Consider the following 144,179-nt stretch of genomic DNA (forward strand, 5'->3'; position numbering starts at 1 on the left):
ACTGAGTTCGGGATTGGGTTGGCGTGTGCACAGAGCTGTGTCCAGGTTGGAGGCCTTGGGGAATCAGTATCTGGACCCCAGGAGCTCAGCGTGCTCTACATGAGAGACTTTGGCAATTGGCATCTTTCTCTGCCAGGCCACAGCTGCCCTCTAACTGTGGGAGGCCTCCTGTGCTTAATGGGCGGTGGACACAGCTTTCCCGGGGTTTGCCCCTTAAGAGGAGCTCCAGGGCAGGTCAGAGGCAAGGTGCAAGGCCTCATCTCTGGACGAGGGGCCGGCTGGTCACCTTTTGGCCCCATAGCCCAAGAGTAGAGGCTTCGGAGATGAAGATCTGAGAGGTTGTATCATCCTGTGCCATCCTCCGCAACCTCCTTCTGTCCTAGTGGGCCCAGCCTGGCTGTTGGGCCTAAACACTGGCCCTGTCCAAGTCGGGGCACGTGCACTGTATTCAGGGCTACAGGGCTTGTAGGTTGTCATCAAATGGGTCTCCTGTTCTGGCACTGGGGCATGCTTTGGAGAAGTGTCCGTGCACTGCAGACTGCTTCTCGTCCACAGGGATCTGTTCCGAAGGACCCACTGCTCTCAGGACTCAGCAGCTCTGAAGCTTCAGTGAAGCTGTGCCCATTTTCAGGGCACATTTAAAGTCTGAAAGCGCTTCTGGAAAACTTGGAGTGGGCTCTTGAGAAATGGGGTCCCTTTGGGCAGGCCTGAGCACCCTTTCAGCAGTTTCTCACTGTGCCCCAGTAACCAATGACCAGATTTTGGCTTCAAAGGATGATGGGGCATTGAGGGTAGAAGTGGGCTGAGGCAGCTGCCTTCAGTCTGTTTTTCTAAGCCCCAGCATCCCTTCTTCAGTAGAGACTTCAAATGCAAGGCTTCCTGACTGCCGAAATAAATTTTTCACCCTCAGATGTAATTATATCATCTCAAACGGCCTTTGAACCGTCTCGGTATGAGTAAAAGCTATCTGAACAGATCCTGTAAAGCGAAAACTGTCTCCAGTTCCCCGTAGCAGCCTGATTAAGTTCCCATGTACGCTTGTGTGGTCGATCCAGTGTTTCCACCGAAGAGGTGATACTTGCTGTTTACGTAGAATTCCACAAGCCCCTTTGACTAAAGGAGTGACCCTCCCCATTGCCTTCTCACCTGGAGCAATGCCTCCATGCCCAAGAGGAGGCGTATTTACTGTGCCAGGTAACAGAAAACCCATTTTTCTCTGGACGGAGGGTTTGGCTTCTGAAACTGGAAAATCCAGAGGTGGGGTGAGGCCTATTGTAACCCAGTGGCTCTGGTTGGTTGCCAGCAGGATCTAGTTGCTTTTTTTTTATTTTCCCTTCTGTCTCTGGGTTGTCACTCTCCTGTTGGAGTGGAGACCCCTTCAACTTGAATTTTACGCTCTGACTCAAACCAGGTTGGTAATTCCAGAGCCCTGGGGCTGACAGTTCACCCCACTTCTATAGAGGTAGCTGGGCCAGTGAAAACTCCACAGCTTTTATTTGGGGGTGGGGGTTGGACCACACCTGCCTGCAAGAAGGAGCTACTCCTGGCTCTATGCTCCTGGCAGGCTGGGCAGTAGAGGGGAAGGCCCATATGGGATGCCGGGGATTGAACCTGGGTCAGTCCCAGGTCAGCTGCATGCAAAACAAACACCCTATTGCTGTGCTTTGCTGTTGCTCTGGCCCCTCCTCAACTTTCTTTGCGATTGGAATTACCTCCCTGAGGGGCTTCTACTAGGAAAATCATGCCCACTGATAGCACGATGTTTGGGCTGGCCCTGGGCCTGATAGTAAGAATGGGGCTCTAGGGCCATTCAATAGTCCTGAAGTGTCCCAGGATATGGGCTCCCCAGATAGGCCAGGTACTCTGCCTGGAGTGGTGCTAGCCTATGGGAACAGAGCTGTAGCCATGCACAGATGTTCTGGAGCCAGCGCTACCCTGAAGTGCAGAAAGAGCTTAGAGCTGTGGCAGATGCAGCAATGCATTGTGGGAGCTGGAGGATGTGCCTCTGCCATGCCAGGGGACATCTTCACCTACTTGCACAGGGTCCCATTCAGCTCTGCCCACCATATCCTTGAGAAGCAGGCCCAGCCCCCCATCAACTGCTATAGGAGAGAGAGGAACTCCTTGCTTTTGAGCTCAACAAAGCCATTTTAGTGCCTCTGGGTTATTTTTTGGGGGGAGGCAGAGAGGTGCCCAGCAGTACTCAGTCCTGGCTTTGCTTGGGGGAAGCATATAGGACTCCAGGGTTCGAGCTAGACAGGGTCCAGCTATGTGCAAGGCAAGCACCTTGCCTGCTGTACTATCTCGCTGTCCCAGTTTATTGTAAAGTGGAAATAACAATTTTAAATGGTTTCTGGGATCTGTAATCCCTGCTCCTTGCTTGCCTTATAGGCTTTGGGCAGGCAACTGATCAGAGTTATTCAGTGAAGTGGGGTGAGAGGACAGAGGGTCTCAGGATTAAAGCAGATAAAGGGTTGGAAGTAAGTTCCCGTCACTATTCATCTATTGGGTGGAATTTTTGGAGTGGCCACTGTCAGCTGTCATGATGTGGTATTGCTCAGCCTTGTGGTGCTGGGAATTTCCGGTCTCCCCAGCTGTGATCGAGGCCTCCCAGGCCCTAGTGCTATCCTGTCCCACCAGGGCTCTCTTTTATGGTTTGCTTTGGGGCCACACCCAACGGTTCTCAGGCCTTACTCCTGGCTTTGCGCTCAGGGATCACTCATGGTGGTACTCAGGAGACCATATGCCATGCTGGTGAACCTGGTTAGCTGCATGCAAGTCAAGTGTATTCTCCAATCCTCCAGGTGCTCACTTTTTAAATTTTCTGTTTAGGATTTTTTTTTTAAATTTTGGGCCACACCCCGTGACACTCAGGGGTTACTCCTGGCTATGTGCTCAGAAATCACTCCTGGTTTGGGGGACCATATGGGATGCTGGGAGATCAAACTGCCGTCTGTCCTGGGTCAGCGACGTGCAAAGCAAATGCCCTACTGCTGCGCCATCACTCTGGCCCTGACTTTACATTTAAAAAACATTTTTTTTGGGTCATACTAAATTTGCTTTTTAAAAATAGACCCATTCTGAAAAACCACAGGAGGGGAAAAAGGGGAACTCAGAGGTCAAATAGCCTCCTCAGTGCCCTGGGCAAGGTCAGCCATGGGTGGAACCAAATTGGGTGCTCTCAATCAGCAAATAGGTTGACATCAGTGAGCAGGGAGGGAGGCAGGGGGAAGAGAGGAGATGATGTCCTTGTTCTTGGGCCTGCCATGCAGGAACATGTCCTGCCAGACGTGTCTGCACTTCTCTGCCTGTCTCTGGGGGACCTGGGGAGGAGGCCAGGACTGAAGGGGGCATTGGACAGCCACACTCAGGTTGCACTCAGGCTCCTCCTGGAGCCCCCAGCTTGCTCTTTAGGAAACATCAGCTCTCACTGGCTGGAGCCAAGCCTCTCTAACAAGCACAACAGCTGCCACCCAGGGTTGATTCTAATTAATTCAAAAGGGCAGGAGGCGAGCCTGGGGCCACAGATGGCAAACAGGCTCCAGTGCAGTCTTCCCCTCTTCACAGGCAGGGCAGCAACCCCCAACATCCACCCCACATGGTGCCTCTACAGCTGGGCAGGCCCCCTCTCAGAAGGGCCTGGGAGAACTGTGGGAGAGTGTCATCAGGCCCTGAGAGATAGCCTGGTGGTCTTGCTAGTCCCTGTGACCATTAATATGTGCATGTGTGTACATGGATACCTTTGTCCTTCAGAGGCACTAAGGTTCCCAGCTCCTTGGTGGGGAAAGTTTATTGCTCCTCCCTGGTTTCTGCTCCTTCCTGGCCCTTGTGCTCCATTAACCCCCTGAATGGAGCAATCTCTTGCTTGTCCTGCTGACAGACTCTTGCTTCATACTCACATTTCGAGGAGGAAATCTTTCCCACTGCAAGAGTTTTATGAGGATTTGAAACCATTTTAGGGACAAGGGGGTGAGGGGAATGAATAAGCTGCTGGAAAGTAGGATAGGAACATCAGCAGAGGGTCTGGACCATGTGGCTGGTGCTAGGGGAGGTGCCATAGTTTGCACCAGAGTTACCAGTAAGGGGACAACAGCAAGAGAAAAAGGAAGGTCCAACTGGAGTGGACAGAGGGACGTGAAGGGAGTGTATTACAGTGGCAGGTTTGGGTAGTAATTGCAGCAATATCAGGAACTCAAACGCTTGAATCCTGTCACCTAAAAGGTATTTAAAAAGAGGGGCATTTTGATAGAAAACAGGTCAGGGTGGCCCCAGCCTCTGACTGCATGGCCCCTTTTATCTTCCCCACTTCCCCAAGCAGGCACCCTGATTTTCAGAGCAGCTGTGCCCTCTCCAGAGGCCATCTTGTATGTGGATCCAGATGTAGCCAGGCTGGCGGGAGGCACCAAGCTTCATGTTAGGAGGACTCCTTCCTCTCCTTAGGAGGCAGTGGGACTTAAAAGTCTTTTTCCCTGAGACACATCACTGGCACCCCCCTCTGGGCTGTCAAATTTGAGAACTGTGCTTTCCCTTGTAATGGAGACCGAACCACCTCACAAATCAATGTTTACTCTTCAGACATCAGTTCTCATGGCCACCCCGCCTTTCATTTCACAGCCAGCCATCTACCTCAACACTCCAGTTTGAGCACATTGGAGACGGTCACTCTCCTGATTGATTCTGTCCTCATGATTGTGATGTGCTCCTTGGAAGTCCTCAATGTCATGGCTGATAAGGGAAATGCTGGGCGGTGGTGGTGTCGCAGGTGGAGATTTAGATTCTTATCCCATTGCGGCTGTCCTTTTCCCTCTATTAGCTTAGCCACCACTATCAACAGATACCGAACAAGTACATATCTATTTGCTTTTCTGGGCTGTCCTGAATGTAAATGGAAAGTTCAAAGACTGGCAGTGTATGTTTGACATTCCCTATGCTTTCTAGACTTTTCTCACCCTTTTCTTTCTTTTAGATAACTAAGGGAGCATTTCTCAAGTTCTCCACAACTCCATTAAATTTCAGGTTGGCTTGACACATGGCTCCCCTTATCTGAGCCTGCTAGGTCGGTGTTTCTGTCCATCAGATGGCCCCAGAGTTTAGCTGCTTAAAACAATGCCCATATGTCTGATTCCTTCTGAGGCTCAGGACTCTCACCAATGGACTTATGGGTGACTAGCCCAGGGTCTTCTGTGAGATGACGGTGCCATGGCCTTCTCTGACCAGTTCTCCTACCAGCCTCACCCACTGAGCCTCGACTGGAAGCTGTGGTTTCTACTAGTGTGGGTCTTGTGGCCTGATTTCCCCAGAATGAGCTCTGTGTGTGTGTGTGTGTGTGTGTGTGTGTGTGTTTGAGAGAGAAAGAGAGAGAGAGAGAGAGAGATATGCACACAGCAAGATTGCTTTAGCTGGAATGTATTTCAAACTATTTTAAAAGTGACATCACAGAGCCGGAGAAATAGCATGAGGTAAGATGTTTGCCTTGCATGCAGAAGGTCGGTGGTTTGAATTCCGGCATCCCATATGGTCCCCTGAGCCTGCCAGGAGTGATTTCTGAGCATAGAGCCAGGAGGAACCCTTGAGCACTGCCAGGTGTGACCCAAAAACAAACAAACAAACAAACAAAAAAAAAACAAAAAAAAGTGACATAACTGAAATGTGTCCCCACAAGATACGTGTGAGGGTAACTTAGTGTCCTGAGTATGAGGAGGCGAGAGTGGGATATGCATAGAAACACCCAATAATGGGATGAGCATTTACAGCTCAGTCCTTAGATGCCTCTGATAGGCCTGAACCCTCAGTGACTCTGGCTCTGCAGAGACATTTTTCCCTGTTCCTATGTCCATCAGGCCAGGAGAGGTAAGTAAGAACTGCAATAGAAGCCAGCTCTATGCCCTGACAGATGGGGCTGTGTCTGGGGTTTTCCTCTCGGACTGTCATGTGCTGATATTTTCTGATATGGGAAATTGGAACCCAGATCTTGGAATGAAGCCACAGCTCCCAGGGGAGTAGATCTGCTCTGACGGCAAATGTGAGGTTGTCTTACCCCACCCAGGTCCCTGGCTTGTCAGCGAAGTTTCACTCTGATTCAGTGGGGTGGCCTTTGGGGCCAGACCTGACTGTGCTGTGGCTTTATGATCAGGGAATCTTATGAGTCTGCTTGCAGGGTGAACTCCATAACCTCTAACTATTACTCATAACTATTACTATTACTCTGACTCAGAGTATTTTTTTTAATTTTGTTTTGTTTTGTTTTTTTGAGCCACACCCGGTGATGCTCATATTTCTGGCTATGTGCCCAGAAATCACTCTTGGCTTGGGGGACCATATGGGACTCCGGGGATCGAACCCAGGTTCGTCCTAGATCAGCCATGTGCAAGGCAAATGCTCTACTGCTGTGTTATCATTCTGGCCTCTCTCATTCAGTTTGGTTCTTCATAAAGCCCCCCTGTTGGTCACTTTCATTTTAATTTTATTTAACTTTTTTTGGGGGGGGGCCCACACTCAGCAGTTCTCAGGAGTTACACCTGGCTCTGTGCTCAGAAATTGCTCCTGGCAGGTTTGGGGGATCAGATGGGATGCCAGGAATTGAACCCTGCTCTATCCTGGGTAGGCCATGTGTAAAGCAAATGCCCTATCCACTGTGTTATTGCTCCAGCCCCTAAATTTTGCTTTTTTGGGAGAGCCATACTTGGCTATTATCAGTCAGGGATTGCTCTTGGTTTTGCATTCAGGAGTTACAACCTGTTGGTTTTCAAGGGGCCAGATGGGATGTCAGGAATCAAATCCCAGTCGGCTGTGTGCAAGGCAAACTCCTTGTCCACTATACTCTTTCTCCAGCCCCTAAATTAAATTTTAGTTTGAAAAGGATCATTGTTACTTTGTGCTTCCTGAGCTCTAGCTGTGCTCTCATGTGGGCCCTTTTTTTCTCTTCACGGCCATCGTTTTTCAGTGTGCAGTTGGTGTGTAGATTACCACTGCCTCAGGTCAGAATACCCAGACAAGTTGCTCCCCAATCCTGAGGCTGAGCCTGGGGTGACTGTGTCCAGGGGTACCAGTGACTGAGATGATGGGATTCTCAGCCTATTACTTGTCCCTGCTCTTGTGAGAGCAGGAAGTCAGGGTGTGGGAACACTGCATCAGATCTCCAGGAGCTGTTCTAGAGGCTCCTCTTGTGTTTACTCAGGCCTGGCCTCCTTTTTGCCTCCTGCAGCTGGCAAAGCTGTGTTCTAGGCTCAGACAACATCAGTGCAGCATCTGCCCAAGATAGTATGGCAGGTAAGTCACTTGCATTTGGCCCACGTAGCTTTGATCCTGCCACCCCATATGATCCACTGAGCACTAATAAGAGTGATCCCTGAACACAGAGATAGGAGCAAACCCTGAACTGCCGGTTATGACCCCCAAGACAACAAACCCCCAAAACAACAAAATTTGAAGGTCATCAGTGAAGCATGTGGATTTTAGACAGAAGAAAAATCTGAGGCAGGCCCTGGTTAGGAGGGATTGCAGAACAGGACAATAACTCCTGGTAGAAGGAGAGGGGTAGGGGGCATTTGAGTGAGGACATTGGTCCCTGAGGATCTGACTTTGATATGGCAGCCACAGCAAGTCTTAGAGCAGAGGACTAGCATGATCTGACCTGGGGAGGGTTTTAGGTGACAAATGGAGAGGTCAAGCTGGGCTGATCCGGGTTCAATATCCAGCACCACATATGTACGCCAAGAATGATACCTGAGAAGTCAGGAGTAACCTCTGAGCACCATTGTATGTGGCCTCCCCCCAGGGTTTTAGATGCAGCAGACCCTGGTGGGACGTGGAATTAAGAGATTCTCAAGCGGGGGCCGGAGAGATAGCATGGAGATAGGGCGTTTGCCTTGCATGCAGAAGGACGGTGGTTTGAATCCCGGCATCCCATATGAGCCAGGAGTAACCCCTGAACACTGCTGGGTGTGACCCAAAAACAAGCAAACAAAAAAAGAAATTCTCAAGCCTACATTGTTGACTTCCCCTGCCTGTGTTAGTGCCATCCTCAGCACCTCCTGCCAAGTGGCCAGAGTCCACCAGACTCTCCACACCAGCACCAGAGAGAGCCAGGCCTGAGAAGTGCTATCAGCCTTGCTCTCGTTTAGGAAATCCTTGTGATTCTTGTGACAAGTGTCTCCTGTGAACTGCAGACCTGTCCGCTGGGAAGCGCTGCCCTCTGGGCTGCATGCCTGGGCCCCCATGCAGACCTTGACAGTCTTGGCAGGATTACAAGTCCAAATTTATCCTAGTTCTCTCAGCCAACTTAATAAATCTAACAACCAGGACTTGTCCCCCCAGTGACTCCCTTCCATGGACACAAGATCACAAAACCACGTGCTGATTTCCACATCTTCCCTCTGTCCACACCAAGGTCACCCAACTCTAAGAAAGTGCATTATTATTCTGGCAGACTCCTCCTCAAGTCGCTTTTTATTGTCTGCGGAGGACCTCCCAATGCTGGAGCAGACAGATAGATGGGCCAGACTCCTGGTGACCCGGTAATGTTTCCTCCTGGGTGCCCGCAGGCTCTCAGCGAGAGATATTTAGGTGGTTTCCAGCTGCTTGCACAACAGCCTTGCTTGCGTGTTAGCCCAGGAGGAACTGCGTGAGTTCTGCAACAGTGAGCACATCACAGCTGCTTGTGAAAAGGGAAGACAAAAATGAAATCACGGGAAGGCGTCGGAGTGTCCCAATCTGAGTTACCTCAGGGTGCTGTGTCTTTATTTTATTTTATTTTATTTTTTGAGGGGGAGGGACACACCTGGCAGCGCTAGGGGTTATTCCTGGCTCTATGCTCAGAAATCGCTCCTGGCAGGCTCGGGGTGGGGGGGAGGGACCATATGGAATGGTGGGATTTGAACCACTGAGCTCCTGCATGCAAGGCAAATGCCTTACCTCCATGCTATTTCTCTGGTCCCTTAATTTTATTTTTTTTTAATTTTTATTATGGTCAAAGTGAATTACAAATCTTTCACAATAAAATGTGTCTTGATTTTAGTTAGATGCTCTCTGGGCTGGAATCCCCCACCCCTTGTGTTGTCACCCATCCTGGGAGATTGGCATAGGGCGAATCCCTTTTACCTAGGCCTGAACGTCTAGAACCTGCACCTTCCCGCTTCTTGCGGCGCCGGCATTGACCGCCAGGGGGCGCGCCTGGCTGGACCTCGGCTACCTCTACTCAGCAGCGCGGCGCCGCTGACGGCCGCCAGGGGGCGTCAGGGGCGCCCGGCCCGCCAAACAGTCGCAACAGCGCTGTCCAGATAGCACGGAAGTAGGGCGCTTGTCTTGCATGCGGAAGGACGGTGGTTCGAATCCCGGCATCCCATATGGACTCCCGAGCCTGCCAGGAGCGATTTCTGAGCACAGAGCTAGGAGTAACCCCACACACACACACCCCCAAAAAAGAAAAAAAGCTAGTTTTTCTATTTTTTTAAAAAATAACTGCCTTTGTTCTTCCTGAAACATGTATTATGATCAATCGAGTCAACTATGAGATGTATTTTCTTTAAATAAAAACAAAGTAAAAAAAAATAAATGATATCATTCAGTATTAAAAAAGCCACTTGGAGCTCCTGCCACACAGTGCTGGGATGGCCACGGGTCTCCTCTCCTTGGAGAGTTTCTCCTTGGGACTCTAACCGTTTGCTTGCAGGGTCGTTCTCTAGTCATGACCCTCTTGTAAGGATGGCATGGGTCATACAGTCTGTGCTAGAGGGCTAGACTTGAATGCTGGCCTGTGCTGCCCTTGGGCAGCTTTACTTGGGCACCTTGCAAGGAAGAAGAATGTTACCAGCAGGCCCAGCACTTGTGAGGGGAGAGTTGGGGGGGTCTGGGGGCCACTCCCACCAGTCACCAAAGTTGTGCCGGATGGAGGCCAGAGGAGCCAGACACACAGGGCACCAGGGTACCAAGAAAGGGAGCCCCAGGAAGATTCACAGAGGTGATAACCAGACTTGTGATCAGAGAGATCACAACTACCAACCTCAGCTCTGGAGGCCTTGGCTGTCACCACTGACCCAGATTTATAGTTTCTTTTATATTTTTGAGTCTGGGGCCAGAGCTATACCACAGCAATAAGGCGTTTGCCTTGCACGAAGCCGATGCAGGACGGACCTGTTTCGATTCCTGGTTTCCCATATGGTTCCCTGAGCCTGTCAGGAGTGATTGCTGAGTGCAAAGCCAGGAGTAACCCCCTGAGCCTGCAGGGTTTGGCCCCAAAACAAAACAAAATAAAAAGTTTTTGGGTTTGTGGCGACACTCTGCAGTGCTCAGGGCTTACCCCTGAGGGGTTTAGGGGACTGAGTGGTGCTGGGAATTCAACCCAGTCAAGTAGCTTGCAAGGAAAAGCCCTACCCACTGTACTTTCTGGCCTCCACCTCATTTTGATTATTTTTGGCAAACTTGAAGGTGCTTGGAAGCTACTCCCATCCAGTGCTCAGAAGTCATTCCAGGCATGCTTAGGGGACTTCGTGTACAGAGCACTCTCTCCCCCATTTCATGAGCTTCCAGCTCCCTTTCGCCCTCATGCAGGGTTGGGGTGAGCCCCCGTCTGCCTTGGGTCCTGGGTCCTTCTCTTCAGCTTCTTGGGCTACAAAACAGCCAGAAGAAAAGCGGTCTCTTACCTGGCTTGGAACCAACATGACCTCACGATGCAGAACATCCTGGAAAACAGGCGGGGCTGGTGAGGACAGAGTGGCTGAGGAGCCTAGAGACTTCTGGCTGGCTCATCTGGCTTGCTTGAAATTGGTTCAAAAGCCATGGAATTAGCAGGCAAAGCTGCCTCCTTCTCCTCCTCTTACCGGCTGAAGAGAGATCGGATCCGGCTGGCCGGGGCAGTGTCATCGATATAGCTGGTGTCATTGTTACCTTCCACTAACAGATCACTCGACACCTGTCCGCCCAGGACTGGCCCGGGCAGTGCCCTGCAGAGCAGAAGGCACTGACCCTCCTCCCATTGTCTTGGAACCCTTGGGGGAGGCCAAGACACAGGTGCTGCTGGGGTGTAGGGCCCCCCACAAAGGCCCTGGCTCCCTTCTGCTGCCTTTCGGGTCTGTTTTCCCTACTACTGGTCCCCTAACTAGCAGGAAGAAGATAAGCCGGCTGTTGCAGGCCAGCATGCCGCAGAGGGGAGAGGCCCTGGCAGTGGCCCCGGCGTGAGGAGCAGGGCTGAGTGTGGCCCCCTGGTTGTGCCGTGGGCAGCGCCATGCTGCACCAGATCTTGCAGGACATGTACATCGACCCCGAGCTCCTGGCCGAGCTCAGCGATGTGCAGAAGCACATTCTCTTCTACAAGATGCGGCAGGAGCAGCTGCGGCGTTGGAGGGAGCGGGAGATGTGGGAGGCCCTGGAGCAGACTGATGGCCTCAGGCCACCCAAGGTCAAGCGAGGTATGTGGGTGACTCTGAGGCATGAAGGGCTTGCTATCCATTAAAGGGGGTGCTCTAAGGTCAGAACTCCCTATTTTTTGAGCCATTGCCCCAGAGTTCCTATGTTAGATCAACTCTAGGCTGTGACATGTTATCTGGGGACGAAGATGGGATTAGGGTGTGGGGACTTTGTGTGATTGTGCTAGGCTCCTCATTTCCAGGAGACCCCAAGTATCTCTTGGGATACCACAGGGACAGCATGGTGACCGTGAGCTCTGGGCCAGCACCAGGGTGTGTGATGACCTGCATTGACTGTGCTTCATGCACAGACGGGTCCCATGGGGCCATGGACACCACGCCTGTCTGTATACTCGGGTAATGAGGCCTCTGGAAAGCGGGTATCAGGCATATGACCATGCCATGAGTAACCAGCCCATGTGGCAGTGGCATCTACAGAGCTTAACCTTGTCCAGTAGTTTGGATGTGACCCGATGCCAGTCAGGACCTCAGACTGATGCGTCTGTGTGTGCGAGTTGTGAGTCAAGCTGCAGGATCTGAGGCTGAAAGGGCCCTGAGAATTATTACAGGACTCAAGTCCCTGCCACAGTGGTACTTTATACGATGGTTGTATTCTATTTTTTTTGGGGGGGGGAGGCCATTAATATTTATAGTTTGGGCCATTTCTGGCAGTGTCAGGGCTTACTCCTAGTTCTGCACTCAGTGATCCTTTTTTGTTTGTTTGTTTGCTATTTTTTGCTATTATTATTAGTTTTTGGCCACACCTGGTGATGCTCAAGGGTTACTCCTGGCTCTGTGCTCAGAAATTGTTCCTGGCTCAGGGGACCTTATGGGATGCCGGGAATCGAACCTGAGTCTGTTCTGGGTTAGCCAAATGCAAGGCGAATGCCCTACCGCTACTACTCTGGCCCCCAGTGATCCCTTCTGATGGGATTCAGAGGGACTATATGGGGTGCCAGAGTTCTAACTCTGTGGTTAGTGTCGATGCTGCACCCCAATTTGCAAAACCCACTCACCTCGTCACTTAAATCTTGTTCACACTGCGAATTACCCTTTCTGTGGCCTCTGTTGTGTTGACCAGGGTGAAGTTCAGATTGAAGCCAGTGAGGAATTTCAATCCAAGTCCAGTTTCTGGCTTGGTCACATGGGCTGGCAAGTGATTGGCCCCTACGGGTCACTCTGGTCTGGCTGCTGGACATTCCCTTTGCCCACAGGGACATGTTTGCTCCACCTGTGTCTGTAGTTTTCCTCCTGGGACTGTGCCCTGTTTTTTTCTCTTTTTTTCCGACAGCCCCTGGCAGGTCTAGCTAGTCTTTTGGGGATGCTTCTGGCACTGGGAAGAACTCGCTCTGCAGTTGACTGCATGCAGGGTTCTGCCTGTTTTAGCTCTCGCCACATTGTTGTGATCACTCATCAGCTGCTTGCCCAGGTCTCCCAGGGGACTCAGAGGCCCCAAAGCATGAAACCTCACTGCTCTGCCTTCCCTTCCTGTCTGGCTCCCAGCTGGCCCAGTGCAAAGCCCCGAGCTGGGGAGGGAATGCAGAGCCACCTTTCCAGCCCAGCGGCCTGAGCTCTGGGACCCATATTATCTGTGTGGTGGTTCTTCCAGGAGCAAGACAGATGCCTGAAACTTTAACTGCGAAAATATTTTTATGGTAATTTGTCACACACTGACATCCACATTTTCACTGTATAAATTATACATCGAACTCTTGGGTTCTTGGTGCAGAAAACTCTTTCTCCAGGTAATTAATTTCCTGATTGATAAAGGATGGAAGTGAGGAGGCAGCAGAGGAGCTATGGATTCACTGTGGGTGCGTTCCTGCTCCAGGCTCTACTGTTTGCAGGAATCTTGCTCTATGGGGATCCCCAGGGGCTCCCTCTGCAGAGGAGTTCCTGAGTGCTCAGGGCCTGTTTTCTGATTTGGAGAAGCAGGGATTTCGAGGAAGGGTGAGCTCTACGTTTCCTGGGTGCCCACACTCCCCAAATGCTCCCAGAGCCTTGCGATCTGGTTCACATGAGTAAGCCACAGCTGACAGAAGTGACATACTCCAGCCAAAGTGCTCAGAAATGGATTATCCTGGGATTCTGAGCTGGTGATGGTTGGATTTTTGTCCACTCACTGTGTATCTCCCACTCACTCACTCACTCACTCACTCACTCACTCACTCACTCACTCACTCACTCACTCACCCATCCATGCATCTTTTCACTCAGTTACTCATTTTTATGTTTTGGGCCACACGTGGCAGCACTCAGGGGTTACTCCTGGCTCTGTTCTCAGAAATTCCTCCTGGCAGGCTCGGGGGACTATATGGGATGCTGGGGATCGAACTTGGGTCTGCCCCAGCTTGTCTGCACGCAAGGCAAACGCCCTACTGCTGTGCTATCACTGACCCCATTCAGTCATTCATTTATTTTCTCATTTAAGCTCTCTCTTATTCATTGACTTATACATTTGCTCCCCTACCCATGCCCACGCTTCACACATTCCTTCATCACTCATACATTCATTCATTCGCACAACCTCCCCACTCAATCACTCATTTACTTACCTTATCCACTCATTCATTCATTCATTCATCCTTAGCTGATGACGTTATTGAGTGTTGGCTTTGATGAACAGCCCAGAGTTGGCCCTCAAGTCTGTAGCTAGCTAGGTCAGGGAAAATAGCCAATCAGGGTGCCAAGAGCACGGCTGGGTGCCCAGCAGTACAGAGTGGCTCGGGAAGGGGTGTGTGGGATGGCTCCTTGGCTGGATTGTACCTTTGCCTCACCTTAAGAGTTTATAGTGTTCTCAGTTTTCAAGGAATATTTGCTGTGCCCATTTCAGCTGTGTGCCAGCTCCCCTGGGGTCCTTAAGCACTACTTAAGGTCCTGTCATCCTGTATTAAGGTTGCATCCCTTTTACATCCCCTCTTTCCTCAACTTACCCCTAGTTTGTCCAGGTCTGACATTGTTGTTTTTAGGGCTGTGGCACTGTATGGCTGCCGGGACCGACCATAGACTTGTCTGTCTGATCCACTGGACTTGAACAGGTGTGTGGAGACCCTGGTGATATACATCATTGCAGTTTACTTTAATTTTGGAGGGGGATGTACCTGGTGATGCTCAGGCTCTGAGCTCAGGATCCACTATTGACTGTGCTCAGGATCGAATCTGGGTCAATGGTTGGGCAAGGCACCAGGTTTTCCTGCCATGTTCTCTCCAGCCTATCATTTCTGCTCACAGACTTCCATGTATCTGAGCAATTCCGAGACATTCATTTGACTTCTCACAGAAGTAAACTGGGTGTAAAGTGGTCCCAGGTCCCGCCCCTGCATGTGGACATGTCTTCCTGTGCTCAGTTAAGTTTTTTTGAGAAATACATTTAAATTAAGCCACTGAGCTGCTCATCAGAAAGTTTCAGGCACACAATGCTCTGACATCAGTCCCAGCAGTGTGACCTTCCCCTCAGTTCAGTCTCTTCTCTGTGACCTTCCCAGGGTGTTCTCTCAGCTGCTGTCTTGTCTGCTGGTCGTTCCCATTTCAGACAATTATGCTGTCCACTGGGAGTCTTGTCATTATGATTTGCCCCTGGGAAGCTGCCTGACATCATGTCCCTGCTGTGTGAAGGCCATCTAGTCCTGTTAGGACCTGTGTGGTCTCATCCCTGTGAATCCCCTGGGCCAGGAACCCTTGTTGCCTTGGTAGCCTCTCTGCACCCACTCTTCTACTTCCACCCTTAGTCTTTTGGACATAGTTGGGTGTTGCCTGGGACATAGGGCCTAGGAAATTCAGACATAATCCCTCTTCTACTACCCAAAAGCTTTCTTTTCTTCTTCTTCTTTTTTTTTAAAGCTTTCTTACCCTACTTGTCAATTCTGCCCTGAGAGACAGTTCCTGACATGGGGGTCATGGCATAGGGGTCTCTGTGACCACTTGCTGTGCCACTTGAATATACTTTGTTCTGCATCTTTCTCTACCCTCTTTCCTGGGTTCTCTGTTTTTGCAGGTGATACCAGCCATACTATGGCTTGGCCTGCACACAGGTAGCTGTTCCCCTGTGTTTCTCAGCACCCAGGGAAGCTCTGTGTCAGGATCTCCCCTGCTTTCCTGCAGGGCCCCCTATTTCAGCCCACAGAAGACTGTCTTTCTTCCCCGCAGCTCCCCCAGCTCCAGTCTGCTCCTCAGCAGTAGCCCTGCCAGGGGCCTGAGGAAAAGTCCTTTATCCTATGTCAGTTCTGTGTTGTTAGCTGTATGTGGGCACTGCACTTGGCATTGCCTGCCCTCTTAAGGGCGCTAAATGCCACCCTTGTCTCTACCTTCTGGGTTTCCTAGGAGCCCTCAATTTAACTGGACTCTCAGCCTTGATACAGGTCCTTTCTGGACCTGCCCCCTCTGCCTGGGGTCGCCAGCTCATCTGAAAGCCCACAGCCCTGCTCTACATGGGCCCCTTATGCTCAGCTTCAGCCCTTTTTCCACAGGACAGCTTTGAAATCTCTTGATCTTGTGCAGTATATTGCCTCAGTGGCCTCCAAGAAAACATAGCCATGCTTTATAGAATCCCTCTCTTTAGGCCCAACATTTTTTTTTTAATTATATTGAGACCATTGTGAATTACAAGTCTTTCACAATTGTATTTCAGGCATATAGTAACAGTGAATTAGGGCCATTTCCACCACCAGTGTTGACCTCCCACCACCAAATTTCCCAGCATGCATCTCATACCTTCACCCTTAGCACTCTGGTCTACCAGTGTAACAGGTCCATTTTGTGTTCAGCTTTTTATAGTTTGGCTCTCTTAATTCTATTGTCTTTGACTATGGTTTGGGTATTTAGATATAAATTTTTTAATTTTACTTAATGCTCCTAAGACCACTTATTGGGGCAGAATTTTCAATAACCTTGTTCCTTTCCATTTCCACTCCTCAGATAAATGCTAAGTTTCTCACCAGGAACCCCCTTTTCCCAGATATCACTTTTGCTTCTCCATCACCGCCAGACTTTCTTCATGGCACTTGTCACCTTTGAAAAAACTTTTTAATATTTTTATGGTGACTGAGCACCCAAAACATAAAAATGTTTTGTCCTAGGTCTTTTGAAGTGTGCTATTTAGTGGTGTTTAGTACATTTAAGATGTGCAAACACCACCTGTATTTTGTTCCAGAACATTATTCCCCCCATTCCCAGAAGGAAAGCTTTGTTTGCTAAGCAGCTGCTCCCATGCCTGGATCTCTGTCTTCCTCTTTTTTTTCTGCTTGCTCCATCTTTTCCTTTCCTTCCACTCCTTCCTGCCCCTCTTCCCTTTCCCAGCTTGTTTCTGATCTGTGTCTTTCCTGTCCTAACTGAGTGGCAGATCTTGGTGCCGCCTTATTTCTGTCCAGGCCTCTGAAACCAGGCCTAGAGGCCTGACTGTGAGGGCCAAAAACTGGCATGGGTCAAGGGGTATTAAGTGATTAAGAGATTTTTTTTCCATGAAAAGATTGTGTGCTATGCTGTGTGCTACATGCTTAGACCTTGAAAATCTTTAGCAACAGTATAAATTTCATCATAATCTTGCATTTAAGGATATGTTGTTTATACTGAAATACAATGTCTTATAATTAGGGAATAGCAGACACTATTTCATACATAACTCATCTTGTTTCTTTTTGCATGTTTTTTTTTTCATTTTAAAATTTTTATTTACTTGGATTTAGAGTTAGTTGAGTTTGGCCAATAGTGCTTTCATTCTTCACATTTATGGTGTGTAATTTGCTTCTATATTTCTCATGATTATCCTACCAAATGAGGACAGTACATTGTAAAATCTATATTAAATACTATATATTATTTTATCTTAAAATGTAGTTAGAAGAGTACAGGAATAAAAGTATTGGTTTGGGGCCTGTGGATATAGCACAATGATAGAACACTTACATTGCAATGGAAGGCCCTAGTGTATAGGTCCTGGTACTGTCCACACACACAAAAAAGGTAAAAACCAATCAACCAACCAAACAGCCAATCAACTCTGTCTACTCAAGAATCCAGAGAGATTAGTACAAAGGGAAGGCCTTGAATATACCAATCCCCAGCTGGATCCCTGGCACCACCAAACACTGCTAAGAGTGAACACAGAGCCAGGAATAGTCTCTGAGCACCACTTATGTGATCTCCCCTTATGTCCCCCAATGAAAACCAACTTACTCAAGATGAGAAACAAGGATACACTTTATATTCATATTCATGATTTCCTTTTTTTTTTGCTTTTTGTTTTTGTTTTCTTTTGGGTCACACCTGGGGTTACTCCTGGCTCTATGCTCAGAAATCGCTCCTGGCAGGCTCAAGGGACCTTATGGGATGCTGGGATTCGAACCACCTTCCTTCTGCATGCAAGGCAAATGCCCTACCACTGTGCTATCTCTCCAGCCCCATGATTTTCTTGATATAATCAAGACTTTTAGATGAATAAGATGAGATTTTAATATTAACGTTGCTTATTTAGTCTTTCAAATATTTTTTAATCATAGGATTTCTTTTCTTTTATTCTTTTCTTCTTTTTGTTTTTTGGGCCACACCCAGAAGTGCTAGGGGTTACACCTGGCTCTGTGCTCAGAAATTGCTCCTGGCAGGCTCATGAGACCATATAAGATGCCAGGGATTGAACTCAGGTCCATTTTGGGTTGGCCACATGCAAAGCAAACACCCTACTGATGTGCTGTCACTCTGGTCACTTAATCATAGGGTTTCTATAATCAACTCACAATAAATATTTAGACATTAACCCCAATTCTGCACTGGTTTCATAGCTTCCTGCTGTTATTTTTCCCTCTGAGGGAAGTTAGTGCAATTTTTATAGCTCTTTCCCCACACCGAATAAGGAATGTGGCCAGTTCTGTGGCTTGCCACTCACTGAGAGTTTTTCTGTTGTCACACAGAACACATGAAACCTCAAGAGTTCAGTGTTATGTGTGCTGCCTCCTGCTCCATCCTGCTCTTCTTTTGTGATTGGTGGGACATCACTGGTTTCAGCCTGTTGGTTTTCTTTGACCTTCCCTTGAGTTTTCGTGTTAGTTCCAACAGTTTTCCAGTTGATTCACTTGACTAATTTAGGGGGTGGTTACTGCCTCAGAACATGGGGGAGTCAGGGAAGTGGGGTCCAAGATTTCTGGATAGCAGTTCTTTAGAACTATGCTCATGGCCCCTCTCTTGGGCACTTGGGAGCTTTCTAGGAGGGGTGACGGTGAGTTCTGAAGAAATGAATGGGATAGGCATTGATAGAATCTCCTTTCTGGGATCTCACCATTGTTGAAGATTCCCCTGCTATTCCTTTTGCTAAGAAAGAATTCCCTGTCAACAACAGGAACTGGGAAGAGGGTCAATCTCTTGCACTGAAGAGGAAAGAGAAGGAGCAAACTGGGTGCAAGGACAGAGGCAGGAACAGATCTGTTCTGGGGCAGGAAAGAATTCAGCCTCACTGACTATCAGAGGACTGAAGTGAGAACAGGCAGTGTGAGGCCAGCTGAGAGGTTTGGAAGGGGCACTGCACTTTCATGATAAAATAGTATTCATTTAAGGAGAAAATAACACTGGCCTTCCTACCTGCACAGGGGATCCTATAGCAGTGCTGTGCTGGGGGGTCTAGGAGAGGAGCTTTCCTCTACTGTGCTGATACAGTGGAAAGAGGGAGAACCCCATCCTTTCTCAGTGTCTCTGCATTTTCCTGAGAGATTCACCCATGTGGGTGCAGCAGATCAAGTCTGAGATCTGGACCCTCAGCTGCTTGATGGTCAGCAGCCATCAGGCGTTTCAGTGTTGGGTTCTTCTCACCTTGTTGTCCCAAGTCTCAGGACTGTGTCTCTGTGACAAAGGGAAGTGTTTTTCCTTCTGTTGCTAGGACCCAGCTGTGGATGCTTGGCTGAGCTGTCTTGTTTATTTACTTAATTTTTGTCTTGTTTAAGGGCTACATTTGGCGGCAGCACTCAGGAGTCACTTCTGGTGGGGCTTAGGGGACCATAAATGATGCCAGGAATTGAATCTTTATCTACCGTATTAAGAACTTTACTTGCTGTGCTATCTCTCTGGTCAATACTTAATATTTTTTTTTTCAGAGGAAGGAGTTGGAAAGAAATCTTAAAATTGCTTAATAGGGTGCTTGTTGCTTCAGAATTAGGATGTCAGTATTATTGCTATTTTAGATATAATTGGGTAAAACACAGAGTATAAATTAAGAGGCCTGTAGCTGGCTGCTCCTGACAGTAACCTGAGCCCCATGTCAGCTCCTCTGAGGCTCTGGGCTGAAGTCACAGCTTCTCAGAGTGCTATCCCATGGCGATCTTTCTCCAGTGGCTAACATTACTGCTTTCCAGGTTTTTCTCACGTAAAAAATGAGCAGGACCAGAGATGTGGTACAGTGGGTTAAGCACTGACCTTGTACAGGTCAGCCCAGTTCAGTTTCTGGCCCTGCATTATTTAAAACAAATGTTTAAAATGCTTAGTGTTTATTATGAATATTTATAAATGTAATCATAGTAAACAAACCTTTTTGAGATAATATATATTTTTATGCATTTTTTGGTCGAACCAACTATATGATGCACAGTTAGTTACAAAGTTGTTCATGGGTAATCAATTTTTTTAAAGAATATAAAGAGGTCCTGGGGTAAAATGTTTTGTAATTATGCTGTAAAGGCTCTATTATACGGAGTGAGTTGATTTTTCTACACTGTAGACTACTAGATATTGCCCTCAATATTTCACTCTCAGGAGAATGAGAAAAATTATTCAAATCATGGAATAGGACTTATTTCTCTCACAAGATCTTGATGAAGGAAAAATATTCTAGTCAAGGGCCGGAGCCATAATACAGCCGGTAAGTCACTTTCCTTACATGTAATATACCTGGTTGCTAAGACCTGTTAGGCATGACACCTGAGTACCTCTGAGTGTAGCTCAAAAGTTCCCCAAAAATACTATGGCAAATTTAAATAATAGGCACAACCAAGTTAGATTTAACATCTATGATTATTTAAACATTGAAATTCTGCCTTTTTTTCCTTTGAGCTGACAATGAATAAATAATGTTACTGTTCTTATTCTAGAATAATATACAAGTTAGAAATCAATAAGGAGGGGCCAGGAAGGTGGCGCTAGAGGTAAGGTGTCTGCCTTACAAGCGCTAGCCAAGGAACGGACCACAGTTTGATCCCCCGGCGTCCCATATGGTCCCCCCAAGCCAGGGGCGATTTCTGAGCACATTGCCAGGAGTAACCCCTGAGCGTCAAATGGGTGTGGCCCAAAAACAAAACAAAACAAAACAAAAAAAGAAATCAATAAGGAAAGTAAGCATTAACTTTTTTCAATGTGGGGCTGGAGAGACAGGATAGTGGCAGAGTGATTGTGGGCAGAGGCAGTGTTTGCCTGGCCCTCATCCAACCTGAATTTTATCTCTGCCTCCCTCTCAGACCCTCCAGGAATGATCCTAGAATTTAGAGACTGGATCAGCTTCTGAATATTGCTGGGTGTGGTTGCCATTCACTCTCAATGGAAGCAGAAAGTAATTGAGGTTTAATTTTTATTCTGATTGGGGTGGAGAAGTAGTACGTGCTTTCTTTGTGAAGAAGGGAAACAATAAGTTGTCAGTATTACTGTGTAAGAAATTAATGAAAGAAAGTAATTTCTGTGTGAGAAATGAACGTTCAAGTTCCTGGAATGGGTGATATGGAAGAAACAATTCAGAGAAATAAGTGCTTGTGTCTAGGCCAAATTAAGTTTGAGATGCTTCTAGACATCCAATAAAGATTGGGGCCAGAGGATGGTACAGCGGTAGGGCATTTGCCTTGCATTTGGCCGACCTGAGATAGACCCGGATTTGATTTTCAGAATCCCATATGGTTCCCTGAGTCTGCCAAGAGAGATTTCTGGTGAAGAGCCAGGAGTAATCCCTGAGCACCGCCGGGTGTGGCTCACAAAACAAACAAACAAACAAACAAACAAAAAAAACCAACAGAAACAAAAACAAACAGACATCCAATAAAGAGTTGATTTCATAAAAGTTAGAAAGGCTAGAACTAAGATAGAAAATGTTGATATCAAGAAGGGAGATATGGGATACATGCTGGGAACAGGGGTGGAGGGAGGACAGCACTGGTGGTGAGAATGCCCCTCATTCATTGTCACTGCATACCATAAATGATGCAGTGAAAGATTTGTAATGCACTTTGGTCACAATAAAAATTTATTTTAAAAAAAAAGAAAATGTTGATATCATCAGTTGTGAAAGTCCTTAAACCCACAAAACTGAAGAAGAGCAGCAGAGTGTGTTTGTTGTCAAGAGAAAAGAGGCGCAAGGATGGAGCGAAGACATCCCAACACTTAGGAGTAGTAGAGACAAAAAGTCTGGGAGGTGGGGACATTCAATGACAGAAATCCTTTAAACAGGGTGAAAAAGGATTCAAGAATGCAAAGAGATCAGCTGTGTCAAAGACTTTTGGTTGTTTATGGACGAATGGATGAAGATTGAGCATAGAGCACAAAATTTGGGAGCATGAACTCACTGGCAGGTTGGACTGGAGCTGGGCACATGAGTTTGTGGGAAGAAGCACTCAGAAACTTTAAAATATGCACATCTCAATGAAAGCAAAAGTTAGTTCTTTGAAAAAAAATAAACAAGATTGATAAACCACTAGCAAAACTCACAAAGAAAGGGAGAGAAACTTAAACCAGATTAGAAATGAAAAGGGGAGAAAAAAAAATCCCATTTAGTAAATTGAGGAGTCTAATAAGTGAGATTTCTGGATAGAATGGTTTTACTTAGGAAAAAATGCAAAAGGAAACAGAAAAGAGTAAGAAAGAACCAACAGAAAAGAAAGTGGTCTCCTGACTATAAATTTCTAGATGTGGAAATGATTTTTAGTCTCTCTTTCTTTCTCTCTCTCTCTCATGAAAAGCACCTGAATTCATAGTGAACATCAAATTAACTTCTAACTGGACATTAAATCCAAGGATTATTCAGGAAAGCACCGTGTCTAAAATATAAATTAAAAAAAATGTGTACATCTGCATCATTCTAACTGGGGAAAGAAAATATTTCTTCTCAGGACAAAAAAGGAATAAACTGTAAGAGATTAGTTTGTTAAATTAGAAGAAAGATTAAAGCTTAACTTCTATATACACACAAATTTAAGACTAGAGTTTTACAGTCATCAAAATTATGACTATAGTTAATAATGTCTAACAGTATCTATTTGAAAGTTCCCAAGGGAGTAAATCCTAGAAATCTCAGCATAGATAGTACAGGGATAGGGGCACTTGCTAAGCACAGAGCTAGAGAAGCCCCTAAACACCATTGTGTGGTCCCCAAGTCACCCTCACACATAATTCATAATTGTAGGATGACAGATGGTAACTAAACTTACTGTGGTTATCATCTCATATGTGTATAAATACAGACTCATTATGTTGCTACCTGGAACGAGACATGTCAATTATACCTCAATTTAAAGACAATTAAAAGTAAGCCACCAACAGAGAAGATAATTGACACATGTAATTGTCAAATGGTTATAACAATTAATAACAACAAAAATAACCACTAATATCTACAGAGGCCCTATCTTCTAATCATAGTTCGACATATTTTACCAGCCTTATTATTTCCAGAACATTCTTTTTCAGGTCACCACACCCAACTGTTCTCAGAGCTATCTCCTGGCTCGATTGTGGTGTTCAAAGAACCAATTGTGCTCTTGGGACCATCTGTGTCCTCAGAGGATCATATGTGTCCTCAGAGGATTATATGTGTGCTTGTTGGTGCTCAGAGGACCATATGTGGTATTAGAGATTGACCTTGGGTTGGGCACATGCCAGGCAAGCACCCTATCCATTGTACTACCTCTCTGACTTCCACAGTCTTACTAAAAATTTAAAAAAATTAGGGTCACACTAAATAGTGTTCAGAGGGCTACCACAGGTCACATGTGACTGGTGGGGGACTGAACGCAAGGACTCATCCTCAAGGCCATATGCTCCACCTTTGAACAATATTCCTAGTCCCTCCAAATGATTACTTTTAACAATCTGTCTGAACATTTGAACCACTAGATTTTGAAATAAATGCAATGAAATTTTCCAGCACAAGTACATATGCATTTTTTAAATTCTCCTTTATTAGCAGGGGGTTTTGTTTCATGCTTTGCTATGTTGTATCAGGTTTATGTTGTTTTATCTTCTTTGTGTATTGCATCTTTTATGCTCACATAATCTCTTTGTTTGGTTTCAGCACATTTGGCCTTGAATGTGCATTGTAATGGCTCTTTCATTTTGTTTTTCTTTCATGGTCAGGGCTTACTCCTGGCTCTGAGCTCAAGGATCATTCCTGACTGGGCTCAGACTCAGACTCAGGGATCATAGGGATATTGGGAATGAAACCTTATTTTCTTTTTGTTTTTTTGGGTCACACCTGGCAGTGCTCAGGGGTTACTTCTGGCTCTACACTCAGAAATCGCCCCTGGCAGGCATGGGGGACCATATGGGATGCTGGGATTTGAACCACTGTCCTTCTGCATGGAAGGCAAATGCCTTACCTCCATGCTATCTCGCTGGCCTGGAACCTTATTGACTAATTTTAAGCAAGCATTCTACCCACTTAATTTTGCTCTGGCCCAGTTTTTTAAGTCTCACCCCTTTTCAAATGGGCATTTTCTTGAAGTAACACAGAAAATAAAGTTTGGGCTTTGTTTTTGGACTACATCCAGTGCGCAGGGCTTACCCTTGATTCTACACTCAGAGATCTTTCCGGTGGTGTTTGGGGATCTCATGGGGGGGTTGAATTTGGATTTGCTGCACATAGGCAAATATGTTAACTTCTTTTTTTTTTTTTTTTGTTGTTGTTTTTCTTTTCTTTTTTTTTTTTTTTTAATTTTTTTTTTATTTAAACACCTTGATTACATACATGATTGTGTTTGGGTTTCAGTCATAAAAGGAACACCACCCATCACCAGTGCAACATTCCCATCACCCAAGTCCCAAATCACCCTCCTCCCCACCCAACCCCCGCCTGTACCCTAAACAGGCTCTACATTTCCCTCATACATTCTCAATATTAGGACAGTTCAAAATGTAGTTATTTCTCTAACTAAACTCATCACTCTTTGTGGTGAGCTTCCTGAGGTGAGCTGGAACTTCCAGCTCTTTTCTCTTTTGTGTCTGAAAATTATTATTACAAGGGTGTCTTTCATTTTTCTTAAAACCCATAGATGAGTGAGACCATTCTGCGTTTTTCTCTCTCTCTCTGACTTATTTCACTCAGCATAATAGATTCCATGTACATCCATGTATAGGAAAATTTCATGACTTCATCTCTCCTGACAGCTGCATAATATTCCATTGTGTATATGTACCACAGTTTCTTTAGCCATTCATCTGTTGAAGGGCATCTTGGTTGTTTCCAGAGTCTTGCTATGGTAAATAGAGCTGCAATGAATATAGGTGTAAGGAAGGGGTTTTTGTATTGTATTTTTGTGTTCCTAGGGTATATTCCTAGGAGTGGTATAGCTGGATCGTATGGGAGCTCGATTTCCAGTTTTTGGAGGAATCTCCATATCGCTTTCCATAAAGGTTGAACTAGACAGCATTCCCACCAGCAGTGGATAAGAGTTCCTTTCTCTCCACATCCCCGCCAACACTGTTTATTCTCATTCTTTGTGATGTGTGCCATTCTCTGGGGTGTGAGGTGGTATCTCATCGTTGTTTTGATTTGCATCTCCCTGATGATTAGTGATGTGGAACATTTTTTCATGTGTCTTTTGGCCATGCGTATTTCTTCTTTGTCAAAGTGTCTGTTCATTTCTTCTCCCCATTTTTTGATGGGGTTAGATGTTTTTTTCTTGTAAAGTTCTGTCAGTGCCTTGTATATTTTGGAGATTAGCCCCTTATCTGATGGGTATTGGGTGAATAGTTTCTCCCACTCAGTGGGTGGCTCTTGTATCCTGGGCACTATTTCCTTTGAGGTGCAGAAGCTTCTCAGCTTAATATATTCCCATCTGTTAATCTCTGCTTTCACTTGCTTGGAGAGTGCAGTTTCCTCCTTGAAGATGCCTGTAATGTCCTGTAGTGTTTTGCCTATGTGCTGTTCTATATATCTTATGGTTTTGGGGCTGATATCGAGGTCTTTAATCCATTTGGATTTTACCTTTGTACATGATGTTAGCTGGGGGTCTAAGTTTAATTTTTTGCAAGTGGCTATCCAATTGTGCCAACACCACTTGTTGAAGAGGCTTTCCCTGCTCCATTTAGGATTTCCTGCTCCTTTATCAAAAATTAGATGGTTTTACGTCTGGGGAACATTTTCTGAGTATTCAAGCCTATTCCACTGATCTGAGGACCTATCCTTATTCCAATACCATGCTGTTTTGATAACTGTTGCTTTGTAGTACAGTTTAAAGTTGGGAAAAGTAATTCCTCCCATATTCTTTTTCCCAATGATTGCTTTAGCTATTCGAGGGTGTTTATTGTTCCAAATGAATTTCAAAAGTGTCTGATCCACTTCTTTGAAGAATGTCATGGGTATCTTTAGAGGGATGGCATTAAATCTGTATAATGCCTTGGGGAGTATTGACATTTTGATGATGTTAATCCTGCCAATCCATGAGCAGGGTATGTGTTTCCATTTCCGTGTGTCCTCTCTTATTTCTTGGAGCAGATTTTTATAGTTTTCTTTGTATAGGTCCTTCACATATTTAGTCAAGTTGATTCCAAGATATTTGAGTTTGTGTGGTACTATTGTGAATGGGGTTGTTTTCTTAATGTCCATTTCTTCTTTATTACTGTTGGTGTATAGAAAGGCCATTGATTTTTGTGTGTTAATTTTGTAGCCTGCCACCTTGCTATATGAGTCTATTGTTTCTAGAAGCTTTTTGATAGAGTCTTTAGGGTTTTCTAAGTAGAGTATCATGTCATCTGCAAACAGTGAGAGCTTGACTTCTTCCTTTCCTATCTGGATTCCCTTGATATCCTTTTCTTGCCTAATCGCTATAGCAAGTACTTCCAGTGCTATGTTGAATAGGAGTGGTGAGAGAGGACAGCCTTGTCTTGTGCCAGAATTTAGAGGGAAGGCTTTCAGTTTTTCTCCATTGAGGATAATATTTGCCACTGGCTTGTGGTAGATGGCCTTCACTATATTGAGAAAGGTTCCCTCCATTCCCATCTTGCTGAGAGTTTTGATCAAGAATGGGTGTTGGACCTTATCAAATGCTTTCTCTGCATCTATTGATATGATCATGTGGTTTTTATTTTTCTTGTTATTGATGTTGTGTATTATGTTGATAGATTTACGGATGTTAAACCAGCCTTGCATTCCTGGGATGAAACCTACTTGATCGTAGTGGATGATCTTCTTAATGAGGCATTGAATCCTATTTGCCAGGATTTTGTTGAGGATCTTTGCATCTGCATTCATCAGTGATATTGGTCTGTAATTTTCTTTTTTGGTAGCGTCTCTGTCTGGTTTAGGTATCAAGGTGATGTTGGCTTCATAAAAGCTATTTGGAAGTGTTTCTGTTTGTTCAATTTCATGAAAGAGTCTTGCCAAGATTGGCAGTAGTTCCTCTTGGAAAGTTTGATAGAATTCATTAGTGAATCCATCTGGACCTGGGCTTTTGTTTTTCGGCAGACATTTGATTACTGTTTTAATTTCATCAATGGTGATGGGGGTGTTTAGATATGCTACATCCTCTTCCTTCAACCGTGGAAGATTATAAGAGTCCAAGAATTTATCCATTTCTTCCAGGTTCTCATTTTTAGTGGCGTAGAGTTTTTCAAAGTAGTTTCTGATTACCCTTTGAATCTCTGTCATATCAGTAGTGATCTCTCCTTTTTCATTCCTGATACGAGTTATCAAGTTTCTCTCTCTCTCTTTCTTTGTTAGGTTTGCCAGTGGTCTATCAATCTTGTTTATTTTTTCAAAGAACCAACTTCTGCTTTCGTTGATCTTTCGGATTGTTTTTTGAGTTTCCACTTCGTTGATTTCTGCTCTCAGCTTTGTTATTTCCTTCTGTCTTCCTATTCTTGGGTCCTTTTGTTGAGCATTTTCTAGTTCTATTAGCTGTGTCATTAAGCTACTCAGGTAAGCTCCTTCTTCCTTCCTGATGTGTGCTTGCAAAGCTATAAATTTTCCTCTCAGTACTGCTTTTGCTGTGTCCCATAAGTTCTGAGAGTTTGTGTCTTTATTGTCATTTGTTTCCAGGAACCTTTTTATTTCCTCCTTGATTTCATCTCGGACCCACTGGTTATTGAGCATGAGGCTGTTTAACTTCCAGGTGTTAAAGTGTTTCTTCTGAGTCCCTTTGGAGTTCACAAATAATTTCAGAGCCTTGTGGTCAGCGAAGGTAGTCTGCAAAATTTCTATCCTCTTGATCTTATGGAGGTATGTTTTATGTGCCAGCATGTAGTCTATCCTGGAGAATGTCCCATGTACATTGGAGAAGAATGTGTATCCAGGTTTCTGGGGATGGAGTGTCCTATATATATCCACTAGGCCTCTTTCTTCCATTTCTCTCCTCAGGTCTAGTATATTCTTGTTGGGTTTCAGTCTGGTTGACCTGTCCAGTGTTGACAAAGCCGTGTTTAGGTCCCCCACAATTATTGTGTTGTTGTTGATATTATTTTTCAGATTTGTCAGCAGTTGTATTAAATATTTTGCTGGCCCCTCATTCGGTGCATATATGTTTAGGAGAGTGAATTCTTCCTGCTCTACGTACCCCTTGATTAATATAAAATGTCCGTCTTTGTCCCTTACAACCTTCCTGAGTATAAAGTTTGCATTATCTGATATTAGTATGGCCACTCCAGCTTTTTTATGGGTGTTGTTTGCTTGGATAACTTTTCTCCAGCCTTTTATTTTGAGTCTATGTTTGTTCTGACTATTCAGGTGCGTTTCTTGTAGGCAGCAGAAGGTTGGATTGAGTTTTTTGATCCATTTAGCCACTCTGTGTCTCTTAACTGGTGCATTTAGTCCATTGACGTTGAGAGAAAGAATTGTCCTGGGATTTAACGCCATCTTTATTTCAAAATTTGGTGTGTCTTTTGGGTAGTCTTGTCTTAGATTAGGTCTTTCAGTTTTTCTCTTAAGACTGGTTTTGTGTCTGTGAAGTTTCTGAGCTGTTTTTTGTCTGTGAAACCATGTATTCTTCCATCAAACCGGAAAGTGAGTTTTGCTGGGTATAGTATTCTGGGTGAAGCATTCATTTCATTCAGTCTTGTCACAATATCCCACCACTGCTTTCTGGCATTGAGCGTTTCTGGTGACAGGTCTGCTGTAAATCTCAGGGAAGCTTGCTTGAACATGATTTCCCCTTTTGATCTTGCTGTTTTCAGAATTCTGTCTCTATCTGTGGGATTTGTCATTGTGACTAGGATGTGTCTTGGGGTGGTTTTTCTGGGGTCTCTTTTGGTTGGTACTCTTCGGGCCTGCAGGATTTGATCACATATATTCTTTAGCTCTGGAAGTTTCTCTTTAATGATGTTCTTGACCATTGATTCTTCCTGGAAATTTTCTTCCTGGGTCTCTGGGACTCCAATGATTCTTAAGTTGTTTCTGTTGATCTTATCATAGACTTCTATTTTCTTCTGTTCCCATTCTTTGACTAATTTTTCCATTGTCTGCTCATTTGCTTTAAGTTTTTTGTCCAATCTCTCCTGCTGTATGGAATTGTTATGTATCTCATCTTCCACAGCACCAAGTCTATTCTCAGCTTCTGATACCCTGTCCCAGAGCTTATCCATTTTGTCATTCACTTCGTTTACTGACTTTTTCAGGCCTGTTAGTTGACATGTTATTTCAGTTTGGAGTTTTGTCATTTCTGCCTTCATATTTTCTTGGTTCTTATTAGTGTTCTGTTCAACTCGATCCATGGTTTCTTGGAGTCTGTTGAGCACCTTCCATATTGCTAGTCTAAAGTCCTTATCTGAGAGGTTGATTAGTTGTTCAGTCATTATCTGGTCCTCAGAATTGTCATCTTCATTCTCTATGTCTGATGCTGGCCTGCGCTGTTTCCCCATTGTCACATTTGTATTGTGGGTTTTTCTACGTGTTGTAGTGGTATTCATTGTCTATATGATGTAGGCAGCACACTCCTCTGGCTCCTCCCTTTCTGGATGGGCTGACTTGCCTCTAAGGGAGGGGAGTCCTCCGTGGATGAAGCCTCACACTGGGTCAAATCTTAGGCCCGAGCATGTAACAGAGAAGACAGTCCAGAGAGAAATGTTTGCTTCTGTGATATAGCGCCGTTCTTAGCGTGATTTTTCCTTCTTGTTGCAATGGAGTTCTTTCCTTAGAAAGAGTGCACGGCCGTGTAGCGAAGCGGAGCGGCCGTGCTCCTCTGAGCCTCTTTTTGCCCCACTCGCAAGAGTTTCACGCAAGAGGACAGTAGACAGACATAGACAGGTCACACTCACAGTCTTTCACAGCTGAGCCCCACTGGGCCGGTGTACTTTCGCGGATTTTCCCCGCCTGGTGTCACACACAGGGAGCCAGCTTTTGCAAAGGATAGCCGGTTTTTATGCTCTGAAGTCCCTCCCTGAAAATGGCGTCTCATATGTTAACTTCTTTATTACTTCTCTTATGGGGCGGGGAAGGTGGCGCTAGAGGTAAGGTGTGTGCCTTACAAGCGCTAGCCAAGGAATGGACCGCGGTTCGACCCCCCCCCCCCCGGCGTCCCATATGGTCCCCCCAAGCCAGGGGCGATTTCTGAGCACATAGCCAGGAGTAACCCCTGAGCGTCAAATGGGTGTGGCCCCAAAACCAAAACCAAACAAAACAAAACAAACTTCTTTATTACTTCTCTGATCCCAAAAAAATATTTCTTGTGGCTTTGAGCTACACCCAACTGTTCTCAGAGTTTATTTCTGACTCTAAGCTCAGGGATCACTCATGGCAGGCATGGGATGCCATATGGGGTACAGGAGTTTGAACCCAGGTCAGCCCCATGCAAAGCAAGTGTCCTACCCACTGTACTATTAGTTTGGTCTTCTAAAATATTTTTAAACTTTACCTGACAGTCTCAAGTTTTAAATAGGAAGATCAAAAATTTCCCCCTATTTTTGTGCCTATAAAAATATGTGGGAGTTAGGACTTCAACTCTATTTCATGTTTGTTGCCTGCTTTAGGGATGCACTGGATGGTGAGGAGCAGAATACATGACTAATAAATACTTAATGAAAGAAATAGCTCCTATTGCTATTAAAAAATTCTTTCTGAAAGCTAATGAAAAACCAACCAACACTTTTTGTGTCTTGGAAGACTCCTCTGGAATTCTCTTAAATTCTTTCTGGCAGTCCCAACTGAGCTTATTCTCCAAAAGTTGGACCTTGAAAAAGATCAGAAGTTTCATTTCCAAGGGCATCTGAAAGGGGAAGAGGCATTTACACAGTTGGCAGGAGAGAAGAGAAGCACAAATTCTCAAGCATGTTTTTTTGCAAAGCAGGCTCAGGAACACCTCAAAGATACTTAATATGTGATCACAGGAGGAGTATCTTTAGGAGATTATTTGAAAATTTTATATTTTGGGCCACACATGGTGGTATGTAGGGCTTTGCACTCAGGTATCACTTCTGGTCATGCTTATGGAACAATATGGAATGCCTAGGATTGAATCTGGATCATCCGTGTGCAAAGCTCATACCCTGTCCACTGTACTGTTGCTCTAATGTCTCAAGAATTCTCAGAGTTTTCATTTGTCTGAATGCTCATCCACTCATTGAGGCCAGGAGCCTATTTACCTTATCAATGTGGCCACATTTATTTAAACAATTATAAAACCTTATTCCTTGGTGCTCCTTATTTTTCAAGATCAAGGATCCGAGTTTTCTGTATTTTGCTCAGTTTTCTGTATGGATCTCAGTGTCCAGCAAGATCATTTTAGGACCCACTTCTGTATATTCTGATGGAAATGCTTCCTCATGGCTGCAAAAGTCTGCCAGTCACTCCAACTATTACTTCTTGAAGGAGGTGAGATTACAGGTTAAAGATAGGTAAAGGTGTTTTTCCTAGGGAGTTCTCATCTTGGTTTGAAGTAGGAAAGCTCTTTTTTTGGGGGGGGCCTTTTGTCTACATCTCCTTTGTCAAAAATGGTGACATTGGGGCCCTACCAGATTAATCACTTGCCAATGAAAATAATATTGCATGATGGGCATAGGCCGATTTTATTTGTCCATTGAGGCTGGGTGGAAACTTGCTTTCTCTGAAATAAAACTATCACATCCTAAACAAATGGTGCCCCTGCCCCTGTTTCTATGCTCTTGGGGCCACCCTTCGTGGTGCTCAGGGTCTATTTCTGGGTTTGTGCTCAAAAGTGACCCCTGGTGGTGCACTGGAGGTCATATGTCGTACCAAGAATTTGAATGGTGTTGACCCATGTCCAAAACAAAAAAGTGCTTTAACCTCTGTACTATCTCTCTGGTCCCTGAAATGTGATTATTTTTTGGGTAAGGAAGAATTATGGGTTTGAATAGATGCCTGATGCAATAGTTATCTGTCTTTTGTATTCTTCTCTTTTCCTTCTTTTTTTTTTTTTTTGCAGGATTAATCTTATTGGAATTTATCACTTACTTTCCCCATTATTAATTTGGAAGTTTTAGAATTCTATTTATAACTGATTTCCTTCTTCTAGCAGCCATAATTAAACCTATCTCTCTGTTGCTATATTGCTTTTAACATACTAAAAATTGCAATATCCTTATATATTTATTAGTTATGGGATTAATGCCACCACCTGCAGTAGATAAAGCTGGAAATTTTAGTGGACTAATACAAGGGATGATTATTTCTTGATTACATCTCAGTTTGATGTGAATTAGGTTGTTCTTCCATGTGGCTTTCTTTCAAATATCTCCTGCATCAAATGCTTTCTTTTTAAATCTCTTTTTTATTTTACCATCTTGGAGCTATTTATTTCAACTTTGTGGATGAGAGGGAGACTATAAATGCAACTACATACTGCTTTGACCTGAAGGTGACCCAAGTCATTTCTCCTCACGGGTGAAGGTTGTTGTACATTGTATAATTGTAACTCAAAATCATGAACAATGTTATCTGTGGAAAAAATAAAGTATTCTGAGCAACCTTATAACATGGTGTTTAAATAAAAATTAAAAGTAAAACATTTCCCCTGATATTCTATGGACCTTCATTCAGCCATATGGCCCCTTGGGAAAACAGGGAAATAGAGAGCAGTAGTCAACTGGTGGTTGAGGAAGAGATGGGTTGCAGGACATGGAATGGTTATTGTCACCAACTGTCATCTGGTCACCTACGTAATTTCTTTGTCTTCTTCCTACAAATATAACTGCCACTTTCTTTTTAGGGGGTGGGGTGTCTTTGTGTGTGCACAGAACCTGTAGACACTCTGGGTGGTGCTCGGTTGGCCAGTTCAATGCTAGAAAGTGTTGCTCAGACCTAGAGGTGTAGGAGGCTTCTAGAGTTCTGGGAGGCATTTGTTTCCAAGGATAGAGCTCAAAACTTTTCACATGCAAGGTATACACACCTAATCACCAAGACCTTTAAGTTTCCTCAGCTGTTGTATCCAGCTTCATTTAGTTCATAGTCTTCAAGGGGTCTGCAAGATGGGGATAAAGCTATGAGGATGTGTCTTCTAAATACAAATATTTATATTTGTATAAATATCTAAATATCTTTAGATACAATAGCCCATGTTGGGGTGAAGGCAAAATATCTATTCTGGAAAGGGGAGATTGGAAGTTCCATTGGTTCACAGCTTTTTTGCATCCTGTAGACAGGCTCTGAGACATTACCTCAGTGGGCAAGAGGGAGTTTTGAATAGTCATTGACCATGCCCTTGAGGAGATGCTTCCTGTTCATCTTTTAATTGGTCTCAGCCAAAGTAAGTGCTGAAAATCATGCCCTGTGGACCAGTCTCCTCTTCCTGAGGTTGGACACCAAAGATGGGTTCGGTCCTGAGCAAGCAATGACTTTTTAAAATCTAGCTCCACGATTTTTGACACTTCCTGCTTGGTTCACTTCCATGTTCCAGAAATAACCTCTAAAATTCTTTTCTAGACACAACTCACAAATGAACTGAGCTTCTTAGCTTCTTTATGTCATGTACCCCTTTCTTTTTTGTTTTTGTTTTTGTTTTTGGGTCACACCTGGCGGTGCTCAGGGGTTACTCCTGGCTGTCTGCTCAGAAATAGCTCCTGGCAGGCACGGGGGACCATGTGGGACACCGGGATTCGAACCAACCACCTTTGGTCTTGGATCGGCTGCTTGCAAGGCAAATGCCACTGTGCTATCTCTCCAGGCCCATGTACCCCTTTCTTTCAATGGAAAGGTTGTAGGTAGGTGTTTGGTAGAAGGTTATGAGGATTGCACTCTTAATGTGTTTGTGGCAGCCTAGCTCCTCTGAGAAACAGAGACAAAAAGTAGAATTAATCCTATGTGGGTTTTGTGAAGGGATGCCTGGGAGGGGAGGATAGGACAGAGGAGAGCTGACAGAAGGGCAAGCAGCTGTGTGGGGGCTTCTGGGAAGTCTTTCTGTCCAGGGAAGACTCTTCAAGTTTCCCACCAGTGGATCCGTCTCAACTAGAAATGATCCTGCTGTACTTACAGGCTAGGGACTACAGCTAGAAGCATGACCTTGGTCTAACACAAGAGCTGGGGAGCTAGGCATTTGGTCCCTTACACATCCTGTCTCTTCCCCGTTAGAGATCTGATGACTAATTTTTATGGTTAACAAGAATATTGTGTCCCAAGTGGCTTTGACACTATTCACCTGGTCTCTTTCATAGGTTCTATCATGAAAATCCTTTAAAAGTTCCATCTCTAACAAAAACACAGAAATAAATGCAGATTCAATGGACTGTCATTGTGTACTTTGGAGCCTTTAATTTTTGCATTTATTAAGTTACTGGTCCCCAATTTTTAGACAAGAGATTACTATATTTCAACTGATATTTAATTACTGGTTTCAAAACTCATGCTTAGAATCTATTTTAATTATGTGTATGCAACTTCCAATGAACTGATTATTGTCAGTATGTATATTTTCATATAAGGTTAAGATTTTTTGGATATGCTTTAATAAAACATAAACTATAATGCTGTCATCAAAAAAAAAAGTTCCATCTCTAACCTGGGCTCTACTGGGAGGTGGTTTTTCCGATCGTATGAAGTCCCAAACTTTTTTTTTTGGTTTTTCGGGCCACATCCATTTGATGCTCAGGGGTTACTCCTGGCTAAGTGCTCAGAAATTGCCCCTGGCTTGGGGGACCATATGGGACGCTGGGGGATGGAACCGCAGACCTTCCTTGGCTAGCACTTGCAAGGCAGACACCTTACCTCTAGCACCACCTCACCGGCCCCTAAGTCCCAAACTTTTATTTTCTCCATTCCTTTTTGTTTTTTTCCTGCAAACACTCAGTTCTTGAACTCTATTTCTTTTTCTTTTTTCTTTCTTTTTTGGTCATTATAGCATCGCTACCAAAAACAGCTGCTCAGTGGCCCTACCAGTGCTCTCTATTCACCAACCGCTTTCCTTCAAGTTAAAGGCTCAGTAGACAGAGTTCTTTCAAATGACTGTATCTATTAACATTACCATGTGTCTCGCTCCCTAATATCACGAATCTCCAACCATTCCACTGGTTAAGCTGCATCAGGGCATGGTGGTTCTGCTTCTATTTTAGCAGTTCCTCACTATGAGGCTAGATTTCCATTTTGTTTCATCTTATTTCAATTACTGGTTTGGAGGCCATGCCTGGTGGTGCTTAGGAGTGATCTATGGCACTTCATGGGGGACCCTATGCTGTGCCTGGAATCAAATTGGGATCATCTGTATGCAAGAACCCCCTACCCCCATTAGCTTTTTGAACCAGATTCATACTTTAGTTGTGATAGTTTCAGTTGCAAGAAGCAAACTGAAAAATCTCAGAGGCATAGTACAACACAGGCCTGTTTCTTGGTCATGTTACAGCCTGATGTAGGTCAGGAAGACTTAGGCACCCAGGCCACTGTGACTTGAAGCTTCATCATCTTCAATTCCCTATTTCCAGTCAGTGCAAAGAATGAGAGGTGGCACAGGGGGGCAGAGAACCCCCCAAATCCTAGCTGTCTTGGCCTGGGTATGACACAGTTGTCTCCTTTCAGAGCAAGCTGAACTGTAATTTGGTGCTAACTCAGGAGACTTCCTTTAGTGATTCCAGTGGTGGCTACCAGATTAGGCAGGCTGACTGACTTCCCTCTAGGACAGAGGTGGTGAGGGAAGGAATCTGCACTGAAGATTTTCTGGAATGTTCCATAGATGAAAGTGTTCTGCATAATTGTTTGATGCTTGTTCATGGCCAGCCTAAGTCCTGAAAATTCATACCTCTTTCTTCTTCCATCCTATTTTTCTGCTGTGAGGCAGCAAGTGCCAAGCACATCCAGTGGCTCCTGGGGGCAGATGGTGAGGTCTGGGTCTGGATCATGGGAGAAGGCCCCGGCGACAAACCCTACGAAGAGATCTCAGAAGAGCTGATTGCAGAGAGGGCTCGACTGCAGGCACAGAAGGAAGCAGAAGAGCTCTGGTGAGAAGAACCCATATGTGGGGAACGTAGAGTATTAGGGTGGTGCAAGTTCAGGACTGTAGTTGGTGATCTGAATGACAGTTGGGTGATTCTTTTAAATTCTGCTAATATCTGGGGCCGGCGAGGTGGCGCTAGAGGTCAGGTGTCTGCCTTGCAAGCGCTAGCCAAGGATCAGAACCACGGTTCGATCCCCGGGTGTCCCATATGGTCCCCCCAAGCCAGGGGCAAATTCTGAGCGCTTAGCCAGGAATAACCCCTGGGCATCAAATGGGTGTGGCCCGAAAAAACAAAAAAAACAAAAACAAAACAAAATTCTGCTAATATCTGATCAAGGCACCTCCATCAGGTAGACCAGAGGTTTAATTCCTGGCTCTATCCTTTTGGAAGGAAATGATATGGGGCTCCAGTTTTCATCTTTGGGATAGGCATAATAAGACCCTTTCTATATGGATGGAGTTTGGAATCATTGTGCTAAGGCATGCAATGGTGTCAGTTGTTTTCTTCATCATATTGCCCCTGAAACAGGACAGTAGTTTGGATTTTCCTACCTGTGACCTGCTTATTCCTCTCCATGTTACCTTTCTCCCATGAGATTAGCAGCTGAGTTTCTGGTGAGATTTGGAGTCATTTTTTGCCATAAATCACCTGTAATACAATTTTGCTAACCTTGGAAAAATCCATAGGAAGTTCACTTCAACATCTCTTCATCTCCCGATGTTTAATAATAGTTTTTATTTTAGAATTGTAATAACCACCTACAACCTAAGATAACCCCAATTGCCATTCATGAACACTGCAAATGGCTTAATTCATATTAATTCACATAGTTCAGAAAGGACTTCCTAGAGATCTAGACATTATTCCAAATGACTATAGAGTTTTCCATTACACAAGAATCTCGTTTTACTGTTGCAGTTGATGGACATGTAGGTTGTTTATTATTTATAACTTTAAAAAAAATCCTCTGATAATATCTCCTGCCTACATTTTATACATTTGAGATAGAAATGGTCCTTTTCTCCTGATTTCCAGAACAGTGCTATTGATTTATACCCCCAAAACAGGAGAATGCTAGTTTCTCTCCACCTTTGATGACTTTGAGTTTTGTTGACATCAAATAGAAGACTGCTTACTGTCTTTACAAGGAATTGTATTGCTATGTAGTTCTTCATGAGTTTATACCTATGGTGTTGTCTTGGAAGGAGAAAGAAAGAGGCAGAGATCACCAAGAAGTTCCGGGATGCTCTGGCCAATGAGAAAGCCCGGATCCTGGCAGAGAAGTGGAAAGTAGAGATGGAGGACCGCAAGGCTGCCAAAACCTTGGAAGAACGAATCCATGAAGAATTCAAGGTAAGCCCATGCCTGGAACTTCTGTGTGCAGTCTCTTGTTCTAGCTCCCGAATCACAACCAGATATCTGGTTCAAAATAGTGATGATTGATCCTGAGTGCTTTATGAGAAGAGAAATTTGGCAGGTAAGAAAGAATTTCACGTAACATCTGACTATCTTACTGTACATAGGAAAAAGTTGAGGGCTAAACAGGGGAAGGGACTTGCTCAGGTCATATGTAGTAGTAGTTTGGGATAAAGCCATAATCAAAAGACAGGTATCCCAAACCAGGAGTGTAGAAATGAAGTCTGGGAAGCGTTGATTTGAATAGCTGGGATCCAGTTTCAGTGCTTTTTTTGGGGGTGGGATGTGTATGCATTGAGTTTTGAGTCACACCCAGCAGTACTCAGGGGTTACTCCTGACTCTATGCTCAGAAATCGCTTCTGGCAGGCTTGAGGGGACCATATGGGATGCCGGAGTTCGAACCACCGTCTTTCTGCATGTAAGGCAAATGCCCTTACCTCCATGCTATCTCTCTGGCCCCTGTTTCTGTGCCTTTGCTGTGGACCATGTGAAGCTTGTTGACCTCCCCTAAGCCTTAACTTTGGTATTTGAAACTAGGGTAATGACAATGACTTTTTTGAGGTTTTTGGAGGGTTCAGGGAGACAAAATTTCAGATATTTTGGCTCAGGATAGGAAATGGTTAGCAATCTTGCATATCTCCTTGTTCTTGGGAGAGTTTGGAAATGGCTAAAGAGCTTTACAAACCTTGGGTAAGATTAGGTTGTTTGAAAAGAAAAAAAGGTTTTTTTCTTGCTTGTTCCCCACTTTTAGATATTTTTTTATAATTATCTTTATTTAAACACCATGACTACAAATATGATTATAGTTGTATGATTACAGTCATGTAAAGAACACCCCCCTTCACCAGTGCAACATTCCCACCACCAATTTCCCAGATCTCCCTCTTCCCCACCCCCCGACACATGTACTTGAGACAGGCTTTTTCTTCCCTCATTCATTCACATTCTTATGATAGTTTTCAGTGTAGGATATTTTTTACTATAAGAAGACTTAAAACATTTTGTGAAAAAACTCAAAATGAACTAAAAAATAATTCTGACCAGTCTCTTATTTTGTGAATTTTATGTTCATGGTATTTACCTAGTGAATTAAAAAAAAAAACCTCTCCATTTTATTATATAATGGGGAGATTTTGCCCTTTAAAATAATTTATTTTGTAAATATTTTCTCATTTTTCTTTAATTTTGTTTATAATACTTTTGTATAGGCAGGCATTCAAAATTTTATTATCTTAGAGATAAATGAATCTAAACCTAATTTTATCTTAGAGTGAAATCTCTGAAGGATTAGGAATTCAGTGTCATTATCTTCTAAATACTTCGTGCTGGTATGGGGCACTGTGTCAGAGCTTCACTTCTGAATATCTATCCAATAACAGAATAAAAAATAAAATAAAATAAAAAAAATAAAATAAAATAAAAAATAAAAAATAAAAAAGAATAAAAAATAGAAAAGAAAAAGAAAAAAGAAAACAGAAGACTACTTTTTGATTCCTGTAATCAAGGCTGATGATATCTGACAACACGAACTATCCTCAGGAGAAATATATGCATATCCTCCTCTAATGATTAAGTTTCCTGCTACCCATTCTTTGTTCAGTTTTTACCCAAATTAAAGGCAAATTATTGTCTTTTGAACTGGTAGGTCTTCCTAGAAATGTTTTTCAGCATCGGTGCAGGGCTCTCCTTATGGTAAGAATGAGAAACTTTAGAGAAAATAAAGATAAGGATAGAAAATCAAGTCAGGGCATTCCCCATATTTTGTTTTTCATTAATTGGGGTTTTAGAGTCCTACATGCACATTCAATTATGGCTTGTCCTTGAGGATTATGAGGAATTCCTGTAATATGCTTAATTTGCCACTCATAAGCTTATGGAGACATTAATTGGGGGCCCAAGAGATAGGGATAAAAGTACACTCCTTGTGTGTGGTTGACCTTGGTTCCATCCCTGGTATCACAAGTTCCCCTGAGCATCATCAGATGTGGCCCTGGAGGCCTCTGAGTGCCTCTATGTGGCTCTCTGCACCAGAGAGCCTGAGCAGCCCTGAATTTTAGGGTGGGGGGGGTCTTATTTTGAATAGTCTAGCCAGATATCAGGAATTGGGGGTGATACTTCGACTTTGTATAAACTGCTTAGAAGATCTTCAAAATATGTGACTCTGCATTTTGTATATGTTTTGTATTTATATTTGGTTTGGGGGAATATTCACCAGGCATTATTCAAGGCTGACTTTTGGCTCTTCTCTTAGAATTTGCATTCACTCTTAGTAAACTCAGCATAGGAGTGCTCGGGTTGCGCTTTATCCATTGAACTATCTCTCTGGTTCCTAGTGTGTATGTATGTATGTGTGTGTGTGTGTATATATATATATATATATATATATATATATATATATACACACATATATATAGAGTAAAGTATCATTTTAATTCAAACATTTCTATGGATTTATTTATTATTCATTCACAACAGTATGGGATTTCAGGGATTTAACTTTACAGCCCTATATGTGGATAAATCGCACTACTTTCACACCAAAGTTCTTATGATATCCTAGCAGAGGGTTCTACTTTTATTATTATATTTTTGTGGGCTTTTTAAACTGGTGTTCAGGTGGTTCAGGGGCCCACCTGACATTATTTGGCCAACTAGACCTGATGGATCAATGTGAGGGCCAGAGTTTGTGGTGTTGCTTGGGCCTCTGGCACTGAGAACTGTCAGGGCCACACCCAGCACTATTGGAGTCAGAGTGACCTGTAGTGTTGGATCAGAGCTAGGCTGGACACATGCCATGTTCCATTTCTATGCTCCATTCTCTTAATTTCTTTCCAATGGTTAGCCAGTTGTCCCAACACTTTTTTGTTTATTTAATTTCTCTCACTGGACTAGATTCTAATAGCTTCCTTTTTAATTTATGTGCATATTTCTTCTTGAATTATTCCTGAACAACAGGTATTTGATTAATTATTATAGTTTTAAAATAAAATTTAACATATGGGGGCCAGAGAGATAGCACAGTGGTAGGGCATTTGCCTGCACACAGCTGATCCAGGATGGAAGGTGGTTCGAATCCTGGCATTCCATATGAGCCATCCCTGAGCCAGCCAGGAATGATTTCTGAACGCAAAGCCAGGAGTAATCCCTGAGCTCTGCTGGATGTGCAAAATAAAAACAAACAAACAAAAAACAAACAAAAATTAACATCTGTTAAGGTAAGAATCTATCATAGCTCTTTAATATCAAGATATCTTTGACTAAGCTTATCCATTTTTTCCTATTAGAGATACAGCGGGATTATTGTTATTATTCTCCTCCCTCACAACAACAACAATGCCTATTCAGTGATATTTATTAGAAAGGCATTGATGTTATTGCTGTACTTTTATAATATTGAATCACTGAGTCTTATTGTCCAAGAAGATGATTTTAAGCCACTCAGTTTCTTTTTTGTAGTTTGTTACTGAGCAGAGTCCTGAAACAGCTTTGCCAATGTAGTAACTGGGCTACAGGTTAGCTTTTTGTTGTTATTGTTGTTGTTTTTGGGCCACATTCAGCAGTACTCAGGGCTTACTTATTATAGCTCTGTACTCAGAGATTACTCCTGGAGTTACTTGGGAGACCAAGTGAAATGCCAGGATTCAGCCTACGTTAGTCACATGCAAGAGAATGGCTCTACCTGCTGTACTATTGCTCCAGCTCCAGAAATAAGCTCTATTTCCAATATGGCCAGTATTGAGATTCTAATATCATATGAGTCTTGCATGCAGACTGACAACATTTCTTGGATTTAATGCTTTTTGGTGTCTTTATTTTCTTAAAATTTAAATGCAGGTTGTTTTGAGGGAGCGGTGAAGGTAGCCAAAAAAAGTGATTGTACTTAAAAAGACATACAGGGAGTCTGTGTTGGGTAGGGAGAGAGAGAGAGAGAGAGAGAGAGAGAGAGAGAGAGAGAGAGAGAGAGAGAGAGAGAGAGACAGACAGACAGACACAGAGACACAGAGAGAAAGAACCTGAGAGCAACCTCATATTGGGGCCAACTAAAGGGTAAAGGGGAACCCCATTAAAGACTGGACATGTGCAAAGACTGGAAGCAGAACATAGCTATATGAGATGACTGGTTTGCTGGTGAGAAAAAGAAATTATATGAGGAGTGAAGTTAGAATGAGCCCTGGAAGGGAGACCAAGAAGTCTGTGGGCTTACTATAAGGAGATAGATTATTCTATGGGAGAAGAACAGAGATGCAAGGATCTAGATGCCAAAGGGAACATGGTTAGATGAAACTTGATGAGGATAACTGGAGGCAATGGTATGAGAAAAGGGGTGGAAGATTGTGGGGAGTGAGGTCAGGAGATAAAGAGATTCTGGCTGGAATTCTGATGATGAAGAGAGATGAGGGAGATGGTTCTAGAGAAATGGTGAAGGTGAAATCAATAAGGGTTAGCATCAATAAGATGGCAGGCGAGGAAAGGCAAAGGTGTCCAACTTCATCGAGAGCTACCATGGGGAGTTGGGAAGGAGGTGTAGATATAGAAGGAAGTGAATATGCTTGGACTTGCTGTGCCTTGTTTTTTTTTCACTCAGAAGAGGGAGAGGGAAGCGGGGCAGGAGGGCACATGGAAGAGTTGCTGGTGGTGAAAGAAAGTTGACAGGACTCACTTTGACAGTTTATGTCTAGAGGCATTTTCTACAAATTCTCCTGGTGGGAGGAAAGGTGAGAATGAAAATCACTTTTAGAAAAATGCTGGTATTCGGTGGAGAGAGTCCTGGAATCTTGTGGCAAGTTAAAGAGAGAACTTTAAAAACAGTACATGCAGGCAGATGGAAACCTGCTCTTTAAAGTCATTTGTTGTGGCATATGAAATTTCTTTAAATAAAAAGGGATCTTTGAAAGTTGATTAAGCCCCCCCCCCCCACACACCTGTTCTTTATTCACAAAACTACTTTGGATTGCTCCTTTCTTGCAAATGCAGAATCTGGAAAAGAAGGATCCCACTTGCTCTCTCTTCCTTCTTCTGGTCATATGACCTTTCTTTTCTACTAGCTTCCTTCCAGATTCCTTGATAAAGTCCAGACAGCTGTACAGTGATCTTGCCTTTAATTTTTCTCCATTTTCTATTCAAGACCATTCTCCTTTTGTTTTTTTTCTCCTTCAAAGTTAGAGCTGATTTGACAACAGCTATAGAAATGGTCACTGCCTTCTTCCCATTAACTTTATATAATTGGTGGAAAGACTTTCCATTGCTTAGTTTCCTCTCTAAGGTTGGGATCTTTATCTCAGTTCTCTTGGACAAGGCTGGCATCAATAAGACATTGTGAAATGTTTTTCCCTTTAATTTCCTGGGTCTTTGGACACCCTGTAACTGCTCTGTGCATTCATAACCCAATTTGCTTCTGTGGTCTATGTTCATGAAGCCCCTACTGTCTGCTGGATTGTGCTGGAAACTGGCCATGGAGGAACCAAGGACACCAGACTGCTTATTTTGAATGAATCCTCTTGTGGTGCTATTGGGGCCAGACTAGCAAGAAAAACCTTCCAGAAAAAGCTACTGTCTCATTGACATTTTCCATTGGGGTGAAGTGGACCTGGGCTCCTGTGGGCTTCTCTGGTGTGCTATTACAGATGGGTTATCAGGAGAAGGGGGATTGAATAAGCTGGACCAAGCAGAAACTCTGGGCTTGCCAAAAAAAAAAAAAAGGCAATTGATTCCTAAAGTGGAAGGGCGAATTTGCTTATCTGCCATTGGTTATTTTAGCTGTTTGCTGCCAAAACGAAACAAGGTGCATTTTCCTTCAGTGATCACAAATGGGCCAAAGATTCTGACAGTAGCGGCAACAATGAGAATTTTTAGGCAATTTAGCTGTGAGAGTTGAATTATTTTAACAAGACCAGGAGAGAAAAAAGCAATACTCTTTGTTTGTAATTGCAAAATGTTTTCTTTTATTGTTCCCATCCTGGTGAAGAGTTTGCTTTGTCACAGTAAATGGCCAGTTATTTTCCTCTGAGACTGTGTCACTGCAGATTTCTGGTTTCCTGGCTGTCATCCCACCCTTGGGTGTAGAAGTTGGAGTGAGTATTGATCCTGCCATGGAGTAATAGATTAATTTGTAGGCATTTCCTCTGGACTTTTTTGAGGTATATGAATCACAAATATAAATTACTTGTATTTGAAGCATAAAATGTGATGTTTTGTTATACATTATGAATTGATGACCACAGTCAAACTTATCAATTTATTAATCACCTAATTACCTACTTTTGAAGATTATTGAAGATACTTAAGTTCTGCATTTTTAGCTAACTTCAAGTGCCCAATACTGTTTGGGGCCAGAATGATAGTACAGTGAGTAGGGAGTTTACCTTGCATGTGGCCAACTTGGATTTGATCCCTGACATTTCTTTTTCTTTTCTTTCTTTTTTTTTTTTTTTTTTTTTGGTTTTTGGTTTTTGGGTCACACCCGACAGTGCTCAGGGGTTACTCCTGGTTGTCTGCTCAGAAATAGCTCCTGGCAGGCACGGGGGACCATATGGGACACCGGGATTCGAACCAACCACCTTTGGTCCTGGATCGGCTGCTTGCAAGGCAAACGCCGCTGTGCTATCTCTCCGGGCCTGATCCCTGACATTTCATATGGTTCCCTGAGCACTGCCAGGAGTGATCCTTGAGCTCAGAGCTAGGAAGAAGTCTTAAGCACTGCTGGGTGTGGCCCTAAATAAACAGAAACAAACCATGCAGTTTCAATTCTAGTCCTCAGAAATAATTTATAACTGGGTAACTGGATTTTTTTTTCCCTTTCACCAGCCTCTCTAAGGTCTGCCAACTCGTGAGTGGCTTTAAAGACCATGGCTTACATATGCCAAGCAATATAATTCTATCTTTAAAAGAAGGAAATCTGGGTTGAAGAGATACTATAGAGAACAAGGCATTTGCCTTGCATCTAGCTTACCAAAGTTTGATCTTTATCATCCCATAAGGTCCCCAAACTCCAGCAGGAGTAATTTCTGAGTGCAGGGCCAGTAGTAAGTAACCCTGACTATCACTAAGTGTGGCCTACCCCTAAAAGGAAAGAAACACACACACACACACACACACACACACACACACCCCAAAGAGAAACCATTAAAACATAGTTTCATTTACCTGTAAAATTGGAAATTAACTCAGCGAAACAGCCTAGAATGGTGGACTGGTACCGTTAGTTATTTAACTGTCCATTTCCCCATTAACTTCTGCCACATGGGGGAGGAACACTGCTCTGGAATTTGAGCTAGTGACCAGGTGCCAAAATCCTGGGTACATCAGTCAAGTATTTACACTGGCATTATCCTCCTGTTTCTTTGTTTGTTTTTGGGCCACCCCCCAGTGACGCTCAGGGGTTCCTCCTGGCTCTGCACTCAGAAATCACTCCTGGCTTGGGGGACTATACGGGGGATCGAACTGCAGTCTGTCATAGGTCAGCCACGTGTAAGGCAAATGCCTTAATGCTGCGCCACCACTCTGGCCCCATATCCTCCTGTTTCTTATGCTGAAGGGACCCTCACTGTCATTTTGAGAGAAGGCCCTCCTCCCCATCCTCCATCAGGGGATCCCTGAGTACACACTTGGTATGTTTCTGGGATGGAAGGGAAGTTGTCTGAGCAAAGCCTCCAACATAAAGAACAGGCCCCACCCCCCAAAAAAGAAACTTTAATAAAAACAAAACAAACACATACAAAAGCAGACCTGAACGAGAATGTTTGTCAGAGAAAAAGCACTATACTCCTCTGAGATTAACGGTTGCATTTGTGAAACAAGTTTTGGACCCTGTAAGCAAAAAGGAGTTTTCGATCAAAACAAAAGGGAAGAAGTAAAGGAAGAACAAATGCAATATCTGAAATAAAACTTCAGGAGAGGGGCCAGAGTGATAGCACAGTGGGTAGGGTGTTTGCATTGCATGTGACCAACCTGGGTTCAATTCCCAGCATCACATATGGTCCCCTGAATCTTCCAGGAGTGATTTTTTAATGCAGAGTGAGGAGTAGTCCCTGAATGCTGTAGGGTGCGACCCCCAAAATGAAAAGAAAACAAAAAGCAACCAACCAACCAAACAAGTAAAACATTGGGGATAATTTGTGGTAGAGAAAGTCTGTCAAATCATGAAATAGAAAAAAGCAGGGGGACATGGTGCTTTCCCCACATACTGTTGATACTGGCTCAATATTCAGTACTACATGTGGTTTCTCTAGGAGTGATCCCTGAGCACAGAACTAGGAGAAAGACCTAATCTAGGTGCAAGGCAAAAGACTTATTCTCCATACTATCTCTTCAACTCAGATTTCCTTCTTCTTAAAGATGGAATTATATTGCGTGGCATATGTAAGCCATGCTCTTTAGAGCCATTCATGTGTTGGTAGACTTTAGGGGGGCTGTGTACTTTTGGGTGGGCCCCAAAACAAAATTGGAAGAAAAAGACACAGAGACAGAGATATATATATATGTGTGTGTGTGTGTATGTGTGTTGTATATATATACACACATATGAGAGAGAAGAATAGACATTATATTATATTAATATATAATCAATTAATATATGATTAATGTAGTATATTAATAGACATAATATAGTACATATAGCATAACAGAGCTATACTGTAGTTAAAAAAACTTGACCTGCAGGCTGAATGAAGCCCTAACAGGTGCCTAACACTATTCATGAAAGAACAGCTACACTAAAGCCCATAGAGTTTAAATAAATCCAGTATAAAGTGATAAAGGCAAAAAAATCAGTGTCGTATGTAGAAGAATGAGAGTCTAGATGGTGCTTCCAATGATTCTTTGTTTGAGGCTGGGGAGCAAACCCAGGGCCTCATCCATGCAAGAAAAATGCTTTTCTTCTGAGCTACATCCTGTGCTCCAGGGGATGGTTCTGGATGTGGAGAAGACGAGGAAGTCAAGTTTTTCAAAGTTCTGCAGGAAGTGATTTATTTTCCTTTTTTAGGTATGGGACTTTATCGGTGGTACTGTGGACCTTAAACCACTCCTGGTGATTCATGGCTGGGTAGTAAGGTCTGGTGACTCTGCTGTGATTCTGCAGTGCTGCTTGAGCTCAGAACTGCTGGAGGCCACAAGGCCTGTTACAGGTGGTGCTGGGCCATTTGTGTTTAGGATTGGGCTTGGGCATTCGTGAATATTCCAGCCCTGTGAGCTATCTCCCAGCCCAGGAAAATGATTTTTGGTCCAATTCTATGCTCAGCCAAATGAGCTCAGGAGGGTAGCTTATGGCTATTAGCAGCCAGGAGTGAGAGTGTGTGTCTCTGCACCCTTATGGGACACCACAATAAACTCTGCTGTTGCTTAGTAAGGCAGGAGCCAGGGCCTGCCATGCATCAGTCACAGAAAGGCAAACCTCAGCAGGTGCACAGTCAGGACACCAGCTGAGTAGAAGAACAAGAGAGCAGTGGGGTGAGTAATGCTTTCAAAGCATAGCTGTTCATAGAGGAATTCGCACTTGATTAAATAGCAAAATTTACTATCAATTTTCAAAGAGTTTGAGAAATATCGATATTCAACTCCAAGAGTGAATAATTATTTTGGGAAAAACATACTTGAAATAAAAATTCATTACTATAATATTTTTCTATATTTAATGTCATGAATTATAAAATATATCATCACCTATTATTGTTTTTGTTGATTGAGATCCATACCTGGCAATGTTCAGGGTTTACATATGATTCAGGAATCACTCCTGGTATGACTTGGGGGAAAAAATTGAAGGCCAGATATCTTACCTTTGTCAGTCATGTGTAAGACAGCTCCCTACCCACTGTACTACCTTCCCAGTCTCATCATCATCATCATCATCATCATCATCATCATCATCATGTGTACTATATTTGGCTGTGCTCAAGAACACTACTGGCAGTTCCTGTGGCATGACATACATCACAGGGGATTGAACCTGGGTTATTCAAGTGCAAGTGTGTAAGGCAAGCATATTACCTGCTGCACTATCTTTTCAGATGATGAAAATGATTTTGAAGGCCACATCAGTGGCACTTAGGGCCAATTCTGTGCTCAGGAATCATTCTTGGTAGTGATTGAGGAACCATATGAAGCCCTGGTATTGAACCAGGGCAGCAGCATGCAAGGCAAGCACCTTAATCCCTCTACTATCTCCTTGGTCTCGGAGGAATCTTTTTTGTGTGTGGAAGGGATGGAAGAGGGATGGTTTGTGGATGGAGGGGCTGAAAGCATACCGGGTAGTGCTTGGAGCTATTTCTGGTGCTGTATTCATGAGTGACCCTGGGTGGTATTAGGGGGATCATAAGTAGTGTGAATTAGGGTTGTTGGAAGTGAGGCAAACTTCTTAACCTCTATATTATATCTCCAGACCTAAAATGCAGTATTTTAAGAAGAAAACTCTCTCTCTCTCTCTCTCTCTCTCTCTCTCTCTCTCTCTCTCTCTCTAATTCATTTATTTTTGGGTCATGTTGGATTACTAGTCCTACCCTTATCAGTATTCATACTCCACTCTAGGGTGTGATCTGGTGGTAGGATTACTGGATCCCTCCCTACTTGATATTCCTTCTCCACCCTAGAGTGTGGTCTGGTTCTTGTGAACCAAAGTCTGGGTTTTAGGAAGGAAAAACGCTCATTCTTCAGTCTTCCTCCACTAAACTGCTTTACTACCGTATTTAGGTGCAGAAGGCTTGTGCAGTAGGATTTTTGGCTTGAGTACTGGAATTCCTGAACCTATTCTTGCACCCTTTCACTGTGTGGATTATTTTGACGTTTGCTTCCAGACTTGCATCCCACCAGATCCTAATTTTGAAGCCTGGGGCTCCTCTTATAGGATGGGAGATGGATGATTGCACCTGGTATTACTCTGGGGTTACTCCAGCTTGCTACTTGTTGGTCACTCCGGACTCCTGTGCCCAGGGTACCATAAATGTTACTAGGGATCAAACCTGGGCCTTCTGCAGTCAAAGCATGCACTCTAGTCCTTACTGTCTATAAAAAGTTAACTTGTAAGTTTTAAGATATACCCACATTGTAGAGATGGTAGAAAGTGAAAAAAAAGTTCTTCACTGATTATTCACTTAGCAACAAACCAAGATTTAAATTTACTGTGAGGGTGAGGAGGGAGAAACAGAGTGGGTATTTGTGTGATAAATATAAGTGCTAACAACCCATATTTCAAAAAATAGAGGCAGTAGTTCATGTCTAGAACAGATTCATCAAACATTAACAGCGCCGTTCAGACATAGATGCTATCACATGCAGGAACCGCTGAAATAATGGAAAATGGTGGCCTCTGTGCCCCCCAGCATGGTGGGGGAGGTGGTTTGTAGAATTGCTGCTTTCCACACATAACTTTAGCTTAGAATGGCTATTTGACATATGCTTGCTTCTATTTTGGATTGGAAGCAGATTCACTTATTCAGTATTTATTCATTCCTTTAATAAATACTGGCACAAATGTAGGGCAGGATTATATGCTTTTATAAAGAATTTCTAACTACACTGAGAGCGATTGGAATGAATGATAGCAATCACCACTTTAGAGAATAACAGGATGAGCTGGGAGAATAGTGGCATGACAACATAGGAATGGCTTCCCAAACTTGGAGTCCTAGCTGACATTCCTGTGACAGAAAGAGGGAGAAGGATTTTTGCTCTTGCTTGATGCCAATTCTCAGTGGAATGCGGTGCTTTGCAACATTTGCATGAAAACCTCATTTCTAAACATTTTCAGGGCGTTCCACTGTCTAGCTGTTGTGACTAAATATGCACTGAGATCATGCATTTACTTTGATGTAAAACCTTGAAGCGGAAAAGAAACACAAGGTCAGAGATCTGGAGACCTCAAGCCTGTCCCTGAAACATCTTAGCCAGACGCAAGATGAAGACATACATGATCATATCCTGTTTAACTGGCCTCTAAGAAGGCCATATGTTCCTCCCTGCTTGCACAACTCTTCTCTCTGCTTCCCCCAGAGGAAGTGGGGCCAAGGACAGTCCAGACAGAGTCTCTTACTTGTGAGAAAATATTAGTGCTTTCAAGTCATTCTACATATTTCAACCCTTATAACCTTTTCAATAGTCCCATCAGGTGTAATGTTTGCCATTTCCGCATATAGAAACCACCAGTGGCTATCCCCTGATATCATGGTCTGTTCAATACACAATGGAATCACAGGGGCCTTTCTAGAACACTGATGTTTTGTCACCCTCACCTGACACCATTATATTCCCTGATATTTTAGAGGAAAGAGGAAGAGGAGAGGAAGCGAGGAGAAGAGCAGATTCGCCTGCAGGAGGAGCAGAGGGCCCAGGAATTGTATTGGTCCTTGAAGCAAGCGCAGCTGCAGAGCCAGGCCAACGAGAAGGAGGAGCAGGAATGGGCTGAACAGTGTGAGTACAGCTTGATTCTCAGGGATGGGCACATGCCCTCTGCTCATATCTCAGTTGTCCTGCCAATTCACTCCCTCAGTCCAGAAGCCTCAGTTCTGTGTCTAGTAGCTTTGGGCACCTGCCAAGGCTCTAACAGTTAGGGCTCTGCCTCGATGATCTGGCATGTCCTTTGAAGAGATGTCTTGTGTGAAAGCATCCACTCTCGTGTTGACTGAGCTTGCAATATTTTTCTGGCTCTGTGTTAAGTCCTGGGGATTCTGAGGTGCAGGAGTGGGGAGATTTCCACCATGCAGGGGACAGATACCCAGGTCTTGAGAGAGACTGTCCCACATGTTACTGGAGCTCTGAGTGGCTGTCTGGGTGGAGTTTCAGAAATAAGTGTTACCAAGTGGGGCTGAGAGTGGGAAAAGAGTCACAAAGAGGCTGAAGAGGGTCCTCGAGTTGGAGGATGTAGCCTTTGGGGGCTGGTCCACCTTCACTGAATTGTGGAGTGCTTGAGAGCTGAAGATGGATGGTGTGTGTGTGTGTGTGTGTGTGTGTGTGTGTGTGTGTGTGTGTGTGTTGTGTAGTAACTGTGAAGCTTGGGAGTGCCAGAGTGATGACAGCTTAGATAGAAATGGGACAGCAGCACCAGCAGCATTTAAGTATTACTCCAAATGGGCTTTAGTCAGGCAAGCAAGGCATCAAGATGTGAAAATGATAGTCTTTCAGGAAGAAGGTTCCACTCCCAGGTTCTTAGAAACAGAGGTATGTATGTCATCCTTATTTTCCTGAATGTCCAATTTGTTAGGATATAATTCAAAGGATTTTTTTTAGAGTCATCATTATTCTTATTTCTTGTTTGTGTTTGTTTTTGGGTCACTCCTGGCAACGCTCAGGGTTTACTTCTGGCCTTCTGTGCTCAGCAATCTCTACTGGAAGGCTCGAGGGGCCATATGGGATGCAGGGGTTCGAATCGGGGTCTGTACTGTGTTGGCCACATACAAGGCAAATGCCTTATGACTGTGATATTGCTCTGGCCCCTACAGTCATTATTTTAAAAAAATATAGTACCATTAATAATATCTTCTCTTGAGTTTCTTGAATTTGTTTATGGCTTCTCTTGACCTTCCTTCTTCCTTCCTTCCTTCCTTCCTTCCTTCCTTCCTTCCTTCCTTCCTTCCTTCCTTCCTTCCTTCCTTCCTTCCTTCCTCCCTTCCTTCCTTCCTTCCTTCCTCCCTTCCTCCCTCCCTCCCTCCCTCCCTCCCTCCCTCCCTCCCTCCCTCCCTTCCTCCCTTCCTTCTTCCTTCCTTCCTTCCTTCCTTCCTTCCTTCCTTCCTTCCTTCCTTCCTTCCTTCCTTCCTTCCTTCCTTCCTTCCTTCCTCCCTTCCTCCCTCCCTTTGTACCTCCCACCCCCTCCCACTCTCCCTCCCTCCCTTCCTTCTTTCCTTCCTTCCTTCCTTCCTTCCTTCCTTCCTTCCTTCCTTCCTTCCTTCCTTCCTTCCTTCCTTCCTTCCTTCCTTCCTTCCTTCCTTCCTTCCTTTCTTCCTCCCTCCCTTCGTACCTCCCACCCCCTCCCACTCTCCCCCTCCCTCCCTCCCTCCCTCCCTCCCTCTCTCCATCCCTCCATCCCTCCATCCCTCCATCCCTCCCTCCCTCTCTCCCTTCCTTCCTTCCTTCCTTCCTTCCTTCCTTCCTTCCTTCCTTCCTTCCTTCCTTCCTTCCTTCCTTCCTTCCTCCCACCTCCCTCCCTCCCTTCCTCCCTCCCTTCCTCCCTCCCTTCCTCCCTCCCTCCCTCCCTTCCTTCCTTCCTTCCTTCCTTCCTTCCTTCCTTCCTTCCTTCCTTCCTTCCTTCCTTCCTTCCTTCCTTCCTTCCTTCCTTCCTTCCTTCCTTCCTTCCTTCCTTCCTTCCTTCCTTCCTTCCTCCCTTCCTCCCTGCCTCCCCTCCCACCTCCCTCCCCTCCCCTCCTTCCTTCCTTCCTTCCTCCCTCCGTCCGTCCGTCCCTCCCTCCCTCCCTTCCTTCCTTCCTCCCTCCCCTCCCACCTTTCTCCCTTCCCTCCCTCTCTCCCTCCCTCCCTCCCTCCCTCCCTCCCTCCCTCCCTCCCTCCCTCCCTCCCTCTCTCCCTCCCTCCCTCCCTCCCTTCCTTCCTTTCTCTCTGTCATATGCAAGGTAAGTGCTTTGGGCTTACTCCTGGATCTGCACTCAGGAGTTTTTCCTGGAATTGCTCAGGACTCTATATGGGGTGCTGAGGATTGAACCTAGGCTGGCCATATGTAAGGCAAGTGCCCTACCTGCTGTACAATTGCTCTGAGTCTCTCTTCATTTCTCTTAGTCTGATATTTCATTAATATTTATAAAAATTCAAATATAGTTTTGTTGATCTTGTCTTGTTGCTTTAATATTTTCTTTTTCATTATATTCTCTGGTATTTATTTTATTTTTAGCTTTTTGCCAGTTTTAGTCTTTTTCTTTTTCTAGTTTTTTTTGGGGGTGAGGTTAAGGTTAGGTTGTTTGCTGTTTATCTTTATCTTCTTTTTTTCTTTTTCTTTTTTTTTTTTTGGGTCACATCCGGTGATGCTCAGGGGTTACTCCTGGCTATGTGCTCAGAAATTGCTCCTGACTTGAGGGACCATATGAAATGCCGGGGATCAAACCCAGGTCCGTTCTAGGTTAGCGTTTGCAAGGCAAACACCCTAATGACTGCGCCACCGCTTTGGCCCCCTCTTTTTTTCTTTCACTGTCACTATAAACTTTGTACTTAGAATGATTTTACTTCCATTTTCACTTGTCTCAAGGTATTGTTTAAAAAATTACCTTTTGGTTTATTTTTTAAACCACTGGCTATTTAAGAGTGTGTGCTTTTTAATTTCTGCATAGTTTTAAATGATCTTCTTAATGATTTTTCATTTCATGTTATTATGATGAGAAAAGACACTTGATATAACTTCAGTTTTATTAAATGTGTTAAGATTTATTTGTAGTCTAACATATTATATTTCTTAGAAAATGTTCTATGTGAATTGGAGTAGATGCCATATTTGTCGCAATCGAATGGATTATTTTGTTCATGTCTGTGAGTTTGTGGGTTGTGTTTGAGTGAAATCATGTGGCCTGGCCCTGGAATATGACAGAAAAGATTTGTGTGCTTCTTGTTGACTGACTGCCTGGGGTCCATCTGTCTATATTGTCTGATTGTGAGTGATAATATAAATATTCAAATAGCCATTGGCAGAAATATGGTTCCTCATCCCTGGGCATATAATCATATTCAATATATCCTGATCGATTTTCTAAATGAGTGATCAATTATTGAAAGTGGGGGTTGGGGCCGGGCGGTGGCGCTGAAGGTAAGGTGCCTGCCTTGCCTGCGCTAGCCTTGGACGGACCGCGGTTCGATCCCCCGGTGTCCCATATGGTCCCCCAAGCCAGGAGCAACTTCTGAGCGCATAGCCAGGAGTAACCCCTGAGCGTTACCGGGTGTGGCCCAAAAACCAAAAAAAAAAAAATAAAGAAAGTGGGGGTTGACTGTTACTATTTACTCATCTATCTTGCCTTGAGATCTATTAATATTTTTTATATTTTTAGTTGCTCCAATGTTGGGTAAACATATATGATTATTATATTTTTAATGAGTTGTCTTGTTATCAGTACATAGTGAACTTTTTTATTCTTGTTACCATTTCTGGCTTAATGTATATCTGGTTAGATAGTTAGAAGTTCAGCTACTCTGCTTCATTTTAGTCCTCATTTGCATGGAACTTCCCTTTTCATCCAAGAAGGGAAAGCATTTAGAGACACCCTCTGGAGGAAAGGACCTGAATAAGTGGGGGGAAATGGGGGGGTTGAAGCACTGAGCACAACAGACCTGGACACTGCCTACATAGTCACCTACACAGGACATGGTGACTGTGTTCTGTGGTCACAGTTTGGGGGGGTCCTGGTGCATAATGATGAAAATTAGGCAAAATAGATGATGGTTAAGATCTAAAGAAGAACTCATCTATTTAGATTCAGGATAAGGGGCTGAGGTTGTAATGCAATGTTAGAGCATGTTCCTGGCATGTGGGGGACCCTGGATTTTTACCCCTGTCAATTAAAAAGAAATCAGAATGAAAGAAGTGAACAAAATGTCTGGGAGAAGGTTTAGAATGAAGTCAGCGTGTACATGATAATCAGACACCTATGGTCTTGTGGGGTGGGAATATCAGATTTGTCATTTACTATTATATCTTGACCAAACCTTTCAATGCAGCCCATGAACAGATGAGGAAATGAGGCATCAGCCTGTTTATTCAAGTTGCCCAACGGCATATGAAATAGAAATTGGGTGGAATGGAAACTCATACCTCAGAATCTTTATTTGTAGAATGAACTGAGATGTGAGGTGGCTAGAGGGAAGGGTGGAATGAGGAGGAAACTCAAGTGCTTACCTATTGTGAAGGGCTGTCACTCAGGTCATATATTGCCTTGAAGAGAGTGGGAATGCTATGGGCAGGACAGGTGTTTCTTTAGGGAGAGAGGAAATCATCTGGCTTGAGTGTTGGCTGATTGTTAATTAATGTTTTATGTGGCAACTGGAAATGGAAAAATGTCCAAAACATGGAGAAAGGATGTGATAATTCACTTCCCATGATTTTGCTTCCTCATTTTATGCTTTCTTATTTTATGCTTTCTTAAAGAATGATGAGCTAAATCTAGGAGCCTGTCATTCAAATCCAGCAAAGCCATTCTGCACTCAATTAATTTAATATGAAAGATATAGTGGGCCATTAATCTACCAGGGAGCAGCCGTTTTTGATAAAACACTTAAATTAAATTCTCTAAGATAGGAAAAAAAAAGGGGGAATTGTTCCCTTTAGTATCACTTGAATACAGAGTTAGTTATCCAACTCTAACAGAAAAGCAGGCTCTGACTTCTGAGAATAGATGAGGCAGAAATTCATTTTACAATTTAAATTCATTTAACAACTGTGGATTTGTAGGAGTATATGGAATTAGGTACTGTTCAGTTGCCCAGAGAATTAGATATGAGTCAGGATGGATTGGTAGATGCTGTTATTTATGAATACTGGAAATTTATTATTATTATTATTGTTACTGTTTTCTGGGGGGACTCTCAAGATCTCAGGAGGCCTGATAAACACTCATAGTCTGGTTGTGCGGGCCATACAGCTGAATGCCAGACCCAACTAGAAGATGCAACATGGCGCCTAATGATCCTTGGGGGCCCCTTTCATGCTGAGGAAGGAAATTGGGACCTGGCATGTACACAGGATGCATTACATATCTTTGACCTTCTTTGTACTTCCCTGAATCTTTTATTATTATGATTATGATTATGATGCTCAGGGGTTACTCCTGGCTATGAGCTCAGAAATTGCTCCTGGCTTGGGGAACCATATGGGACGCTGGTGGATCAAACTGCGGTCCATCTAGGTTAATGGATGCAAGACAAATGCCCTACTGCTTGCGCCAGTGCTCATGTCCTGAATCTTTATTATTGTTGTTATTAATAAAAATATAGGGGTGAAGAGATAGCTTCAAGGACTGAGCACATGCTCTGCATGCAGAGGCCTGTCCTTAACACCACCATCAGCAGCTCCCAGCATCTTTCAGGTGATACTTAAGTCTCCTTCCATCTTCACCTCCCCACTCAGTAGAAACAGAAACAGACTTATGTCTCCACTAGCTTCATGGATTGTGTGGTGTCCAAAACACATCGCCAGAATACTGTGCTCTGCTTGTCTGGGCCCTTCAGAGCTGTTGTCAGAGTCTAATGAGAGACTTGAGCTATGGCCCAGGGCTGAGGCCAGTCAGAGGGGCTCCATTCTCTTCCCTCCAACAAGGGAGGGTGTGTGGCTTGGAGACTCCACTGTCACCAGTGCTCCTAAGATACTGTGTGCTTAGGACTGATGGAACAGGAAGGCTTTGAGGTGGAGAGCACTGGAATTGGGGTGGGGCAGAGTTGAACTTGGAGCTGAAGGAAAAACTGAAGAAGACTATAGAAGTGGGTTTTCTATCCACAGTTCTGAAGGGGAATCATGGTATTTCTTTTTCCGGTCTTGTTTTTGGGCTATACCCAATAGGGGTACTTTCCTCTGAGGCTAGTACTCCTGGCAGTGCTTGGACAACCATATATGGTGCCAGAGATGGAACTGAGGTTGGGCACTTGATAGGCAAATGCCTTAATACCTGTACGATCTACATTTTATTATGAGGAGATGGAAGTCTAGTCAGGGTGATTTATAAATTGTCAGGTCACATGGTGGTAAATGGAGTTGATAACTATGCATAGGCAGCCTGGCTTCAGATTTAGGTTTTTGGAGATCTGAAGAAATAGATAAGATCAGAGGCTTGGGCCTGAAGAGATAGTGCAGCTGCGTTTGCCTTGCAAGCAGCCGATCCAGGACCAAAGATGGTTGGTTCGAATCCTGGTGTCCCATATGGTCCCCCGTGCCTGCCAGGAGCTATTTCTGAGCAGACAGCCAGAAGTAACCCCTGAGCAACGCTGGGTGTGGCCCAAAAACAACAACAACAACAACAACAAAAACCCAAACAAAACAAAACAAAACAAAAGATCAGAGGCCTGTTTTTAATAAGGTAAAACTTTCCTAAAGCTCTTCTGTTTCTAATGGTTTTTTGTGTTTGATTTAACCTTTGCTATAGGCAGACATTCAATGTCATTCTTATTTTGATAGATGGAAACTGAGGCCCTCAGGGACTTTCTTCAGAAAGTTAGGGTGGACTATTGGAGAGGATGTGGAAAAAGAAAACCCATGCACTTGATGGAATGTAGGTTGGTGTTATCACTATGGAAACAGTATGTAAGGAAGTTATTAAAAAATGAAAAAGCGCCTGGGGCAGGATTTTCAGCCGGCATGGGCTGGCTCCTGGCAGACCTCTGTATGTGCCAGGGGCCATTTGGCCCGGCCTAGGGTAGGGGGGCCCGGACCTGGGTCACCCGACCCCCCTCTCCCGCTTTCCTCCGGATCTCCAGGTGGGTTTCTGGGAGGACCTGATGGGGCACCCTGGGTTTTCCCCACTCCCAGGCCAGCTGCGGAGATTGGCCTAGGGTGGGTCTTGAGCTCTGGTCCTTTGGGCCTGGGAGGGCCTTCCTCCCTTCCTGGGGCAGGATTTTCAGCCGGCACGGGCTGGCTCCTGGCAGACCTCCGTATGTGCCAGGGGCCATTTGGCCTGGCCTAGGGTAGGGGGGCCCGGACCTGGGTCACCCGACCCCCCTCTCCCCCTTTCCTCCGGATCTCCAGGTGGGTATCTGGGAGGACCTGATGGGGCACCCTGGGTTTTCCCCACTCCCAGGCCAGCTGCGGAGATTGGCCTAGGGTGGGGCTTGAGCTCCTCCTGAGATTGGCTTGGGGGGTGGTGTTTGATCTGTGGGGTGGCAGATAGCTGGTCAGTTATACTCAGGCTGTCACTGGCAATTTCATACTAGTCTACATGATGCGCGCCCCCGCGCGAACGTATACTCCTCCCAACCATCAGTACCCCCGATTTACCCTTCTTAACTTCAATAATACACAGTTCCAATCTCAGACCAAAGACATACAGTGGATCTAACAATCCCAGAACTATTTTGAAGGACATAAATTGAACACATATATCTTTTGAATATTTTATGTATATTTTCTTTAACGGCTGTAACTCTCTCTATATTCTTCTACCATGATGTTTCTATCCACTTTTCATCTTGTCTTTTCTTTGTAAGCTGTTCAATAAGGATTGTTGGTGGAACTGTCCCTCAGTTTAATGCCTATGATTGAACTATGTCATGGAAATTGCTGGTCTTGTTCCTATTGCCTCCAGATGCACCAATAACGCTTTATGGCATTGATCCTTCTTTGCATAGACACATTAAAATAGGAAAACACTATACCTACAGATAAGTTCTTATCTAATAAATCTCAGTACAATGTAACTTATACCCTGAACATTGATATAATGACCTGGCACAGGCCTCAGAAGAATGGGCATTCTCCATTCACGCCAGAACCAGGCAAGCTATCTACGAAACATCCAAGGTCTTTTATAGCAACAGCTAGAAGCAGTCCTCTACCAGGAAAGACACTACCAAGGGTATGACATTGACCTCCTAAAAAGAGACTTCCATTTACACTGAAAAGACTTGACAACAACAATGACCTGTTCTACAGGACAGGGTTCTCTCTAGTGCCCCTTAAGTGTGAGGTGAAACGAGAGGATGCTCTGCACCATCCTGACTGCAATATGGGATATGCAGACTCCAGGACCTTTAATACAGAAGCATGATACCAACAACAGAGACTATGTGAGGAATGGAGGTGTATTGTCACTACAGACGATGACTTAAATTGGACAAACTAGTTTGCCTGGAGCCTAGAGTCAGTCCTGTGCCAGGAAACTTCAGGGGTAGGGTCTCCTTGTATTTAGACCATAATTTTTCTTTCCATGTCCCTTATATTTTGGTGGGCCTATGCAAACAAATGCCACTCTAACACCATTTTTTACTATTTTCCCTTGACTCCAATCCTTAAGAAAAACAACCCACTAAAACTTTTGAGGTTAATTTAAACTAGTAAGCATGTGCATGGAACTAGATAAATGTACTTTGCCCTCAATGTTTAAGGAGTTACATAAGTCTAATCTCTTTGGATTATATTGTGTGCTGCTAAGAAATAGTATGTAATACAACTGGGGATTTGAGGGACAAATTAATTGTATTGTACATGGGTTCAGTTTTGTTTTTCTTAATTTTCTTTGGTTGAAAGATCAAGGCTGGGATATCATCGATGGGTCTACCGAGAATTCTGCTTATGGGTGATTGGGCTTCCACTTTAACTTTACCCTGTCCTCTTTCTTAAATAAAAGTAATTAAAAAAAAAAAGAAAAAAATGAAAAAGCATGCTGCCATGTGATCTAGAAATTCTGGGTTATATATTGAGAAGTGAGATCAGGATCTTGAAGAGCTTTCTGCATTCCTATGCTCACTATAGTCTTATATTCATTAGTTAACAATAGCCAGATAGAGAAATAGTTCAAGTATCCATCAATAAGTGAATGGATATGATGTTGTCTAAATTATTTATTTGTCTACCTGAAATGACAATTAATTAGCCATGAAAAAGAAAGAAATCCTGCCACTTGCCAGTACATGGATTGAACCTTGAGGGCACAAAACTGAGTCAGACTGAGAAAAAGAAAAAATATACTGAACAATACCACTTATTTGTGGGCTCTAAAGCTGAAATTTTAAGATGAGAGGGAAATGGTGACCACTGGGGACTGAGCTGTGTGTGTGTGTGTGTGTGTGTGTGTGTGTGTGTGTGTGTGTGTGTGTGTGTGAAAGTTGCTGCTCAGGTTTATATGTGTACTTTTTATATGTCCTTGCAGCTGGTTTATAAATAAGTTCTTAAGATCTCATACACAGCTTCATTATAATAGTAAACAGTGATGTGTTATTTGCTTCAAAGGTATTAGATCTTATTTTGTTATCACCATAAAAAATAAATGATGGGCCAGGGTTTTAGGTTCTATTTGCCATAAACTTGAATAAACTTGCCATAAACTTAACTGGGGAAGTGGATCTGGAGCAGGGGTTACCACAGGAAATAAACCAGGCCAATATTGAAATGGTAGTGAGGGGGCTTTCTACTTCATGAGTGAGAGAAAGAGAGAGAGAGAGAGAGAGAGAGAGAGAGAGAGAGAGAGGGAGAGAGAGAGGGAGAGAGAGAGGGAGAGAGGGAGAGAGGGAGAGAGAGGGAGAGAGAGAGGGAGAGAGAGGGAGAGAGAGGGAGAGAGAGAGGGAGAGAGAGGGAGAGAGAGGGAGAGAGAGAGGGAGAGAGAGAGGGAGAGAGAGAGGACCCAAAACTGCAGTTTTTATTAAGCATTAAGATCAACCCCTCAGCGGGGGAGTGACCACAAAAGACCTATCTTGAGACAGTCCTACCAAGGTAGGCTTTTGACAGGTAGGATAAGAGGCTAAGTAGAGAAAAATCCGTTTTGGTTGAAAACAAGTTGTAAACCAACACCATAGAGACATTGCTTGCCAAGTTTTTCAGTTGTGACATTTTTTATATGCATTTTTTCACATCCTCTCATAATCTCTTGTGTTTCGTTGGCAGTGTGTTTCATAGTTTCTTTGAGTTCAGTCAATATCCTAAGCCTTTCTACTCAGAACTCCATTTCAGAGAAGTTATATAGAGGATTAGTACTGACTAGGTCTGAAGGATTTCAGTCTTCACCGACAAGATGTGGTGAGATTTTGTCCTGTTTTACCATGGTTCCCTTTGTGGCCTCAAGTACTTCTTTTCTATGTCACTGTCTGTCTTCCCCGCTACTAGGGAGATCTTAGGGGGGTTTATGGGGGTGAGAGATTAAGCTTTGCAGAGAGACAGTCCTGCAGTTAAGACTTTGCACATGGCTACCTGGTTTTATCCCCAGCACTGCATATGGTCTCCTGAACACCATCAGGAGCTATCTTGTGAGTTCAGGGCTAAGTGTGGCCCCATTCTCCCAAATTAAATTAAATGATAATTTTGGGATATGGTGGTAGCAATTACTGAGGAGATATTTTTTGTTTTTTTTTTTTTTCTTTTTGGGCCATACCCAGTGATGCTCAGGGGTTACTCCTGGCTATGCTCAGAAATCGCTTCTGGCTTGGGGGACCATATGGGACGCCAGGGATCAAACCGAGTGCCTTACTGCTTGCTCCACCGCTCCGGCCCCTGAGGTGATAATCTTAACACAGTGTGTAAATGTACCAAATCAACATATTGTATATGCCTTAATATGCTCAATGCTGTGTTAATTAAATGGACTAAAAACTGCAGAGAGAGAAAAACAAATAAAAGCTACTCCAAGTTCCTTTGGCTGACCCCACATTTGTCTCTTGCCTATTCGGGGCTGGCTGGCAGGTTGGCCAACTACCTTCTGCTTCCAGCTTGCAGGCTCAGCAGCTTCCTCACCTCTGAATGCCCTCAATGCTGCTGCCTGGCATTCCTGAGTTGTCCGATCGTCCATTCATCAAGGCTGGACCGAGCAGGTGAATGCAGCTGCATGAAGCAGTTTGCAGATGGCGGGAAGCATGGCCGAGCCTAAGCACTGAGTATGGAGTGGGAAGGACAGGAAGCTGAGTCAGCTGACAAGTGGGATGCTGGAAATGGGCCTTACCTAGCAGATAAAAGGTTTTTCCCTTTATCTTTGTGTGAAGGAGTGGGAGAAGTGGAGCTTAATATGGTAGGCAGTTTAGTCTATGTGGCCTGGCTCAGGGCCTGGCTCTTTTCTGTAACTGCTACTACTGATCCTTGCTGTTCCTTTGAGGTCACTGGCCTAGTAGGACCCAAGCCTCTGGTTTTTAGTTTTTAATCTAGTGTCTACAATACCCCATTGCTCTCCAACACATAAATACACGAACACACATAGTAATATGCATCATAGTGTTTTGAGCACCTAGAACATACAGATGAGCTAATGGGGCACCCACAAAAATATGTTCTCCTGGGATTGTTTCCTTTCCTTGGTCTGGAAGACTTTCCTTGGCCTCTGCTCTCTTGAAGATTTCAGAGTGCTACTGGTTTTAAATTCTGACAAGATTGTGTTATCCTAGTTTGCCCTTGCCCTAGAGAGATGGATTTATTTGCTTCCCAGCTTGAGTCTGAGTGTCTCAAGGAAAACAAGATCTTATCTGTATCTTATCTAGGTCCAGTTCAGGGTCAATACAGAGTTCAAGCCTTAATGGGACACAGTCATCCAGGAGTATGTGTCACCTACTCACCATGTTCTGGAATAAATAGACTGGAGGAAATCCTCATGATTTTTGGAGCTCATCACCCATGAAGTCCCCTGCATGTGACCTCACATTCATAAGATCTTCTGAGAGACAGACCTTGTATTGTCTACCTCAGATTTGGGGGACATTATGTCTTTAGAAGGGTTTCTGACAACTAGTGAGGCAGAAACACTTTTGGGCTGGGACTTTTGGCATGGTTGCTTGCAAATGCTGGAACACAGGTATCTGATGTTAGTAGTTGGAGTTGATATATGTGTATTGAGAGGGCTTAAGGATAATAACAAATTGGATTTTATTCCAGGACAAGAAAGTGGCTTGTTTGGATCAGGACAATGACCAGTTAGTTGTAAACAATTAGAATAAGATCAACATCAGTAGTTCTTTATTAACTGGTTGGCTTTTAGGGGCAGAAAATGGCCTGATGAGGTATCATGCAAATCACTTTACCTCCTATCAGCATCTAGTTCTTGTCCAGAGTGATCATTTCCAACTGTCATTGTCATAGTGGTTCCTTTTTTGATCTAATTGCATTCCCCAACTATTTGTGGGTAACTTCCTACCATGGACTAATTCTGGCCTTTGTCTTTATTGTCTTTGGGTATCATTATCATGCTGTCTTTTTTTTTTTCATATCCCACAAATGAGTGTGATCATTCTATGTCTATCTTTCTCCCTCTGACTCATTTCACTCAGCACAATACTCTCCATATCCATCCATGTATAAACAAATTCCCTAACTTCATTTTTATGTATTTCATGATGATTCAATTAAAATTTATTAATAAAAACACAGGACTAAAAAGACAAAATGCCTAATGAGATTCAATAAAACGACACAAAATTTTCTATGGTGTTTGGGACTTTGGCATCTCCCTGATTTGTTCACTCTGCATCTTCTCAGTTCCAAACTTCCCTTTCATTTCAGAAGCAGTAACACACAGCTGCCTTTTCATAGTTGCTTGCCAAGAGAGAACCCAGTGTAAAGGATAGAAGGCCTGGGAGATGGAGTTTTGCAGTTTTGTTACCTAGAGAGTAAGAGGAGTCTCAACAATCCTCTCTTCTCCCTCCACTACATGTACTCACAGCTGTCAAAGCTACAGGAAACCAGAAAAAGGGCAAATTCAGGACCTCAGGGTTTCTAACAACCCTATGGGAGCAGAAGGGTGATTTCTGGCTGCTTGATCCCTGACCCAGTGGGAAAAGTCACTGCTCTTTCCTAACCTCAGTTTCCACATGAGTGACAAGAGAAAGAATGAATACCCAAAGGGTCCCAAAATTCCTCTGGCTCTCTGTAAACACCTGGCTTGGAAAGGAAGGAAGTCTGAGAAGTGGAGTGTCTATGCAGGGAAAAGATCTATGGATCTGAGAGTCTCATAACCCCTAGAGCCAGCCCTGGCTCTGTCCTTTAGCTTTGATCAAGCTGTCCTGGAGGCTGGGGCTCTGCTGGACAAAGTGATGTCCCTCCTGTTGGAGTGGCTGGGCAAGTGTCCATAGAAAGAACTTGGCAGGGAGGGAACCTAACCAGAGCTTGGTCTAGACTCTAGAGGAAGCTGTAGTCACTGTGGATGATGCCTCTGTGTATTGCTGTGCTTTGAGCAGGGCAGTGAGCCAGGATTTGAGGGCTGAACTCTGCAGGGCTCTCTCCTAGGGAGAAACCCATTTGCTGGATGTAAATTCCCACCCAGAGCGGCTTGGTTCCTGCAGGTGCAGAGCCAGGGGTAAGCCAGGTGAGCAAAACTGTCCCAGTGGTTTTATTCATGCAGGGTCTGCCCTGCCACGAACCTCATTAAAGCTCCCTTGGTGGGAATGTGGGTGAGCTGTGGGACTCATGATGCTCTGACTGGGATAATACCCTTTCTTCTTTCCAGTGCGTCGCTCCAAGGCAGCCGATGAGGAGAGAAGCCGCAGAGCCCAGCGTGCTAGGGATGAATACCGACGACATTCGCTTCGCGCCATCCAGAAGGGCACCGTCGCGGGCCTCAGCTCCAGGTTCCAAGAGCTGGGACAGAGTCAGGACCAAGAGGGGAGACTCTGTCAGCAACCTCCAGGCCTGGGGTCCCTGCCTGCCTTGGCTTTGCCTATTAGGTGGGTTGAGAAGATGGCCCACCATTTGGGTGACTGGAAGTTGGGGGTAGTGGGGAGTATCTCTGGGCTCTGCCTCTGACTTGCTGTGAAATTGGTGCCTGATTTTTGTTTTTCAGAAACTGAAAAAACAACTTTCCAAAATGTGCCTCTGAAAATACTCCCAAAGGCATCTCATATTAAGTCATTCTAATCTCCTGCCACTCTCCCAAAGGCCACACCTTATAAATTCACTGCCCACATCCATGCCCCCTCCTTTGCTGTGCTCAAGATGAGAACATATAGCAAAGCATGGGCAGGCTGGGATACAAGTCAGATAAGTCAGGTGGCTTCTTGGAGTACTCTATCAAATGTGTAGTTTATTGGAGGACATGCCTCACTGTTCTCAGGGTTTACAACGGATTCTGCTCAGAGATCACTCCTGGTGGGTTTTGGAGACCAAATGTTTGGCTGTGTGCAAGGCAAGTACCCTCCCTACCTGTTGAGCTATTGCTCAGGGCTTAGTGTGTGTTTTTTGAGAGTAGACTCTATGTTTAGAAATCAATGATTGGAGCCAGACAGATAGCATAGCAGAAGGGCATTTGCCTTGCATGCGGCTGACCTGGAAGGGACCCGATTCAATTCCTGGCATCCCATATGGTCCCCTGAGCCTGCCAGGACAGATTTCTGAGTGCAGAGCCAGGAGTAACCCCCGAGTGTCGCTGGGTGTGGCCCAAAAGTCAACCAGCCAACCAACCAACCAACCAACCAACCAACCAACCAACCAACCAACTAAACAATCAATCAATACAATCAAGTTTAAAAAAATAGAAATCGAAGGATCAGGAACGAATGCATTTCCTTGCTGTTATTTGTAACTTCCTCTTGCTTTCTACTGAAAATGAGTTCTAGAAATCAGAAGATCCTTATTCTACTGCCAGTTCAGTTCTCTGCTGGGAGATGCAGATGTGAACAGGCTGAACAAGGCTGTCATGGGCTACTTACTGAGGAAGAATGGCCTCTCAATACTGGAAGGGGCATCCCAAAGAGCAAATGTAATAGTGAGCAAAGCTGGTTTTGGAGATGAAAGACAGTCTTGAGACTGTGACAGGGAGAAGGGATCTGGAAAACAAGCCACATGGATGGTGCTGTAAGCCAGCCAGTGGAATCTTACCCTCTGCCTTCCTGCGGCCGCAGCTTTTCTAAAACTGCCTGTGCTGTGGAGGTACAGGTGGATTCATTCCAGGGCAGGTGAAAAATAGGCCACTGAACTCAGTTTGGGGTGTGTAAGGGAGTGCTGAGCTCAGCGTGGACGTGCAGGTGCAGGCCAGGTAGGGAGGCAGCTTGTGGGAAGATCAACGAGCAATACAACAACAGTGAATGTGGTGCTTCTAAGTGAGTGGTGCTGATAGAGGGGGAGTCCCAGTTTTCCATTACTCTGTACTCCTCCCAATGGAGCACCAGGACTTTTCTTTCAAATTATCAAGTCATCCTGGGACTGGGACTGGGGAGATTAGCTCCAGGGTTCATGCCTCTTACATGCAAGGTTCTAAATTTAATCCCCAGTACCACATGGGTCTCTGGAAACTGCCAGACATTTCTCTGGTGGCTCTAGCACTCCTGGGCCTCAGAAGTGCCATATTGCCACCTGCATGACTTCGAATTATTAATGTGGCCTCTTGGGTCCCCTGAATCCCACCTTCCCAATAGAATGTGCTTTTGCTGGTATTAATTCCACAAATAGTAACTTTTGCCAGCAGGTGCCTGCCCTGTATCAAACGCTATGGAACTCTTATTTGGGCTTTGTGCTTGTGCTGCTCAAATGCTGCAGGTTTCTCACTGGCCTGGTCTCTTTGTGCATTCAAGAATCACCACTTGGGACCGGAGAGATAGCATGAAAGTAAGGCATTTGCCTTGCATGCAGAAGGTCAGTGGTTTGAATCCCGGCATCCCAGATGGTCTCCCAGCCTACCAGGAGCGATTTCTGAGCATAGAGCCAGAAAGAACCCCTGAGCGCTGCTGGGTGTGACCCAAAACAAAAACAAAACAAAACAAAAAACTAGACAATCACCATTTGGACACAAGAGCAATATAAATCTTGGTTTCTTTGTGAGAAAGCAGGGAAATGGATCTAATTTCTTTCTTTTGGTTTTTGGGCCACACCCGATGGTGCTCAGGGGTTACTCCTGGTTCTGTGCTCAGAAATTGCTCCTCGCAGGCACGGGGGACCATCTGGGATGCCAGGGATCAAACCCAGGTCTATCCTGGGTCGTTTGCATCCAAGGCAAACAGCCTACTGCTGTGCTATCACTCTGGCCCCAGGATCTAATTTCTTACTTCAAAATTTCTCCAGTGCCCCGCTTCATTTTTTTTTTTTTTTGTTTTTGTTTTTGGGCCACACAGCATTGCTCAGGGGTTACTCCTGGCTGTCTGCTCAGAAATAGCTCCTGGCAGGCATGGGGGACCATATGGGACGCCGAGATTCGAACCAACCACCTTAAGTCCTGGATCGGCTTCTTGCAAGGCAAACGCCGCTGTGCTATCTCTCCGGGCCCACCCCCCCTTCATTTTTAATATCTTCGAGGAGGAGGATGGGGATGAGGAGGAGGAGTAGAAAGAAGAGAATGAGGAGGAGGAAAAAGAAGATGAAAAGGAGGAGGAGGAGAAAGGAAAAGAAGAGGAGGAGGAGAAAGAAGAGGAAAAGAAGGAGGAGGAGGGAAGGAGGAAGAAAATGGGGAGGAGGAAGAAGAGGAAGGGGAGGAGGAGGAGGAGGAAGAGAGCAAGAGTCCTCTTTTCTAAGTTTTTTTTTTTCCGGGGGAATAAAAACAGTCCCATTTCATTCACACTGCACTTGTACCCTTCATGGATGAGGGGGGTAGGAGCCTGGCCATTTCTGAAGGGAAGAGGCCCCCTCTTTCCTCCAGAGCGTCCTTCCTTTCCTCTCTTCACCCCCACCCACCACTTTTTTCAAAATAAGTGATAACAGTTTTCTCTTGGGAAAGATAATAACAGCTGTTACATTATAATCTGCAAAGTGCCTTTGAATCCTTGGCTTGTTTTACCCTCTCCACAAGGCAGGAGTGTGGGTTTTGTGCTTGTTCTTGCTCTGGCCTTTCTCCTCCCAGACTGCCTGACTTTCCCCCTCTCCCTCTCTCTTCCCAGCAGGACATGGGAGCGCCCGCTGCGCCCCTTCTCCAGAGATGCCATTGTTCGTTGGTTTAAGGAGGAGCAGCTGCCACGCCGGGCGGGGTTCGAGAGAACCACTAGATGCATAGCCCCCTGGTTCCATGGTAGGACAGCACAGCTTGTCTGCTTTCAGCCAGAATCTGCTATTGGGCGGGGACCCTGGAAGGCTGCTCTCTAAAGGGGAGTGGAGGACTTGGCCTCTCAAGGGCCAGGCCCTCTCTTATGGTTAAGGATTTGCTTTCAACTGGCCTGGTAAGAGGGATCAGAGAGGTCTCTTGCACATTGAAGCCTTGATTTATTCAACCATTGGTTCCACTTAAAGTACCGGTTTTGTTTTCCCCAGAGAAGGTGCTGAGTGTGATCTTTGTCCACATTTTTAGGGTACAGGACACAGTAGGAGCCCCAGAGGGATGAGGTAACTGAGAGGCCCCAAAGATTTGGAATACACACTTGGATTTTCACTGTTCCTCATACCACCGCTCTTGCTCTTGTCTCCCAGTCTTGTTGGCCATCAAGGGTTCCTCACAGGCAGCTTCTCTGGACTGACTAGACCATAAACACAGACGTCCTTCATGGCTTTGTCTAAACTGCATTTCTTGCAACAGGGCACAGAACAAATACTTGATGAGGTGATACAATGCCACCCAAACATTGAACTTTAGGCCTGGCTGGCTCTTCAAAAATTTCTAGTCCTGGGGTTGAAGCAGTGACGTAAGCCATAGGGCGTTTGCCTTGCGTGTGCTGACTTAGGACGGACCGAGGTTCGATCCCCCTGGCATCCCATATGATCCCCCAAGCCAGGAGCGATTTCTGAGTGTATAGCCAGGAGTAACCCCTGAGTGTCACTAGGTGTGGCCTAAAAGCAAAACAAAAAAGTTTTTCTAGTCCTTATAGACAAAAAAAAGCCAATCCAGAGAGTCAAGGGCTTTTTCAAAGGTAACAAGAGACTTTCAAAGCCACCAAATTCAAGGATCATATATCTCAAGACTCAAGGCCACTGTTTAGTAATGGGAACTTGTTGAAACCTCAGACAAGAAAACAGAATCGTGATTTCAGAGAGGCTTGAGGCAAGGAAATGGGAATACCAGACCTCTCTGTATCAGTTAGATATCGCTATGGAACAAATTATCCCAACACTCAGTGGCTGAAGAAAGAAAAACATTTTATTAGTTATTTTAAGTTTTTGAATCAGCCACACAAGTTCAACTGGGCCAGGGTCAGGCAGTGTGAGGAAGACAGCTGAGTGGCCATCTGGGGACTGGTTATGTAGTACAGATTTAGCATAGACTTCTCTTTTCTGCTCTCTATTCTTCTGCAGCCTTTCCAGACTTTCTCTGGGTAAGCTTGGCCTTGATCTTTGAATCTTTCCTCCCTCATCAGGATTGAGCTTGGAGTTCAATTGCTCAAGGAGTTGGATTGCTCAAGGAGTTCCAGGGTCATAATTAATCTCTCCTGCCCATTTACCACTCACATGCCTTTTTAGTTTTTGCTGGTCTCCTGAGAGATGAATTAGACTCCACTGTGACATCTTTCTTTCTTTTTTTTATTTTTGTTTGTTTTTTGGGCCACACCTGGTGATGCTCAGGGGCTACTCCTGGCTATGTGCTCAGTAATCACTCCTGGCTTGGGGGACCATATGGGATTCTGAGAGATCGAACTGCAGTCAGTCCTGGGTCAGCTGCATGCAAGGCAAACACCCTACTGCTGCGCCATCGCTCCAATCTCTCCACCATGACTTCTTTCATGGCTTGGATTTCTCGTTTTATCTCAAATATCCCCCTAAAAGAGGTCACTCACGAGCCCTTTCCCTAAAATAGTCTTTTGCAATTTCTCTCAGTTCACCTCTTTTCTTTCTTTAAGAGTATTTACTCCACTGATAATTAGCTTGATGTTGGCTTAATTTGCTATATCCTACCTGGTTATAAGCCTATGAAGTTAAAGACCTGTTTATTTTTTTTATCCCTACCATAGAAAGCTTCCAAGGGAATCATCTTTGAAGATGAATATGAAATGTCAGAGGTGGGCCTGGGTCTCAGTTTTTACTTTTCTGCATTGGGTCCTTGTTGCTGTGTGAGTTCCCTCAGGGCAGAGAGAGGCCTCATCTAGAAAGATAAAAGCTGGGAGGAAGCAGAAAACACAGAGCTTCCTGTGAGAGGTTAGATGACCTTCCCATTGCTCTTGAGGTCCTGGGGGCCAGAGCCTTATGTCTTATTCAACCCTCTTGTTTTTCATCGGCCTAGGGGCCAGAATGGTACAGAAACTCCTCTAAGACATATCTACTTGTTGTCACTTAACTTTTTGGGGAAAAGTGGTATGGACCATATTAGGTGGTGCTTAGGGCTTTCTCCTGTCTCTGTGCTCAGAGATCACTCCTGATAGTCCTCAGGGGACTACAGGCAAGGCAAGTGTCTCACCTTTATCTTATCTCTTAAATCCCTTTGCCTCGATTATAATAAAGCTTTTATGTATATATATATACATATATATATATATATACTTATCATAAAATTTTCAAATGCCATTCAATGAACGCATTCAAGTGCTAGTCAGATTCTTTACTTAGTGATTTTTACCAATTAAAGGTTTACTTTTACCCTTTGTTGCAAAGTCCAGTGTTGTTAAGCTCCTTGGGAGTTAATTTTAGATCTTTTTTCTGAGCCTCAGACTGAAGGAGTTGCCTTTACTAATGTTGTTGATGAGAGGAGAAAGAAAAGTGGGTTATGCTAGCTATGTACTGACCCTCCACACACTTGGAATGGACACATTCCATAGTAAGCCATATTTCCTTGGCCAGAGATGCCTGACATCCATGGTAGGGATAGTTTTGAATCCTAACAGAGTCTGTGATCACTTCCATCCATATTTAGGCCTCATTCTGCTCAAACAGAAGGATAAGTTGGAAAGAAGACAATGCAGCACTCATGGGTGACGGAGCCATGTGTCCCTGGAATGGGTCCCAGGATTCCCTGCCTCTCATTTCTATGCCTTTGACATGTCACTGCAGCCCACAGGAGAACTTCAACTGGAGTCACTGCTTTCCTTTCCCATTACGTACTATGACAATCATGATGCCATGCATCTAGCTTTGCAGGCTCCTAAGTGAAAGCAACAGAAGTTTTTGGGAGGAGGGTTTGCATGGGGGTGCTATGTTGTCTCTGAGGTCAAAGAGAAATTATGGCAGAAGTGCTTACATTTATTCTTAGCTTTTTCTTTATAATTTATCTGTTTTTTTTATCTTGATAAAAAATGTAATTTTTACACTGTCATTGTACAAACAGAAACAAAATTTAGGCCTCACAATTGATGTAACTACTGTCCTTTCCCTGACACTTCCACCATAATGCACATGGGAAGCTTGCTAATTCACGGATAGGAGCTGTTCAGTGACAAAGCTTTCATTGATCTGTGACAGGAGAGAAAGAAATGTTCATGTGGGGATGGGGGCAGCTACCTTTGTTGGAAAGGATGGCATTGTCTTCGAAGATGCTGCCCTTTCACCAGCTTGTGTGTTCAAATGTCCCCTCTCCAGGGTGATAGTAAACAGTAGTCCTTTTATTCTTTTGGCTCAGAAAAGCAAAAACCAATGCTGGTTTCCAAATGCTATAACTTGGATCACATCTGAATCCCAAATCCTGGAGGGTTCTTTTCAGCAGCTTTCTGGAAGGACTCTCCCAGATTGGTTCTTTTTTTTAATAAAAAAAATTTTTTTTTAAATTATTTTAGGTCACACCAGGTGACACTCAGGGGTTACTCCTGGCTATGCGCTCAAAAATCACTCCTGGCTTGGGGGACCATATGGGATGCTGGGGGCTTGAACTGCGGTTTGTCCTGGGTCAGCTGCATGCAAGACAAATGCCCTACCACTGTGCCATGGCTCCGCCCCACCCCCATATTGGTTCTTCTTCTTCTTCTTCTTCTTCTTCTTCTTCTTCTTCTTCTTCTTCTTCTTCTTCTTCTTCTTCTTCTTCTTCTTCTTCTTCTTCTTCTTCTTCTTCCTCTTCCTCTTCCTCTTCCTCTTCCTCTTCTTCTTCTTCTTCTTCTTCTTCTTCTTCTTCTTCTTCTTCTTCTTTTTTAATAATTTTTTATTTAAACACCATGATTACAAATATAATTGTAGTTGGGTTTCAGTCATAACAAGAACACCCCCAATTCACCGTGCAACCTTCCCATCATCAATCCAGTACCCCATCTCTTCCCTCCCCCCACCCCCACCTTCCCGACTGGTTCTTAAAGAGATGAAAGCCCATTGCTCCACTGGCAGCTTGCACGAGTTTCATGCTCGAAGAATCTTTGTCTGTGGCTCTTTCCCCCACCCCCCCAAAAAAAAAAACTTTGGAGTACGATATAAAGTAGGTCATCTCTTAGTGCTCTATGGGGTGTTTTTCTGCCTCTCCCTTCTGCCAGCACCAGGGGCAGCAAGCTTGACTCTTGAAATCTTGTCTTGTCTTCGAACTGGCACATGATCTCTTTGACCTTGTGAATCAGACCAGAACATATCATAGAGTTGAGAGCTGGAAAAGTTCTGTTTTCTTCTGCGTGAGGAAATGACAGAGTCCTAGGTCTGAGTGGGAGAGGAATTTGAGTTGTGTAAGCTCTCATTAGGATCTTTCCGAGGGGAAGCATTTTTCATTCAAGCAGCTGGATCTGAGCTACGGTTTGAAAGGACTCTCCTTTCTTTTCTTCCTTTTCCTTTCTACATTCTTTCCTTCTTACATATTTAGATATGCTGAGTGGTTGAAATAGGAAAGGGGTCATGAAGCTGAAGCTTTGAGCCCTGCTCTAGAAGCTACCAGCTCTGTGGCCTTGGGTGTGTCCTTCAATTCAGGGTGTCAGGGTGGGGCTGGAGAGATAGTATAGAGCAGATAGTGTGCTTGCTTTGCATGCAACTGACCCCTAGTTCGATCCCTGGATTCCCATATAGTCCTAGTGATTTTTGAGTGCAGATTCAGGAGTAACTAACTCCTGAGCACTGCTGGTTATGGCCTCCAGCCTAAGAACAAAACAACAACAACAACAAAAAAAAAATCTCCAAACAAAAAAATCAATTCAGTGTCATGAAACTTGGACTAATATTTACTTCTCAGGACATGTAGAAAAATAAAACTAAAAGACACATTTGTATACCAGAATGTGCAATGTTGATGTGAGTGTCTTAGTTTTTTTGGAGTTTGAAGGCTGTCACCAGAGACTCCACTTTTTCTGGGACACAGAGTAGTGAGGTTCTGTTTTTATTTAATTTTGGTTGTGAGGGGTGCCACACCTGGCCTACCCTTGGTTCTGTGTTCAGGGGTACCATATGAGGTACCAAGGTTCAAATCAGAGTTGACCACCTGCATGGTTAGGTATCTTAATCTTTGCACTATCTCTGGCCCTACACCATGGGGTTTTGGAATGAAGGGAGAGTCATTTTTCATCTTCCTGTTTGTTTGAACATTCTGGAATTATAAGAGCGGCTTCTTCTTACACAAAAATAGTCCCAAGAAAAGCTGATGCATAAGCTTAGCATAAGGGGAAAGAAAAGATCTATTTCTGGATTTTGACATGTAGCTAAAATTATTAAGAACATCCTCTGAATACTGGCCTGGTTGGAATTCATTTCTCTTTCTGAGCATTGCTTCTAGAAAACTGGCTCAGTGGTCCATGGTTTTTGCTTTGGCTAGAATCCCATCGGTTCACTTCTGGCTAGTGCTTAGGGCTTGGCAGGGATGGAACAAAGCTGTTGTGGACCATGAACAATTATTCCTGCAGAACCCTGCTTGGGTCCAGGAGCAGAGCGCAAGCATGGCTGCACCCATGTTTAGGTGGGTGCTAATGTCAGGTCTTTTATGATCAGCCTTGAACAGAGGGCCCCAGGCAGACAATGCTTTGGGGCTCACTCTCCCATGAGAAGCAAATGTAGTGGGGAGGTGGTGATGGTTGTGGGTGCTAGAATGGGCCCCCTATTCTAAACTCTTATTCCCTTTGCTCTTGGTCACCATATCCGCAAATGAGTTTGAGGGGAGGGCAGGAAATGGAAGCCACAGTAGCCATTTTTAGGGTTACCCAAAGAATGTTTGTGTAGGGAAAGAAGTGGGATGAGGGTGAACAGTGTTGTAACTTGCAATATCTGGAGTCCTTACCTATACAAGTGAAGAGAACAGAAATAAAGTTCAGGATGGGAGTTCTGTTGACTCTAAGGGGGTTTCTGTTTACCACTGGGCAGAGTGAAAGGCCAATGAACTTCTGGGTGGGGAAACAGAGGACCTGTAGGGGTTCAGTGTGGTTCTGAGGGCAGCTCTTGTCCTTGCCTGGCCTCCAGGGCTTCCATAGGAAGGTAGATTGGAGTCTGTGGGTTGAGGATTTGGGATATTCCTCCCCCAGGACTCTTCTTAATTTGTCTATGTGCTGGTGTTTTGTGCCTAGGAATTGAACCAGACAGTGACCCTTCTGGAGGTCCCTCCCAGCCTTCCTTCAAGGAAGGGAAAAACAGAACTCAGCAGAGGGTCCTACAAGGAGGTACCTGGAACTGCGCCCTGGAAATACAGAGCTAAGCAGGAACAGAGTTGTGGAGCTGCCTCTGGTCTCCTGATTCAGTTTGAGAGAAAATCTGGTAAAGCTCTGGATGGTCTTAAGAAAAGTTTTAAGAACTAGAATTTCTAGATCTGAGATAGAGGAAGTGAGCCAGTTAATTCTGGGTCCTTAGATTCCAAGACTATTAGGAGGTAACTAACTGTGTTAAGACTTTGGGACCTGTTGAGAAGTATCAGCCACACTAGGGTAATGGGGGCTTGATAAGTGTGTAAAAATCCAGGTTTTCGAACATATAAAGTGCTGAGTTGGATCCCCAGCACTAGAAAATCGAATGTATGAGGAATTGTTATTGAGTAACCAGAGAGGAAGAAAGTCATAATACCCTCTTCTTAGTAGTTTTATGAGGATTCAAGGTCTGTTAGGCAAACAGTTTTATGTAATAAATATTGTTGTCATATGGAAGTAATGAACATGGTGGTCTTGGACAATGCATATCGGAATTTGGTGCCTGTGAATATTCATAAAGTAGGAAGTTTTCTTCTGTTGTCACTTAGATGTGAAATTCGACTGCAGTATCCTGATATGAAAAATAAAGAGAAGGGGAACATCAAATGACTCTACACAGTTGGAAGAGAATACTCATGTAGCCTCCAAAATAAAATTAAGTACAACTCCACTTTCTTTCATTATAAATACCATTCGCCTCTCAAATTTATTTTTTAAGCTGTGAGCTGTACTACATGGATTATTTGGAAGGTTAGCATGCCACAATTCACCATGTCAAGTAAAGTGACTAATTAACCTCTTTTGGGAAGAATTTGGAATGGAAAATTTTCACCAACTCTGTTTTTAAATACAAAAATTTCTAAAGAAATAAGTAAACCAGTTGACCCACTTTCCACTTAAGTTCTTGCTTAAGCTGTGCCAGTTAAGAAAGAAAGGAATATTTTCCTCCCTTTAAAAAAATGTGCCGTTGTTATACAGTTTCAGAAAAGGATTATAAAAAGTAAAATATTATTTTGTGTTTGCTTGAAGAAAGCATAAATTATAATGGTGTTCCCAAGTATTTAGTTGTTCCTTTATCTGTTAATAGTTCTATGTTCTTGACTTCAGACCCTTTGTTTTCTGTCTAGTCACTGCTTTCTGTTTGTATATTTTGCTGGCATTTATTTGTTTTTTTGATCCTAGATGTAGGTACCTAAAATCTCTTTGAAGGGACAAATGTCTTTGAGCCAGACAAACTTGAACTTAATAATGCTGATATTTAAAGTTTATATCTGAATTTTAAAAGTAACCAGAGTAACACTTAACTAAACTGTGATTTCTTTGATGTAATTTGATTAATACTCTTTGGGTAATTTTGTCCTGTTTTCAGCATTTCCAAGATTCCTAACTCCCTAGCTGCAAGACCTTCCTTTTGTAGATTTGATTCTTTTTTAAATCGTGGGATCCTGCCTTTGGCATTTCTTTGATCCATATCCTGAAGGCCCAAATCCTACTAATTTCTAGCTCCTAGATTATCCTAATTGTGGTTCCCAGGACCCCAACTTATGCCAGAACTTTGGGTCTCATAATTTTATGAGGGTAAGTTGGCATGGGGTTTAGAAGAAAGACTTTGGGTGAAAGGTAAAAAACCACAAATGTTCCCATAAGAATAAGAGATATAAGGCCAGAATGAAGTAAAATTGCAAGATAAGGATTCTGTTCAATTTGATATAGTCTTAAGCAATTATTGGTTATGATATAGAATAGGCACCTTTAGGATTCAGATCACCCACTATAAAGGGCATAACAGAGGCCAGAAGTCAAGATGCTGAAAATGGGAATTGTCTAGTCTGATGAGATCAGATCAAGCACATTACTTAACTTTTCTACCTTTCCCTTCCCAATATGAGCTGCTTTTATTTTTTTTCAATCTGAGAAACAGATCTAGTATCGTTGACATTGGTAGTTGTTGAGAAGCCCTCTGGAAGGGAAAATTCATAAAATATTTGTGGTAAATTATTAAGAATTTACTAGATTCAAATTGCCTTCTAATTAGCAATTAAATTCTTTATATAGTCCTAGGCCAGAGTCATAGGCCAGCGTATAGATTTCATTTAAAACAATGATGCATCTGGCCTTTGTGCCAAATTATTCACACTCTCTCACAACAGTATTCAGGAATGCACCAGGCCTTGTGTCCCCTACTCAGGGACAGGACAGCCTAGAAACATTTTCTGCAGAGAAGGAACATGGTTTGCAGTTGATGTCTATGTTCTCCTCTAATCACAGTGCAATCTGCCTCCTGCAGTCAGTAGGCTGATACCAACATTGGTATAGCCACATTTCAGACCTAAATGTACAAAAATGCAGTTTCTTTCCTTTTCTATAATGTCTCTTATCTCATCAAGTTCTTACCTCAACCCTCATTTTACTTCTAAGTAACAAGGCAAAATAACTTTAGTCCATTATGTTTAGCTTTACTTCAGCCATTGATATAGCCTTTTTAAGTTAATTTCTTCTCATTAGGAAACTAGGAAACTAGGGATTTCATTAGTTCATTGCTTCTCTGCTATTCTCCAAGAAGACATCTGAGAGTTTGGGGACCTCTTCCATGTGTGAGGAGGTGGTGAGGGCAGGACTGCCAGGCAGATACACAGACTTTATTTTGCATGAGGTGATGGGCCAGAGGGCCAGAGGAAGGCTGGTACTTAAATCTACTTCCAAGCTCTTTCTTCTGCTGAGTCCACCCGGAGGTACTCAGTAACACTACTGGGGTCAGTGGCACCCTTGTACAGTTTGTGTCCTGCTTCTCATGTGTGAGTCAGTTGGCATCCACAGGGCTATTTGGTTTCACCTGTGGGTCATTCTGGTTTTTATTATTTTTTGGTGGCCATATTGGCCATGCCTGCCGGGCCACATCCAGCAACACTTAGGGGTTACTCCTGATTTTTGCTCAGGAAATCACTCCTGGCGGGCTTGAGGAACTGGATGAGATGTCAGGAACTGAACCAGGTTGGCTACATGTGAGGTAAATGTACCACAGCCCTTGGCTTTTTTTTTTTTAAACAAATAATTTATCAAACATTTACTTGGTATAAATTTAACTTCCAACAGATATTTTATTATGTATCTGGAAGTGTTGGAATAAAATTAGCCATTGGATACTCTGGGTTAACTGTATATAGGGTTCTCTTTCACTTCTTTAGTCCTAACAGCACACCTGCCCTCACTTCTTTTTTGAACTTTATTTATTTATTATTTATTTATTTATTTATTTATTTATTTATTTATTTATTTATTTATGGGTTGTTGGGCCATACCCATCAGTGCTCAGGGGTTATTCTTGGCTCTGCACTCAGAAATCACCCTTGGCAGGCTGGGGGACAATATGGGTGTCGGAGATCTAACCAGGTCCCTCCCGGATCAGCTGCATGCAAGGAAAACACCTTACTACAATGCTTCTTCAGCCCGTTTTTTTTTTTTTTTTTTTACATTTAAAATTTTATCTTAAGTTGCTTCTTTTTTTTTGTTTTTTGGGCTACACCTGGCGGTGCTCAGGGGTTACTCCTGGCTGTCTGCTCAGAAATAGCTCCTGGTAGGTACGGGGGACCATATGGGACACCGGGATTTGAACCAACCACCTTAGGTCCTGGATTGGCTGTTTGCAAGGCAAACACTGCTGTGCTATCTCTCTGGGCCCCTTATGTTGCTTCTTAATTAACCTCTTTTCACTGATAAGCAAAAGGGAATGAAGAAGTGGTGCCACTAACTTGCCACACTCACTCTTAGGAAACGGGAGTGGGATCCAAATCTTGGCAGTCTGGCTTCTGGAGTCTGGTGTTCTTGTCTCTAATGCGATTTTTCTAGCTGCCACCTGGGGCACTAGAGGTTCTAAAGACTAGGTTACTGTTGGGGCACATAGTGCTCAAAAGGTTGATTTCTTCTCACTCCAGAACACTCCTTGGAGCAAGGGGAGAAAACTATTGCTTTTTTTTGTTTGTTTGTTTTTGGGCCACACCCGGTGATGTTCAGGGATTACTTTTGCCTATGCACTCAGAAATTGCTCCTGGCTTGGGGGACCATATGGGAAATGGGGGATTGAACCTTGGTCCATCCTAGGTCAGCTGCGTGGAAGGCAAATGCCCTACAGCTTGTGTCATCGCTCTGGCCCCCAAAAACTATTGCTTTTGAGACACCCGACAGTGCCTGGGTAATTCCTGGCTGAGCAAAGTATCTGCTCTGGTGCCCAGCTCCACTCTCTCATAGAATTCCTCAAGAGTGCCATCTAATCACCATACAGACTGCTGAATCTTCACACAATAAATGGAATTAACCTGGGACTTGTAAACACACAAACCTACAAACTAACAAACCAAAACAGCACATTCTTTAAACTGGAGAGATAGGACAGGAGAAAGGTGATTGCCTTGCATACAGTTGGCCAGATTTAATCTCTGGCACCACATTTGGCCCCTGAGAACCAAGCACAGAGCCAAGAATAGCCCCATAAGCAAGACCAGGTGTGGCCTCAAAAGCCAAACAAACTCAACAGGGACTTTCTAATTTGGGGGTTTGTTGAGTTTTCAAGCTCCAGGCACTAGGAGGCAGGATCCCCATGTCTTAAAAAATGTCTCAATTAAAAAAAAAAGTCTCAATAATGATTATTAAGTTTTTATTTAGGGGGAGGGTTGTGTACCTAGTACAGAGTATGTGCTGAATATATGCAAGAAATTTCCTGATCTCATGAACATTTTTTTTTTATCTCATGAACTTTGAAGTAATAAAAATTCACAGTGGGAACCGGAGAGATAGCATAGAGGTAGGGTATTGCCTTGCATGCAGAAGGACAGTGGTTCAAATCTCAGCACCCCATAATGTCCCCGAAGCCTGCCAGGAGCGATTTCTGAGCGTAGAACCAGGAGTAACCCCTGAGCACTGCGACGTGTGACCCAAAAAACAAACAAAAAAAATTCACAGTGATCCCCAGTTCTTCAAGGCCTGTTTCCACATTTGTGGGGCACTTGTGCAGCAGTGTCCTTTCAGTACCTTGAGATGGCTCTGTTCTGCAAATGCCATTCTGCCTTTCACCAGCAGCAACACCCCGTGTTTACTGTCTCTCATTTTCTTTTCTTTTTTTGTTTGTTTTTTGGGTCACACCCGGCGGCGCTCAGGGGTTATTCCTGGCTCTATATTCAGAAATCGCTCCTGGCAGGCTCGGGGTACCATGTGGGATGCCAGGGTTCGAACCACCATCCGTCCTGAATTGGCTGCATGCAATGCAAACACCCTACTGCTGTGCTATTGCTCCAGCCCCTGTATCTTGATAGTATTGTTTTCACATGTCCTGTTGCTTTGTTCCTCATGTCTCACAAGTGTAGAAAATCCACAGCTAATGTTGTGTTCTCACAACAATGGATTCACCTAATGTCTTGGCTCATATAATGATTTGAAAAGCCCCAAAGGTATGGTCAGATTTAGGCTTTCCTGGACCCAGAGAGCTTACAATTTTAGCTCCTCTAATATCTCTCATTTTTTCTCTCAGCTATGTTGCACTCCATGCTGTTTTGATGTTTAAGCAATGTACCAGTTGTGTTCTCAAGTCTCTGTTCTTGTAGGTTCGGATTTAGTGAAAGAGAGAATGCCTTTTACCTCTACCACAGGTCCAGAATTAGTCCTGCCATTCTTCCTGGTTGTTTTTGTTTTAGTTACAGACCAATGTCCTATCAATAGTGATGGCCAGAGAAATGAACTTAGCTTGAATTCCACAACCTGTTTGAACTGGGCGACTTCATCTTATTGCCCTATTACACCTGCACAGAAGAAGTGAGGAGGTGGCTTCCTAAAAGAAAGTCCCTGTCCCATCTCCAGAGGGACCCCTGAGGACCAAACAGAGTCACTGTACCCCAGAAACAGAGAAGCTGTCACTCTTCTTGTATAGTTGTCAGTGAAGCCAGCTTGACTCAAACAATTTATACACCCAGTTAAGGCTTGTGCTCTCCAGCATCCTTGCATAGCCAGTCTTCCAAAGTCATTTTCCTGGGTGGTTGCAACCTTCTGTCAGAAACAGCAAGCACAGATAATTCAAGTCTGGCAGGTCAGTTGTAGACACAGTAGTCTGCCTCTTGTAGGAACAAGAAGCTTGTCCAGTAAAAGCCTCGTTTCAGCAGTTAACCATGGTTAAATTTCACTCGAAGTTATAAAAGATGAAGGCCTTTGAATGTATTCATCACAATCTCCGTGGCTTTAGAGTGCTTTGAAAAATCGTGGAGAACAGAGAGCTTAATAATCCCAGCCTTCGTAATGATATCATCTGGAAAGTATGGCAATAAGAAAGAAAAGTCACAAAAACGAATGAGAAATAGCTACGCAGTAATGGAGGAGTTGTCAGCTGGTGAGGCGTAGCTGCAGTGAAAGCTTTAAGAAATACGTCCATCGGATAAATGGAGATCTATAAAATAGAAAAAAAAAGTAACTCCTCTCTGGCCTGCTTGCTTCTCTTTCTTGTCAGGAGAAGCCCTTGTGGAGAAATAAAAGGGGCTCATTTGGTTACTTAGGCTCAATTCCGAGCTAATGAGTTCAGGGAGTGGTATGGAAATGCAGTGGGGGAGCTGGGAACTGGTTCCTTCCTTGGCTGTCGGTCTGCTAAGCTGTGGATTTATGGACCCATTAGAGCAGAGCATCTTTGGAAAGGATGCCTGAAGTGTCTCTCCTTTCTAGGACTGCCGCCGATTAGCGTCGATGAGTAAATATTTTGATAGTGAACATGAATTTGTTGATGGTGTTTGTGAGCATCTGCAAGGAAGGCAGGGAGTGGAGTAAAGGAGGTGTCAGGAAGATTGGAGGTTTGTGCTCAGGAAACTGTGGCAGAAAAGAGGGACCATGCCTGCCTGTGACGCTGACAGGTGTTGGGAGGGCAGCTACAAGCCTGGACTTATTAGTTTGTCCAGTTGATGATATTTTTCCCTTCTGCAGCCCCTTTGGAAATGTTGGGCCAAAGGACATGCGCTCTAGCTAGACCAATGGTGTCCAAAATTCTCTAGAAACTAATCAAGATTCTGCAATCAGACATCAGAGTTGTTCTACCCCATGATCTACACCCTGCTCCAGAACATGGTTGTAAATTTGGATTCCTTCCATGTCTGACAGGAATTTGTGGGGGATATAGGCATTCCCCCCATCTTTAAACTTGTTCTCCAAAAATAGCATTTCTACTTGATTGTGGCTTCATTCATTATCCAGGTGAAGTTTCCTTATTAGGTTCTCCAGAACCTAGTTACCTTTTTTTGTTTTTTTTTTTTAGGCCACACCCGGTGGTACACAGGAGTTACACCTGGTTCTGTGCTCAGTCCTGGCAGGCTCAGGAGACCATATGGGATGCTGGAGATCGAACTTGGGTCCATCCGATGTTGGCTGCGTGCAAGGCAGACTCCTTACCCTTGTGCTATTACTCTGGCACCTAGTTACTATCTTTTTTTTTTTTTTTTTTTGGTTTTTGGGCCACACCCGGCGGTGCTCAGGGGTTACTCCTGGCTGTCTGCTCAGAAATAGCTCCTGGCAGGCACGGGGGACCATATGGGACACCGGGATTTGAACCAACCACCTTTGGTCCTGGATCGGCTGCTTGCAAGGCAAACGCCGCTGTGCTATCTCTCCAGGACCCCTAGTTAACATCTTAATTTGTTTGGGATTTAGGATTCAGAAGAAGGATTGAAAGCACCCATTTTTCTGCTCCAGAGCTCTTTCCTGCCTTCTCCAGCATGTCCTTGGGAGTAGCTAGTAAAACTCCTACTTCAAGACATTTCTTTGAATAAAAGAGCTTTTAGAATGTGAAAAGCACTTTTAAAGTCTCTGCCAATCCTGGCCTGTGAAATCTTTTTATCCTCCAGCTCAGCAAGTCTCAAGCCTAGTTACAGATTAGAATTACCTGAGATATTAAGCATTACCTGTGCTTGGTATATCCCCTAATGAATTAAACAAAACTCTCCCGAGGGGGGTCAGGAGCGAAAGCTTTGCTCCAGAGACTCACACAGCCAGCTTTGACATTTAGAGCTCATTAGAGGCCCTGTTCCCATTAGCTGATCACTTCCTCATCTCCCAAAGGACCTGGACTGATTTGGAGTGAATATCATAGCAGCCATGTGTGTGGGGGCTGCAGAGCAACAGTATGAAGTGATGTTTACTATCAAACAGTTTAGAGGAATGAAATGACATGACATAAGTGCAAGGAATTAGGAAAATTTCTGGTTCTGGAGGACTCTGTTCCTTTCTGCATGGTAGCTCATTTCCTTCCTCCAGATGTAATCCCTGCTCTGAACATTTTGCCCATCACTCCCTTGCTTCATTTGCTGCTTATCTATCAATCTAGAAATAACGTAGTGTCTAGTTTAGTGAGATTTTTAATTGAGTAAAACTGGAAGCACAATGTCCTTATTTTGTGATTATTCATGTTTGTGAAAAGTTTTTTTTTTCTTTCCTTTTTTTTTTTTGTTTTGTTTTTGTTTTTTTGGGGGGGTCACACCCAGCTGCGCTCAGGGATTACTCCTGGCTTTATGCTCAGAAATCGCTCCTGGCAGGCTCGGGGGACCATATGGGATGCCGGGATTCGAACCACCATCCTTCTGCATGTAAGGCAAACGCCCTACCTTCATGCTATCTCTCCAGCCCTCATTACAGGTTTCTATCACCATTGTTTGGCCACTCTAAATGCCAGTCTTTTAGCGGTTAATTTTAAATGCATAGTTAGCATATTCTGAAGTATACAATACATATATTTCTTTTCCTTTTTAAAAATATGCTGAAGCTTTTTGTGTTGCCAGGGATAGAAACAAGGGCCTTACATAATGGAGTTTATATATTCTACCATTGGGCTACATCTCCATCCCTAATCATATTAAATTTTTCAAAAAAATTATAAAAATCATATAGTTTTTGTTGGTGCTAGGATTGAACTCAGGGCCTCACATGTGTAAGACAAATACTCTCCCACTTGAGCTACATCCTGAGTCTCCCACACTGAAAATTTATTTATTATTGTTATTCTTGGATTTTGGATCACACACAGTGACACTCAGGTTACTCCTGGCTCTGCACTCAGAAGTTGCCCCTGGCAGGCTCGGGGGACCATATGGGATGCCGGTGATATGGGTCTGTCCTGGGTCATCTGCATGGAAGGCAGATGCCCTACCACTGTGCTATTGTTCCAGTCTCCACACTGAAATTTAAAATTCTAATCATTCTGTATCCCCATGACTAGAAGTCAAATTTCCTGACAAAACACCTGCACATCTGTTTTTCCACAAATGTTTATGTGTTGGGGCTGTACAAGCTGGTACTTGAATATGGGGAGGGGCAAGCTATGCCAGAGATGGATCGAATCTAGAGCCTACCCATGCTGGGCATGTGCTATGCCTTTTGTTTTATTTTTATTTTTCCCCATTCACAATACAGACAAGGCAAAGGGCCTGGGTTGAGGTGTATATGGAGTGCATTTACTGTACTTCCTCTTTCTATACAGTCAGTGTAAAGAACACAGTCTGTGGTAAGCATTGGGAGACCTTATCATTTCTTTTCTTTTTCTTTTTTCTTTTCTTTTATATATATAAAAAGGGAGGAAGGACACTTGGGATATTGGTGATGGGAATGTTGCACTGGTGAAGGTTGTGTTATATATATGTATATATGTATGCCTTTTGAACCAAGATACTGTCCCCCAACATACTCACTTAACTGGCAAAGGACAATGGGGTATGTTGAGGGCTTAGTTGAGGATAACACATAGCCAGGCCGAGGAGAGATGGGTTTGATCCCTTTCTTCTCCCCACCATCCTGCTCTCCTCACAATTCTGGGGTAATTTCCCACTGACAAAATAACTCCAAGCCAGCCCTGACTCATCTTGTGTTGGACCGCAGAACCTGAGAAACTTAGTTGTTCTCTGAGCTGAAATGAAGCTTGATTTTGTGCCCCTCTGAAGAAACCCTTGGCCTTGTGTGTATAGGCAGATGGAAAAAGTTCTTTGACTTCCTAAGGGGAAGTGGTGCTCACAGGGACTGAATGATAACAGAGGAGGCACTTGGAGTCATTTTGGCCTCATTAAATCAGGCCTTTGAAGGGCTTCTACCAGGCAATGCCTGTGGACTTGCATTTGTAATTGATATATGTTATAATTCCTGCTCATTGTGGATTTTTTTTTCTTATTCAATTAATCCAAATTAGTGTCGCTGGGTTTGGAGGAGAGTCTGCTACCCCCAGATCCTACCAGAAACTGCTCCCAGGCTTTAAGCTGGTGCTTTGGGACAGGCTGTGTTCTTTGTGTGGAACACCTTGTAGGGGAAGAGACAAGCACAGAGACCGTTGGAGGCCCCTTTCTTCCCCATAACCCCAGAGGCTGAGGGGCAGGATGAGTGGAGGAGAGGAGAATTTGTAGGAGCTGTTAATGTCTCCATTTTATCTTCCAATCAGGAATTATTAGCCGAGAAGATGCAGAAGATCTCCTGGAGAACATGACCGAGGGAGCCTTTCTGGTGCGGGTCAGTGAGAAAATCTGGGGTTACACCCTCTCCTACCGCCTGCAAAAAGGATTTAAGCATTTTATGGTGGATGCCTCTGGAGATTTTTACAGCTTTCTGGGAGTGGACCCCAATCGCCATGCCACACTCACGGACCTCATTGATTTCCACAAGGTAGCCAACTTTGGGGGTGCTGGGGCTAGAGCATGGTAGAAGCTTCAGCTGAGGGCAAGTCAGGCTGTAGTCATTACAAGGCATGGGGTTGAGGGGAGCAGGCAGTCTAAAAGGGCTTTGGGTCCTAGAACCTAGTCACAGAGTAGACGAGATGAGAGGTGTGGGGACCAGCTTCTGGTATTTACTCTTATTTTCTGGCTTCCTCTCTGGCTCATGAGGTGAGTTTATCTTGGTCCGCAGGTCTCTTTCCACCTGAATGACTGGCTTGCTTCTTGCCATCAGTTTTTAGGAACTGATAGACCAGCCTTCTTTCTGTCCAGGTCTACATTTTTCCTTCACTCATTGAGCTCACTTGAGAGTCTTAGACTGAGCTTCAAGTCCAGCAGAGAACCCATGGCCACAGAAGCTTTTTAGTCATGTTCAACTGCAGCTTTAGCAAATGAGTGATCCTAAAGGACACCTCATCTCTCTGACCTCTAGTTTTCAAAGTGGGACTTGTAGCTAATGCTTAGCTATGTGTGAGGCACAGAGCAGAACTCTGGAACTCTTTCCTGAATGGAAGTGCTTTTTTTGCAGCAATTGTTTATTCCACCTCTGGGGGTTTTACATGGAGGAAGATATGTTTTCTAAACAATGTATGTCAAGAGAGAGGCACTTTCTGAGTTTATGGCGGTGTGGCAGACAGTTTGTTATTCAGAGAAAGCAAAAGGTGGAACTCAGTAACCTAGGAGCAAGGGAAATCCCAGACTTGTGGTAGTTTGAAGGCCGACCTGAGTTTTACACATGGAGGAAAAGTTGCAAAATTATATGACTGTTTTACTCCTTGACTTTTGCTATTAGTATAGTAAGGTTTGAATTTACATGGATTTTTCTTGATAAATTTACTCAAGACTTCAAAGAGAGCTCTTTTTGGGGGTTGGTGGGTCTCCCAAGCAAGGCTCAGGGTATCTGGAGGCCCTCCTGGCAATTCTCAGCCATCAGGGTTTCAATGTAGGGCCCTACAAGGTGGTGGTGTTCAGAGCCTGTGATGCCTGGGATCTAACCATAGTTTACACATGCAAGGCATGTGTCTTAACTTCTGTATAATATCTCTGGCCGCTAGAGAGCGCTCCTATCTTGGTTTTTATAAGTAGAGAACACACGGAGAAGAGGCCCCATTACCAGACCAATACTTAGGCAGCAGGTAAAAATACCACTGGAAAATTTCAGTACCCTGGATCAAGGCAGATTTCTTAATGTTGTCAGAGCCTTTTAACAACTATAGAAAGTAGAATGGGAGGGAATGTGTGGAAATTGGCCACTTCTCTGGTTCAAGAACTGAGACTAAATAATCTGCCAGAGGTCACACAGATACCCAGGGGTAAAGTTAAACATTTCTTGAATTACACCGTTACTTTCTAGCCTTAACTAAGCCTTCAGTTGCCTATTGCCCTATATCCATGTCACATTTAATCCTTACATTAACTCTGAGAGGGAGGTAGACAATGCCTTTTCACAGATCAGGAAAACCAGGGCAGCTTGTCTAAGTTTTCGTGGCTCATTCTAGCAAGGCCTAGGTTACCTACTAGGACCAGACACCAGGCTGTGAGACTCTGAGGTTTGTGCTTTTGCTCTTTTGTAATACAGCCTGCTTTTTCCATTCAAGACAAGCTGCTTTTTTGGTTTGCTTTTGGGTTACTCAAATCCTGGGGGTGCTCAGGAATTACTTTTGGCTTAGCACGTAGGAATCACTCCTATATCACAATATAGATAGCTGAGGATCTAACCTGGGTGGGCCCTGGGCAAGGCCAGTGCCCTGCCCACTGCATTGTTGCTCCAAATTGACAGGCTGGTTTGAGTAGTGATAAGTTCCATCTCTCTGGGAGTATTAATGTTCATCTCTAAGACACTTGAGACATCTCTCCTGCATGGCAGGAGAGATCAGATACCTTTAACAATTCTTCTCGCCCCAATTTAAGGTTTAAGTCTGGCAGTAAAGTTTCTAACACCAAAGAGAGCTCTCATGCAGGCCCATGTGGAAATTTGATGCCAACTTTTATAAATTAGATTTTTAATTATGTAATTAATTTGCATCATAAGACGACTCACATATAATATAAAGTGGAAGCATCCTTTATTCAAATTCTGTATCCATTCTCTATCCTGAAATATTAATTTGCTACTTTCTGGGTATCTACTCTGTTAGAAATTTAAGAAATATTTCCACGTTAATGGTTTTATTATTTTAAAATGTATTTAAAAATGAATTTTATTGAGTTTTATGTTAATGGTTTTATTATTTTAAAAATATGAATTTAATTTTGTTTTATTTAGGGGGCTTCCCTGGATGCAGGTAATTCAGGGTTGCCACCAGTGATTTTCAGAATAAATTTTTTTTTTTTTTTGGTTTTTGGGCCACACCCGGCGGTGCTCAGGGGTTACTCCTGGCTGTCTGCTCAGAAATAGCTCCTGGCAGGCACGGGGGACCATATGGGACACCGGGATTCGAACGAACCACCTTTGGTCCTGGATCGGTTGCTTGCAAGGCAAACGCCGCTGTGCTATCTCTCCGGGCCCCAGAATGAAAATTTATATGAAAATAGGGCTATTGGTTCAGTGAGATACTGCTGGAGCTCTACAGTGTTGGGGATACTTAGGCTGCCCTAGTGGTTCTGGAACCTTCAGGGCTCCATATAGAAAGTGCTCAGAGACCAGCATGGTTGCACAAGCCAGCCATGCTCGGGGGATCATGTGGGTTAAGTGCATGATGGGCATATTGCCTTAACTACAATATCATCCCCCAGCTGCCATAGTTTAGTTATTTTGCACACAGATTGAGTAATTCTTTATCAAAATCTCAGCAATTTATTTTTTTAAAGCATGCATAGTAAAAATAAAATAAATTAAAAAAGTCATGTCCTTTGGGATAAAGTTGACAGGCTTTAAATCTCAGCTTCATGTGAGCAACTTTGGGCAACTGCTTCCATGTCTCAATTTGCTCTTTAGAGTAAAGGCTTTAATAAATCGGTGCCTAACTCTTAGTATTACTTAGACTTCAGTGAGACCTCAGTGAAAAGTGATAAGATCTCAGACATTTGAATGTTCTCAGGCATGTTGAATGAAACTGAAACATGACATTGAGATCTTTCCTACCAATAAATGTACATCCTTGCAAAGCCTTAGGGGATGTATGGTATGGATGTATAATTTAGTTTTCCATTGTCCCTTAGCTGGCCATTTATGCTGCTCTGAGGTTTTTCTTACCACAAATTGCTGCAGAGAATTTTTTAATATGTTACTTTGGTCACACTGTAAATATTTCTCCAGGAGGGAGCTCTTGATCTGGAAATCACTGAATGGAAGACTATGCACATTTTAATTTGAAAATCTCTGCCAACTTGCCCTCCAAAAAGTGTAGCACCAATTTATGCTCTTGCCAAAACTGTATGAGACTGTTGCCCCATGGTGCTGTTGGGGATTATCAGTCATTTTTAATATTGATCCATCAAATAGGCTGCTTATTTTTTAGCTTGTTTTTCTCTGATTATTACAGAAGCTGAGGACCTTTTCAGATGTTTAATGGCCCCTTGGACATCTTTCTGTAAATAGTCTATTCATCTCCTTTGTCCATTTTTCTACTTACATGTCTCTTTCTTATTGATGGGCCAATTCTTTCAGTCACTGTATTGCTCTTTCGTTATGTCCATTTAGTTTCTCAGTTCTTCTGTTGAAATTTTTTTCTTTTATTTTAAATGGGCATCCTTTTCAATCCTAGGATATATAATTGTTTCTTTGGAAATAATAGGTCATTCTTGTTTCATGAATGATTTATTTTCTTATTTTGCTATGCCTATTACTATACATCTCTTAAAGGTTCTGTTTGTATAACAAACTTGATGTTTCCTTGGGAATCCATTCTACTGCTGAGTTTTCTGTCTTTCTTTGATAGTTATTGTTTTCCTTAACTACATTTTGGGCTACATGATGACCATTGAACTTAAGTTTGTTTTGTTTTTGTTTTGGGGCCATACTTGACAGTGCTTGGGTATTCCTGGCTTTGCTCTCAGGAATTTTTCAAGGCTGTGCTTGGGGAACCATACAGAATTCTGGGAATAGAACCTTGATCTGCTGAATGCAAGCACCAAACTTGCTGTAGTGTCATTCCAACTCCTGGTCATTAAACTTTTAATTTTCTCTGTTTCCATCTGTTGATTTAGTCCTTGTTTATCAAATCCATATTTGATCTGTTAGAGTTGAGAGTAGCTTGTATTTTGGGTATAACCAGTCTTAACTTTTGGGTCTCTTTGGCCTTCAAGGAATGTATGTATAACTGATTCATCTCTTAATTGTTGGGGCAAAGACTTCTGATATTGAGGTCCCCCTAAACATTTTCTCTTCTTGCTCCTGCCACTACCCCACATGAACTCTTCGACAACATTACCTTCTATTTTTGGGGTGGGGGACACACCCGCCATGATCAGGGTTTACTCCTGCTCTGTACTAAAGGAGTACTCCTGGCAGGGACCATATGTAGAGCTGTGGTTCAAACCCAGGTTGGACAAAGCAAATGCACAACAAATGTATTGTCTGTCTTTTAGGTTTGTTTCTTTTTAAAAATCATTCTACACCTGTCATTTCTCAAAATTTGAGTGATGAGGAAGCAGGAATATAGATTCTTTAAGGTTCTAAATCAATATCTCTCTGGTAGATATCAATTTACTTTTTGATTATTAGTAATTTTACCTTTCCCCCAACATTTTAGGAGGAAATTATCACTGTTTCAGGAGGAGAATTGCTACAGCAACCCTGTGGACAGAAGGACAGCCCACCAGACTACCACTTATTGTTTGAATAATTGTTTTGCCCCTTACAAACGGACTTCCTTGGGCATCCCTTTTCCGAACTCAACTAGGAACTTTGCTGCACCAATGTGATGATTTTTTGAAGACCCCAAAATATATCAGGAGTATTAATTAGATAAGACTATTTCAAGGATATAAAATATATGATATATGTTTTAATGGTCCCTAACATAGGATCCAGGACAGAAATTGTTAACAGCTAATGCGGCTCTTTTCATGAAGAATTTAAATGTGACATTGGAATCTAGTTGCCATGGCTGGTCTAAACTGAGCTCTTAGAGCACACAAGCATCAAAATTCAACCATGCAAAATAATCCCGGTGCTGAACTTGAAGTTAACATGAGGCTATGTCAAGCAAATGTTTGGTAAAGTGGCTAAACTCTTGAAAGTTTTCCAACATCAATTAGCAATGTCACTTATTTACTACTTGTCACTGTTAATAAAGTCACAGAGATCATAGAAGAAATACTGCAAAGGGAGATGCAGATGCTCTTTTATGATGTTCATTATGGTGTTATGATTGGAATTACTTAATGTTTGGAGCTCCACATTTTATTTTTTTTTTCTTTTTGTGCTGCTTTTTCTGTCCTGGAAGCATATCTGGTGATATTGAGGCAGCAATTTCATCTACTACAGATTTGTTAGACTTCAGAATGAATTAGTGATCCAAAACTAGTTTATAGTTTTCTGGTGAGATCTTTTCTCTCTAGGTTTTTCCCTGTTTATTCAGCTTAGTCAAAATGCCCTTCTATTACTTTTGATTTTGATATTACTTTCTTCTTAATTTTAGTGTGCTCCTTATAAAAGGAAGAAAACTCTCCCAATAACTCCTCAAAAAATGCGCAGGGCTGGTATATCTGTGTGTATATACTCATGTTTCACACTTATGAGCTTATACAGAGAGTAACATATTATGTTGGGATCATTATAAACTCTAGAGACATGCAGACTTGGGTTCAAATCCCCATGTGGGAACTCAGAGGTATTGCAATTTAGCAGCATTGGATTTGGTGAAAGCAAAAGGATGGATAGACTTTGGGGACAAGTGTGAAAAAACTGGGTTACCATCTTACTTGAGAGTTGGGTGAAGCATCTTTTATGCTTTACTATGCCTCTTGCCTCACCTGCTCCTCAGATCCTTGGTCACTGTAACCACTTGGTCATCCTGTAACCACTTTTGCATGAACTTGCCTCCTCTTCCCTCTTATGTTGGCCATCTTCCTATGAGAACATGCCAAAGGCCCCTTGATACATGTATGCTACAATCCTTTTACCTCACCCCTGTTATTTCAGAGATGTAAAGCATCATGCAATTAAAAAGAGTGAACAAGTTAACTTCTCATGCATCGAAACTTTGATCAAAGGGGATACAGAGCCTTGGGGAATCAATCTTTCTTTCCTTCTGTTGGAAGGTCTGTTGTGAGAGGCAGTTCTCTTAGAAGATAGTCCTTTAGGATGTAGCAGCGATGCATTTTTTTTTTTTTGTGGTTTTTGGGTCACACCCGGCAGTGCTCAGGGGTTATTTCTGGCTCCAGGCTCAGAAATTGCTCCTGGCAGGCACAGAGGACCATATGGGGCGCCGGGATTCGAACCGATGACCTCCTGCATGAAAGGCAAAAGCCTTACCTCCATAAATACTACCTGTAGTGAAGCCACACAGTAGAGGCCAGCATCATACTTGCCTGCTTGCATTCCCTTCTCTACTTTCTCTTGCCCCTCTCTTTTACTCCAATGAGCTTGCTTTCTGAAATAAAATGGCAGCACACCCATATTTGCTGTAAACTCAACCTTTCAAGGAAGCCCGAGTAAGGACTCAACATACAAATGTGTTCAGAAGATCAATTTTTGCAGCCTGGCTTGATGGCCCTTCAAGTGCCTATCTCATGGACCCTTGATCAGGTAAGATGAAGAGAAGGTGAGAACCTGATTTTGGACCTGTAAAGTACTTAGATTACAACTGATTGGGCCTGTAAAGTGCTTAGATCATAACTGATAGCCTCCAGGGCTGGAGCACTTGCCTGGTGGTCTTGTAACTACAGAGAGGTCTCTAACCCGAGCACTGCAGGGGAGCACACTAAACAACCAAAATTGATTCTTTCTGAAGTTCTTTCCTGTTAGATCCAGAGAAATGGTAATTGAATTTTACTGTGTTTCTTACCAACCAGGTGGCTTTTTGTTCAGTGGCTTCACCTCACCGGAGTTCAGTATAACTGTGAGGAGAATGTGGATGACCTTTCCTACTTAAATAACAGCTCTGGAGCTTTGTCTAAATGAGGGATATTGCTCACAACTACCACAATGACAGCAATACCAATTTTATGCTCTGCAGGGATGCGGGTCCGAGGGGAGGGGTATGGCATGATGATACTCAAGGTGGAAGAAGAAATGAACTTGAAGAAACATTCTAAAATAGCGTCCAGAGTAGCCCAAGATGCAAGGAGAACTCAAATCTCTGCATTGTTGTTCCTCTCACGCCTAATTAACACATGAGAGACAACAGCTGGGTTTTCCATGCCTAACACATTTATTTCATTTTACTTGGGGCTTGCACTTTCTCCATGTCTCATATATTTTAGATTTTACCTGGCCTTAAAATAAATTCCTTGTAAGTTGTCCTGCAAATGAAATTACTGTCTGGAAAACTGCAATTTCATCTCGAGTTTTATTATGCTAATAAATGTCAGGATTCTCAAATAAAGGAATTGACTTTTTTTTTTTTCCTCCTTTCCTGAGCCCTACAAATATAATGAAAAAACAGGCAGCCAGCTCCAGGTCTCAGCAGAGGAAAATTTACAATCTCTAGCTACAAAAAGAAGTTATAAAAAAAAAACAAACACTGTGCAACTTAATAGAAGATAAATTTCCAAGGCTTGGAGGGTTGACTTGGAGAGATCTGGTGGTGGAGTTGAAAGAATAAAGGATGGAAAGAAGCAACTGAGATCATGGAATAGTGCTGGTTCACTTGTATAGCTCGATTGTAAACCACTTCTGAGTGTGGACTGGCCTCAAGACAGGAGTCAATCTGTATATATAATGCTGCTTTCGAAGACACAGCAGACATCAGGGCCTGGACACTCTGAAGCAAGCCTACCTGTTGTACCCTTTATTACCATCCAGACTAAATCCGATTGTAGAAAGAAAGACCTTTACTTTGCAATCTTAGTTTCTCCACTTCTCTTGACCACAGTTTCTTCTGTGACACAGAAGAAGCAATGCTTGTCAATGAAGGTGACCCGCCAAATAAAACAGTGTAATATTTCTGACAACCATTTACTATTTTGAATTTGTATGGGAAAGTATATATGTATATGTATATATATGTATATATACATATGTATATATGTAATTCTATGTATACATATACATATGTATATACATATACATATGTATATATGTAATTCTAATTACATTGCTTCATCCATGCTGAGGACACTGCTGCTTTTTTTTTATATATATAATTTTTATTGAGACCAATGTGAATTACAAGTCTTTTACAATTATATTTAAGGTACATAGTGGAAGTGAATTAGGGCAATTCTCACCACAAGTGTTGACCTCCCTCTGCCCTTGTTCCCAGCATGCTTCCCCTGTCTCCACCCTTAGTCCCCTGGACTGCTAGTGTACCAGGTTCCTTTTGTGTATAGCTTATGGTAGTATGGGTCTCTTGATTATGTTGTTGTTGACTTTGGGTTGGGTAGTTAGGGCTGGCAATTTTTTATTTCCACTCAATGTTTATGAGACTGCTTGCCTCTGGTACCATCAATTTTTTTTTCTCAATTTATGAGGCAGAACAAGCAGACTCATGTTCTATGGTTTTGCCTGATAAATTGGGCCCTGACGGGAGGGAAGGGGAGAGAAATTCCTCCCCTATGCATACACAAACTACAGAGGCAGGGGCTGCACCCAGAAGACTCCAAGACTCCACATGCCAGGACTTCTGTGTCTCTTCAGCTGGTATGTTGGGGGCTCTGGGCAGGACAGCTAGCCATAGGTCCCCTGGGCTGACCACTTAGTCCAGGGGACTGAGATCCCCCCACGTCAGACTGGTCTTTAGGACCAGGCCTGGTAATTCAGGGCCTGGGGGAAGGGTGGGGGAGAGAAATTCCTCCCCTATGCATACACAAACTACAGAGGCAGGGGCTGCACTCAGAAGACTCCACATGTCAGTTCTTTTGTTTCTCTTCAGCTGGTTTGTTGGGGCTCTGGGCAAGACAGCTAGCCATAGGCCCCCTCGGCTGACCACTTAGTCCAGGGGACTGAGATCTCCCCAAACCAGACTGGTCTTCAGAGCCAAGCCTGGTAAATCGGGCCCTGAGGGGAGGGTGGGGGAGAGAAATTCCTCCCCTATGCATACTGGACCCCATTCAGGAGTTCTTTTCTTACTAATATTCATTTTCAAAAGCGACATATATACTTTTTAACAATACCCAAAAATATTCTTAATTCTCGACCGTTTCTAGGAAAAAAAATGGAATTTCCTAGATTTGGAGGATAATATTCAAATAGGTCTCTAAAATCAGTGTATATGTAGACGTGACTTACTATACAGTGGTCTTCTCTGACTGCCAAGCCTAATCCATAAACAATTCATCTATACAATGTATATAGCCCCTCTGATATATTTCCCTTCCCCCACACCAGAGCCCCTTCTACTCCCTCATCTCCCAATCCGGATTTGTTATCTTCCCCTTAATTAACCCTCTTTACCTTCAGTTCTTTAACTTGTTAGGCAACAAGACCGACCTCCTGTCCCAACAGATTCTGCCCTTTTGCACACCCCTACAAAGTTCATTATTACTCCTTAATTTCCTCACCCCAAACCATCAGTACCCCGCATTTACCATTTTTAACTTCAGTACTACACAGTCCTAATCACAGACCAAAGTCGTGCATTGGATTTAACAACCCCCAACTATTTCAATAGACATAAAATGGACACATATGTCTTTTGAATATTTTATGTGTATTTTCCTTAACAGCTATAACTCTTTCTAAATATTCTTTTACCATGACAATTCTACCCACTTTTTATCTTCTTTTTTCTTTGTGAGCTGTTCAATAAGGAATTTTGGTGGAAGAGTCCCTCAGTTTAATGCTTATGATTGAACCATGTCATGGGGATTGTTGGACTTGTTTTTATGGCCCCCATATGTGCCAATAATGTCATGTGGCATTGTTCCTTGTTTGTATAGCACATTAAAATGGGAAAATACTATACATACAAATAAGTTCTTATCTAATAGAGATTGGAACACACAAATCTTGTAGTGCAATGGGACCTCACACCCTGAACATTGATTTAATGACCTGGCACAGGCCTCAGAAGAATGGGCATTCTCCATTCACCCCTGAACCAGGGAAGCTATCTACAGAACATCCAAGGTTTTTTAGAACAACATCTGAAAGCAATCCTCTACCAGGGAAGACTCTACCACTGCTCTGACATCGACCTGCTCAAAAGAGACTTCCCTTAACACTAAGAAGACTTGACAACAACAATGACCTGCTTACAGGACAGGCTTCTCTGCATTGCTCTTTAATTGTGAGGTGAAACCAAAGGACGCTCTGCACCATCCTGACTGCAATGTATGATATGCAGATTCCAGGATCTTTAATACAGAAACATGATACCAACAACAGAGACTGTGTGAAAAATAAAAGTGTATTGGCACTGTAGACAATGACCTGGATTGGACAAACTAGTTTGCCTGGAGCCTAAAGTTGTTTTTATGTCAGGAAACTTCAGGGGTAGGGTCTCCTTGTATTTAGGCCCAGGATTTTCCTTTCCATGTCCCTCATATTTTGGTGAGCCTATGCAAACAATAATTGCCACTCTAACACCGTTTTTACTGTGCTCCTTTGACTCTAATCCTTAAGAAAAACAACCCACTTAAACGTTTGAGGTTAACTTAAACTAATATGCACGTGCATGGAAATGTAAAAAAGTACTTTGCCTTCAATGTATAAGGAGTTACATAAGTTATGGCTTTAGATTGCTTTGTGTGCTGCTAAGAAATATTATGTATTACAATCTGGGGACTTGAGGGACAAAATAATTGTAGATGGGTTCTGTTTTATTTTTCTTAATGTTCTTTGGCTGAAAGTTCAAAGTTAAGATATCAGCAATGGGACTACTGAGAATTATGTTTATGGGTGATTGTCCTTCCACTGTAACTTTACCTTGTCCTCTTTCTTTGCATCTTTGTTCTCAGAATTAAAAATAAAAAATTGAAAAAAAAAGTGGGGATGAGCCCCTGTGTAGAAGCTATGAATTTAAATGTAAAAAAAGAAAGAAAGAAAAATAAAACAAAACAAAATAAAAAAATAAGAGGGTGGGGTTGGAGTGGTAATGCTTTTTTTTTCATAGGCACAGTAATTTGGAAAATCAGGAAATTCCATTGGCCTAAGAGATACAAGGTTTCTCCACCCTTGAAGCATACTGTCATGGGATCTTCTACAGGCTATAGCCATATTCATTGTTGAACCCCGAGGTCTTTTTATGGTTCCAGGAAATGTTCTGCTCAGTTGTGGTTTTCAAGGTCAGTCTTCTGTAATTAGAGATTTGGGTTTTTACACAGGTCCTAGAACAAGTCTAGGATAGAGTCTTTCTTTATGGTTCCAGAAGTTCTGCTCAGTCACGGTTGTTGTAGTCAGTCTTCTATAATTAGTGATCTTGGTTTTGCACAGGTCAAAGATAGGAGTGTCTTCTGATTTCATCTCACTGTTAGGTAATGAGGTTGGAGAACCTACCCTTAGATCAAGTTGCTGCTGTTTCTTTGTTGTCAGGATGTCTAGTTGGTGCTAGAGTGGTATTAGGGAGTTTGATTCCTGGTGCTGGTACAGGAAATTGTGTCAGTTTTGGTTGGGATCCAGGATCTGATCACATGCAATCTAAGTCGAGTCCCACTGACAAGAGTTCAGGGTGCTCCTGTATTATAAAATTTATGAGTTCTTTTTTTTATAATTATCTTTATTTAAACACCGTAATTACAAACATGATTAAAATTTATGAGTTCTTATTCCTAGCAGATAAGAGCTTGTTTCATACATAAAATCCCCCCATTTTAATATGCCTATGCAAAAAGGAACGATGCCATATTATATTGTTGGTGCATTAGGGGGTAAAAATGGCAAGCTATACAGTCTCTATGCCTTAGTTTTGGCCTAAGCTGTTTTATCCCAGGCAAGACTTTTTTCCCCTAGAACTTCATATTAAGCAGAACCAGAAAAAGCAAAAAAAAAAAAAAAAAAAAAATAAATCAATAAGTAAAAATTAAAGAAAAAGGGATGGAGGAGGCTTTGAATTTGGGAATGAAAACACTAAGAAGTATAGCTATTTAGGAATCAAAAATATATAGACAATAAAGATATGATTAAGTCTTTTGAGACTGAGTTGGGAGGAGATGAAATTCAAGGCATATTTTTGTCCCACACTGTGCTCTTCTTGAGACTGAGAAATAGTTTGCAGCAGTATAGAATTGGGTGGTGTGTGTGTGTGTGTGTGTGTGTGTGTGTGTGTGTGTGTGTGAGAGAGAGAGAGAGAGAGAGAGAGAGAGAGAGAGAGAGAGAGAGAAAGAAAGAAAGAGAGAGCGAGAGCGAGAGAGTGAGAGAGAGCACCATATAGAGTCAGCAGGAGTGATGGTTGTAACTTCTTGCCAGGGCAAGAGATGAGGGACTGATAGGGAGGACATCACTTTTATCTCTACCTTGTATATGGGGAAACTGGGCCCCAGAGCAATCCTGAAATTTTTCTGGGAAGGTATCAATAGCTCAGGGACTGTGCATTCTGGTCATCCTCCTGAGTAGGACTTCCATCAGGGCTTTTGAAAGTGGATGGGCATATCAAGCATACAGTGATTCTTTTCCTCATAGATTCCCTTTTTGTGGGTCTGGAGTGAGTCTTCAGAGCTTGTTCTAACAGTCCCACAGAGTGTTACTGAGGCTGCTGTTCATGGCTTGGAATTTAAGAAGCAAGTCTGGAAATCAGGGTTCAACGTACTATAGTTATGGGCAAAATTTGGCCCGCTGCTTGTATTTCTACAGCTTTGAAATATTTCAAGAGCAATTTTTGCCTTTTCACATGATTGGAAGAAGAGGAAAATAAGAACAATATTTTATGGATGGTGGAGATTAAACCTGAATGCCTGCATTCATAAATAATGTTTTATTGGAACGAAGCCATACTCCATCTGTCATCAGAGGATGCCGAGCCTGCAAATCTTGGAGTGTCTCCCATGGGCCCTTCACGGATAAAATTGCTGACCTTTGTTTGCAATGATGGTGCATATATTCAGAATGACTTTTTTTTTTAAAACTACTTGTAAGCAAGATTCTAACTCCCTTTTGCTCTTTAGAGAAATCTAAAAGGGTGTTACATTTTCTGGTTGTTCTCATTAAATCTGAAACTCACCTCACCTCATCTCATCTCATCCTCATTTACCAAAGAGGAGACTCTTTTCTTAAAATATTTTAAACTTTAAGAAGGGTAAAGGCTGAAGCCTTGTATGCATAAGATTCTATCTTCAGTATCCCAAGGTCCCCTTGTTATGATTGAAATCCAATTACAATTATGTTTGTAATCATGGTGCTTAATAAATTATTAAAAAACTATATCATCTCCCCACTCAGAAGGTAGGTGGAGGAAGAAGAAGAGAAGAAGGAGGAGGAGATAGAGGAAGAAAAAGAGGAAGAGGAAAGAAAAGAATGGAAAGAAAGAAAGCAAGCAAGAAAGAAAAGAGAAAAAGAATAAATCCCTCCAAAAGTACTGCTGTCACATCCAACAATTTGTTTTTTTTTTTGAGGCTGTTTTGTTTGTTTGTTTGTTTTGAGGCCACTACTGGAAGTGCTCAGGGGTTATTCCTGGCTCTGCACTCAGGAATCGCTCCTGGCAGGCTCAGGGGACCATATGGGATGCCGGGGATAGAACCCAGGTTTGTCCCTGGGTCAGCTGCATGCAAGGCAAACACCCTGCTGCTGTCCTATCGCTTTGGCACTACAAACAACAATTTTGGAGTATTCCTCTGATATTGCAACCTCACAGTGTTAATGGTTTTCCTGAGTCAGGAGCTCCTAGCCCAGCAGTGGGCATTCAGAAGTCTGAGAGCTCTAAGTAAAGGAAATCAACCCCACACTTGCCACATGTAAACAATGGTCCAATTTTAGAACTTCACACACCTTAACCTGGAAATGATGCAAGACAAGACAAGCTAAATTGCTGAAACTCATTGGCCTACTTCTACAAATATTGGCACTCCTGGAGCACATGGTCACATATGAGGACATACCACAACTCCAAAGTCCACAATACTGACACACAGTCTGAGCAAACCAAATTAGATGGGAACTTAGAAGCCATCTAAACAAAAACAATCACGGGCCCGGAGAGATAGCACAGCGGCGTTTGCCTTGCAAGCAGCCGATCCAGGACCAAAGATGGTTGGTTCGAATCCCGGTGTCCCATATGGTCCCCCGTGCCTGCCAGGAGCTATTTCTGAGCGGACAGCCAGGAGTAACCCCTGAGCACCACTGGGTGTGGCCCAAAAACAAACAAACAAAAAAACCCAAAAAACCAAAAACAAAAACAACCACACAGAAAGTTCAACTAGCAACAGGCAGCTAAACCCTCAGACAATTGACTTTTATGGCCCCATTTGAGATATAACAAAGCAAACAAAAAAGAAAAGAAATTTCTATGCGTACACATTACAACATGGGTGAACTCAGAAGAATAAAACAGTAAAAAAAAAAAAAAGACCCAAATTATTTAATTCTACTTATTTGAGGTACTTAGCAAGTCATTCAATTAACACAGAAAGTATAGAGATTGAGGGTGTTGGTGGTGGGGTGGCCGTATAGACAGAAGAGGTACCACTAGTGTGATTCTAGAGACTCAACTCATAAAGATAGAGAATGTATCTGGGTGGTGACGATGCTCCTGCAACAATGTCAATGTCAAAGTAATCAATGCCTCTAACTTATGCCTTGAAATAATTTAGGCAGTAAATTTTATGCTATATGTATTGACCACAATGAAAAACTAAAAAGCAATGACACGCAATTGCTGTTGACTGGGTGTGCATAGACTCCTTAACAACCTGGGATTAGATAGTTCTCTTACAAATTATGGTTTACGTAGTTATTTGTTCTCCTTCACAAGGCATCAGTTTTGCCTTGTATCTCAGTTCCCTAACCCCAACCCCATAGGACTGTTAGCAGAGCTGCTTTGGACTGAAATTTTCTGTCTTGTGTTTGTTTGCATCCTGAGTTAGGCTTCTTTTTTTGGGGGGGGTGTTTTGGATCACACCCCGCAGTGCTCAGGAGCTACTTTTGACTCTGTTGTTGGTGGTTACTCCCAACAGTTCTCAGGGGACCTTGGGATACTGAAGATAGAATCTTATGCATACAAGGCTTCAGCCTTAACTCTTCTTAAAGTTTAAAATATTTTAAGAAAAGAGTCTCACCAAAAAAAAAAAAAAAAAAAAAGAATGTCCTCTTTGGTAAATGAAAATGAGATAAGATGACACAATCTCTGGAGTTTGGTAGGCTTGGGGCCACTCCAATTATGTTCATTTACTGAGGTAATTTAATGAATTGGTACTTACACCTCATAGTGCCATGCTTGGGGGTGACCAGGGCTACTTAACTTGACAACTACAGGACTGGTGAGTGAGCAAAGATCCTATCACTTGAGATATCTTTTCAGCCTCGAGAGAAAATTTCTTACCCCATGTCAGAGACTTGGTGATGAAAGGGCCCTCTAGAGAAAAGCGAAAGGTGAGAAGGGATGGGGCGTACCCTTGGGGTAGAGTAGGAAAAAATTATTAGGGCTTGTCTATGGTGGGCCCTTGATTCACTTGCCAGTAAACTTTTCCAGAAACAGACCACCTTTTTATTCAGCCTGCCTTGGGCAGGAGGAAACAGGCTATAAAGGGAAGTGGAATCATTTGGGGAAATCAACATAAATATGTTGATATGAGGAAAACAGAAAAGGCTTACAGAAAGAAGTTATGTCAGTGACCCAAGTGTGCGTGCTTTTTCCAGGATATAAAGACAATCCCTGGGAATCATTCAGAATAAACAAGGACTATATATGTGTGTGTAAATGTATGTGTGTGTTTGCATGACTATTGTCACACAAATTAAATATTTGCACAAATTCATCATAAGTGACACTGTCTGAACAGACTTTTAGTTGCTTATCAAGAATCTGGGTTGCATCTGTAAGTCTATAGGGAAATAGCAATTGGTACCCAAAAATTGGATGATGATTACAAAAAGTAGTCTAGAACTTCCATCACTTGATTTATTTCCTGTATATCTTTTAACTGTTTCATAGAACTCCCCCAAATACTGGCTATTGGTGACCACATTTATGTCCTTACTGTGGTTCACTTTTCTTTTAGTCTCACATTTTTTTTTTTGGTTACACCCAGCAGTGCTCAGGAGTTACTCCTGGTTCTCTGCTCAGAAATCGCCCCTGGTAGGCGGCAGGCACAGGGGACCATATGGGATGCCGAGACTTGAATCACAGCCCTTCTGCATGAAAGGCAAATGCCTTACCTCCATGCTATCTTTCCAGCCCATAGTCTCACATCTTGATGGATTTTGAGCAGTCATTCCATTTGACTTATCCCAGGTGGTAGTAATTCTGACAAACATGTTTTATTCTTTAAAGACTCTTTTTCTTGTGGGAAGCTGCTGAGCAATTAGATTAGGGGGTGAATATCTACCCTCACATATAGGGGTATATATATCATGTGTATTCTTTTTAGGAAGGTGACTGGTGAACAGGACTATAGAAAGATAGAATAATTAAGCCCGTTTCTTCTTTTTTTTTTTGTTCTTAGGGATTGAAATATAAAAGGAAAGAACATTTGGGGCATACAAATAAACAATGCTGAACAGAGCAATCAAAATATTATACTGAAACATAAAAATTAGTATCAAACAAGTAACTAAATTCATAAAAACATCTGTGAGCTAGAAGTCCGCAGCCTGACTCAAGCACATTGTTGTAGGAACAAATCAGACACCTTCCCCAGACTGCCTCGCTAAATATCACTTTCCATTAGCAGTTTAGCAATTTGTCCAAGAGGCACGGAATGGCTGAACAAATGGGCCATCGGAAAACTAATTAATGGCACTCAGCATTAGAAACATTCTCAACCTTAAAAAGCAGATGCTGACTCTTAGCTGGAATAAAAATGCAAAATCATTTAAGGCACAACTTGACTTTTCATTACTAGAACCTACCATGGGAGGGAAGCTGAGAATGACAAGTACTACTTGCCCCACCTAGACAAAGTGGACCTGGGTTTGTAGCCAGTAAAGAGAAGATGTCTGTATTCATAATAGAGATTTATGTCTTCAATTAAGCAATTTGATAATGGTTTAAGGGATATACCATTTTGCCCAACATGAAAAAAAAAATCCTTGGGGCCAGCGAGGTGGCGCTAGAGGTAAGGTGTCTGCCTTGCAAGCGCTAGCCAAGGAAGGACCATGATTTGATCCCCCGGCATCCCAAATGGTCCCCTCAAGCCAGGGGCAATTTCTGAGCACTTAGCCAGGAGTAACCCCTGAGCATCAAACGGGGGTGGCCCGAAAAAACAACAATAAAGAATCCTCAATCCTAATTTGTTTTTTTTTTCACACACAGTGATGCTCAGGGGTTACTCCTGGCTATGCGTTCAGAAATTGCTCCTGGTTTGGGGGACCATATGGGACCCGGGGCGGGGGGGGGGGGATCCAACCACAGTCTGTCCTAGGTCAGCCGCATGCAAGGCAAAAATGCCTTACCACTGCGCCACTGCTCCGGACCCTCACTCCTAATTTTTAAGCATTTGAATTCAGCATTACAGAGGGAACTCAGAAAGTTTTAGAGTATTTAAAAGTATTTTCCCCTTATTTTTGCACTTATTTTTCAACTGGAATCTTTATTCTGTCTTATTAAATATGTAATTTATCATTCCACATATACCTGAGAATGACCAGAAGAACAATATCTTGGAGCTGTTGACAATTATGTTAGTCAGTTCCCTAATAAAGAGAAAGAAGCCACAAAAAGAGTATTTTGATGAGGTTTTATTTACAAAGTCTGGGCTTTAGGGAAGCAGTAATGAAAATACAGTTGAGTCTTAGTAGTACTATAGTGGCCACCCAGGGAAATATACATTTAGTGGTCTTTACATGTTTTTGTTTTGTATTTATTTTTGTTTTACAGTCATGTTTTGAATTCTTAGAATAAATACTCAGAAGTATTGAGATGACTGTATGCCATTGTTTTACTTTACTTCTACTATGCTTCTGTTTACTTCTTTTTAATTTTTGACACATTTGGTGGTATGTAGGACTTACTCCTGGTTCTCCACTCATGGATCACTCCTAATGGTGCCCTAAGGATGTTGGGTTGAACCCATGTCAGCTACATACAAGGCAAATAAATGATTACCAGTTATCCTATTTCTTTGGCCAATCCATTTACTTTTCTGAGGAAACTCCTGTAATGACAGAGTCCATTTTTGAGTTGGCTCATTCAAGATCAGGATGGTGTCCACAAACAAAGACGTTGGAAGCAGATAGAGTCATAAGCAAATGCTCTGGCCTCATTCCTTTCCCTCCTTTAAAACTTCCAGGCTCAGCTCAGGGTGTCTGGAACTCCTGGTGTAATATCCTGGTTTGTCTCCCAGGGAGGGGGTGAGAGTATTTCTGAGGTCAGGGGGCAGTGAGTGAAGGCCAGGTCTCTGCTTTTCTTATGCTGACTAGGTCCTTATATCCCCCCCCACCCCCCCCCAGAGTGCCCCTGTTCTTCTATTCCAATCACACCATTCACTTTTCCAGGCCCTCAGGGAATCTGTCAGTGTTTTGTTTTGTTTTGTTTTTTGGAAGGGAGACCTATACCAGGAAGTACTCAGGGTTTATTCCTAGCTTTGCACTGAGGAATTACTGCTGGTCATGCTTGGGAGTGGGGGGACCATATGTGATGCTGAGGATTGAACCTGGGTTGGCTGTGTGCAGGCCAAGTGGCCCACACACTGTACTATTGCTCCAGTCCTCAATGTGTATTTTTTTTCTTTCTTTGAAAGCAGGAGGCATCAAGTATTGGGCTTCTGGTGACATGATCAAGGCCATCGAAACCTCTAGTAGGCCTTACTCCAGCCTATCTTTTTGGTGGTCTGTCTTGATTCTGGGGTTACTCTCCCAATCAACATTTACTTTGATATTATTCTCCTTTGCATATCCATCCTCATTCCTGAAGAGCAGAAACAGCTCTCAGGTTCTGCTTTTATTTGAGGCTGGTCAATTTGAAAGCAAGAGATTAAAAATAGTCCTCTCTTCAGAGTCAGCCTGGATGGATTCTTCTGGGGACTCGGCCATGAAAGCACATCAGTCAGGGGCGCCCCAGCCTGTCTAGGCCTGCCTTGCTCTTGCTAGCAGGTGAAGGGAAGCGAGCCGCCGCAGCAAATCGCCCATGTCCTTTGGGTATTTTATGTGACTTCTGTAAGCCACAGGCATTTGTTCCAGCTTCTCTCTTCTTCCCAGAGGCACCGGGAGTTGCTTTCAGTCAGTGCAGGAGAACTCCAATACTTGTTCACTTTTCAGAGACAAGTGTTCCCTCCACCCTCTAGGAATAGAAGCTCTTTGTCTTGGGAAACCCCATGAATCCTTCGGCAGAGACAGATGAGCCAGGACTTGCAAAGCCATAAAGGATGCTTGCCTGCATCCTATGTGGGCCTACATTTGTTCAAGCAGCTTCATATTCTCTCTAGAAGCAGAATGTCCCCTCTGGCCAGCTTCTGTTCATGTTTTGATCATATTTTAGATAGTTGCTGAACTTTTGTCCTGTGTTGGGTGCTGGGAACATAAGAACAAATCAAGCTCAGGCAGTATTTTCAAAAGGGGTCCCAGTGTAGTGGGGGCACTGTAGCCAACAGCAGCAAAGCTCTAGTCAATCCCCTTGGACCCCATTTCACCATCTCTGCTGTCACTACCTTGCTTCCAATAGCTTGCACCTGCTCTTTCTGGAGAATTCCACTGGGCCAATTGGAGCTGCTTGGCTTGGATATGCCTTGGCACGAGTTGCAATGTCTGTTACCTTTCAGGCTGCCTAGCATTATCTAAGTCCCTTAACCAAATGAGTCTGGCTAGAGTGTAAGCAGTGTTCCATTGTAGAAGTAGAAAATGCAATTTTTTTTATTCTCAATCTTGCTAGTAAGAAGAGCAGAGAGTCCCCTAGGCTTGCTTCCTAAGATCTGCATGGGACTTAGAATGTTGATGGGTGTCATTCCCTGATTATTATGGTGCCAGGCAGGATGGCGCAGGGGGTGCTTGTAGTGCCTGAGGACACTCATTGGCCGAACACACACATACACACACACACATGCTTCTGGGACTTGGTGGTGATGGCAGAGTGGTACGCCCTGGGCTAAGCAATCTGGGCTGCATTCTGACTACTTTTCTTTCTCTAGTCTTGCTGCTGATGCTCTGAGCAACCCCACTAAATGCTGTTAGGCTAGTTTGTCACCTTGCAATAGAGCACTATCTTTGAGTCAGACATTTGGAGGATGGTGGGAAAGGGTAAAAGAGAGACTCCTGAGAAGGCATAGAGGCACAAATGGGCACCAGAATCTGGGAGCCCTGGAGATTTGGGGACAGCAAAAGCAGCCCATGGGCTTTGCCAGGGAGAGAACACTTGAGTCAGTTCAGAAGGTCTTTGCTTCAAAATGTAACCCAGTTGGGAAGAGGGACCTTCAACATGTAGAGACATTACTCCTCTGGCTAGAAAACACATTTCAGTCTATTTATGTGTGAATGCAAACTTCTGAACAATGCCTGCCTCCAGCTTTCTGCTTCTTGGTTTCAGAGCTAAGGCAAGGGATTATTTCGAAATGAGCCTGTCACACACTGAAGTCAGATGTACAATTTTTCTTGCCTCTTTCTACAGAGGAATGTACTCAGGCTCTGAGGACAAGTTCTTAGAGGGTCTCTGACAGTACATAGGCCTGTAAGAGGACTTGGGTTTTATAGTTCCAACCATCCAGCCTCTCCTTGTGTACTTGCTGAATTTTTTGTGTGCAAGTCACGTTCTGTTGTCTGCCTAGAGGACACATAAAATACAGCTCACCAGTCTAGTGATGAGGCATCAATCTTCTTCCCTTTGTGTCTTTCCATTGGATGTGAGAGAAGACACACATTCATCAGGGCCGCCTTCAACAGGTTGAGGGACTCAACCCTAACTGACTGACAAGCCTTGGAGTTCTCAGCACTCGAGTGTTTAAACCTGGACAGTGAGGGGCTGACAGTAGAAATGATGATGTTCCAAAGGTCTGAGATACTTTGACTTCCATGTGCTTCAAATCAAAGCTTTTGACAAGATGCCACCAGCAGTGAACTTCTGAGGAACTAAACTTGCAGCTTGGAGGGAGAAAATCCTCTAAGGAAAGTTTCACCAGGTACAGTGAATGCTGATGTGGGCATACACATGAATGAACTTGGAATGAAATCCTTTGTCTCATCATTCAGTGAATAAGTGGAAAATTGGGATTCAGACTCTTTTGACTCCAAGGTTCATGCACTTGGAGCTAGAATTTTGCTGCTCTAAGTGTGGATCAGCATCAGTATTGTTTGGGAGTTAGTGTGAGATCCCAGGCTCCACCCTAGATTCAGTTAAGCAGAATTTGCATTTTAACAAGCTCTCCGGGGGATATTGGTTAACATTACATTTCAAGGCACACTGCTCTGCTTTCCATCTTTGCTGGATCTTGAGCATGGAATTCCAATGGCCACAGTCCCAACTGAGCATGAAAAGCACAACATCTCATACAACATTATAGCATTTCCTTTCTCCTGAGTGTGGAGATCAGTTTCTGAGTAAGGATTGAAAGCGATGAAAATGGTAGAAAAAAAAAAAAAAAAGATTGGCAGGTCTGTGATTTTTTTTTCTACTTTTTAAAAATTTTTTTATTGTGACCAAAGTGCATTACAAATCTTTCACTGCATCATTTATGGTACATAGTGACAATGAATGAGGGGCATTCCCACCACCAGTGCTGGCCTCCCTCCGTTCCTGTTCCCAGTATGCATCCCATATCTCCCTCCTCTACCCCCTCCCCCCCCAGAATGCTAGTGCAACTGGTCTCCACTTTACAGCTTGTTGTAGATTGAGCATTTATCTCCACCGTCATTGGAGATAAAAAGGGTAAGAAAAAAGGGAGAAAAAAATTTGGTGACAACTACCAAAAAAAGAAAGAAGAGAGAGAGGAAGAAAAAAAGAAAAGAAAAATGGAAAAAAAATGGACCCGGCAAATAAAAATAAAAATAAATCTCTAAATAATAACCATAAGAGTGAAAAAGAAAGAGAAAAGTGGAAGAAAAAAGAGAAGGAAAATAAAGTAAAAAACTAACAAATCAAAACAAAACAAGAAAAAGTATGGGTGCTGGAGTGGTAGGGTTTGGCATTCCCCCCACTTTTTTTTTTTTGCATAGGCACAGTAAGCATTGGGGAAGAAAGGGAATTCCCGTGGCCTAAGAGATTCATGGTTTCTCCATCCTTGAAGCATACCATCATGGGATCAACCCCTGGCTCCATATAAACTCATTAACCCATCCCAAAGGCTTTTGTTGTGATGCCAGGAAAGTTTTCTCTTGGTTGTGTGTGAGAAAATCAAGCCACTGTAGCTAGCAGGTTATAGATCAGGGTCTAGGATAGAGTCTCTAGGTTCTAGAGGTTCCTATCCATTGTTGCTGTTGTGTTCAGTCTTCTGTAACACTTGCTCCCTGTTTTCTTTCAGTCCTTAAGCCTAAGCCTAGGATATTATAGATCAAAAGATTCTGCTCAGACTCTGTTGTCCAAGTTGGACCTCTGCAATAAGACATCTTGTTGTTGTTGTTGGTTTTTTTTTATGTCAAAGTCAGTTTTCTGTTGTTGGTGCTCTTATTTTTCACAGTTCAAAGGACGATATCTCTTCTGATTTTCATTTAGTGTTAGGTGCTGTGATAGGACAGCCTGGTCTTAGGTCAAGTTTTCCTTTCCTCGTTCTCATATCAAAACTGGCACAAGTTGGTGCCAGAGTAGTGTTATAAATCTCCTAATGGAGCTGTATAAATCTCCTAATGAAGCTTAGTTCCTGGTGGTGTTGCCCAGAGCTCTATCATTTCTACGTCGGGGATTTGGGGTTTCGGATTGGACTAACACTGTCCAATCTCCTGGGGACTGGTTGTATTCACATGACACATGTTCAGGATGGGAGGCACCCTTCTGCCATAAAAAGTGAGTTCTTATCCCTAGAAGATAAGATCTTGTTTCTGTGTCTATGGCTTCCCCTTTTCTTACTGTACCCATGCAAAAACGTATGGTGTCATACTGTGTTGCTGGTGCTATTCTGGGTAAGGATGACAGGCTACACACACAGTCTCTGTCGTCTGGTTTTGTTCTGAGCTTTTATCCCAGTCAAGGCTTTTTGTACCAAGCAGCACCAAAAATGGTAAGGGTAGAGAAAAAAAATGTATATATTAAAATAGAACAAATAAATAAAACTGAGTTAAAAAGAAAAGGTATTAGAATAAAACAAGTGGTGGAGGAGGCTACCTGTATATTTAGGAATACACATCTTAAGATCTATTGTTATACAGTATTGAGCTTCCATAGGCAATATAAGACTCCTAATTAGGTCTTTTGATATATTCTTGTGGGGAATAAAAACCAAGGTACTTTTTGATTCACAGGCCTTGGAATTGAGTTTGAAGGATGCTTTGCTGCATTAAGAAACCATATAGTGTCTTTGAACTGGGAGTTTTGCTGAGGCTGATTCCTGTATCGTGCAACAGTCCACGATTTGGTGAGGGTGACCGATTTGGTGAGAGTGAGAGGAGCCATCAAGCATGAGTCAGCAGGCGTGCTGGTTGTAGTTCTTTCCCGAGGCATGAGAACGGGGACCCAGAGGGTGTCTTTCACTGAGGAGCTGGAAGGTGGTCTGTTGGGGCAGGAGGTCAATCTTGGTGCCTACCGAGTTAGGAACTGAGGGTAAAGAGGGTTAAATTAGGGGAAGATAATGAATCAGGATTGGGAGATGAGGGGATAGAAGAGACACAGGGGTAGGGGAGAGGCAATACATGACAGAGGCTATATATATATATATATATATATATATATATATATATATATATATATATATATATATATATATATATATATATATATGAATTGTTTGTGATTTCGGCTTGGAGTCAGTACAGAAAGTCACGTCCATAAAGACTGACTTTAAAGATCTATTTGAGTGTTATCCTCCAAATCTTTGGTATTCTGTTTCCTTTCCTAGGAACCATCTAGAATAAAGAAAATTTTAAGATAATGCTTAAAAAGTATATTTGCACCCGTGTGGTTATGAAAATGAGTATTAGTAAGAAAAGACACTGCTGCAGGGGGCCAGTATGAATACAGGAGAAGTTTCCCTCCTCCCCTCTCCCCCCAGAGCCCAGTTGCCAGACTTGGCCCTGAAGACCAGTTTGGCATGGGGGGGGGGGGGAATCTCGATCTCCTGGACTAAGTGGTCAGCCCAGGAGGTCTGTGATTTTTTTGTTGGCCACTGGGGCTCCTACATTACCTACCTTGATAGTAGCTCCAGTAACAGGGAAGAAGAGGGAAGTTCAGATCCCTGGCAAGGAACACCCTTGGCAAATCAGGACACAGGACAAAGCTTTGCACTCCACTTGCCTGTCCTGGATACCTGGCATTGCAGAGTTTGCATTGCAGTGCAAGGTGTGTGTGTGTGTGTGTGTGTGTGTGTGTGTGTGTGTGTGGGTGGCCTTCCAAGAAATAAGATGTATAAAATCATCTCAAAGGATTTCTAAGCCTTAATGTTCTATGCAGTTAAATTAAAATGCCTCTCGAGAATTTGCCCTAGAAGAACTTTTTGTTGAATCAAACTGTGTAAAGCTAAATTATCACTCCTTAAACATCTATTTTATAACTTTCACCTTTTTCTACTTAAGTTTCTTCTTAGGGCCCTAATGTTTAAAATGTGAAAAGAAATACAACCAAACTCAGGTATAAGTTGCAAAAGACCACAAACATCTTCAAGTCCCCCAAGACAGTTACATATATATATATTTTTTTTTTGTGTGGGGGGGGTTTGGGCATGCCTGGCACATGCCTGGCGTCTAGGGCTTATCTCTGGCTCTGTGCTCAGTTCACTCCTGTGGACTTGAGAAATAATATAGGGTGCTGTGGATCAAGCCCTTGCAAGGTACTGTTTTTTCTACTTTATAATATTTTTTATTGAAGAATTGCCTACCACTACTCTATAATACTTTTATATTTCTATGTTTATTTGGTTTTATGATCTTTGATCAGCTATTTATACAATTGAAATTTTACAATATTTTCAGTAAGATTCTTGAATTAAAACTATAAGTTTTGGGCCCAAGTGATAGCACAGCTGGTAGGGTGTTTGCCTTGCACAAGGTCAACCTAGGTTCGAACTCCTATGGTCTCCTGAGACTGCCAGGAGTAATTTCTGAGCACAGATCCAGGAATAACCCTGTGTAACACTAAGCAGTGCAGTGTGTTGCCCCAAACCAAAAACTAAACAAAGCAAAAAACCCATAAGCTTTTGTTTCCTTTAAGAGTTGATTTAAATGAATTTTGTTTTGTTAATTTGGATGTTTATAATTTCAGACCATATGTATTTGTTGTTTTTTTTTTGATTGGCATTGTCCCCCTAATTTTTATCATAACACCACAATTTACCAAGTTGTTTATAATAAAGTCATTTTAGTCATTAAATATTCAAACACCAATCTCACCACCATTGTGACCTTCCCTTCAGTGTCCTCAATCTTTTACTCACAACCCTAGCCAGGTCAATTTAAATTTAAAATGAATATTTTTATCTCTCTGTGGTATTATTTTTTTTTTATTTAAACACCTTGATTACATACATGATTGTGTTTGGGTTTCAGTCATAAAAGGAACACCACCCATCACCAGTGCAACATTCCCATCACCCAAGTCCCAAATCTTCCTCCTCCCCACCCAACCCCCACCTGTACCCTAAACAGGCTCTACATTTCCCTCATACATTCTCAATATTAGGACAGTTCAAAGTGTAGTTATTTCTCTACCTAAACTCATCACTCTTTGTGGTGAGCTTCCTGAGGTGAGCTGGAACTTCCAGCTCTTTTCTCTTTTGTGTCTGAAATTTATTATTGCAAGAATGTCTTTCATTTTTCTTAAAACCCATAGATGAGTGAGACCATTCTGCGTTTTTCTCTCTCTCTCTGACTTATTTCACTCAGCATAATAGATTCTGTGTACATCCATGTATAGGAAAATTTCATGACTTCATCCCTCCTGACAGCTGCATAATATTCCATTGTGTATATGTACCACAGTTTCTTTAGCCATTCGTCTGTTGAAGGGCATCTTGGTTGTTTCCAGAGTCTTGCTATGGTAAATAGTGCTGCAATGAATATAGGTGTAAGGAAGGGATTTTTGTATTGTATTTTTGTGTTCTTAGGGTATATTCCTAGGAGTGGTATAGCTGGATCGTATGGGAGCTCGATTTCCAGTTTTTGGAGGAATCTCCATATTGCTTTCCATAAAGGTTGAACTAGACGGCATTCCCACCAGCAGTGGATAAGGGTTCCTTTCTCTCCACATCCCCGCCAGCACTGTTTGTTCTCATTCTTTGTGATGTGTGCCATTCTCTGTGGTGTGAGGTGGTATCTCATTGTTGTTTTGATTTGCATCTCTCTGATGATTAGTGATGTGGAGCATTTTTTCATGTGTCTTTTGGCCATTTGTATTTCTTCTTTGTCAAAGTGTCTGTTCATTTCTTCTCCCCATTTTTTGATGGGATTAGATGTTTTTTTCTTGTAAAGTTCTGTCAGTGCCTTGTATATTTTGGAGATTAGCCCTTTGTCTGATGGGTATTGGGTGAATAGATTCTCCCACTCAGTGGGTGGCTCTTGTATCCTGGGCACTATTTCCTTTGAGGTGCAGAAGCTTCTCAACTTAATATATTCCCATCTGTTAATCTCTGTTTTCACTTGCTTGGAGAGTGCAGTTTCCTCCTTGAAGATGCCTGAAGTCTCAATGTCCTGGAGAGTTTTGCCTATGTGTTGTTCTATATATCTTATGGTTTGGGGTCGGATATCGAGGTCTTTAATCCATTTGGATTTTACCTTCGTACATGATGTTAGCTGGGGGTCTAAGTTCAATTTTTTGCAAGTGGCTAGCCAGTTGTGCCAACACCACTTGTTGAAGAGGCTTTCCTTGCTCCATTTAGGATTTCCTGCTCCTTTATCAAAAATTAGGTGATTGTATGTCTGGGGAACATTTTCTGAGTATTCAAGCCTATTCCACTGATCTGAGGACCTGTCCTTATTCCAATACCATGCTGTTTTGATAACTATTGCTTTGTAGTAAAGTTTAAAGTTGGGGAAAGTAATTCCTCCCATATTCTTTTTCCCAATGATTGCTTTAGCTATTCTAGGGTGTTTATTGTTCCAAACAAATTTCAAAAGTGCCTGATCTACCTCTTTGAAGAATGTCATAGGTATCTTTAGAGGGATAGCGTTGAATCTGTATAACGCCTTGGGGAGTATTGCCATTTTGATGATGTTAATCCTGCCAATCCATGAGCAGGGTATGTGTTTCCATTTCCGCGTGTCCTCTCTTATTTCTTGGAGCAGAGTTTTATAGTTTTCTTTGTATAGGTCTTTCACATTTTTAGTCAAGTTGATTCCAAGATATTTGAGTTTGTGTGGCACTATTGTGAATGGGGTTGTTTTCTTAATGTCTATTTCTTCCTTATTACTATTGGTGTATAGAAAGGCCATTGATTTTTGTGTGTTAATTTTGTAGCCTGCCACCTTGCTATACGAGTCTATTGTTTCTAGAAGCTTTTTGGTAGAGTCTTTAGGGTTTTCTAAGTAGAGCATCATGTCATCTGCAAACAGTGAGAGCTTGACTTCTTCCTTTCCTATCTGGATTCCCTTGATATCTTTTTCTTGCCTAATCGCTATAGCAAGTACTTCCAGTGCTATGTTGAATAGGAGTGGTGAGAGAGGACAGCCTTGTCTTGTGCCAGAATTTAGAGGGAAGGCTTTTAGTTTTTCTCCATTGAGGATAATATTTGCCACTGGCTTGTGGTAGATGGCCTTAACTATATTGAGAAAGGTTCCTTCCATTCCCATCTTGCTGAGAGTTTTGATCAAGAATGGGTGTTGGACCTTGTCAAATGCTTTCTCTGCATCTATTGATATAATCATGTGGTTTTTATTTTTCTTGTTGTTGATGTTGTGTATTATGTTGATAGACTTACGGATGTTAAACCATCCTTGCATTCCTGGGATGAAACCTACTTGATCGTAGTGGATGATCTTCTTAATGAGGTATTGAATCCTATTTGCCAGGATTTTGTTGAGGATCTTTGCATCTGCATTCATCAGCGATATTGGTCTGTAATTTTCTTTTTTCGTAGCATCTCTGTCTGGTTTAGGTATCAAGGTGATGTTGGCTTCATAAAAGCTATTTGGGAGTGTTTCCACTTGTTCAGTTTCATGAAAGAGTCTTGCCAGGATTGGTAGTAGTTCCTCTTGGAAAGTTTGATTGAATTCATTAGTGAATCCATCTGGGCCTGGGCTTTTGTTTTTGGGCAGACTTTTGATTACCATTTTTATTTCATCAATGGTGATGGGGGTGTTTAGATATGCTACATCCTCTTCTTTCAACCATGGAAGATTATAAGAGTCCAAGAATTTATCTATTTCTTCCAGGTTCTCATTTTTAGTGGCATAGAGTTTTTCAAAGTAGTTTCTGATTACCCTTTGAATCTCTGTCATATCAGTAGTGATCTCTCCTTTTTCATTCCTAATACGAGTTATCAAGTTTCTCTCTCTCTCTTTCTTTGTTAGGTTTGCCAGTGGTCTATCAATCTTGTTTATTTTTTCGAAGAACCAACTTCTGCTTTCGTTGATCTTTCGGATTGTTTTTTGGGTTTCCACTTCGTTGATTTCTGCTCTCAGCTTTGTTATTTCCTTCTGTCTTCCTATTTTTGGGTCCTTTTGTTGAGTACTTTCTAGTTCTATTAGCTGTGTCATTAAGCTACTCAGGTAAGCTCCTTCTTCCTTCCTGATGTGTGCTTGCAAAGCTATAAATTTTCCTCTCAGTACTGCTTTTGCTGTGTCCCATAAGTTCTGATAGTTTGTGTCTTTATTGTCATTTGTTTCCAGGAACCTTTTGATTTCCTTCTTGATTTCATCTCGGACCCACTGGTTATTGAGTATGAGGCTGTTTAACTTCCAGGTGTTAAAGTTTTTCTTCTGAGTCCCTTTGGAATTTACAAATAATTTCAGAGCCTTGTGGTCAGCGAAGGTAGTCTGCAAAATTTCTATCCTCTTGATCTTATGGAGGTATGTTTTATGTGCCAGCATGTAGTCTATCCTGGAGAATGTCCCATGTACATTGGAGAAGAATGTGTATCCAGGTTTCTGGGGATGGAGTGTCCTATATATATATCCACTAGGCCTCTTTCTTCCATTTCTCTCCTCAGGTCTAGTATATTCTTGTTGGGTTTCAGTCTGGTTGACCTATCCAGTGTTGACAAAGCAGTGTTGAGGTCCCCCACAATTATTGTGTTGTTATTGATATTGTTTTTCAGATTTGTCAACAGTTGTTTTAAATATTTTGCTGGCCCCTCATTTGGTGCATATATGTTTAGGAGAGTTATTTCTTCCTGCTCTACATACCCCTTGATTAATATAAAATATCCATCTTTGTCCCTTACAACCTTCCTGAGTATAAAGTTTGCATTATCTGATATTAGTATGGCCACTCCAGCTTTTTTATGGGTGTTGTTTGCTTGGATAACTTTTCTCCAGCCTTTTATTTTGAGTCTATGTTTGTTCTGACTATTCAGGTGCGTTTCTTGTAGGCAGCAGAAGGTTGGATTGAGTTTTTTGATCCATTTAGCCACTCTGTGTCTCTTAACTGGTGCATTTAGTCCATTGACGTTGAGAGAAAGAATTGTCCTGGGATTTAATGCCATCTTTATATCGAAATTTGTTGTGTCTTTTGGTCAGTCTTGTCTTAGATTAGGTCTTTCAGTTTTTCTCTTAAGACTGGTTTTGAGTCTGTAAAGTTTCTGAGCTGTTTTTTGTCTGTGAAACCATGTATTCTTCCGTCAAACCGGAAAGTGAGTTTTGCTGGGTACAGTATTCTAGGTGAAGCATTCATTTCATTCAGTCTTGTCACAATATCCCACCACTGCTTTCTGGCATTTAGTGTTTCTGGTGACAGGTCTGCTGTAAATCTCAAGGATGCTTGCTTGAATGTAATTTCCCCTTTTGATCTTGCTGTTTTCAGAATTCTGTCTCTATCTGTGGGATTTGTCATTGTGACTAGGATGTGTCTTGGGGTGGTTTTTCTTGGGTCTCTTTTGGTTGGTACTCTTCGAGCATGCAGGATTTGATCACATATATTCTTTAGCTCTGGGAGTTTCTCTTTAATGATGTTCTTGACCGTTGATTCTTCCTGGAAATTTTCTTCCTGGGTCTCTGGGACTCCAATGATTCTTAAGTTGTTTCTGTTGATCTTATCATAGACCTCTATTTTCATCTGTTCCCATTCTTTGACTAATTTTTCCATTGTCTGTTCATTTGTTTTAAGTTTTTTTTCCCAATCTCTCCTGTTGTATGGAATTGTTATGTATCTCATCTTCCACAGCACCAAGTCTATTCTCAGCTTCTGATACCCTGTCCCAGAGCTTATCCATTTTGTCATTCACTTTGTTTACTAATTTTTTCAGGCCTGTTATTTGACATGTTATTTCAGTTTGGAGTTTTGTGATTTCTGTCTTCATATTTTCTTGATTCTTATTAGTGTTCTGTTCTATTCTATTCATGGTTTCTTTGAGTTCTTTGAGTATATTCCATATTGCTACTCTAAAGTCCTTATCTGAGAGATTGATTAGTTGGTTGGTCGTTAACTGGTCATCAGAATTGTCATCTTCATTCTCTATGTCTGATGCTGGCCTGCGTTGTTTCCCCATTGTCACACTTGTATTGTGGGTTTTTCTACGTGTTGTAGTGGTATTCATTGGTTATATGATGCAGGCAACGCACTTCTCTGGCTCCGCCCTTTCTGGATGGGCTGACTTGCCTCCAAGGTAGGGGAGTCCTCCGTGGATGAAGCCTCACACAGGATCAAATCTTAGGCCCAAGCACGCAGCAGAGAAGACAGTCTGGAGAGAAATTCTTGCTTCTGTGATCCAGCACAGTTCTTAGTGTGGTTTTTTTCTTCTTGTGATGGTGTTCTTTTTTTAGAAAGAGCGCACGGCTGCGTAGCGAAGTGGAGCTAAGTGCCTTCTGGAGCCTCTTTTCAGCCCACTCTCAGGAGGTTTACGCAACAGGATAGCAGAGAGACACACACAGGCAGCACTCACAGTTTTTCACAGTCGGGCCCCACTGGTCAGGCGTAGTTTTCACTCGCTCGCTGGGCAGCTTCAGAATGCTGTATTTTTGGGGTTCACTTCCCAGGACTCTGAGGAGAGTCACTGGCTCGCTGGGTAGCTTCCGAATGTAGTTTCTTTGGGGTTTGCTTCCCAGGGCTCTGAGGAGAGCTTCCAGAGTTCAGGAAAGACAGAGAAGGGTAGGACAGGGCTCCCTTCCGGTGCTCAGTTTCCTCAGAAGAAGCACAGCCGGGTGGAGATTCTGCAGGTAGAGCAATCAGCACTCTGCCTGGAAACCCCCACATCCAGCCATTTCTTACTCACTCAGTGGCTCGCTGGGTAGCTCCCGAATGTAGTTTCTTTGGGGTTCGCTTCCCAGGGCTCTGAGGAGAGCTTCCAGAGTTCAGGAAAGACAGAGAAGAGTAGGACAGGGCTCCCTTCAGGTGCTCAGTTTCTGGTTCGCTGGGTAGCTTCCAAATGTAGTTTCTTTGGGGTTCGCTTCCCAGGGCTCTGAGGAGAGCTTCCAGAGTTCAGGAAAGACAGAGAAGGGTAGGACAGGGCTCCCTTCTGGTGCTCAGTTCCTCAGAAGAAGCACAGCCCGGTGGAAACTTTGCAGGTAGAGCAATCAGCACTCTGCCTGAAAACCCCCACATGCAGCCATTTCTCACTCACTCACTGGCTCGCTGGGTAGCTCCCGAATGTAGTTTCTTTGGGGTTCGCTTCCCAGGGCTCTGAGGAGAGCTTCCCTCTCTGTGGTATTATTAAAGTAGTGTCTAAGGATTTACTGGCTGATGGTTGATGCTAGTTGGGCCTTCTGTGAGGCTCACTAAGCTTAGTAGATGACTATGTAACTTTTTCATCAGATTTCCTATGTTAGTACTGGGCTGACACTACTATAAGATATTGAAATGTTGAATGGCTGCATGTGGCTCTGTGGTCCAGGATTTATAGATCTGAAATAAATTTGGTAGCTTTGGAGGTCAAGTCACAGAGTTGGGCGTTTTCTGTAGGAGGGTATAGATTGTGGTGTTGGGCTCCTGTAGTTTATGCAGAAATAGGAATTCTTTCTATCTGCCTAAACTCCTTTTTGAAAATACCACAGAGGTATCAGCCCAGATCAGATTACCTGGAAAGCATTGATGGCCATTATTTTCTTTTGGCTCTTGGTAGTGGAGTTGACTATTTTTTCTTCTAGGAAGATAATGGCTCAATAGTTGCTTGTTTAATAAATATAGCATTATACTTACCAATTTTTGATGGCAGAAGGGGCTTCACAAACAATGCTAAGAGACTCAGCAGGCAGACCGTCTATATTTTCATAATAATATCTTTACTTAAGCACCATGATTACAAACATGTTTGCAGTTGGGTTTCAATTATAAAAAAGAACACCCCTTCCCTTCACCAGTGCAACCTTCTTACTACCAATACCACCCATCTCCCTCCTCCACCATTTCCTGTCTGTATTCAAGACAGATATTCTATTTCTCTCACTCACTACCATTGTCATGATAGTTGCTAGTGTAGTTATTTCTTTTACTGCACTCATCACTCTTTGTGGTAAGCTTCATGTTTTGATGACGTCTGATCATCATGTCTGATCCTTCCAGCCTTCATCTCTATTGTCTCTGGGTATTATTACAATAATTTATTTTATTTGTTTTTAAATCTCACATATGAGTGAGACTATTCTGTATCTATCTCTTGTCCTCTGACTTATTTTACTCGGCATAATAGTTTCCATAATCAGCAGGCAGACCTTCTAGATCACTGATTAACATAGTCTGGCCTGCAGTGTTGTGCTGCATGGGCACAATGGTTTTGGGACCAAAAAAGTCATTCCTCCTGGCACTTGAGGCCTTCTGGAGATACCTGTTGAGGCTCAGAAGGCATGTGGTACCAGGGATTGAACTAATTGTTTTGTGCATAGACGTCCCAACACTTTGAGCATCTCTGGCCTCAGTATTATACTTTTCAAACTGAAAATATAAAAAAATTATATTTTACCCAATTTTAATTCATACAGAAAAAAATGCAGCATTTGTAATTGTCTGCAGTGTATGTTTATTCTCAATAGGCTGCTTATTATCTTAATTTGCTATTGGAGTTACATTGCATTTAAAATATTCTAAATTTTAGGCACATAAGGGGACCACAATTGTACCCAATTTGGTCCCTTGAACCCTGCCAGGAGTGATCTCTGAGTAGAGCCAGGAGTAAGTCCTAAGCACAGCAGCGTGTGGCCCTAAAACAATAAGAACAAAACCAAAAATCACACCTAAAAGTCTGACTACTCTTCACTATATCACACAATTTATGTTCCCTCCCCCTTCCATTTTGGCAATCATAATTGATATTTTACTCAAGAAACCTACTTTTGTTTTGCATGTTTAGTTTCTCGATAGGAGAGTAATACATAGCTTACCATCCTCTGATTTGTTTCCCTAATATATTGCCCTCTAGGGCCATCACTGTTGCAAATGGCAGGATTACCTATTTTTAATTTTAATAATTGAGTTTAGACAGTCTATGTACAGTACATACAGCACAGCTTCTTTCTTTAGTCATCTTGTTGACAGACCTTGAGGTTGTTTCCTTGTTTTGGCTATAGCGAATACTGTTTCTATTCATAGAAGTGACAGCTTTTTTTTTTTTTATGGTGGGGGTAGAAAGTGGGGAATATGAGAATCACTCACATTCAAGTGGTATTTAGGGGGATGGAGTTACTTTTGGGGTCACAACCAACCAAGCAGACTAACTTGTTCACTGCTAAGGCCTGAGGATGCTATGTTGCTCATACCCTACAGTTCCAGGGCCCACCAGGGCACCACTGGGAAATGTTGAGGGGCTCCAGAACTACATCTGGTAATGTAAAAAAGGGACTTGTGGTACTGGGGATGAAATTAGGGGTGCTGTGTGTGCAAGATTTATGTTCCTCATTCCTCTTCTAGCTTCTCTGGCTTTCCTAATGTAAATTTTTGGAGCATGGTCTGATGTATGCTGGATTCCTCTTATCCTATGTGTCAGAAAAGGCTCGTTAAATGAAAAGCACATCAAACAACAGTAATTTAGAAATAAATTTATATCTCTATGGGATGACCTCTGCAATATGGAGACTGTGGGAGACTGCAGCCCATGCGGAATAGGAGCAAGGTGGAAATAACTCGTCATCGCCCTTCCTGGATGAAGCACTTCTGAGCTGTTCTCCTGAAGGATGAGGTAGAAGTCCCAACAGAGACACTTGGTCTAGGACTCTAGGTTGTTGAGGGCCTCAGGCCTGGTTTCAATACTAGTGCCTCCCAGAGTTTTTACCTGTACACACAGCAAATTAAGACTAGATTTCAGGGGAGAACCCTGCATGTCATTTATAAAATATTCACCCCTATGATTGTGATTGCTGCTGAGGTGGAGAGGCACTGAACTGTGGAACTCTTCACCCCACCATGGAACTGCGATTTAATGGAGTCATTTGCAAAGCTGCCAGCTGTTCCATGTGGGTTGTGCCGGAGGAGGAAACCAGCTTAGATATTTTCTCAAAATTTCTATAAAATGCAGTTAACAATAAATAAGGGAAGGTTCTTAAAACCATATATATTTAAGAGAAACCTGCAGCCTGGGCTTTGTTATCAAGAAGAGAATCTCAGGTCTGGAGAGATAGTATAGTAGGGAAGGCACATATCTTCATGGGCATCACCTAGGCTTGAGCCTCAGTACTGTGTAGGTTCTCCTGAGCCTTGCCAAGAGTGATCCTGAATGCAGAGTCAGGAGTAAGCCCCGAGCACTGCCGAATATGTCTCACTCCTTCCCTGCTCCCCACAATGTCCCAGGCCAATGTTCCTTGGTACAGAATGGGAGGAACTACAGACTCACTCCTTGCACCTACCTAGCCTGTGGAGTTTGATGTTGTGGAAGAAGAGTGGGGTGATTTTACAACTGGCACTCAAACAGAGATCTGAAGATGCCAGAAAATGCCAATGATGGTGAGTGACTTGACCCTCTGGTGGATAATCACCATGACAGCCCCCTTGAGATGGACTGAATATGTCATGCTTTTCACTGGATCATAGATGCACATGACCCCTGTTATGAATGGCTCATGTTGTTCTGGTCTATCTACCTGCATTTCTCACTCTGGACAATACATTCCAGGCTTCCTAGAGATTTTACCTTGCACATGCCTGTAGAAGAGAGAAGTACCTTCCCAGTGGTGATGAGTTCTTAATCTAAAGGCCTTCCCAGGGATGAAAATTTATCATTTACTACTGACACTAAGCCAGAGAGATCCCTATATCTCAAGGATGATGAGCTGGCTACTATCTCTGTAGACTCAAAGTCTGAAAACGGATTAACCAGAGATTCCCATGTGCCCCAAGCACTGAGTTATGTAGACAAGCCAGTGTCAGCAATCCAAGTCCTGGCACTGTCAAATGGTTCAATATCTGGAATGGTTATAGGTTTATCAACAGAAATGACATCAAAGTAGATGTCTTTGTTCACTGGATAGTTATTAAGAGAAATAATTCCAGGAAGTTTCTGTGTAGCATTGGAAATGGGGAGACTGTGGAGTTTGATGTAATGAAAGGAGAGTGGGATGATTTTACACTAGCCTACTTAGATGGGGCAGCTGCATAGCACAAGGTGCCTAGTTCCCACCTGCCCATCCAGTGACTGAAGCCTCTGTAGTCTAGAAACAGTGACTTTTGGGTGGCTAGGCATCATACTACTCACCCCAGATTTTTTTTTTGTTTTGGTTTTTGGGTCACACCTGGCACTGCTCAGGGGTTACTCCTGGCTCTATGCTCAGAAATCACCCTAGCAGGCATGGGAGACCATATGGAATGCCGGGTTTCAAACCACCATCCTTCTGCATGAAAGGCAAACACACCTTACCTCCATGCTATCTCTCTGGCTCCTCACCCCAGATTTTGAGGGGAGACCTTCCATGCTCAGGATGACTGAAATCTAGTGATTCTCAGCTAACTGGTAGTTTAACACCAGAGCAGAAGATGTGGTGCTGTTCAGAACTTGTGTGTGGGAATAACATGGGACACCCCAGTAGTGCTTAGGGACCTCAAGGACTGAACCAGGGAAACTGGAGAGGCAAATGCAAAATGCATTGTTGGGGATTAAACTAGAGTTAACCAAATGTAGAACATGTGTTTAATCTTTGTGCTTTCTCTTTGACCCTAGTCTGAATTTTTTTAGGGGCCTCTCAGTGTACAAGGGATCCCAGGGATCACTCATGGTGGTACTTCACCAGCCATGCTGGGTTGGGTCAATGCTAGAATATAGAGGTGCAGGTGCTGCTCAGGTCTGCCCTGCCAGGAGCCACCTCTGCCCTGCCAGGAGCCACCAGAGTCACACACGGAAGTGCCTGGGGTAACTTGTGATGCTGGAGATGGAATTCAGGGCAAGGCATGCGCCCCTGACTCCTGAGCCAACTTTCTGATTCTCATCTAGATTCTTTTTTTTTGGGGGGGGGCCACACCGGATGACACTCGAGGTTATTCCTGGCTATGAACTCAGAAATCATTCCTGCTTGGGAATCATATGGGATGTTGGGGGATTGAACTGTGGTCTGTCCTAGTCAGTGCATGCAAGGCAAACGCCCTACCACTTGTGCTACTGCTCTAGCACCATCATCTAGATTCTTAGGCTCAGAACCTTCCTTATGTTCTTACTCTGCAGGTTGAAGAAGCCCAAGTAAGTGTCATTACTTTATAGAATTAAGACTATGTTTTCTCAACCAGACTTCAGTCTATTTCTCTCAGTTCTTCCTACTGCACTCTTTTGATCTGTCTATATCTGCTAGTTCTCTGAAAGCAGGAATAGGCCTGAGTGTTCACTGCTGACTTTCTGCTCAAGGGAAGAAGATGGTGCCCAGCCAACCACTGCAGGTGCTGATGGATGGGCTGATGGCTATGTGCATGTGTGATTGCATGCATGGCAGAGTGGGGGGTTGTAGGAAGGGCTAGAAGGATGAGACAGACCCCTCTCCCCTGATGGATCTTTTCCAAAGCAGAATTGGCGAGGGAGCTCTGAAAGCATTACAGCTCATAAATCCATTTTTTTAAAAGGCCACCTCAGAGTCCTGAGAGGTTTCAGTTTCACATTCATGTGGCAACTGTGTACGATTTTAGAAGACAGACAGGCAGACCTCATGACTGAGGAGGAGAAGAAAAAGTGCATCCTTCAGAAAGCTGCCGTCTCATCGTGATCTTTCAGAGACAATGATTTATAAGAAAGGAGAGAGTGGTGGCAATGCAAAGAGTGTGATTTTCCCCTTTGGCTTCCAGCTCCTTTTATTCCTGGAGAAAGTATCTAAGCTGCCCCCTTTTTTGTTTTTGTTTTTGTTTTTGGGCCCGGCAGTGCTCAGGGATTACTCCTGGCTGTCTGCTCAGAAATAGCTCCTGGCAGGCACGGGGGACCATATGGGACACCGGGATTCGAACCAAGCACCTTTGGTCCTGGATCGGCTGCTTGCAAGGCAAACGCTGCTGTGCTATCTCTCCGGGCCCTAAGCTGCCCTTTGTTCCATTATGGGGATACCTTTCTGGCCACCTGCATAGAAAGGGCACTGTCAGGGCAGAGATACCCATTTCCCATCCGCTGAGCCTAACCAACAGGGTCCTGAATGAGAAAGTGAACTGTCAGCTTTCTGCAGCTTCACTCATTTGGAATCTGGGATCCAGGCCTAACTTGAGGACCATGGGGTCAGCAGCTGCTTGTTCTCACTGTGGAAGCTTTGGAACTGGATGTGGGGGTCAACCTATATTAAGGTCAGAGGGGAGAAAGATTCAGTAAAGTCAACAATAGAATCCATACCCTGATTGATTCTCATCTCTATCCCCTGAGTACCCTTACCCAGGCATCTGTGAGCCTCACAGTGTGTGAGAAGTGACCGAGAGGATTCTGGTAAGCAACCTGGGGGGGGGGAGAAGAGAGAGAGAGAGAGAGAGAGAGAGAGAGAGAGAGAGAGAGAGAGAGAGAGAGAGAGAGAGAGAGAGAGAATCTGTGAATATTCACTATTAGATCTTGTTCTGAGGTTTCCCATTTTATCATCTATAATCCCTACTGAATGTATGGGTGTGAATATGAACACCTCATCTTGGAAAAGGGGAAATAAGGCCTGAATCATAGGAAAGGAGCCAGAATTAAACTCTTGGTACATTTGTGGCAAAGTTTGGTGAGGGCACCTATAACTGAAAGCCCTGAGGCTCATAGGATACTCTGGCAGAGGCTAGAGGAGAAACATGCAGGCAGGGCCTCTCAGGTGTTATTGAGAAGATGGAACGAAGATCGGAACTAGGATGGTTCAGAGTCTCTGGATCAGAGATTTACTGTGAATGTTAGGCCCAGGGGGTCCATGGTCTAGTTAATTCTACTAGTTGAACAAGAATAGGTTTAGCGTGGTGTTTGGGACAAGACTGATGGAAGAAATGGAACAAACTACTTCACTTGAACAACTGAGGCTTGAATTATTTGGTGCACTTACAAATACATTTTTCTTTATCTGTTGCTGGCTTCTTATTTGTGGCATCTGTGGGCATGGACATTCTGGAGCACTGAACCTCAGGGATCTGAGAAGCCTAGGATTTGTTCTCCATAGAGAAGGTCTGAACCAATCATTCATAGACACCTGGGGTTGACTGTGATTGTATGTTGGGGAGTGGAATTTTATACAAGAGTTTTTAGCTCAGGCCAGGGAGATGATCAGCACTCCTAATCCCCTATTTTAGCAAGAACAAGTGCATTTCATTTCACATTCTCTGGGTGTCATTCCTTGTGTTCACCCACTTTGAATGGGAAAACTGAAATAATGTGTGCAAGAAAAGACCCTAAGAAGAAAACTCTGCCACTAGGGCTCAATGAAATATCTTTTCACAATTTACTTTTAGATCCATCCCATCAGTGGTACTGAGATCAGACCAGATAGAGCTTCAGAAATGGTAGAAAGGTGGAGGCTTTTCATCTGAGTGCTCAAAAGAGTCTCCACCATGAAAAACTGCAGAACTAGAAGGACTATGGGAACATTTACAGAGAGGCCTTACTAGCATTGGCTGTATTGTCAATACATTTGCATAAAAAAGCACTAATTTGTTCATTATAATTATTATCTTTTGTTTTGGGTAGGGCCATATGTAGTGGTGCTCAATGGCTATATTCCACTGTGCCCAGAAGCTTCATGAGGTGCTATGTGATTCTAGAGAACGAACTCAGGCTTCCTTCATACAATATGCTTTAACCCATTGTGCTATCTCCAGGTCCCTCATTTTCTTCTAAATTCCTTGGCAAAGTAATGGCTGTCTACTGGGGCCTGGCATTCCTGGATTTCCTAATATAATGTCAAAGCTGATACTAAACAATAGCAGAAAGAAGACTGATTTAGATGCTGATTTAAGCACATGAAGAAACAGAAATGGGATGCTCAGAAAGTGATTGGTGAGTGAAGGTACATCTGGACTGATTGGCTAAGAGGACTATCTTAGCTTTAGATGAGAGGATGAGAAGCCAATCATGCCATAGTCTGGGCTTTGAAAGCCATAGGAGACAGCACAAAATAAGGCACTGGACCTTGCTTCTAGACTGGTGGTAGAAAGGTGAGGAAGGCTAACTATCTGCCAATTTTTGTGTTGTTTGGGGCCATACCTCGTGATGCTCAGGGGTTACTCCTGGCTCTATGCTCAGGAATTACTCCTGATGGAGAACTATATAGAATTCTAGGGATCTAATCTGAGTGCAAGCCCCTTGCTCACTATTTTTCTGGCCCCTATCCACCAGATTTTTGCTGTTTCTGGACATGCAGTTATTATATATTTTCTTTCCACTCCTGGCGTTTGGTGTGACTGATTCAGCTAATGAAATGTGAGTGCAGGTAATAGGTGTCACTTTTAGCCCTCATGCATCAAAATGCCCCATTCCTGTTTTTCAAGTCCACTTTCCTTTGGTTGCTTTGATAGAAATGCATTAAGTGACATTATACATAATACACAATTATTATATATAATATATAAACTATATAACATTTTATGTGTATGCCATGTTTCTTTTAATTTTAATTATTTTAATTAAGTCAATTAATTTGGGGTGCTCACACATTGCTCAGGGTCTTCTGCCTATTGGCTCTTTGCACACGAGTTCACAAGGGTCATGCTCCTGACTCCCCTGCTTCTACTTATTTTATTGTGGTGCTTGTGAGGAGATGGGGGTTGAAAGTGATGCTGGCACAAACCTGACCCAAGTGCTCCAAACACCACCTGCTCAGTTGCAATAAGCCCCAAAACTTCTGGGATATTGTTTGACACAGACATCTGCCCTAAGAATTGAGATTTCTACTTCAAACTGCAAGGTGGGCATGCGTTTTTACCCTGGGCCCTAGGAGCTGTTTTTGGAGATTTACAAACTACTACTCACTTTTTGAAAGGCCAGTTTAAGATTTCTGTTTTGGATGTGCTAGGTTTGCTAGTTCACAAGTTTGTTCATCATATGGTAAGGCAGAGTCTGGAAAGACCACTCTTACCTCTGACATCAGCTGCAAGTTGGAGAATGCTTTAAAGCATCTTCATGTCTGATGGTGTTTTAGAAAGACTCACAGAATCTATCAGAAGCTGTTATTCTCATGTTGATGGCTTATTGCAAGGAAAGGATACAGTTTAAAACCAGCCAAGGGAAGCAGCTTGCGTCGGAAATCAGAAGCACCAAGCCAAGAGCTCTCATGATCCTTCCTGAATGTGGCCAAGATTTCATTGTTCCTTGGGTATCAGCATGTGACCACACACCTGGAAAACGGCCAGCAGGAGAAACGCAGCCTGGCTGCTGTTTGGAGATTTTTTTTACTGGGGGACCATCATGTGGGAATGATTGATTGCTCATGTGGCTGATCTTAATTTCCAGTCTTTCTGGTGGTGCTGATATCACTAACACAAATCCCCCACCTTTAAATCACTTCCTTAGACTGTTTGTGGTGATCCAAGGACCCTCCAGCAAATAAAGACATTCCAATCAGGCATGTCTTTCCAAGGGCTTAGAGATAATCTCATAGGAGCCAAGGTCAAAAGGTAGACCTCTTTCTGGAAAGGTTAAATTCTTTACTGCACAGTATCTAAATGGAAATGGGAAGCTGTTTATATATAAGAGACTGACTGAAGTGCAACGGAAATGTCTGAATTCAAGCTAAAATTATTAAGGTTGTGTGCAAAGGGAAGTTGTTCAAAGCCTCCCATTTGAGGACCCTCCCATTTGGCGGTGTTCAAATAGCCTGAATCAACCAAAAACCTGAGTGACTATTAACCAGTGATGTGTGTGTGTGTGTGTGTGTGTGTGTGTGATGTGTGTGTGTGTGTAAGTAAGCTGTACAAAAGAGTCTTACATACACACACACACACACACACACAAATACACCCCTGGTAGTTAAAGGTATCAAATAAATAGATAAATAGTGGTAGCAGAATTATAGAAACAAGAGTTTGAAGAAATAATAATTGTTATATTTTTGGTATGTTTATTACCACTTAGTGTTCAGGTGCTATTCTTTTTTTTTTTTTTTACTTTTTTTTGGTTGTTGGGCCACACCCAGCGGTGCTCAGGGGTTACTCCTGGCTGTCTGCTCAGAAATAACTCCTGGCAGGCACGGGGGACCATATGGAACACCGGGATTCGAACCAACCACCTTAGGTCCTGTCAGGTGCTATTCTTGAATCAGTGCTCCAGGGTTGTTCTTGGTCATGCTTAGGAAGACCATTAAGTGCTGAGAACTGAATGGAGATCCAGCGTGCAAGTTTTTTTTTTTTTTTTTTTTTTTGGTCACACCCAGTGGCGCTCAGGGGTTACTCCTGGCTCCACACTCAGAAATCGCTCCTGGCAGGCTTGGGGGACCGTATAGGATGCCGGGATTTGAACCGCCATCCTTCTGCATGAAAGGCAAACGCCTTACCTCCATGCTATCTCTCCAGCCCCAGCATGCAAAATTTATACTCCAACATTTTGTGCTATCTTCCAGGACCTGCTAGTTTTTTATAGAATATGTAGGGCAAGGCTGGAGAGATAGCATGAAGAAAGGGCATTTGCCTTCTATGCAGAAGGATGATAGTTCGAATCCCTACATCCCATTTGGTTCTCCGAGCCTGCCAGGAGCGATTTCTGAGCATAGAACCAGGAGTAACTCCTGAGCATTGCTGGGTGTGACCCCAAAACAAAACAAAACAAACAAAAAAATATGTAGGGCCAGGGGATAGTATATTCCTCATGTGTGAGGGACAGGTGGTAGATAGTATATTTCCTCACATGTGAAAGAACCTGAGTTCAAGACTCAGAAATGCATAACTTCTTCAGCATCATTGGCATGCAACATCCAGCATTACCAGAGTGCAATAAAAATGTCTGATCTAGAGCTAAAATGATTAAGGTTGTATGCAGAGAGAAGTTGTTCAAAGCCAAGTAGAGAGAAAGAAAGCTTGAAGGCAGGACAAAGTCTGGGGACAGCCTTGCCATTTCCTGAGCACTGCTGATTATGGTTCTGGGGGTTCCCACTGACCCCGAGCCCCATCAGTATGTCTTTTATCTATCCAAAGTGAGTAATTAAAATTGCATATAAAACAATATGAGCCATATTATTTATGATCTTTGTGTGAAAAATACTATTTAGTCAGTGTTTTATATACATTATGTTCACCTATTGACCAAGCAAGTGGAAGCAAAGATAAACAAATAGGATTACATTAAAGTCAAAAGCTCTGTACTCTAAAGGAAATGATGTCCAAGGAAATAGACCACCTATGGAATGGGAGAAATTATTCACCTAAAAATTATCTGATAAGTGGTTAATATCTAAGATGTATAAGTCACTGGTAGAGTTTAACTAAAAAAAAAAATTCAACCTTATCCAAAAATGGGGAGAAGAAATGAACAGAAACTTCCTTAAGGAAAATATATAGATGGAAAAAATAAAATCACATAGATATGCCTCACATCACTAATCATCAGGAACATGCAAATGAAAATAGTAAGGAGATATCATCTACACCACAGAGACTGGTACACTCGCAAAGAACAACCAGTGGGGCCAGAGCGGTGGTGCAGGGTGTAGTCTGCCTTGCACGTGCTAGCTTAGGATGGACCGTGGTTCGATTCCCCATCATCCCATATGGTCCCCAAAGCCAGGAGTGATTTCTGAGCTCATAGCCAGGAGTAGTAACCCCTGAGTGTCACTGAGTGTGGCTGAAAAAAACAAAAACAAAATCCCCCCAAAATAAAAAAAACAAAAATATCAAACCAGTGCTGGTGTGAATGTGGGGAGAAAGGGACTCTCTTTCACTTCTTGTGGCAATGTTAAGTAACTGGTCCAGCCATTTTATTAAACAATATGGGTATTCCTCAAAAAATTAGAAATTGAACTTACATTCAAACTAGCAATACTTCTCCTGGGAATATACAGTAGGGACCCAGAAACACAATGCAGCAAAAACCTCTACATTCCTATGTGCTCTGCAGTACTATTCACAATAATCAGAATCTGGAAAAAAAACCAAGAACAGAAGAAGAGCGGGCAAAGAAACTATAGTACATCTACACAATGAAATGCTAAACAGTTGTTAGGAAAAATAAAGTCATGAAATTAGCTTTTACAAGGATAGATATGGAGAGTAATATGGTGATTAAAATGAGTCAGAGGGAGAGGGACAGACAGAATGATTGTATTTATCTGTGAGATATTAAAAAAACACAATCCTATAGTATAAAATAATACCCAAAGACAATAGAAACGATGGGTGAGAAGTTCAGTTAAGACAGATGGGATGAAGAAGAAGAAGAAGAAGAAGAAGAAGAAGAAGAAGAAGAAGAAGAAGAAGAAGAAGAAGAAGAAGAAGAAGAAGGAGAAGGAGAAGGAGAAGGAGAAGGAAAAGAAGAAGACAAAGAAGAAGGAGGAGGAGAAGGGGAAGGAGAGGGAGAAGGAGGAGGATGAGGAGAAGGAGAAGGGGAAGGGGAAGGAGAAGGAGGAGGAGGAGGAGAAAGAGAAGAAGGAAAAAGAATCATCTGCTATAGAGGCAGGCTGGGGGCAGGGGTGGGAGTATAGGAGGGTAACTGAAGAAATGGGTGTTGGAAATTGTGTGATTGAAACTCAGCTCAACAACTTTTTAATTCTGTATCTCATGGTTATTTAATCAACAACAGCAACAAACAAACTGGTGTTCACATTATGTAAGACTCCATGAGTTATCTTCTCTTTTAGAGTCTCCATATTATAAAGTTAGCAATAGTCTTCAGAGTATAAAATCAGGGAACAGGGTCAACCTCGACTGACTCCTTGTCACTGACTTAAGAGGCCTTGCAACTAAGCATTAAAAGCCCCAGTCTGGAATGGGTTATGGGAGGAAGGGGATGTTCTTAGAGGAGACAGAGGTACTTCCTGCAGGGCTACCATCTGGAAACAGATGTGGGACATATCTCTGTAGCAGCAGGGACAGATGGGGGCTTCTGGTCTGTTTAGAGAGCTCATTTGGCCCTGGGAAGGCTTCCTGCAGCTGGAGCCCTCAGACTTGGGCTTGGATGGCATAGGAGCTGTTCAAGCTACAGAACCATGACTAGGGAGCTTGTTTGTGTCTCTCTTCCCATTTAGACCTGCTGCTCCTCATCATAGAGGCAACTGTGGTGGGTGGGGTGGAGTCTTAGGTTGGCTGCTTGCAATACTTTCTGGATCATTTAGTATAGCTCAGGAATCAAAATTCCCTCCTGTCCTTATGATTTTCTTATTTTTTTGGTGTTATTATAGGGAAATAAGCTAATACATCAATAAATTGAAGTTGAGTGTATACCAGATTATTGTTACCATATGGATTTATATTGTGCATTCATTATATGTCAGGTACTGGGATAGGTGTAAGGTACTAGCCTGGTAGGATAGGTAATTATTGTTCTAATAATGTGGGGGAACTTTTTTAATTACTATTTTTATTTAAACACCTTGATTACAAATATGATTGTAGTTGGTTTTTAGTCATGTAGAGAACACCAACCTTCACCAATGCAACATTCCCACCAGCAATGTCCCAAATATCACTCCTCCCCACTCCCCTGTACTCGAGACTTCCCTAATTCATTCGCATTCTTATGATAGCTCTCAGTGTAGTTATTTTCTCTAACTGCACTCATCACTCTTTGTGGTGAGCTTCATGCCATGAGCTGGACCTTCCAGCCCTCCTCTCTTTTGTCTCTGAGAATTAATACAAAAATGTCTTTCATTTTTTTTTAAAACCCAGAGATGAGTGAGATAATTCTGCCTCTCTCTCTCTCTCTCTCTCTCTCTCTCTCTCTCTCACACACACACACACACACTTATTTTACTCAGCATGATAGATTCCATGTATATCCATTTATAGGAAAATTTCATGACTTCATCTTTCCTGATGGCTGCATAATATTCCATTGTGCATATGTACCACAGTTTCTTTAGCTATCCATCTGTTGAAGGGCATCATGGTTGTTTCCAGAGTCTGGCTATTGTAAATAACACTGCAAGGAATATAGGTGTGAGGAAGAGATTTTTGTATAGTATTTTTGCGTTCCTAGGTTATATCCCTAGGAGTGCTATAGCTGGATCATATGGGAGCTCAATTTCCAGGTTTTGGAGGAATCTCCATATTGCTGGGAACTTTTGAAGAAGATGTAGAACTAGGTCCCAAAGTTTATCTGATGTGGCTCCAAAGCTCATTCATTGAAGTCCTGCGTGTAACCAACTGGACCTTGGGGCTATATTTCTTGTAGTTGTCCAGACTAGGTTCCTGGAGGTTGTGTAAACTGTCATCCTCAGTGGCTAATTATGAGACTGCTGTTTTTAATTCCCTGTAAGAATTAGAGATAATCAACTAGGTATTGATGTTTTAGTGGTGGGACAACAAGAGAGATATTAGATGTTTATGAGGAATCTTGTGGGAATTCTTTGAACATTAACTGTGTGTAACAACAAAGGCTGACCTTTACATTCATCTAGGTTTCAGGCTAAAAGGTAAATGAGAGGTGAGTGAGCATTCATTTCTAAATAATCCAGCTTTTTATTTATATTTTGGTTAATGATTTTTGGTGCTTGAATCTCTGCCTAGTTGTCAAAGTGCTAAATAATATTTCCAAGTCTATGGGCTCCTCCTAGAAGTCTGGGAGGAACAAATTGCAGAGTTAGATTTTCTGTGCTTTTATTAGTCATGTTATCTCCTTTTCTAACCTCCCATTCCCAGTTCTTCCTCTTCTTTACCCAATCTGTATCCTCCCCTCTCCTCTTCTAGTCTTTTTACTCCTTGCCTCTAGTCCTTTTGCTCATCTTTTTCTCCTATTCTCCTTTCTTCATTCTCTCTCCTCTTCCTTCCCCTCCTTTCCACTTTCTACTTTTTTTTTATTTTATTCCCTTTCTCCCACTCCCTTCCATTTGCTGTAATGATGATGTGATTACCAGACCACACATAGATGATTCTCAGTTGTGGTGCTCTTTGGGGGTGGCACAGCAGGTTGTGATACTTGCACCTTGGCCTCAATGTTTACTGAGGTCTACACATGTTATCATTGGTGGGTCATGGTGCTCTTAGTTGAGACAAGTTATGATTGTGGTGCTCCCTGGGGTTAGTATTTTGTGTTATGGTGTTTCTAGCAGTATAGCTAGAAATTGCTTGTAGTCAGCACCAGGAATTATAGACAGCAGAGCTGTAAACATCTTCCTTGACTTATATAGGGTACTGAGGATTGATCCCATGATCATAAGCTTGCAAGGTGCTTGAGCAACTGAATTGCTGTGTGAAAACCAAGAAGTCTTTTCCTTACAGGTAAGGACACTAAATACTGATGAGTTTGACTAAATTGTTCAAGCTGCAAAGTTAATTTAAGGGGACTCTCAAGTGCCATATTTTTCTTTTATTTTTATTAGTTTTCATCATTAATAATGATATTGGCAGTGGATTGTTATAGATGGCCCTTACTATCTTGTAAAGTTCCATCCACCCCTATTTTGTTGATTTAAAAAATATATCTTACCACTCCTAGGAATATACCCTAAGAACACAAAAATACAATACAAAAACCCCTTCCTTACACCTATATTCATTGCAGCACTATTTACCATAGCAAGACTCTAGAAACAACCAAGATGTCCTTCAACAGACGAATGGCTAAAGAAATTGTGGTACATATACACAATGGAATATTATGCAGCTGTCAGGAGAGATGAAGTCATGAAATTTTCCTATACATGGATGTACACGGAATCTATTATGCTGAGTGAAATAAGTCAGAGAGAGAAAGAAAAACGCAGAATGGTCTCACTCATCTATGGGTTTTAAGAAAAATGAAAGACATTCTTGCAATAATAATTTTCAGACACCAAAGAGAAAAGAGCTGAAAGTTCCAGCTCACCTCAGGAAGCTCACCACAAAGAGTGATGAGTTTAGTTAGAGAAATAACTACATTTTGAACTGTCCTAAAAATGAGAATGTATGAGGGAAATGGAAAGCCTGTTTAGAGTACAGGCGGGGGTCGGGTTGGGTGGAGGGAGATTTGGGACATTGGTGATGGGAATGTTGCACTGGTGATGGGTAGTGTTCTTTACATGACTGAAACCCAAACACAATCATGTATGTAATCAAGGTTTTAAATAAAATATAAAAAAAGAAAAATATCTTTATTTAGGCGCCATGGTTACAAACATGTTTGTAGTTGGGTTTTAGTCATAAAAATATACACCTCTTCACCTTCTCGCCACCAATGCCCCCATATTCCTCTCCCCCATTCCCTGCCTGTCTTCAAGGTAGGCATTCTATTTCTCTCACTACCATTGACATGATAGTTGTTAGTGTAGTTATTTCTCTAATTGCACTCACCAATCTTTGCTGTAAGATTCATATCATGGGCTGGCTCTATCAAACATCATCTCTATTGTCTCTGGGTATTTTACCATACAGTATTTTATTTTTTTAAATCCCACAGATGAGTGAGACTATTCTGCATCTATTCTTTTTCCTCTAAGTTACTTCACTCAGCATAATAGTTTCCATGTCCATCCATGTATAGGGAAATTTCATGACTTCATTTCTTTTGACAGCTGCATAGCATTCCATTGAGTATATATATATATATATATATATATATATATATATATATATATATATATATATATATATATATACCAGTTTCTTTAACCACTCACCAGGTGTTGTTGGACACCTGGGTTATTTTCAAATTCTGGCTATTGTAAATAGAGCTGCAATGAACATAGGCATGCAAAGGGCACTTTGGTATTTTGTTTTGTGCTCCTAGGGTATGTCCCAAGGAGTGATATTGCTGTATCGTATGGGAGCTCAATGTCCAGTTATTTTTGTTTTGTTTTTTGGGCCATACCCAGTGATGCTCAGGGGTTACTCCTGGATATGTGCTCCAAAATTGCTCCTGGCTTGGGGGACCATATGGACGCTGGGGGATCGAACCACGGTCTGTCCTAATTTAGTGCAGGCAAGGCAGATGCCTTACTAGTTGTGCCACCACTCCAGCCCCTCAATGTCTAGTTTTAAGGAATATACATATTGTTTTCCAAAAAGATTGGACTAGATGGCATTCCCTCTAGCACTGAATGAAAGTTCCTTTCCATATTCACACCAGTAATGATTTTTTTTTGTGTGTGTGATGTGTGCCAGTCTCTGTGGTGTAAGATGGTACCTCATAGTTGTTTTGATTTTCATCTCCCTGATGATTAGTGATGTGGAACATTTTTCCATGTGCCTTTTTGCCTAGTGCCATATTTTTTAAAAGATACCAAATTACCAACACCTTGTTCAAAATCTCTTGTTGGACATAAGTGTGGGAGAAAAAAATGGAGAGAGAAGCTATTGTATTTCTCTAGAAGAAACATTTTTTACAGAATTTGATTATCCATGAATTTCAAATCAGCCATGGCAGTTAAGCAAGTACCTAATTCTTAGGTTCTCCCAGGCATGGAGGAAAATGGGATCTTGAATGCTTTTGAGGCATTATTGCCATGTTAATGCAGGAGCTCAGAGCGATCACACTGTGAAATTTTCCTGGCAGCTTAGTGGTGAAATTGCAGCTAATTAATTTCACTGACTTTATGGAGTCCTCCTCATTCTTAATCATCTCTCTGCTCTTTGCCATGAGTTAGGTGAGATATAGTTGGAAATGTGATTTTTCTCTTGCAAAATAGCTTCTCTGCACAGCTGGGCATTTTCCTTCATGATACATGTTGGGTCTTCAGGCATACAGATGTTCTCTTCTAGGCTCAGATGGGAAGAAAGTTGGAGGGCCTTGGAAGATGGGGTGGGGGCTCCATGCTTTATCAACTTTTTAATTTATCAAATGGTGCTAGACTAGAAGAGATGCCTTCTAAGAACTACTCCATCAAATTTGCTGATGTGGGATATAAATCACCATCTCTTTCTCCTTTATTTTCAATTCCTCATCAAAAAGCTGGGCCTTTTAGGCCTGGGCCCAAGTTTGTCCATTATAGTAGGTTCCCAGGGTCTTCACCATACCAGCCTAGAAGGCCCAGTGTTGAGACTGGTTCAAGGATTGGGGTGGTATTTAAAAATAATCTCTTGCTGAAGGACAGGGAGCATCATCATATTCAAAGATATTTAGATCCACATGATCACGATAGACCATGTCCACATACATTGCATGGTGAAGGGACACATTACTAGGCCAATTTTGAGGTTCCAACCAGGGCTGTATACCTCCTTTGGTCTTACACTTAGGAAAGAGAAGGAGGGGCCTTTCTAGATATGATTACATGTGTCTTCAATTATGCCAAAACTTTATTTAGAGAAAACTTTTAGAATGATTTGTTGATCAAAACCAGGTACCTTTAAAAGACTAATCATTTTTCAGATTTCTTGTCTTTCTTGGCTGGGCTCTGTCTACTTGAATGTTCCCACCAGCTATTACATTCCTCAGCTCTGAGATGCAGGCTCCTATGCCTTCCTTCCTTTCTTCCTTCCTTCCTTCCTTCCTTCCTTCCTTCCTTCCTTCCTTCCTTCCTTCCTTCCTTCCTTCCTTCCTTCCTTCCTTCCTTCCTTCCTTCCTTCCTTCCTTCCCTCCTTCCTTCCTTCCCTCCCTCCTTCCTTCCTTCTTTCCTTCCCTCCTTCCTTCCCTTCTTCCTTCCATCCTTCCTTCCTTCCTTTCTTTCTTCCTTCTTTCCTTCCTTTCTTCCTTCCTTCCCTCCTTCCTTCCTTCATTTCTTCCTTCCCTCCTTCCTTCCTTCCTTTCTTCCCTCCCTCCCTCCTTCCTTCCTTTCTTCCCTCCCTCCCTCCCTCCCTCCTTCCTTCCTTCTTTTCTTCCCTTTCTCCCTCCTTCCTTCTTTTCTTCCCTACTTTCCTTCCTTCCTTCCCTCCCTCCCTCCTTCCTTCCTTCCTTCTTCCTTCCCTCCCTCCCTCCCTTCCTTCCTTCCTTCCTTTCTTCCTTCTTCCCTCCCTCCCTCCTTCCTTCCTTTCTTCCTTCCTTCCTTCCTTCCTCCTTCCTTCCTCCTTCCTTCCTCTTTCCCTCCCTCCCTCCCTCCCTCCCTCCCTCCCTCCCTCCCTTCCTTCCTTCCTTCCTTCCTTCCTTCCTTCCTTCCTTCCTTCCTTCCTTGAAGTGTGTCACTGAATGGAGTTTCATCTTTCATTATATTTTTTTTAGTTTAATAACTGTGTGTGTGTGTGTGTGTTTTGTTTTTGGGTCACACTCCACAGCGCTCAGGGGTTACTCCTGGCTCTATGCTCAGAAATCGCTCCTGGCAGGCTCAGGGGACCATATGGGATGCTGGGATTCAAACCACTGACCGTCTGCATGCAAGGCAAATGTTTTACCTCCATGCTATCTCTCCGGCCCCAACTTTGTGTTTTAAAGTAGTTTAGATGCACAGAAAAATGGCTGACAGAACTGAGAATGACTACATCCCCATTTTCCTCTTTTGCTTGCACTTAGATTCATGCAGTATTATGTCACAAAGAATGAGGCAACATCTATTATTATTGACTAAAATCTACACTTTATGCAGATTTCCTGAGATTTTTTTTTTATTAAAATTCTTTTGGCCTTGACTAGTCCGAGTGCAATGGTGTTTACAATTAATGGATCACAGCCAGTTACAGATTTCTTTGTTCCTTCTCCACTCCCACAGCTTCACTTGACTAACCTAAAAAAATTATTTTGGCCTTTTGACCATTCCTGATTGTGCTCAGATCTTAAACCTGGCACTGCACACAGCGGTCACTCCTGGCAGAGATTCTGGGACCATATATGGTACCTGGGACAATAGGCCAAATGCCAGGCAAGTGCTTTACCTATTGTACTCTGGCCCCTTTCAAATTTTTAACTAACTGTCCATTTTTTGTTCCAGGGTTTCATCAGGGATATGATACTACATTGCATTATCTCCTTATCTTCCCTTGGCTGTGACTGTTTCACAATTTACAGAATATGTTTGTGTGTTTTTAAGTTTGTGGGGTTTGGCCACATCTAGTGGTGCTCAGAGATTACTCCTGGTTCTGTATTCAGGAATCACTCTTGGTGGTGATGTTTGGGGGGGGGTGGCATATGTGATGCTGGGACCTAAGATGGTCTGCTACATGGAAGGCAAGTCTTTAATTGCTAGACTATCTCTGGCCTCTATTTTTTACTTTTTATTTAACTTTATTTATTTATATGTTTATTTATTAGTTCCGGGCCACATACAACGATGCTCAGGAGTCATTCCTGGCTCTGCATTCAGATCGACCCTGGCAGTCTGGGGGACCTTATGGGATGCCAGGAATTGAACCGGGTCCCTCCAGGGTCAACCACATTCAAGGCAAACACCCTACTGCTGTGCTATCTCTCCGGCCCCCATTCTTTACTTTTTTAAAATGAAAGTTTCATTTTTTGGCTTGAAATGATAATATGTTGATGAGTGCTGTTTTTTTTTTTTAATTCAAATGCAGGTGCTTCATGTTAAATTAGCAAATTTGGTCCATTTAGATTTTAGATTAGAATTTATTTCTATCATTTTATACCAGATTTTTTATTTGATATATCACTTTTTTCTCTTTCTCATTGGGTAGGTTAAATTTACTCTGAAGATACAAAAGCCATTTTTGACTCTTGTGGTGATTTTCTTCTCTTGAATAATTGAGTTGGTTATCTTTTCCAGCAGCATTAGGTAATAGTAAAAATGGTAAAATAGTAAAATGTTCACATGTGAGTAGAGAAAATTTCTTTAGCAATTTTTCATTGAATTTGATTTATTCTATGAATAACCACCTTATAATCTCTATATTAAAGATAAAACTCATTTTCTTTTTTCCCTGATTTCAATATATATAGAATCTAATAGTCATTCACTTTCATAATTTCTTACTCAGTAAGCTTGTTAATATATCTTGGAGTTCTTCCAAATAAGAACACATTACTATGTAAATATATACTTTTTATTTTGTAGAAACAGTGGTGTATTTGTATAATAAGCTGAAATTAGGTTTATAATATATTTCATAGTAACTGTATTATTGGGGGCAGAGACAAGGTTGTTTAACCTAATATTCATTTCATTTCAATTTTGTAGAACACTTGTCCCTTCCTGGGGTACATGACTTTTGAGTCGAGACATTTTCCATATTTCTTTGCTTTTAGGTGAGAATTTGTGATTAGGAACTAGGCAACAGGACTAAATGACATAGTTATAAAATAGCTTATAGTGTGATTTTTATTTTCTTTCACTTTTTCTTCTCTTGGCTTGAGTTTCATGTTGGGACATGAACAGAAAGGTTGTGCAATAATTATAATAGTGATTGGTGATTTTACAGACACAATCACAGTCTAAGCCTCTTTCCCTTCATGTTTTTAAACAAGAGAAAGAGAGTCCTATGTAGTTGCTGTCCATTACAATTAAACTTAATCTTAAAATACTATCAGTAGGATTTGGCGATATTAATTTCTTTTAGTCATTTGTTTTTTTTGGGGGGGGCATACCTGGTGATGCTCAGGGGTTACTCCTGGCTATGCACTCAGAAATCACTCCTGGCTTGGGGACCATATGGGATGCTGGGTGATCGAACCACAGTCCATCCTAGGTTAGCGCATGTAAGGCAAACACCCTATCGCTTGTGCCACTACTCTGGCCCCTTTAGTCATTATTTTAGATTATGACTTTCATGTTATTTTTTTTGTTTTGTTTTTAGCATTTATTCTGAAGGATAGTCTCTTTTTGTTTGTTTTGGGGACACACTGGTAACACTCAGGGATTGATTTCTCTGCCTCTGAGCTCAAAAATTACTCACATGGACCCCTGAGCCAGGAGTGATTTCTGAGCACAGAGCCAGGAGTAACTCCTGAGTGTCATTGGTGTGGCCCAAAAAGCAAAAAAAAAAAAAAAGTTTTAGTTTAACACTATTTATTAGAAAATGGTGAAATATATGAATTTTGTGTTACTGTGGTGAGATAATTTGAAGTGTTAAATAATTTGCTTGTTTAAAATATATTTGATACATTATAAACATTTTCTTTATTTCCTATTTCATAGAATAAGACTCCAAAATATTTCTCATAAAATTCTTATATTTAGAAACTTGTGCATTATTTCTGGCCACTTTCATAAAGTTCCTTTATCTTAAAAATCATTTAATATTTCTCTACCCTTCCCATTTTGGTTTTGTTTTGTTTTTGTGATAATCAGAGATGCATACACTTGGATGCAATGTTCACACACTTGGTCATGGTACTCTCTTGGGGTCACACACTTAGTTGGGGTGCTTGTTGGGCTTGCACCCTGTGGCCGTAATATCAGAGGCCACATACTTTAGTCAAGGCTCTTGCATATACTTGGTTATGATGTGCCAAAGATTGCGGTGGAGATTCCAAATGACAAAACTTTATAGTTTACTTTAGTGCCTATGGGGCCATGCCATGAATCAAATCTTGACCTTACACCTTCAAGGCAGATGTTCTGTCACTGAACTCTTTCCTTTATCTTCCATAAAGATTTTTTTACTTTCCTTGATTATATTTTTCTTTGCTTGCTAGCCTCATGGTACCTTGTGTTTTTGCCACTATGATGGAAGTAAATTATTGTATCTTAATTTAAAGCACATGATATAATACTTTTAGGTATCATTTTATTTCCTTTTCTAATGGTTTTTGGGCCATACCCAGTAATGCCCAAGGATTATTCCTGGTTCTGTTTTCAGAGATCATTCCTGGTGGTATTATTTGAGGGATGATATGCAGTGTTGGAAATCAAAGCTGGATCGGTAATTGTTTAAGGCAATAGCCTTACATCCTATATGCTATCACTTTAAGTATCATTTTCAACGAGAAGATACATGCTCATGGTTTGTAAACAAAATGAAGAGTTTTAATTTTCCTGCAGGGAATAAGTTGATGAATTTAATTTCCTTCATTCTGGGGCCCGTGGGATACAAAACAAGGCCTCTGCTTGTGTGTGGAATAGTGAGAAGTCAGACCTGAAGCAAATAAAGAAGTTTGCTGAAGTCTGTAAAACATACTGGGAAGAACTAATTAGTGCAGTGTGAGATTAGTTTGTGCTGTGATTTAGTGTTTGTGCTGCAGACTGTACCTAAATTAGGAACAGGGATTTGTTTTGGTTGATGATTGGAATTGTTCTAAGTAAACCTGAGAAGGACATTCATATAGAGAGAAGAGCTTACGCTGAGGATTTTAAGTGTGTAACAGTAGAAATGTTGATAGTTTGTGCAATTCTGGGGCCATGTTGATCGCATGTTTCTAGTGGACATTAGTAAAGGCAGTATTTTCAGAGATTTGCATCTACATGATCTAAATCCCAGTAGGGCAGTGAAGTTAAGGGAGGGGATTGGAATATCCAAAGGTAAACCAGACTAGCTGACCAACCAGGAAGCTGCTGCAATCATCCATATGACAGAAAATTAGGGCTGGAATCAGGTATTGTCATGGAGGGTTAGAACGAGGAGAGTAGCTTGAGACATTAAGGAGACAAAGTTAACAGCACTTGATTAGAGACTGCATATAGGACTTCAGGTTTAACTTCAGCTTTCTAGATTGAGTGTCTGAATGGACCTGTGATCTGTGAGAATGCAGTGCAAAAAGACAGTAAGCAGCTCAATGTGGGGTAGGCTAAATTCACAGAATCTTTTCCTTACTACTCAAATCTTGTCCTAGATTTGATAGGGTATGTTTCAACTTAACGGTCTTCTACCTGCCTCTACTGTAGGTACATTCAGGCAGCTTAGTTTTAAACATCTGAAAAAATTCTAGGTCAGAGGGCTGAGAGGGAAGGCAGCTCAGTGCCCTGAGAGTTCCTGTTACTCAAATCCTCAGGAAATTCAATACAGAAAATGTAAGTGGGCTTTGAAGATAGGACATGAGAAGCCCCTTAGTCACAGAACAAGGGAGATCTAATGGACAGAGAGAGAAACCAAAGTCAAAACTGCAGGAGAGAATTGAGAAAAAGGGTAACTTTGACTTCTGTCTAATTCTTGGAGGAGAGTAATTTCTCCAAGAGGTGGACTGCTGTCTCCAATGCTTATTCATTATAGTGTTTGGAGCTATCAGGAGGTGCATCTGTGATTCCCAAATTAAAGCTAGATTCATGCTGCCCCTTAATCCAGCCATTGTATACGCCATATCTATTTTAAGTCAAACTCACCATCACTTTCTCACCTCTGATTCTAGTCCCATGAAAAAGTCATTGTATTAGTGGGTAGAGTAAGATGTAAGATGGCAGGAAAGAAGATGAAATCCTGCCTCACTGCCTATCTGAAAAACCAGCTGAGGGCCTTGTTTGGCTTGGATGTAACTTGTATTATACTACAGATGAAAATAGCCCTTTTCATTTTCAGCCAAACTGCTGAAATTTTGACAATTTAAAGGTTTTTTTTTTTTTTTTATGAAAGGGGCATTCAGTTCATGCTTCAAGATGTCCTTGGTTGGGACAATGCATTTGTTATTATTTTCAACGTTGTAGTCAACCATCTGGGAATTGGTGCGATGTTGCACAGAGCTGGCTCCAATCAACTATCCAGAGTGCTTGGCTTGGCAGGTTGGAAGCCTTAGAATTAAAGCGCCCCTTTGCTGCTCATTATTTAATTGATTAGGGCGGTAACTAATTTATGAGAATTGCTTTAGCTGCAGCAGTATGAGGGCTGGTTTCTAATGAGAAAAATTACAGAATATGAAGTTTTGTACATGGCAGGGCCATGGGGCGAGAGGCAGAGGTGTGGGTGATCTGCATTAGAATTGTGCACCCATCCCTTATTGGCTGGATGGCCTTGGTGAGTTTCTTGACTTTTCTCTGTATCACAGTCACCTTATTTATAAAACTGGGGTGATGACATCTACTTAATGGGGTAATTTTGGTTCCCATCCTATTCAGATAAGCTTGTCACTTATTGGATGGAAGCAACTTTATTTCCGATGTCAGTGTTTGCTTCCAGACCCTTGTTTGCCCAATCCCATGGGGTTGGGCCATGAGGTATCTGCTTCAGGGCAAGGATTAGGTAAGGTCAAGCATATAAAATAGCAGGAACATAGCACATGTTTGATCTTGGTGATTTTTCCTTCCTCCCAGAGAGACTGTATGAGGGAAAAAAATATAGAATGGAGGAGGGGAGAACATGGATTCAAAAGCCATGTCCAATCCTTTCAGTTCTAACTAGCTTTTAACCTCATTGATTCTCATTTGCTTTCTCCATAAAATAGGATTAATGTTATTAAACCATCTAATTACTTCTCACATATGCTCTGAGGGCCCCAGCACATGCTGTTGAAAGACTTTAAGAGCCCTCTTGTTATTGTGCTAGGACACAAACGTAGGGTCAAGGATAGTGGAGGGCATTGTCTTTGAGAAGATATTCATTCAGTATTGGGTAGTATAGGCTTATGCTATGGCAGGTTGTCTGGAGGTAGATTTCATCCTGGATAAGTTCAAAGGGTCTGGAAGCAAACACTGACACAGGAAATAATCCACACACAGTTATGGAGATAAAACAGGTTCAGGGACTATCACTGCAAGCCTTGTGCTCACCAGACCTAAGACCAGCAAGCAGAAAGTTCAGTCATGAAAAACCAAAACCGTCATCAGCTTTTCCTTGATGCCCAGGGGACTTTATTAGGAACCCAAAGACTACACCCAAGGGAGGAGAACAGGTAGTCTAAGGCATCAATCTAAAAGGAGCTTCAATCCAAAATTGCTTCCATCCCATAAGTGACAAGCTTATCCTGAATAAGATGGAAACCAATATTACCCCATTAAGTAGATGTCATCACCCCAGTTTTATAAATGAGGCGACTGAGAAACAGAGAAAAGTCAAGAAACTTACCAAGGCCACCCAGCCAATAAAGATCATTTTTTACATGAATTTATTAGGAAGTGAGTGTGTGGGGGCAGAGTATTGTGCTTGACTTCAGGCCAAGAGACTTTGTGGGAAGGGTAAGGTGGGATTACTATACGGATATTTTTTTTTACTCCAGATTCTTTGAGCAGATGTCTTAATCTTAAAGTGAGTGAATCTGAATGGGTTTATATTTTAAGACCTTCTACGATTTAGCTGTAAATTCAAAATTTAAAAATTTGAATGAGTGGATTGTGGAGTGTATTTTTGTGGATCAAGTAAAAGATAAGGCTATATTTGAAATTGGAGTAGGACAATAGAGACACTTAACATCCTTGGTTTGGGCTTTGGTGCTTAATGCCTGGTGATGGGGTTTCGTTTTATAATGAGTTATGGCCCCACTTTTTATATTGCTGTAAAAGCTACCAGTGGGCAGGAGGAAAATTGCAGATGTCTTATGATATCTAAGAAGTCTTTTTCTCAAAGCTCATGTGGGAAAACTCTTAATTACTTGAAGAATGATCTAGAAAGAGTTTTACTTAAAATGTAAAAATCAAATGAGATTCTGTGTTTTTTTTAATGCTATTAATGATTATTTCTCATGCACATAATTTCTGCACCATACTCATCATATTGTAACCTCTCCCTTTCCCAAGGACTCCAAGACCCTTTCCTCTAAAACCTGAGCCTCAATTTAATTTTGTGGATCAGTTTTTATGTTGCCTTTGAACTTCATTGCAACCTTGCTGTGTATCTTTAAGTCTCAAATATTAGAAAGATCATTCTGTATCTATTCTTTTCCTTCTGACTGATTTCACTCAGTAGGATATGCTTTAGTTCCATCTATATTACTGCAAATTGTATAATTTTTTTCTCTTAGAGATGTACAGTATTCCATGGTGTATATGTACCACAGTTTCTTGATCTAGTCATTTGTGTTTGAGCATTTGGATTGTTTCCATATCTTGGCTATTGTGCCTGTTGCATTGAACATAACTGTGTTGATTATGTGTTTTGGAAATAGATACTAAGAAGTGGTACCATTGTATCATATGATAATTCTGTTTCTATATTTTATAGATAGATATCTTCATTGTTTTCCACTAAAGCTAAAAAGATGACATTTCCACCAATAGTAGATGCAGGTCCTTTCTCATCACAATACTGCCAACATTGGTTGTTTCCAGACTTTTGGATATATGCCATTCTCATGGGCAGGAAATTATATTATTGACTTTATTTTTAGTTCCCTAATTATAAGTGACAACAAACAATTCTTCATTTTCTTTTTGGCCATCTCTATTTCTTCTTGAGGAAAGTGCCTGTTCATCTTCTGTCCCATTTATGGATAGGGTGTCATTGGAATTTTTTTTTTGATGAGTTTTGTGAGTGCTTTATAGATCTTGAATAGCAACCCTGACATATTGTGTGCAATCCATTTTCTCACATCAGTTAGGAGTCTTTTATTAGATCATGAGTTTCTTTCACTGTGCAAAAGTATTTTTAATTTGACATATTCCCATTGGTTTATTGTCTTTGCCTCTGTGGTCATTTTACTGAAGATTCTCCTGGGGTCAATTTCCTGGAGAGTTCTACTAATGTTTTTTTCTAATGTATTTTATAGATTCTGGTCCAATCCACTTTGTGTTTACTTTTGTGAAGGATGTGAGGTAAAATTCTTTTCTTTTTCTTCTTTCTTTCTTTCTTTCTTTCTTTCTTTCTTTCTTTCTTTCTTTCTTTCTTTCTTTCTTTCTTTCTTTCTTTCTTTCTTTCTTTCTTTCTTTCTTTCTTTCTTTCTTTCTTTCTTTCTTTCTTTCTTTCTTTCTTTCTTTCTTTCTTTCTTTCTTCCTTCCTTCCTTCCTTTCTTCCTTCCTTCCTTCCTTCCTTCCTTCCTTCCTTCCTTCCTTCCTTCCTTCCTTCCTTCCTTCCTTCCTTCCTTCCTTCCTTCCTTCCTTCCTTCCTTCCTTCCTTCCTTTCTTTCTTTCTTTCTTTCTTTCTTTCTTTCTTTCTTTCTTTCTTTCTTTCTTCTTTCTTTCTTTCTTTCTTTCTTTCTTTCTTTCTTTCTTTCTTTCTTTCTTTCTCTTTATCCTCCTCTTCTTGTTCTTGTTATTTGTCTTGTTGTTGTTGCTCTTCTTCTTCTTCTTCTTCTTCTTCTTCTTCTTCTTCTTCTTCTTCTTCTTCTTCTTCTTCTTCTTCTTCTTCTTCTTCATTTTTCCAGTTTCCCAATATCATTCGTTGAAGATATTTTATTTACTCTACTTCATATAGTTAGCTCCTCTGTCATAGCTCTGACCACAAATCTGGGCATTTAACTCAGTATTCTCAATTCTGTTCAATTGATAGTCAGATCTATTTTTATTCTAGTTTTGATTATTCTAGTTTTGATTATTATAGCTTTGTAGTGTAGTTCAAAGTTGGACATTATTTAGTTTTCTTAAATTGACTTAGATATTTGGGGAGCTTTATGGTTCCACATATATTTTTATAAGCTTTATTTAAAAAAGTCATTGTAATTACCCATTGTTTATTTAATGTGTATCACATTAAGTTGCTATAGTACTTTGGGTAGGGTGGTCATTTTACCAATGTTGTTTCTTCCAATCCATGAACAGGAAATGTCTCTCTTTTT

At 42.6% G+C, this 144,179-nt stretch overlaps 1 protein-coding gene and 1 non-coding gene across 3 annotated transcripts; one reads left to right on the top strand and one right to left on the bottom strand.

Moving 5' to 3' along the window:
• The first annotated feature begins 11,221 nt into the window (after window positions 1–11,221).
• SH2D4B (SH2 domain containing 4B) lies at window positions 11,222–88,771 on the top strand. Of its 2 annotated transcripts, XM_049790702.1 has the most exons (8): window positions 11,222–11,413; window positions 35,776–35,939; window positions 37,142–37,289; window positions 49,605–49,752; window positions 63,384–63,600; window positions 66,739–66,866; window positions 83,717–83,937; window positions 88,679–88,771. In XM_049790702.1, the coding sequence occupies exons 1-8, from the start codon at window positions 11,222–11,224 to the stop codon at window positions 88,769–88,771; spliced, it is 1,311 nt and encodes a 436-aa protein (XP_049646659.1). The 2 variants fall into 2 exon arrangements, with proteins under 2 accessions (XP_049646659.1, XP_049646660.1); XM_049790703.1 differs by lacking the exon at window positions 83,717–83,937 and having other exon boundaries at window positions 66,742–66,866; window positions 88,679–88,767.
• On the bottom strand, window positions 82,680–82,812 carry LOC125995573 (small nucleolar RNA SNORA51). Its single transcript, XR_007491072.1, has one exon. It is a non-coding gene; the product is annotated as a small nucleolar RNA SNORA51 (small nucleolar RNA).
• Window positions 88,772–144,179: the final 55,408 nt, after the last annotated feature.

Source organism: Suncus etruscus, chromosome 17 (genome assembly GCF_024139225.1).
Source record: "Suncus etruscus isolate mSunEtr1 chromosome 17, mSunEtr1.pri.cur, whole genome shotgun sequence".
Lineage (NCBI taxonomy): Eukaryota > Metazoa > Chordata > Mammalia > Eulipotyphla > Soricidae > Suncus > Suncus etruscus.

Bases quoted from the DNA above. Each gene is read 5' to 3' on its own strand.
- SH2D4B (XM_049790702.1), top strand. From the start codon at position 11,222: ATGCTGCACCAGATCTTGCAGGACATGTACATCGACCCCGAGCTCCTG. The intron at 66,867-83,716 runs GTAGGACAGCAC...TCTTCCAATCAG, and splicing joins CATAGCCCCCTGGTTCCATG to GAATTATTAGCCGAGAAGAT. The intron at 83,938-88,678 runs GTAGCCAACTTT...CCAACATTTTAG, and splicing joins ACCTCATTGATTTCCACAAG to GAGGAAATTATCACTGTTTC.